Genomic DNA, 116,087 nt, shown 5'->3' with positions numbered 1-116,087 from the left:
GGCTGGGAGAGGGGGCAGAAGCAAAAACAAAGACAGTTTTTAATGTTTGCATTTGAAGCACTAGGTCCAGGGTGAGGAGGAGGCCAGAAGTCCTAAACTATGCAGTCATCATTCTGCCCCTCCACCAAAGATGTGACTGACATCCAGGAGAGAGAAGTGCCACACCATCCTACAGGAGAGATCTTACTCTGGATAACTGCAGCTTCAAAGGAATTTCAGACCTTCAGTCATGCTTTTGTAAAATGACTCAGGCTCCACTGGATGACCCAGGGCCTTGTCCCTACAGGTTCCTATGGGCAGCAGATGCCTAGGCACAAGAATGGCTGGCAGGCAGAACCCTGGTTCTGGCCTCAGCTCCACCCTTAGCTGTCTGTGTGTTCTCTTCTGAACCTCAATCTTCTCATTTTTTGTATGAAGGTGGATATACCTTTGGGGCATAGCCAGGTGTAAAGGGAATTCTCTACAGAAAGCCAGTAGTCACTATACATCGTACCTGAAAAGTGCTCAATGCATGTTTGGTGTCTCCTGATTTTTAGAAATGAGCACACTAAGGACAGTCCCCAGCATATATGTGGGTGCCCAGTCCTGTCAGGAAGTGCCATGTCCAGAGATGGTGGCTCACCTGGCCCAGCAGGTCACTCCTCATCATCACCAGGAAACCTGGAAGGGAGTCACGAAAGACATGCAGGGAAGCAGTCCCGGCGTGCAGCTCGGTCCTGCAGGTGGTGGGCATACACTCCACCCTCGGGTGGTGGGTCTGCTCCTTCAACACCGCCACACAGGCTCCAAGCAAGGAGGAACATGATGACATAAATAAAACCCAACAAACTCTACGCATACTTTTTCTCACCTTTATTTACAAATAAGAATTATAACAAAAGACACACAACACAATATAGTAGACTATGAAGAGAAGCTGCCAAATGCAGACCAAAACAAACAAGCAAACAAACAAACAAAAAACTACATGTAGGTGAACTATTAGCGTCAACATAGTTTATCCAGCACTTCCAAATCTGGCAGTCAGGCAAAACTTGAGCTGTGGGATTTACTAAACAACAGGCTCTCCTCTGCACCTGTACCTTGCTCCCAGTTGGCCCATCCCAGGCCTGGTCGCCCTTGGAGGCCTTGCCCAAAAAACACCCCTCCACCTCCCCTAATCAGATTAAGTCACTTCCTTCCCATTCTAGGCCCTCCATGGTCCCCCTCCAAAGGCAATGCAGAGCGGAAAGTTCACAGGCTTTGGAGCCAAAAAAATGTAGACCCGAATCCCAGCTTCAATATTTGCTGGCTGTGTAGTCATGAGTAAGTTACTGAACTCCTCCAAACCTCGAATATCTCCTCTGTATTGTAGGGACCATAATACCATGGAACAGGTATGCTGGGAAGGCTGAGAGAAGTGGTTGTGTAAAACTCCCACCTGGATGCTCTGAAATGCAGGCAGAGGGTGTGATTGAGTGAGCAATGGCAACACTTCTCAAACAGGAAGAGGAGTCAAGCCCACTTTGACTTGACCTTCTAAGGGACACAAATGTCTTAGTCCTTTTGCGTTGCAATTAAAGAATACCCGAGGCTGGGAAATTTATGAAGAAAAGAGCTTTATTCAGCTCATGATTCTGCAGACCACACAGGAAGCATGGTGCCAATATCTGCTTCTAGCAAGGGCCACAAGCTGCTTCTGCTGAGAAGCTGCCCTGGCCTGTGGGGCCCCTGTGTGTATCTGACACTATGCAGGCACTTGCTCAGTGTCTCCCCCAGTGTGCTAAGCATGCTGCCTCCGACTAACTCAACCGTGCTGACCATCACTGTGGACTCAGGTGAAAGGTCTGGGGCTGCCACAGCTTCACCTCACAGTAGGCACATGTTCAGTGGGTGTTGAGCAGACTGATGGAGGGCATAGAGTAATCAGCCTCCCCTTCTAGACCAAAGGCTCCCAAGGGTAGGGATCCTGTCAATCCCTGTCATGGTCCCACCGGACTTAACAAGCAGTAGCTTGTTCAGTAGCTTGAACAACCTTGGCAGAAGGCCAAGGAGAGGTGATGTGTGCAGAGATCACTGGGCAGGAGGGAAAGCAAGAGAGAGGGGAGGGAAGTGCGAGGCTCTTTTTAACAACAGAGACATACTCTTGTTTCCAGTTCTCACAGGAAGCAGCAGAGTGAGAATTCATTCCTTAGTGCTAGGAGGGCACCAAGCCATTCATGAAGGATCCACCCCTATGGCCCTCAAACCTCCCATTAGGCCACACCACCAACAACGGGGATCACATTTCAACATGTGATTTGCAGGGGTAAACAAACCTAACTACAGCAGCCACTGTCTACAGCTGACTGGTTCAGTCCTGGCTCTTATCTGTTCCAACTGTTTTCAAGCAGACACACCTGCTCAAAAACTTCAGAGGCTCCCCACATCCTAACGGATCAAGTCCAGACTCCATGCTTCTCTGTGGCCCCACCTCCACTCACCTCTGCATCCTCTTTTCCCACATCTCTGCATGTGCATGCCTTGGACTCCCAGCAGAGCACAATAGGGTCTACACCCTTTACCCAAAACCTTAGGGCAAAGTCAGTTTTGAAACTGAAAACTGGTTTAGAGACTAGAAAGCTAGGAATGGGCAATCAGGGGGTCTTCTCAGAGGAGTCCGGGGATGCTCACTGTAATCCATGCAGCATAACATATGAACATCCATAGTCACATGCATGGAATCAACAAAGATCAGATATAACCTCATGGCAGTTCAGGTCAGGTGCAACCATCATGAAAATTGCAAAACCCTCTGGGTTTTCAGAGCATTTTGCATTTCAGAAGATAGATGAGGAATTGCAGACAGGTATTCCTTTCTCTCCACCTCTGGCTTCCCCAGCTCAGTACCTTTGTTCATGCTACCCTCTACTCCTACAGTAAAATTCCTGTGGCACCTTCATTTGCTGAACTCCCACCTATGCTTCAAACACCCATCTAAGATACCTCTACTCAAAGAAAACCTGGCGAATTGGGAGGGTACTCTCTGCAGTGCAATGAGAGTTTTGGGAGCCTATTTCTAATGTCCCAGAGGTGCAACTCCTCTCTCTGGCCCCCAGTTCCTCACAATTAAAATAGAAGGATTAGTTTAAAATCCTTTTCTGCTTGCCAAAAGTAATTTCATTCTAAGTTTGATTCTCACAATATATCCATTAAATTAATGAATAAACGCACTAAGGAGGTTTCTGTTCCAAACTTAAACCAGGGAAGAAGTAGTCCGAAGCCCTTGGTTCAGGTGATGGTGCAGTCTCTGCTTACTCACATCTCCGGATGGCACACATGCTACTTCCAGGACAGTTGTTTCAGGGCAGTGGTGATTCGACATGCCCCGTCTTATCCTGACCACAACCCCACAACATCCCTCTAGAAGGCGAAGGGCTCAGGAAACAAGGAACGGGGGTGCTCTGAGCTGAGTAAGGGCCTGACACCCTGCAGCCCCAGTGCACAGCAGCAGTAGGGCAGGTGGGCAGCTGTGAGCAGCAGGATTCTCCCCTCTGCCCCAGGAGCTGCCATTTGGAGCAAAGAGAGTGCCACCAGCAGGGCACACTGTAGGCGGCGACATAACTCCCTCCTGCCAGTGACCTCTTCCTGGGCTTATATAGTGAGATGACTCAGGTGGTCAACAAAACCCCTTTCCCTTCGTGCCCCCATGCACTGCCATGGAGTCTTCACAACAACATTTCAGGAAGATTCTTCCCTCTGTTTTAAAGCTAAAGAAATGGAGACTTGAGGATAAGTGACTTGCCAGGCACCACACAGCTTAGTGAGGTAAAGCCAGGATTCACCCCAGGTCCCACTCCAAGCCCAGGCAAGGGAAACCTCAGCCAAGCCCTGGGCAGGTTAGAGTTGGAGGAAACCAGTGCCCACCTCCCTATCCCCAACCCCAGGCAGGAACTCCCGCCACCCCAGGGCCAGGAGCTTGTGAGTTACTTAGGAAACCCTAACCAGCACCCTCAGCAGCGCCAAGTGGGTTGTGGAGCCCGGCACAGCTTCTGGGGTTCTCGCTAACAGGCAGGCCATCCTCTGTTCTGGAGCAGCAAGCTCCCCAACCCGATGGAGCCCCGGAGGACACCACTGGGCCTGGAGAATAACTCGGCCCCTTCCCCATTAGTTCATTATTTTCTTCTACTCAGAAAGATGAAGCACTGGAGTGTGAATTCTGTGGTGTGAAGAAATGGCCTCCCGTCCCTGTCCTCTGCATCCCTCCCATCCCACCCGTCTCAGGTGGTGCCATCTCTCCAGGACCCCACCACACACCATCCACTGCCCAGATTTCCCCAACAAGTCATAAGGCACAGTAAGAGCCAACTTCTCTGCCTGGCGCCTGAGTGCGCTCCAGCTACTGATTTTCTCATCCATTGTGCTGAGGTGGCGCCAAGCGTCTGAAATAGGACCGGGCAATACCAGCGCGCTCTGCTCACCCAGCCTGTGCCTCCCAGTCTCCCACCCCCGCTAATCTTCCCACTGCACAGTGCAACCGCAAGCCCCAGGGCGACCCCCAAAGGAAGGTCGTCTCCGTTCTCCCCGAACCGTGGTGCAACGCTGGCAGATGGCGGTAGCCACATGCTAGGCCACATCGGCCTGGCCATCCTCCTTGGAAGTGAAAGAGAGAAACAGCTCCCTGGTGTTGCCGCCCTGGTCCTCCTGCGCGTGGGCCACCCAGGGATGGAGGAGCAGCAGCGCCGGCGTCGGGGCGAGAGGGCAGGTTGCAGTCCTGGCCAGAGACCCAGGGCGGTGCTGTCTGCTGAGTCGGTGCCTTGAGGTGTGGAGGAACCTACGTACACGGAAGATAAGGGCACAAAGCGGGGCCCGGGCTTCCAGCTGGAGGTTGTGCACTGCGGCAGCGTGTCCCTACTTGGCCTGTCTCACTATTTGTTCACTCCTCCAGGCTCAGACCCTGAGCTCAGCGGCGCAGTGTCCATCTGCAGCCCTGCGCACCTGAGCGCTGCGGAGGAAGCCTTCTAGAGGGTGGGCGCTTGATACCTGGGACCCAGAGATTACCCGAGCCGGATCAGACCTTCTCTGATTAAGCATCAAGGGAGCCCTCATTCCGGAGAATCAGGGTTTGGCCTCGCCCTCCGCAAACAGTGTCAGATTATGCTCAGAGGCAGGAAACAAGACTGCAGTCCTAACTGGGCTGGAATGCGGGCCTGGGCTCGAGGCGCTTCCTCCCCTCCTCTCGCCCTGAGCCCAGAGAGTGATGCAAGACCCTGAGTTCTGCAGGGCCCACCTCGTCAATGTTTCCGTGTCTACCCCGCCGCCTGCTAGCCACCTCGTGTGCCTCCCCCTGGAACCGCCTCTTCTGAGCCCTTCTTCTTGCCACCCCTGGTGACCCTGCCTGATCAATGTGACTGCAGACTCCTCCCTGCCCAGAGAATTCTTTCCAGCCCTTAACTTGACATGCTTTCCAATGCAGTCCCAACCCCTCCTGGCCTCTGCGCTTTATGCATCCTGCGAAAGTCTTACCAACTCGCCCATGCTTGAAGCTACTGCTTGCTTTTGATTTGCAGCCTGCATGCATTTGAAGGGATTTACCCTAAAAAGATTCAGGTTTTAGGCCTCGAAAGACGTCATACGGATACATTCAGAATTCCATGGTAGCACAGGCTCAGTATTCCAAACGATTCCATTTGCAAAGATTTCTTTTACACACTGTATTTTACACACTTGTGGTATCAAGGTAACCTAGCCTGTGTGAATTCATGCACTGATCTCCATTTCTTGGAGGAGGTTCAGCACCAGCAGCACATACCACTGTGAGGGCAAGCGAAAAAATATCTCTTTCGGTGTAATCCTCCTGTAAAACTTCATTTGCAAGAAAGCGACTGTCGCCCTCTTCAACCTGTGGACTAGAGATCCTTCTTACATGTCCAAGATCGCCTGTGTTTACCATCATTTTGTTGGATCCCCGGTCATCTTCATCTTCTTCAGAGGCAGCATCTGGGATTGAGACTCCAGATATAAAAACACTACTAGATTTTGTATACCTGGGAACCAAAGACATTGAATGAATGTAGCTCAAGCCCAAGGTGCCTTGCAGAAGAAGACCCTTCAACTTTGCATCTTTAAAGTTAACTCATGATTCTGCAGTTTTCACTTCAGCATCAGCTAAACTCCCAGCATGACAATATTCATCCTGTATAAGCATAGCACCATCTTCTGCCCAGGCAGAGAAATACAGAACTGCGTGAGGAAGCCGTCCAGGTACTGCAGTAGAGCCTGTGCTCCTCTGAGCGCTTTGCGCACTGCAGAGTGGGCCTAAGGCTTTTCTGATCACCTAATGTATCCAACCTGCCTCTTCACACAGTAAACACAGAACCAAAGCCTCCAGAGCAATTTTCTGCAGCTCCTGAAACTGCTGTGCGCCGAAACCTCGCGTTGCTCTCAGTCACTGCAGTACTTTCAGCAGGCCACGTTTCGTCTCCCAGCTCCTGAGCATTGGCTTCCATGTCTTCACCACAAGAATCATCCCCATGTCCCCAACAGAATCCGGAGTGAAAGGATTCGAATTCACTCGGAGTCTGTTGCACACCCAATTCCCCTTTTCCTGGTTTTTCCGTATCACGAAGAAGAACCGTCTCGGAGTTCAACAGAGCTGGGATCAATTCCTCCAGCTCTGGAAAGAAAACCCGGGAGTGCAAGTGGCGGGTGGCAGAGTCGAAGCTTGCAGGAGATCCACTTGGGCGCCTGAGATCCCTCAGCGACCAGCAGGGCCCTCCCCACCCCGGGTCCTGGCAGCTCCGCGACGCCTCCCCGCGGCGCCCCCAGCACTCGCCAGAATCAGTGGCCCAGGAAGCAGGTGCCACTGACCACCAGGAGCCCAAGCACCCTCCCCTCACGGGTCGCACTGGGACCCGCTGCCAGGCCGGTCAGCGCTGGACAGGGTCCCAGCACCTCCTCAGGCTCCAGCTCCTGTGGCTTCTGAGCCTGGCAGGCAAGGTTCCGCTCACCCCTGCCCCGCGAAAAGGCGACGGAGACCCACAGAAATCTCAACCTGTCTGGTGCTGGAGCCTGGGCTGCCGGAATGCGGCTCCGTGTTGCGGCCAGCGGCAGCCTGGCGCGCCCCCTGGTGGCCGCGGGCAGAAGCTGTCACACCCCACAGGCGGGGGCCCTTCAGCCCAGCAACGGGAGGGCTGGGGGTGCCACCCCCATTCATAGACCAGGAATCAAAACCCTCGGGTGGCACTGTCTGGTCAAGATCCTTCCCAACTGAGCGGAGACGGAGCCAAATTCAACCCCAGCCACAGTGTATGCAGTGTAGGCAGTCAGGACTTCAACCATTCCTGAGACCCCCCCCTTACTTACCTCACCGGTACATGCCCGGCCCACATTTCCTTTCCTCTCCAGGACCCACACCCCGCGCCCTGAGTCGCTTATTTCTCTTGAACAAATACGGGTGATAGCGGGTAACACATCAGTAACAAGAAACTAGCAGGTGCTCAGTGAAATGGTCTACCCTGGCCTCTTCCATAGTTAAAGTGACCATTAACAGGAAAATGAGTCCACTACCCAGGAAGTGGACAAACGCCGGCAGCCCCTCAACCTCCCTCTGGCTTTGCCTCCCCCAAGCCAACTGGCGCCCGGAAAGGGTGTGGGCAAAGACCCTGTCACCTCCCAGCAGAGGGCGCACTGCTCGCGGTTTTCGGGATCCTAGGCGTGGAGCCGTCCCCACAGGACCCTCAGAGGTGGGGAGGAGAAACAGCACACCCATTTGACAGGTGCAGAGACTGAGGTCCGTGGGGGCGGGGTGAGTGGCCTAAGGTGGCAGGACCTGTGAATAGCAGAGCTAGGGGTCCAGCAGGTCCCCAGCCAGTCACTGGGTGAGCCCCTGTCATGTGGGGATCACTGAGGTGCAGGCATTCTGATGAACACCGGGTTGAGGAACTCGTGGCACTCCATCCTGACTTCTGGGGCGCCTCCTGGGACACAATAAGGTAAAGGCTGTGCAACATGTATAAGGTCCAGCATGTGCACGAAGCAAAGAGGGATAGATAGGGGTGGGAGTACAGGGACAGAGTCACAGCTGGGACCCTTGAGAAGGCAGTTGGAGTTTTTCTGCCGGGGCAGGAGAAGCCTTCTGGGCCCCAAGGCTGGCATGTGCAAAGGCATAGAGGCAAGCTCCTCCTGACACAGGGCTGGAGGGGAAGCTCTAAGTGTTGCACACAGACTGTTCACATTGCATCCTTCTCCCTGGACTTGCTCTGCCCACAGCACCTCCATCCTTCCAGTTAGCTATCCAAGCTACCACCCTCACCCTCTCACACCCACATCCTGTGGACCCCACATTTAAGAAACAAGAATTCAGCTGCTTCTCACCCCCCATGGCTGCGTATCACCTGATCTGAATCCCCATCCTCTCTCTCCCCCTACCTGGTTCCATCCTTGACTCCTGACGTCTCATTGCAACTCAATACTAGGTCAGATCATGTCACACTTCTGCGCTGGTGCAAAAACTATGCGGTTGCTTCAGTTCAGTGTCCACCAGGATTTGATATTCCCAAGGCATGTCTCTCACTCCTTTGTTCTCATTTTACCTTCACACAGGAAAACACTTTTGCTTCTTGAAGTGTACTCTTATGTAGCTACTATTGGTAATCAAATCTCTGTTATTACTTTTGAAATTATTTGTATTGTATTTACCACCTAAAGATATTTAGCTATATATTCAATGCTAGCTTGAATAATAATTTTTCTAAGCATGCTTTTTGAATTTTTAAAATTTAAGATGACATTGGATGATTTTATTACATATACCATGATGTTTTGAACATTCCACATGTAGATTGTTGAATGGTTAAGCCTAAATCTAGCTAATAACAAACGCATTATCTAACATAGTTATCATTTTTGTTGTGAGAACACTTATCCACTCTCGTTGCAATTTTCTAGAATGCAATGTATCATCAGTACCTATAGCCACCTTGCTAGACAATAGATTTCTTGAAATTTATCTTATCTATCTAATGGTAATTATGTGTCCTCTGACCAACATCTCCACATCCTGTTCCCCTCTCTAACAACACCAACCTCTGGTAACCGCCATTCTGCTCTCTACTTCTATGAGACCAATTTGTTTAGATCCCTCATATGAATAAGATAATGTAGTATTTTTCTTTCTGTGCCTGGCTTATCTCACTTAATATAATACCCTCCAGGATCATCCGTGTTGACAGTAATGACAGTATTTTATTCTGTTGTGTGACTAAATATTATTCCACTGTATGTGTTTATGTATGTATGTATCTACATACATGTATGTATACAAGCATATGTAGACACAACATTCTTCAAATATATTATTTTGCATTGATTTTTATTAAAATTGTATTTCTTCCTTATCTAAATACTGATAAAAATATGTCTTTTCAGTCTTTCCTCTTAATAAAAGCCAAAGTTAAAGGGCAGTTTCCCCATTTTTTAATAAGATTTCTTTTTCTTGCTGATTTTTTTGGGTTCCATGCAGAGTCTGCATATTACTGCTTAATCATAAATATAGTTTGGATTCTTTTCCCCATTCTGTATAATGTCTGTTTCCTTTGTGGTTTATTGTTTTTACTAGGTTTTTCTTCCGGAATTTTACAATTTCAGGTCTTAGATTTAGTCTCTAATCCACTGGGAGTTACTCTTTAGATATGGTGAGAGATACACAGTTTCATTCTTCTACATGTGGCCACCCAATTTTCCCAGCACCATTTGTTATACGTGTGTATGTTTTTGTCTGATTTGTCAAAGGTTGTTATTGTTCGGCTGTATTTCTAGATTCTCTATTCTGTTGGACTATGTGTTTGTTTTTATACCAGCAAAATGCTGTTTTGGTTACTGTATCCTTGCAGTATAAATTGAAGTCAAAGGAAAGATAAAGGAAAATTTTTGTCTTTCCTTTATTTTGAAGGAGAGTTTTAGCAAATATAAGTGTTCTTAAATAGCAGTTTTTCTTTCAATACTTTGAATATATTATCCCACTCTGCCCTGGCCTGAAAGCTTTCTTCTGAGAGTTGCGCTAATAGTTATGTGATGAGTTGATTTGCTGTTGCTGCTTTTAAAATTCACTGTTTTTCTTTGACTTTTGACCATGTTATTAGAATATATCTTGCTGTGAAGTTTTTCACGTTCAACCTACTTAAGGACTCTTGAACTTCATGAAACTGGATGTCCACCTCCCACCTCAAATTCAGCAAGTTCACAATCAGTATTTCTCAGTAGGCATTCTAGTCCAGCCTCTGTTTTATCTCTTGTTTCCACATAATGCATATATTGCTTTATTTGATAATGTTTCATAAGCCTCACAGATTTTTTTTACTCTATCTTTTGCTATTTTTTTTTGTTTTTTGCACCTCTGACTGGATACTTTCAAGATACCTATTTGCAACTTTGCTATTTCCTCTTCATGACTGAATCTGCTGTTAAAACACTCTATTAAATTTTTCAGTTTAGTCATTATATTCTTCAGCATTAACATTTCTGTGTTTATTTTTATGGTTTCTATTTATTTGCATAACTTCTGATTTTGTTTATGTATAGCTTTCCTAATTTTGTTCAGTTGTCTATGTGTGTTCTCATATAGTTCACTGAGCTTATTGTCTAAAATAATTACTTCCAATTTTTAAAGGCACTTTGTCAATTCCTATTTCTTTAGGGTCCATTACTGAAGCTTTATTGGTTTATTTAAATTGGGTCATGTTTTCCTGATTCTTCATGGTTCTTGTATCCTTGGGCTGGTATATATATTTTTGAGAAGGTGGTCACTTTTTCTAGTCTTTACAGTTGGCTTCAGCAGGTAAAGTCCTTCACCATTAAGTGTGGCCTCGTGTTCTTGTTCGGTCAGGTGGTTGAGCCTGTTGATGGATTTGGCCAACTGGCTGTGTTTCATGGTCAGAAATGTCTGCTGGTTTTACTCCCCTTGATTTGGTAGCTTTGCTGGGTGAGGTCACTTGAAGCATTGTGGGGCTCATTGAGATTTGCATGCATCAGTCACTGAGTGTTCCACCCCCTTTCTTTGGTCCCAGTTATCTTCAAGAGCTCTAAGTATTAAAATTCTTCCAATGTTCACTTTGAGGCAAAACAGAAGTGTGCCCATCAGGAAGTACTCCCCAAGTAGATGCTGAGTATCCACTTTGATCTACTTTTCTCCCCGTGGAAAAATAATGGACTGAGGGTATCCTTCTCAGTACAGTATTGTCCTGGATATGGAAATGGTAAAGCAAACAAAGTAAAATCATTCCTCTTATCCTCTTTAACGAGTCTGTGTTTGCTTTTGAGCTCTTTTTGGGTGTTGCAATCTCACACTGGTATTTGGAGTTCTCACAAAAGCATTCTTCCCTGTGGGTAGTTGCCAAATAGATGTTTCTTTGAGGGAATCAGGGCTAGGAACCTACTATTCCACCATCTTACCAGACTCCCTCTACCCCCAACCCCTTCCATCTCTCAATCTCTCAATAATTTGTAAAACAGGAAAATCCAAACATGTCTAGAAATCATTACTAAAACTGAATAGATGAGTTGAGTGAAGCCACAGTATATAATCCAAATGTATGAAAAGTCAATGTGTATTTTTATAGACCGGCAATGAAAATTGAATGTTACCCTGAAAAACCTCAAGGAAGTACTGAGGAAAATTACAGAATACCCAAATATAGAGCCATCATGTTCATATATCAGAGTATTCAATATAATTAATATGTAAATATTCCCCAATATACAGCATCAACACAATTCAGTAAAATTTCAGCAAAGAGCTTTGTAAAACTTGATAAGCCAAATTTTAAAGTACTTCGAAAATATAAAGAATCTAAATTAGTGAAAACAATAATGAAAAACCGTCACATTTACAGACATATTATCTGAAATAAATACTATAAAGCTACAGTATTTACAACAGTGTGTTATTACCTAAGGAAATAATTATAAATAATTGTAATAATATAGAAAGCTCAGGCAAATATATATACACACACACACATATATAAATGCAAAGTTATGTGTGTATGTAGATAAATATATTTACATACGTATATAATTTTTTATCAAGGAATGTATGAAGACAATTCAAAGGAAAGAATGGATACTTACATAAATATTCTTGGAGAAATTGAATACCCATATGTAAATATATGAATACTAATGCATCAAAGTACATCTAAAAAGTTAACTTCAAATGAATTTGAGATCTAAATGGAATAGACACAATTACATATTTTGTATGAAAAAAGCGTAGGAGAAATTTATTGTGATCCTGAGATAGGAAGTAGTTTCTTAGATAGGATACACATGCAGAAAACATAAAATAAAATGTATAAATCTAGTCTTCATAAGACACTGTTAACAAATAAATTGACAGCGATAGCCTGAGAGAAATATTGAAATAGATATATTTGATAAATGTTGGTATTCAGATTTGTATATACATAATTCCTACAACTCAGTTAAAAGAAGACAAATGACCTGACAAACATTAATGTGCAGGGTCTATTAGCTGCTGATGCATAAACACATTGTGGCGTGCCCATACGATGGACTATTTCTCTGCAAATAACAAGTAAGAAATTACTGACATGTACAATTTGGATGATTCCAAAGGAATTATTATGAGTTAGTAGAATAAGACACAAAAGACCACATAAATGTTAACATCACAATTATGTAAAATTTTTCAAAAGGCAAACATAGTAACTGAAATAGAATAATTTTGTCACAGCATCATGTACAAGGAGAGAATTAAATGAAAAGGACCAGACTGAACTTTTCGTGGTAATGGAAATGCTCTACTTCATTTCTGTGGCAGTGATTATACAGTCACATGTAACATATTTTGAAATAATAATGTGTAAAATTTTACAAATTATTCATTTACACTTGATGAATTTTAAATAATGTAAATTGAACCTCAACAAAATTATTTCAAATTATGCTATGGAAGAATGTGTGGGGCAATTGGAGCATGCTCAAAACATAGTGAATGTCTGCATTCATTTAGAAAAAACTGTATTTAAGTATTTATTTAAGCCAAACAGATGCTCTCCCTGTGACTAAGCAATGTTCCTGTAAATATATATACCATATAAGTGTATCCTTATAATTATGGCAACTTTATTTATAATGGCTAAAACAGGGAATGTACCCAAATGTTTGTCAAAAGTAGAATGAATAAATTATAATATAGTTAGGAAGCTTTTTTTGTCTAAATATACATAGCCACACAACTTGCTCCTGTATATCTATTTTTACTGAAATGTTCCCCTCCCAGTGGAGGATCGCCTGTCCACACTATCTACAACCACTCCTGCCTACTGATACACTTTATCCATTACTATTTATAAAAACTGTAAATGTTATACAGTCTTCTTTGTATCTGGACCATATTCACCATGAAAGATGTAGATAGACTCCATGAGTGCAGAAGTGTTTCCATGATACCACAGAATTATTATTCCTGGAGGCTAGAACAATGCCTGAAACATAATACAACCTGAAAAGATCTGTTGAATGGGTGAACCAATGAAAGAAAAGAACCTGACAACCCTGTGTCTCATACATGACTCAGATCACAAGGGCAATGGAATGAACCAAGGGATCTTAGCTAAACAGTCTCTCCAGTTGCAATGAATGGACACAATCAAGGCATAAGCTGGCAACATCAACTAAAACTCTTCATTGTCTGGGAGCCATGTCACCTCTTACCCCAGAAAATGGCTCCCACCAAACAGCAATGCTCAGAAAGCACATGTATGCTATCAAGAACAAAGGGATCATTGAAACAAAGCTGGTGTATGTGTCCTTCAGATTGTCCTTTGATCCACTCCAGAACAGGCGACAAGTTTCCAGGGTGGTGATGTTCTAAAAATGCCGGTGTCAACTGACACCCTGGGTTTTGGGACATTCCCATGAAAACCAGCAGCTTGAAAGTAGAAGACCATGCCACTTTAGAAACATCGAACCATGTGTCCCAAGTAAGGAGAGAAGGAGCAAGAATGTCATAAAATGTGAAGAAGGGAAAAAAGCCCTCTGTGAACTCATATAAGACAACCAAGGATGTCTTGAACAAGAGGGACCATTTAGGCAGGCAGAAATGACGTTTCACCTACACTATCATTTGTGGTTGAGTCTTTTCTTTCTGTTCTTCATCACATGTGGAACACTCTGTACCTCAACCTGAGGTAGACAAAGAAAATGTGGATAACCAGTAGAAAAGTTTTGTACACAACTGTTTCCACTGTGGTATTTCCCAAAAATGAAATTAGAAAAACTTCCCTCTTCCTCACACTCCAAGACAGATCTTTCCCTGTCCTTCTAGGGGGCATAATGACAGTTCAGGAAGGGGATTAATTACATACTTTTCTAATAACCATGTCTGAACCAATGAGTAATCCATTGGCAGTTTCTTCACACACCACACTGGATCACCTAAAGATCATGTAGGTAAAGTCTCTGGTTTCTTAGATTTGGAAATACTCAAATTTTAAAAATCTCATAAAGACACAATGAAAGAATCACTTTTGGTCTAGATCTGGGATGCTGGGAAGTCCCTGATTTTAGCCACCCAATATATGCTCAGTCATACTTCTGTTGGCTTGTTATTGCTGAGAAATATTCCATCCTATGAGCATGCCACGATGTGTTTGTCATCAGCAGCTGAGGGACCTGCCCTTATTGTCAGGTCATTTGTCTTCTTTTAACTGAGAAGTATTCATTTCATAGATTATTATTATAGTAATAATAATAATTACAATAATTATTAATGTAATGATTGTTGAAAACATCAGTTAATCCCATAAGAGTCTACCTGCATATCTTTCTAAGAATGAAATCACATATAGATTCTTCTTTTTTACACTACAAGCTACAGGGTGGATCTATTAAAAACTGTATTATTGATGATATAACATTTAACTCTATTATCAAATTAGTCTTAATATTTACTGACATAAAAATGAGGAAATTGTTGCTTGTACTCTGAAGTAACTTACAGTGCCATTGTCCCTCTCTGTATTAGATATGTGTGGTTTTAAGTGATGGCAAAGGTATAATAAATGAAATACAGAATACTTGAAAAAGGCAAGATGTAGAATAATATGAGAAAACAAATAGTGAGGTTATAACATTTTTTGGCACAAGGTCAGATTTTTATTTATAATTTTAGATTTATTGTAGACAGAACTTGTGCTACATATTGTAGAAGACAGGAGAGTAAATAAAATAAGCACCTGTTTTCACAGAATATTATAATGTATCAAAGGACACATAGAGGGGAATGTCAGAGACTGGGGCCTATCAGGGGGTGGAGGGTGGGAGGAAGGAGAAGATCAGGGAAAATAACTACTGGGTCCGAGGCTTAATTCCTGGGTGACAAAACAATCTGTACCACAAACCACCATGACACAGGTTTACCTATGTAACAAACCTGAACACGTACCCCTGAACTTACAAGTTTAAACAAAACAAAACAAGTGGATTAATGTCCCAAGAAAAGCATGTTAATTTGACCCAGGGGCTCACATGCTGTTCAGTGTGCCTTCAACATGAATGGTTAATTTATAAAGTAAACTTATTTATTTCTCAAAATCAGCCCTTACACTCTCACGTGCCCACTCTTCTGTAATGGTGTCTGGGAACTGAGGAGCTGAAAAGTTTTAATTTCTGGCCCTGTGTCTCACGAATGCACTTTATTTTGGTTGGCATCTTCTACCAGGTCTGAGGTGAGGACTTAACTACTGTCAGTATTTAATATTTAGCAGAACCTTGTGTTATTTTTAGGCCCATGAGTCAAAGCCCTGTAACTTAATGGCACAAGTACTTCGAAAGAACACGCAGAAAATTTCACAGATGTGATAACCTTAATTATTTAAAGAAGTTTTTTTTTTTAATGACGTATGCAGCTTTTCAAAAATCTTTGTAGCTATCTTATTTAAGAATTAAATGGGAGGCAGGTTAGCCTGACACAGTTCCCAGCTTGACTTTTCCCTTGGCTGTGACTTTGGTGTCCCAAGATTTATTTTCCCTTCACAGAATGAAGCACTGACACCCACTTCAATGGGGCTGGACCTTGAAAACATGATGTGGCGAGAGCAAAGCCAGGCCTAAAAAGCCACATAGAGTGTGATTCAATTTATGTCAAATGTCCAGAACAGGCAGATCCACAGAGAGTGTGAAGCCAGGGGCTGAGGGATGGGACACTCAGTGGTGACCAGGGGCAGATGGATGGGAGGGATGCGGGTGATAATGAAAGGATATGGGATTTTATTTTTTGAGATGATGAAAATGTTCTAAAACTGTTTGTGCTTATGGTTGCACATATCTGTGAATTTGCTAAAAAATATATTGAATTTTAACTTTCAAGTGGGTTAGCTGTACTGTATGTGAATCATAGGTCATTAAAGCTGTTTTTAGGCTGAGCTCTGAGGCAAGACCCTGTGGGCAGCCCAGGCCTCCTGGCTGCTGCAGTCCCACAGAGTGAAACCCATCCTCAGCTCCTGCCCATCAGTCTCCTGTGCTGGTTCCCAGGTGCCTTCTTTTATTTTTTTTCCACACACATTGTCTGCTAGGCTTGCCAGATAAAATACAGGATGCCCATTTATTTCTGAATTTCACACACCAACAGTGATTAAATTGTTAGGGTGTATATGTCCTAAATATTGCATGGGGCATACTAAGACCCAAACATTCTTTGTTCATCTGAGTTCAAATTTAACTGGGCACCCTGGACTTTTAGATGCTCATTAGGGCCTCCTTGCCTGGACCCCAGGTGGCACGCTACCAAGGCCCCAGTCTCAGAGATTGCAGGACTCCAGAGGGAGGTGGAGGAAGGAACTGGGCTGGTGGTCATGCCCAAGACAGAGGTGGTGGCTGCAGGGATGGACACACCACCAACAGACTTTGGGTGCTGAAGCTTCCTGGGGCTCAGCTGGGCCCTCAGAGACCTGGGACAGGGCAGAAGGCCAGCACCCCCCAGCTGCAGAGCTGGCTATTCTTCCACATGTTTTTCCAAGGCTCTGCAACTGAGAGCTCCAAATCAGCAAAGATGCAGCGGGGTGGTGTATTAGTCCATTCTCATGCTGCTAATAAAGACACACCTGAGACTGGTTAATTTATAAAGGAAAGAAGTTTAATTGACTCACAGTTCAGCATGGCTGAGGGAGCCTCAGGCAACTTACAATCCTGGCGGATGACACCTCTTTACAAAGTGGCAGGAGAGAGAATGTGTGCCAAGCAAAGGGTTATGCCCTTGATAAAACCATCAGATCTTGTGAGAATTGACTCACTATCTTGAAGACAGCATGGAGGAACCACCCTCCTAATCTAATTACCCCCCACGAGGTCCCTCCCTCGAAACATGGAGATTATGGGGAACTGTAATTCAAGATGAGATGTGGTGGAAACACAGCCAAAACATGTCATTCTGCAACTGGTACCTCCCAAATCTCATATCCTCACATTTCAAAATACAATCATACCTTCCCAACGGGTCCCCCAAAGCCTTAACTCATTCCAGAATTAACTCAAAAGTCCAAGTCCAAAGTCTCATCTGAGACAAGTCAAGTCTCTTCCACCTATGAGCCTGTAAAATCAAAAGCATGTTAGTTACTTCCTAAATACAATGGGGGTGCAGGTATTGGTTAAATACACCCACTTCAAATGGGAAAAATTGGCCCAAACAAGGGAGCCACAGGTCCCACGCAAGTTCAAAACCCAACAGGGCAATCATTAAATCTTAAAGTTCCAATATGATCTCCTTTGACTCCATGTCTCACATCCAGGTTATGCTGATGCAAGAAGTGGGCTCCCATGGCCTTAGGCAGCGCCATCCCTGTGGCGTTGCAGGGTATAGCCCCACTCCTGGCTGTTTTCACAGGCTGGTGTTGAGTGCCTGTGGTTTTTTCAGGTGCATACTGCAAGATGTCATTGAATCGGCCATTCTGGGGTCTGGAGGATGGCAGCCCTCTTCTCACAGCTCCACTAGGCAGTGTCCCAGTGGGGACTCTGTGTGGGGGCTCCAACCCCACATTTCCCTTCCACACTGCCCTAGCAGAGGTTCTCCATGAGGGCTCCACCCCTGCAGCAGACTCCTGCCTGAACATGCAGGCATTTTCATACATCCTCAGAAACCTAGATGGAGTTTCCCAAATCTGAATTGTCGTCTTCTGTGTGCCTGCAACACTAACAGCACGTGGAAGCTGCCAAGGCTTGGGGTTTGCACCCCCTGAAGCAATGGCCTGAGCTGTACCTTGGCCCCTTTTAGCCATGGCTAGAGCAGCTGGAACTCAGGGCACCAAGTCCCAAGGCTGCACACAGCAGGTTGGGCGGCAGCCCTGGACACAGCCCAGGAAACCATTTTTCCTTCGTAGGTCTCTGGGCCTGCAAAGGGAGGGGCTGCTGTGAAGGTCTCTGACATAACCTAGAGATATTTCCCCCAATATCTTGGTGATTGACATTTGGCTTCTGGTTCCTTATGCAAAGTTCTGCAGCAGGCTTCAATTTCTCTCCCAGAAAATGGGTTTTCTTTCTCTGTCAGATTACCAGGCTGCATATTTTCCAACTTTTCTGCTCTGCTTCTTAAATGCTTTGCCACTCAGACATTTCTTTTGCTAAATACCTTAAATCATCTCTCTCAAGTTCAAACTTCCACAGATCTTTAGGGCTGGGGAAAAATCTGCCAGTCTCCTTGGATAGCAAAAATGACCTTTAATCCATTTCCCAACAAGTTCCTCATCTCCATCTGAGACCGCCTCAGCCTGGACTTCATCATCCATATCACTATCAGCACGTTGGCCAAAGGCATTCAACAAGTTTCTAGCATGTTCCAAACTTTCCCACATCTTCCTGTCTTCTGAGCCCTCCAAGTCTCTAGGAAGTTCCAAATTTTCCCACATTTTTCTATCATCTTCTGTGCCCCACAAACTGTTCCGACCTCTTCCTATTACCCAGTTCCATACTTTCGGGTATCTTTATAGCAGCACCCCACTGTCTATGGTACCAATTTATTGTATTAGTCTGTTCTCACACAGCTAATAAAGACAATCCCAAGACTGGGTAACTTATAAAGGAAAGAGGTTTAATTGTCTCACAGTTCAGCATGGCTGTGGAGGCCTCAGGCAACTTATAATCCTGGTAGAAGGCACCTCTTCACAGCGTGGCACAGGAGAGAATGAGTGCCAAGTGAAGGGGGAAGCCCCTTATAAAACCATCCGATTTCATGAGAACTCACTCAGTATCATGAGAACAGCACGGAGCAACTTCCCCCATAATCTTTTTTTTTTTTTTTTTTTTTTTTTTTTTGAGACGGAGTCTCATGCTGTTGCCCAGGCTGGAGTGCAGTGGCGCGATCTCGGCTCACTGCAAGCTCCGCCTCCCGGGTTCCCGCCATTCTCCTGCCTCAGCCTCCTGAGTAGCTGGGACTACAGGCGCCCGCCACCGCGCCCGGCTAATTTTTTGTATTTTTAGTAGAGACGGGGTTTCACTGTGGTCTCGATCTCCTGACCTTGTGATCCGCCCGCCTCGGCCTCCCAAAGTGCTGGGATTACAGGCTTGAGCCACCGCGCCCGGCCCTTCCCCCATAATCTAATCACTTCCCATGAGTTCCCTCCCATGAAACATGGGGATTATGGGCACTACCATTCAAGATGAGATTTGGGTGGGGCCACCCTCAAAGCCCGGGGTATAGGTCTCTCAGCTGTGAAGGTTAAGGGACAAAAGTTGTCCATTAACACCCGGCACCTAGATAACTGTGCTGGTGGTGGGACCTCCACTTTTCATTCTATTCTGTTTCTACTTCTAAGGGATATTTAGTGTTTCACTCCAGGAAAGTTGTGGTGACATCCAGCATGTCTTGTGGGTATCCCCTGCCTCTGGCCATGCCTCTGGGTCTCCCCATCTCTGACCAAGACACAGCACTGGGCCAGCAGCATTTGATGCCAGACTCCACCTGCTCTCCCCTTGAGATCCAGCATGACCACCAACCTCAGTGCTGTGAGGCCCAAGATGAGCCCAGCAGTGGGTTTGCCAGGGTGGGGGCTTCAGTGCTGTCCTCCAGCAGCTCCTCCCCACAAATAAACGTGTGACCTATGTCTACAGCGAGCTTGCTTTGCAGGTGCTGCTTCCGCAAAACCCTGCAGGGAAGGGTCCTGTGGAGAGGGCAAGAACGCAAAGCAGAGAAGGTGAGGGATGATCTTGCAGTCAGGGGTTGGGACCCTCCAGCCGCAAGCCGTGACTAGGAAGAGACAGGAAATTCTGCAACCTTGAGGACAAGAGGATAGTGGAAATGGGGAAGAGTGGCTCAAGGTGGAGGTGGGAACCAGGAGAGGACCTCTCAGGGCTGGTGGGCATGGGGGCCTCCCTTGGGTTAGACAGATTCCCCTGAATCAAACTGAGCAAGATCACAAGAACAAGCAGGTTTTGGGCTATGATGGGTACTCTGGACCTAGACAGTTTCAGTTTCTGGAGCCTGCTAAATAGCCAGATGGAGTTTCCAAAGTCCTGAGCCCTGGGCTGAGAAAACTGGACCCAGACTGGAGGGGGCACTGACAAAGGGTGGGTTCAGTCCTTGAAGTCAGTGCGAGCATCCAACCTTAGGGGTGGTTGAGAGGCCAGCAGAGCCTGAGGAGTGAGAGCTGGGGGCCCAGGAGGTGCCACACCTATGCCGTAACAGAGTTCTCAGGGACCTTAGGTTTCCAGAACAAGAAGGCTCAGTTTCAAATCCCAACTGCCTCACTTCCTGACTATATAACCTTGGGCAAGTTGTTTAACCTTTCTGTGCCTACCTCCACAGTAGGGCTGCCATTTGATGAGGTGACATACGTGGAGTACAGGGAACTTGCCCAGTTCAGAGGCAGGACAATAGTTCAAAGCCATTGTTGTCCCCTCACAGTTCTGCCTTACATGAGGACTTGAGGCTTTGAGGAAGGAGCCTGTGGGTGAATGTGTCCTGGGGGGCTCTGAGCTGTGTGACATGGTCACACCATGATGTGAGGACTTGACTGGGAGTGACTGGGCTGGGGGTGCCAGTGGTTGGGGGCCTGGGTGGCAGCCATGTGCAGAGGCTAGACAGGACACCAAGTATGTGGACTCCAGGTCCTCATCCTCAGACACTCAGCATGGCTCCCCATGAGGTTGGACATGGAGCCGGGAGCACAACCTCCCTGCTGGACACAAACTCTTGGCAGAGCCAAGGCGAGGCAGGCAGGGGTCCTGAGACCCCCAGCAGCTTTCATTGCCCTCATCAGCAGTGAGCAGAGGGGAGAGGGTGCCACCCACCTGGGAAGTCCCCGCTGCAGCTGTTGGGCTATGTCTGACCCTAATGTGGGGTTTGCTGCTGTTTGTTACCCTCGCACTTTTGATATTTGGAGGCCCACTTTTATATTTTAATGTGTATTTTATGGAAACGTTCATGGTGCACATAAAACAACATTGTAGAAGAATTTTGCCCCAATGCTATGAAAATAAATGATGTTAGTGTTATGATTTTACAGAGTTTGCAGTTGTTGGCAAGGTGGTAAATAATTGAACAGTCACTGTATGAAAGCTCCTAGGTGGGTGAGTAACAGGAATCAGTGTTAAGAGCAATCCTACCTTTCCACAATTCTAGGGCAATAAAGCAGAGTAGATTGAACAGGTAAACAGTCGCCAGGTGACCCAGGTAGTAGCAAAGGTTGCCCCAGGCAACAGGCATGACCTGGCCTACCTTAAGGCCAGATGGAAAAAATGGGAGTTAGATTAAGAAATTATTATTGATGACCTAACAGAGTGAGAATTACTATATGTAGAGCCTTTTGTATTCTCTCATTTACTTTTATATTATTGAAAAGATACATAAAGTGGTGTCAAAAGCCCTTTTTAGAGAGATTTAACTGTGGACCATAATTTATTTTTTGCCCTTATTAAGCCTTCCCAAATTGTCATCAGGAATTTATTGCTTATTCGGCTCCTTTGCAATATTCTTTTTAATACCCTCCCAGCAGCCTGCCTTGAATAGAAATAAGCTTTCCTTTCTGTAGGCAGCTTGGTTACAAGAAGGGAAAAGGGTTTAGAGCTAGAGAACATGAATGTTCATGCAACATGATGCTACTTCAATCAGGAAAGGCTTTGCAATCAACTGCACTGATGTCACTCATTCCCCCCTCCTCCTTGACAAATTTCTTCTTTCCTCTGTGCATTCAATATTAACAGACTTCTCTTTGTGTTTAAATCCTGGTGCGGCCATGATTTTTAATTTCCTAAGCCAATTCAAATACACTTGCATGTAGCTAATTTTGAATTGAGAAATATATTTGATTTTCCTGCATATGCCCAGAGGACAGCCTATGTCAATTCCACTCCCAACATTTCTTGGCACATCTCACATGAGGATCAGTATTTATCCTGATAAAATCTACACGCTGTTTTGAAGGTGAGTTTTCTTTTCTACTCTTGTCTGCAAATGCATGTGCTGTTTGCTTACTTTTTATTCATTATCAGCCACAACAGGAGATTGCCACTGGATCTACTTACAGCTAGTGTGCATATTACTTCCTTTTCCAAGTCATTCTTATTAAAAGAAGTAGAACTATCACTTCTTTTAATAAGATTCCAGTGAATATCATACAGTAAGAAGATAATACATTTACAAGGAAAAATAAGCCACATTTTGGTTTTTGCATCTCTAACAGTTTTAGTTACTCCATGTATCTTGATTTGATCAGCATTCTTAGTTTCTCTTCTGTCAGTCAAGCTGACAGTTTCTATGAGGTGATGCTGTTCATTTTCAAGCCAATTTGAATTAAATCTTCAGTAAGATGACTTGAGGCAATGTACTAAAAATTTAGCAATTACTAAATTCATTACATCTATTGCATTTTATTTCTGTAATAACTGAAACTCTTGGCAACAAAATCAGCATTAAAGAAATAATTTCTGCCCTTTTCTCCATATTCTCTTTATCTTTCAGGCATCACAACAGAGTTCCTTCCCTGTGTCTTTCTGATAATCTAAATCTCCATGATTTACATCACAATAATTTTTGTGATTGTATCCCAGAAGTTTCAGATTATTTCTCTATTCCCTTAAGCTCCACAGCTCAAATCAACCTCTGCCCATTGCTGTATTTTGGGCCACAAATTTATACATTACTTTTAAGGCAAAAAACTGACACTGAAAACAATTTTGGTTATCAGAACATGTGTTTCAATTTTTTCATACTCATAAATAATAGCACAAAGCATAGGAATCTGTGTGGACATACTTTGATGCAGAACAAAATATAACATATGTGACATATGATTTTAAATTAGAAACTTTCCTTCCAAATGTCTTCTTTTTGCCTCCTTTCCAAAACTTTAACTCCGAGTCAGCTAGTGACTCTTTCTCTCCGGAGTCCATGTCACCAGCATACAGAGGCGTGTCCCCTTTGTTTGATACAGTTTACAATTTTACACACCTTTAACCATTACTAATCTCCACAAAGCTGAAAAATATAGAAGTGAGATAACATTTATAGAGCCACACAATTCCAATGTAATATTTTCCCATATTTCCTTAAGTTTCTCTCATCTTATCCTGTGTTTCCATACTTCAGCACTGATTGAAATGCGGCATTTTAATTTTTTTTTTTTCGATCTTACATTTTTATTATTTCCTTGAAGCAAGGAAAATGTGAACTTAACTGCTGGGATGACTAATTTGAAGTGACTTCAAGTGGTAGATATTAAGATGCATAAAAAGCCAGAAGCCAGAATAGTTTTAAACAACTTCTTATTTTACAGATTAAGCATCAGTTACACCTGAGAGCCTTCTTCATTGTTTCACAGAGGTTCTGTTTTCCTCCAAATTTTCATTTCTTTATGCTAAGCTTGATTTGTGCATTTAGTATGTCACCAACTTTTCAATTTTTAATTTAAAATAACTTGCATGTATTTGTGTAAGTATGTGTGTGCTATATTCATCCTAGTTTCACAAATAGCTTAATAAGTACGATATCTCCTGAAAGAGTGACTCTACTCGTTTGGGGGAAAAATGGGATTTAGTTTTAGCACGCATTTATGCTTCAATCTTACCTATACTTATAATTTTTATTCTCTAAAAAGCAACCCTGGTAGTAATTATTTACAATGCTTGGGAAAGGAACAAAATCCTGTGCTTAACATTCCATGATTGGCCTCAGTCCAGATGCAGCCCCTCCGTGTCTCTCACTTGGTATTCTAGCATGTGCATCTGGCTGCTGCTTGTCATGTATTAGTTTAATTTGGTATTAGCTCAGGCCATCTTCTTTTTATCTGTGCATATTACATTGCTATTCTTTATCTCAGCATCTGTGCCTTAAGAAGGTAAGAATGTAAGGTATGGTGACAAGATCAGCACCCCAGGCCTTTGTTAATAAAATAGCTTTTTTCCCCCTAAAGATAATGCAATAATTATATCTCAAAAAATCCATGTTTGTAAAAATTTGAAGTTTCTGCCAAATTGCTCTTTATTAACTCAGAAAAGTTCAGTCTCTCTGTCTTTTGTTTGTTCTTAATCCCTCAAAACAACAGTTAAGTAGTTATACATGTTTTCTTGTGAGACTTCTTAAATATGTCTGTTTAGTAAATGTCTATTGTATACAAAGTAGACAGAACAGTATTGTGAGCCTTGTGCACACACTGCTGAGTCAACTCTTGCCAACCCTGCTTCGGCCATGTCTTTAGCCACTTCTCCTCCTCCACTCTTCATCTGCAGCAAGTCTCTGACATTAAACTATTTCACCAATAACTCCTCAGTTTGCATCTCTATGATGAAAGTATTTGCTTTAAAATAATCTAACAAAATAGTATCTTTTTCAAAAAATTAACAAGAATTTAACATCAAATAGCCAATCTGTTCAAATTTTCAATTAACTCACAAATGTCCTTTGTTTAAAAATGTAATATCAGAGGAGGTGGCGCCCAAGATGGCTGAATAGGAACAGCTCCAGCCTCCAGCTCCCAGCATGAGTGAAAAAGACGATGGGTGATTTCTGCATTTTCAACTGAGGCACCAGGTTCATCTCACTGGGGTGTGTCGGACAGTTAATGCTGGTCTGCAGGTGCAGCCCAACAAGCGAGAGCTGAAGCAGGGCGAGGCATCGCTTCACCTGGGAAGCACAAGGGGGAAGGGAATTCCTTTTCCTAGCCAAGGGAAATTGAGAACCTGGAAAATCAGGTAATTCCCACCCTAATACTGCGCTTCACCAAGGGTCTTAGCAAACGGCACACCAGGTGATTATATCCCACACTTGGCCTGGATGGTTCCATGCCCATGGAGCCTCCCTCATTGCTAGCACAGCAGTCGGAGATCTAACTGCAAGGCAGCAGTGAGGCTAGGGGAGCGGCGCCCGCCATTGCTGAAGCTTAAGTATATAAACAAAGCCGCCAGAAAGCTCAAATTGGGTGGAGCCCACCTCAGCTCAAGGAGGCCTGCTTGCCTCTATAGATGCCACCTGTGGGGACAGGGCATAGCTAAAAAAAAAAGCAGCAGAAACCTCTGCAGATGTAAAAGTCCTTGTCTGACAGCTTTGAAGAAAGCAGTGGTTCTCCCAGCACAGAGGTTGAGATCTGAGAACGGACAGACTGCCTTGTCAAGTGGGTCCCTGACCCCTGAGTAGCCTAACTGGGAGACATCCCCCACTAGGTGCAGACCGACACATCACACCTCACATGGCTTGATACACCCTGAGACAAAGCTTCCAGAGCAAGAATCAGACAGTAACACTTGCTGTTCAGCAATATTCTAACTTCTGCAACCTCTGCTGCTGATACCCAGCAAACAGGGTCTGGAGTGGACCTCAAGCAAACTCCAAGAGACCTACAGCTGAGGGTCCTGACTGTCAGAAGGAAAACTAACAAACAGAAAGGACACCCACACCAAAACCCCATCAGTATGTCACCATCATCAAAGACCAAAGGCAGATAAAACCACAAAGATGGGGAAAAAGAAGTGCAGAAAAGCTGGAAATTCAAAAAATCAGAGCGCATCTCCCCCTCCAAAGGAACACAGCTCATTGCCAGTAATGGAACAAAGCCAGCACAAAGAAACTAAAAATCTTGAAAAAAGAATGGATGAATGGATAACTAGAATAATCAATGCAGAGAAGACCTTAAAAGAACTGATAGAGATGAAAACCATGACATGAGAACTATGTGACAAATGCACAAGCTTCAGTAACTGACTCAATCAACTGGAAGAAAGTTATCAGTGATTGAAGATCAAATGAATGAAATGAAGTGAGAAGAGAAATGTAGAGAAAAAAGAGTAAAAAGAAATGAACAAAACTTCCAAGAAATATGGGATTATGTGAAAAGACCAAATGTACATCTGATTGCCGTGCCTGAAAGTGACGGGGAAAATGGAACCAAGTTGGAAAACACTCTGCAGAATATCATCCAGGAGTACTTCCCCAACCTAGTAAGGCAGGCCAACATTCAAATGCAGGAAATACAGAAAACGCCACAAAGATACTCCTCAAGAAGAGCAACTCCAAGACACATAAATTGTCAGATTCACCAAAGTTGAAATGAAGGAAAAAATGTTAAGAGTAGCCACAGAGAAAGGTCGGGTTACCTACAAAGGGAAGCCCATGAGACTAACAGCAGATCTCTCTGCAGAAACTCTCCAAGCCAGAAGAGAGTGGGGGCCAATATTCAATGTTCTTAAAGAAAAGAATTTTAAACCCAGAATTTCATATTCAGCCAAACTAAGTTTCATAAGTAAAGGAGAAATAAAATCCTTTACGGACAAGCAAATGCTTAAAGATTTTGTCACCACCAGGCCTGCCCTACAAGAGATCCTGAAGGAAGCACTAAACATGGAAAGGAACAACCAGTACCAGCCATTGCAAAAACATGCCAAAATGTAAAGTCCACCGATGCTAGGAAGAAACTGCATCAACTAATGAGCAAAATAATCAGCTAATATCATAATGACTGGATCAAGTTTACACATAACAATATTAACCTTAAATGTAAATGGACTAAATGCTCCAATTAAAAGACACAGACTGGCAAACTGGATAAAGAGTCAAGACCCATCAGTTTGCTGTATTCAGGAGACCCATCTCACATGCAGAGACACACATAGGCTCAAAATACAGGGATGGGGGAAGATCTACCAAGCAAATGGAAAACAAAAAAAAAAAAGCAGGGGCGGAGCAAGATGGCCGAATAGGAACAGCTCCAGTCTCCAACTCCCAGCGCGAGTGACACAGAAGACCGGTGATTTCTGCATTTTCAACTGAGGTACTGGGTTCATCTCACTGGGGAGTGCCGGACGATCGGTGCTGGTCAGCTGCTGCAGCCCGACCAGCGAGAGCTGAAGCAGGGCGAGGCATCGCCTCACCTGGGAAGCGCAAGGGGGAAGGGAATCCCTTGTCCTAGCCAGGGGAACTGAGACACACAACACCTGGAAAATCGGGTAACTCCCACCCCAATACTGCGCTTTAAGCAAACAGGCACACCAGGAGATCATATCCCACACCTGGCCGGGAGGGTCCCACGCCCACGGAGCCTCCCTCATTGCTAGCACAGCAGTCTGTGATCTACCGGCAAGGCAGCAGCGAGGCTGGGGGAGGGGCGCCCGCCATTGCTGAGGCTTAAGTAGGTAAACAAAGCTGCTGGGAAGCTCGAACGGGGTGGAGCTCACAGCAGCTCAAGGAAACCTGCCTGTCTCTGTAGACTCCACCTCTGGGGACAGGGCACAGTAAATAATAACAAACACAGCAGAAGCCTCTGCAGACGCAAATGACTCTGTCTGACAGCTTTGAAGAGAGCAGTGGATCTCCCAACACGGAGGTTGAGATCTGAGAAAGGACAGACTCCCTGCTCAAGTGGGTCCCTGACCCCTGAGTAGCCTAACTGGGAGACATCCCCCACTAGGGGCAGTCTGACACCCCACACCTCACAGGGTGGAGTACACCCCTGAGAGGAAGCTTCCAAAGCAAAAATCAGACAGGTACACTCGCTGTTCAGAAATATTCTATCTTCTGCAGCCTCTGCTGCTGATACCCAGGCAAACAGGGTCTGGAGTGGACCTCAAGCAATCTCCAACAGACCTAAAGCTGAGGGTCCTGACTGTTAGAAGGAAAACTATCAAACAGGAAGGACACCTACACCAAAACCCCATCAGTACATCACCATCATCAAAGACCAGAGGCAGATAAAACCACAAAGATGGGGAAAAGGCAGGGCAGAAAAGCTGGAAATTCAAAAAATAAGAGTGCATCTCCCCCGGCAAAGGAGCGCAGCTCATCGCCAGCAACGGATCAAAGCTGGACGGAGAATGACTTTGACGAGATGAGAGAAGAAGTCTTCAGTCCATCACATTTCTCAGAGCTAAAGGAGGAATTACGTACCCAGCGCAAAGAAACTAAAAATCTTGAAAAAAAAGTGGAAGAATTGATGGCTAGAGTAATTAATGCAGAGAAGGTCCTAAATGAAATGAAAGAGATGAAAACCATGACACGAGAAATACGTGACAAATGCACAAGCTTCAGTAACCGACTCGATCAACTGGAAGAAAGAGTATCTGCGATTGAGGATCAAATGAATGAAATGAAGCGAGAAGAGAAACCAAAAGAAAAAAGAAGAAAAAGAAATGAACAAAGCCTGCAAGAAGTATGGGATTATGTAAAAAGACCAAATCTACGTCTGATTGGGGTGCCTGAAAGTGAGGGGGAAAATGGAACCAAGTTGGAAAACACTCTTCAGGATATCATCCAGGAGACCTTCCCCAACCTAGTAGGGCAGGCCAACATTCAAATCCAGGAAATACAGAGAACGCCACAAAGATACTCCTCGAGAACAGCAACTCCAAGACACATAATTGCCAGATTCACCAAAGTTGAAATGAAGGAAAAAATCTTAAGGGCAGCCAGAGAGAAAGGTCGGGTTACCCATAAAGGGAAGCCCATCAGACTAACAGCAGATCTCTCGGCAGAAACTCTCCAAGCCAGAAGAGAGTGGGGGCCAATATTCAACCTTCTTAAAGAAAAGAATTTTAAACCCAGAATTTCATATCCAGCCAAACTAAGTTTCATAAGTGAAGGAGAAATAAAATCCTTTACAGATAAGCAAATGCTTACAGATTTTGTCACCACTAGGCCTGCCTTACAAGAGACCCTGAAGGAAGCACTAAACATAGAAAGGAACAACCGGTACCAGCCATTGCAAAACATGCCAAAATGTAAAGACCATCGAGGCTAGGAAGAAACTGCATCAACTAACGAGCAAAATAACCAGTTAATATCATAATGGCAGGATCAAGTTCACACATAACAATCTTAACCTTAAATGTAAATGGACTAAATGCTCCAATTAAAAGACACAGACTGGCAAACTGGATAAAGAGTCAAGACCCATCAGTCTGCTGTATTCAGGAGACCCATCTCACACGCAGAGACATACATAGGCTCAAAATAAAGGGATGGAGGAAGATTTACCAAGCAAATGGAGAACAAAAAAAAGCGGGGGTTGCAATACTAGTCTCTGATAAAACAGACTTTAAACCATCAAAGATCAAAAGAGACAAAGAAGGCCATTACATAATGGTAAAGGGATCAATTCAACAGGAAGAGCTAACTATCCTAAATATATATGCACCCAATACAGGAGCACCCAGATTCATAAAGCAAGTCCTTAGAGACTTACAAAGAGACTTAGACTCCCATACAATAATAATGGGAGACTTCAACACTCCACTGTCAACATTAGACAAATCAACGAGACAGAAAGTTAACAAGGATATCCAGGAATTGAACACATCTCTGCAGCAAGCAGACCTAATAGACCATCTATAGAACTCTCCACCCCAAATCAACAGAATATACATTCTTCTCAGCACCACATCGTACTTACACCAAAATCGACCACGTAATTGGAAGTAAATCACTCCTCAGCAAATGTACAAGAACAGAAATTATAACAAACTGTCTCTCAGACCACAGTGCAATCAAACTAGAACTCAGGACTAAGAAACTCAATCAAAACCGCTCAACTACATGGAAACTGAACAACCTGATCCTGAATGACTACTGGGTACATAACGAAATGAAGGCAGAAATAAAGATGTTCTTTGAAACCAATGAGAGCAAAGATACAACATACCAGAATCTCTGGGACACATTTAAAGCAGTGTGTAGAGGGAAATTTAGAGCACTAAATGCCCACAAGAGAAAGCAGGAAAGATCTAAAATTGACACTCTAACATCGCAATTAAAAGAACTAGAGAAGCAAGAGCAAACACATTCGAAAGCTAGCAGAAGGCTAGAAATAACTAAGATCAGAGCAGAACTGAAGAAGATAGAGACACAAAAAACCCTCCAAAAAATCAATGAATCCAGGAGTTGGTTTTTTGAAAAGATCAACAAAATTGACAGACCACTAGCAAGACTAATAAAGAAGAAAAGAGAGAAGAATCAAATCGACGCAATTAAAAATGATAAAGGGGATATCACCACCGACCCCACAGAAATACAAACTACCATCAGAGAATACTATAAACACCTCTACGCAAACAAACTGGAAAATCTAGAAGAAATGGATAATTTCCTGGACACTTACACTCTTCCAAGACTAAACCAGGAAGAAGTTGAATCCCTGAATAGACCAATAGCAGGCTCTGAAATTGAGGCAATAATTAACAGCCTACCAACCAAAAAAAGTCCAGGACCAGATGGATTCACAGCTGAATTCTACCAGAGGTACAAGGAGGAGTTGGTACCATTCCTTCTGAAACTATTCCAATCAATAGAAAAAGAGGGAATCCTCCCTAACTCATTTTATGAGGCCAACATCATCCTGATACCAAAGCCTGGCAGAGACACAACAAAAAAAGAGAATTTTAGACCAATATCCCTGATGAACATCGATGCAAAAATCCTCAATAAAATACTGGCAAACCGGATTCAGCAACACATCAAAAAGCTTATCCACCATGATCAAGTGGGCTTCATCCCTGGGATGCAAGGCTGGTTCAACATTCGCAAATCAATAAACATAATCCAGCATATAAACAGAACCAAAGACAAGAACCACATGATTATCTCAATAGATGCAGAAAAGGCTTTTGACAAAATTCAACAGCCCTTCATGCTAAAAACGCTCAATAAATTCGGTATTGATGGAACGTACCTCAAAATAATAAGAGCTATTTATGACAAACCCACAGCCAATATCATACTGAATGGGCAAAAACTGGAAAAATTCCCTTTGAAAACTGGCACAAGACAGGGATGCCCTCTCTCACCACTCCTATTCAACATAGTGTTGGAAGTTCTGGCTAGGGCAATTAGGCAAGAGAAAGAAATCAAGGGTATTCAGTTAGGAAAAGAAGAAGTCAAACTGTCCCTGTTTGCAGATGACATGATTGTATATTTAGAAAACCCCATTGTCTCAGCCTAAAATCTCCTTAAGCTGATAAGCAACTTCAGCAAAGTCTCAGGATACAAAATTAATGTGTAAAAATCACAAGCATTCTTATACACCAGTAACAGACAAACACAGAGCCAAATCCGGAATGAACTTCCATTCACAATTGCTTCAAAGAGAATAAAATACCTAGGAATCCAACTTACAAGGGATGTAAAGGACCTCTTCAAGGAGAACTACAAACCACTGCTCAGGGAAATAAAAGAGGACACAAACAAATGGAAGAACATACCATGCTCATGGATAGGAAGAATCAATATCATGAAAATGTCCATACTGCCCAAGGTAATTTATAGATTCAATGCCATCCCTATCAAGCTACCAATGAGTTTCTTCACAGAATTGGAAAAAACTGCTTTAAAGTTCATATGGAACCACAAAAGACCCCGCATCTCCAAGACAATCCTAAGTCAAAAGAACAAAGCTGGAGGCATCACGCTACCTGACTTCAAACTATACTACAAGGCTACAGTAACCAAAACAGCATGGTACTGGTACCAAAACAGAGATATAGACCAATGGAACAGAACAGAGTCCTCAGAAATAATACCACACATCTACAGCCATCTGATCTTTGACAAACCTGAGAGAAACAAGAAATGGGGAAAGGATTCCCTATTTAATAAATGGTGCTGGGAAAATTGGCTAGCCATAAGTAGAAAGCTGAAACTGGATCCTTTCCTTACTCCTTATACGAAAATTAATTCAAGATGGATTAGAGACTTAAATGTTAGACCTAATACCATAAAAATCCTAGAGGAAAACCTAGGTAGTACAATTCAGGACATAGGCATGGGCAAAGACTTCATGTCTAAAACACCAAAAGCAACGGCAGCAAAAGCCAAAATTGACAAATGGGATCTCATTAAACTAAAGAGCTTCTGCACAGCAAAAGAAACTACCATCAGAGTGAACAGGCAACCTACAGAATGGGAGAAAATTTTTGCAATCTACTCATCTGACAAAGGGCTAATATCCAGAACCTACAAAGAACTCAAACAAATTGACAAGAAAAAAACAAACAACCCCATCAAAAAGTGGGCAAAGGATATGAACAGACATTTCTCAAAAGAAGACATTCATACAGCCAACAGACACATGAAAAAATGCTCATCATCACTGGCCATCAGAGAAATGCAAATCAAAACCACAATGAGATACCATCTCACACCAGTTAGAATGGCGATCATTAAAAAGTCAGGAAACAACAGGTGCTGGAGAGGATGTGGAGAAATAGGAACGCTTTTACACTGTTGGTGGGATTGTAAACTAGTTCAACCATTATGGAAAACAGTATGGCGATTCCTCAAGGATCTAGAACTAGATGTACCATATGACCCAGCCATCCCATTACTGGGTATATACCCAAAGGATTATAAATCATGCTGCTATAAAGACACATGCACACGTATGTTTATTGCGGCACTATTCACAATAGCAAAGACTTGGAATCAACCCAAATGTCCATCAGTGACAGACTGGATTAAGAAAATGTGGCACATATACACCATGGAATACTATGCAGCCATAAAAAAGGATGAGTTTGTGTCCTTTGTAGGGACATGGATGCAGCTGGAAACCATCATTCTTAGCAAACTATCACAAGAACAGAAAACCAAACACCGCATGTTCTCACTCATAGGTGGGAACTGAACAATGAGATCACTTGGACTCGGGAAGGGGAACATCACACACCGGGGCCTATCATGGGGAGGGGGGAGGGGGGAGGGGGGAGGGATAGCATTGGGAGTTATACCTGATGTAAATGACGAGTTGATGGGTGCTGACGAGTTGATGGGTGCAGCACAGCAACATGGCACAAGTATACATATGTAACAAACCTGCACGTTATGCACATGTACCCTAGAACTTAAAGTATAATAATAATTTAAAAAAATAAAAAAATAAAAAAAATTTAAAAAAGAATATTTGCTAATAAATTTTTATAGGCACAGCCCTAACATCAAGCCATTTAAAAGTTTTTGCTATGGTGCAGTATCTTTTATGTTAGTTTATTTCATCCTATGAGTTTTATTTCAAACTTTAAGTTAATAGATTATTAAATCGTACTTTGAAACTCATTTCAAACTCATACCAGTGATAAAAACCCACAGCAGAGCAAATTACTGAAGAATAAACGGCAGCAATGAATTAACAGTTGGGGTGTTAGACTAATCTTTGGATAGCTTTTACTCCATTTTTGTTGATGCTCAGTTTTATGTTGATGCTTTGGGGTGATGAAAGTAATAGTTTGTTAATGGTAAAGTGCTTGTAACAAGCATCTTTTCATTTTCAGATACTATATTGTGTGTACTTTTAATTGTCAAATATGCATTAGCATCAGCATTTTTTTCCAGACCTCCTTTCCTCTTTTGGAAAAGAAACAACAGTAACACAAAAACAGCATAATAATCACTTCCTAATATCCCATTTACTTTTAACGTGTAAAAGAACAATTTCATTTTTAAAGACAGATGGTACATCATTTGTTCTATATTATAAAATTCTTCCTGGACACATATTGTCATGGACTCAAGTATCAAATATTCCAGCCCCCATTTGCTTCCCAAGTATTTCATGCTGATTAATTCTTACACCTTAATGTAAATATAGGACATTAAAATGTAGAAATGGGTTCATTAAAAATGTATTATATGTACATACCTGAAATGTATTATATGTACATAACTGAAAGAGTGTTGCAGAATCAAAACAATACCAGTGTCGAAATTTTCTCAATTGGTATTGAATTGCCTTTAGCGTCTTGGCATATGCTTTTGAATATCCTTAATGATTCTAGCTCTTTGCCCTCTGATGGTAGATTTAATGCTTCCAATTGTCCAAAGAACTATGGGAGCCAAGTTTAGTGCAAAAGGAGCATGAACTGGCTTTAATAGAAATAATGGCACTTATAAAATATTAAGTCCACTCTTTCTTTGTTAGTAAATTCATAGTCATTTACTTTTAAACAACTCAGTGTAGTGCTACTATTTCAAGTTAAAAGAAAACTTTTACAGAGGTATTTGTCAAGTTTGGCATGTAAATGTGACTTGGTGAAAAAGGGTAAATTTAAGATTAGTGGAGTAGATGCTTCTAACATGCTGGATAGCCAGCAGGATTATAATTTTCTGTAAAAATCCTATTCTAGAGCAAATGTTTATAAAAATCCTGAGGAAAAATCAAAATATAATGGGTAAATGGTGATTTACATTGAATCAGAAAGATTATCACTGACATCTCAGCCAAAACTATTTGCTATGTTATAAAATCTCCCTCATTTTAAAAATCATAATTTGATGTCATTTGAAAGAAAGACACATGTCAACCCCGTAGTGAGCTACCAATTTAATGTGTATATATACATATTTGTCTATCATATACATTGTATACATTTATATATTACATTAATATTTGTTAATATACATCTATTTTCAATAATGTATAAATATTGAATATATTATTGAAAATATATGTATATTAACAAATATTAATGTCATATATTGAATACATTACATTAATGTATTATTGAATACATTATTGAAATTACTGAATAAAAATAATATATTATTTTCAATAATAAATTTCAATGCATAATACACTTAACTATTTTAATTAAAATAAATCAGAATTCTACTTGTACTATTTGCGACAATCTATTATAAAGTATTTTTAAATATTAAAACTGAAGTTCGCAAAAATAGTCTTTGGCCTTTCACGTTCTTATTTTGAATAAAATAACTTTTTAGTCTAAATCAATAGATATTATTGTATATACTTTAAGCAATTTTTCTCATTTTTTATTTCTCTTCTGAATCTTTTGCTATGAAGCAGGTTAAGTAGAAATTCACGAATTACATCATTAGAAATTTTGTTAGGAAGCAGATTAAGTACAAATTCATGAATTATGTAATTAGACAATGTGTATTTGTTTTACATTAAGACAATAGTAATAAAAAACACTTATTTAATAAACAGATCTTTTTTCATGCAATTTCTCTAAAATTACTATAGCTATTATCTAACCACTTTAAAAATATGCATAAACCCAAAATTAAAAATTAAAAATTAGAGCTCTGAATGGCTATACAATATCATTGAAATTATATTTGGAGTCTCTGACTCCAATAAAATTGATTTTAGTAGATGTTAGCAGAATGGTACACTAATTTCAGCAGTGGTAGTTGTCACCATACAATTTTCTGTCTCAAGAAATCATGTAAAGACTTGGATAAATTACCTTCAATGTATACCCCAAAATACTCTGATTATCATTCACTCCCCTCCTTGAAAAGGAAAAAAAAGAAAATAAAAGAGAAAACCTCTATAGATTTAAACCTCAGAAAGGGAAACGGCAGAGTGATAAACTGTAATACTTCCTAAATACTGTGGTCTCCCATTTGCTTTCAATATATTTTAATTTCTTTTTAAAAATTGTGATAGAAACATATAAAAGTTTTGATTATATTTCTAAGAAGGAGAAAGGTTTGTATAAATTACAAATGAGCTGAGAAAAGAGAAAGATCAATTTCAAAGCAGCAGATGTGTAAATATTCCTTGCTTAAAACCAAATAAGGAACCACAGTTAATGATCAAAAATTCTTAAACACAAAAGGGTAATGTCAATGCTTTTATCTCCACAGTGAAGATACTGTATGTGTAGAATTAACATGGCAAAACTGAGAAAAAATACTAAGTCAGTTATTAGAGAGACTGCCGGTTGATGAATTTTATAGGAATGGTCCTTAAGGAAAATAAAAGCGAACCTGATTCACTTTTATCATGATGAAAGGAGGAGGTTGAGAAATTCTCACCATAGAAAATGACTACAAAGCTGTACAAAACTGTCAAAAACAGTCACTTAAATGTTTGGGAACTATAAAAGAGGTACATAACAAATCAAGGAGTGTTTATTCACAAAAATGACTAAACTTTGAATAGTAACAGTGAGAGCATGTGGCATTTTTATTGACGATGTTCCTATCCACACCTCATCTTTTTTGGCAAAGGGGTTCAACCAGGAAGAGCAGACCTTGCAAATTAGCAGTCTAATTGCTATTGCTAGTGGGGACTCACTTAAAGCACTGTCAGTCAAAGTGATGATCTCAGTGACACATGAACATGCAGGGCCAGCAGTTGTATTAGCCTGAGATTGAAATCCTGTTTGACGCAAACAGCAAGGTGACAGCCAGGGAATTTCCAGGGAGTTCCAGGATGTAAGCTACTATAGTGGGCTTGATAAACTCTCTACATATCCTAGGTTGTCCCAAGCCTCAGCTGACGCACAACAGAGCCTGAAGGAGGGCCAAGCTCCCCAAGCCAGAAAAGCCTAGAACACGAAGCACTGAGTGGAAGTGTTAAAGCTTCACCTTGTCACGCTGGCCACTGGGAGGCAGGGACCAGTTTCAGTGAAGGCACTCAAACCTACCCTCCAAATCCCAGCTTTTGCTTCTAGCAAAAGGTCCAGCTGGCCAGGAATTGCTGGGCCCCTCTGCACTGCACTCCTTGGGGAGCCCAAGTAGGAGAAACTCAGACGGAGCCAGCCCTCCCCACCCAAGTGCTGGTTCCCATTCCTGACGCCTCCACACACAGTGCCCTTTTTCCCCCCTCTCCCTGTGGTGCCCACTATTCCCTGTGTGCTAGTCCCAGGTGGTCTCTGCAACACAGAACGTGAGTGTCCAGGCCAGGGAACCACAGTGGGTGTGGGGACCCTGCTGAACTCAAGAGTGCTCAAGCGTACTCGAACAGGAGGAGGAGATCACCCTCTAGAGCTTTAAGTCCGGGAAGAGCAGAACGATCCCTTCTTTGGAGTCCACCAGAAAGAAGGAGGCCACCAATGTCACTGCCTCCTCAGCCTGCCAACCCCGCTGGCAGTATAGCCCCCAAGAGCACCCCTACCCTGCCCCCTGCTGCCAGCCCTGTAGCCCCTGGATAGCACACTCAACACACCCTACAGCTGCAGGCCATGTAACCCCCAATACCCTCCCCGCCCCCAGGCCCCGAGCCCGCAGGCAGTGTTAGCACCCGATAGTGCCCACAACCTGACCCACCCACGGGTGTTACTGCACTAGACAGCGCCCCAAACCTGCCCTCCCCCACCCCACCATGAGCAGCACAGCTCCTAATAGTGCACCCCCACTCACGGGCAGTGCAGCACCTGATGATGCCCCTGAACCACCCCTCACTGCCAGCACTGTAGCCCCAGATAGCTCCACCGAACCCGCCCCCTGCCACGAGCAGTGCACCAGAAGATGGTGCCCTTAACCCATCCACTGCCACCGTCAGTACACGTTAGTGTACACGACCTGCCTCCCGTGACCACCCCCACCACCGTAGCCCCCACTCCACCACCAGCAATGTAACCTCAGAGAGTGCCCCCAACCAGACCAATGCCACAGATAGTTAGCCTTGGGCAGTGAGCCCCAATAGGTCACCCAACCTTTGCCCAGGAGGACAGTGCAGCCCTGGATAACTCACCTATCCCGCCACATTTCTACCACTCTGGCCGAGTTGCAGTCTCCGATGTCACCACCCACTGCAGCGAGGCGACCCGCGGTGGCACAGGTTCCAGCCTCCAGCATGCAGTGGTGCTGCTTCTCGTCTTCCAGCTAGGCAAGAGAAACTCCCACTGCTAGCTGCCCTCCTACCGCTCTGTCACCACCACCAACAGCAGCGAAGCAGGGCCTCAGGCTCTGGGCTCCCGGCTCTGGGCTCCAGGCTCCCGCGGGCAGCAAGTGACGGCCCCTTCCAGTTCTCCAGTTCTCTAAGCTGGGACGTAACAACTCAGCACGCTGACAAACAGGAGTCTGAAATGACCTCAGACCACGTCAACATGCTTTATATACTGAGGTCGCGCACATGCGGATGCTGGAATACATGTTCTGATTGGATGAGAGAAAACCTCTACGCTTACTATGATTGGGCTTTATTTTCATGCTGTGATTGGTTGTCTTCAGACTTGCTCTCATCCAATCAGAACACGATAATAAAGTCCAATCCGAGTAAGCCTGGAGGTTTTTTCTCATCCAATCAGAACATGCAGTCAAAGAAGCTCCACCTCTATGACGTCAGTATATAAATGATGCTGAAAGCGCGGCAGGCTTTTTTAGTTTCCGTGTCTTCCTGTGAAGCTGGTCAGTTCCCGACTTAGAAGACGAGGAGAAGGGAGCAGCACGCCGCGTGCTGGAGGCTTGAGTCGCGACCCTACGGGGCTGCTCGCCTCGCTGCGGTTGATGGTGGCGGTGACGGAGAGGCTGGAGCGGTAGGAAGAGGAAAATAGTTTTGGGATAGATACATGGAGTGAGGCAAAGAGGGCGGTTAGTGAGAAAGGGAAAAAGGGATAGTGAGGAGGAGAAGACATTGCAAAAAGAGAGTGGGGAAAAAAGTTTTTGGGTAGATGGAGGCGGAAAAACAGGATGGGGAGCGGGAGGGAGGGAAGGTTTTGCAGAAAGACTGGGTAAAAAGTTTATGGGTAGATGGGAGAGGAAAAAGAGAGATGGTGATGGGTGGAAAACGGGGGCGAGCAGTAGTGAGAGAAGATTCTGAGAAAAGATGGTGGGGAGAAAAGTTTTTGGGTTGATAAAGAAGCAAAAGAAGGTAGCAAATGGGAGAAGGAAAAAGAGGGTAGCCAACTGGAGGAAGAGAAGGTTTAGTGAAGAAACAGTGGCAGAAAAGAAAGATGGTGAAGAAAGAAAAGACAAGACGGTGGGTAAAAAGTGTTCGGGTAGATGGAGGGGGGAAAGAGGGTGACGAGGAGGAGGAGAAAAAAGGGTGGCGAGAAGGAGCGAGAAAGAAGGTTGGGGAAAAGATGGGAAAATTATGGTTGGTAGAGGGCAAAAAGGGTGGCAAGCAGGATAGGGGAGAGAAGAGGACGACTAAGAAGCGGGGAAGACTTCGTGAAAAGACATTGGGGGAAATTTTGGGGGTAGATGGAGGGGGAAAAGAGGGAGGTGAGAAGGAATGGGAAGAAGACTTTCAGAAAAGATTGGGGAAATGTTTTTGGGTGGTTGGAGAAGTGAAAGAGAATAGCAAGGAGGAGCCGAGGGAAGATGGTGAGGAAAAGTTTTTGGGTAGATGAAGGAGGAAAAGAGGGTAGTGAGCAGTAGGAGTGGGGAGAAGTTTTTGGGAAAAGACGGGGAAAAAGTGTTTGCTTAGATGAAGAAGCAAAAGGGGGTGATGAGAGCGGGAGGGGGAAAAAGAGGGTGGCCAGGGAGAAGGGGAAAATACGGTGGGAAAAAACAGTGGTGAAAGTGTTGGGTAGATGGATGGGGAATAGCACGGTGAACAGGAGACTAGAGAAAGCTTTGCGACGGTAGGGAAAAAATGATGGTGAAAAAGTTTGCGGGTGGTTGGGGGAAGAAAAAGGGTGGCGAGAGGGAGGGGGCCAAATGCGGTCGGAAAAGAAGGTGGGGAAATAATGGTGGGGAACGAAAGTTTTGGGTAGATTTATAAAAATAAGATTATTTGTATTTTTGCTTTTGAGTAATTTGAGTTATGTGTTTTGTGTATTAACCCCTTGCCTGAGGAATAGTTTGCAAATACTTCCATTCTCTGGTTCCTTCATTCCACTGATTGCTTCCTCTGCTTTGCAGAAACTTTTAATTTAATGTAATTACATTTCTGCTTTTGTTGCTTGTGCTTTTGATGTTTACTTGAAAATTCGTCGTCCTAACCAATTTCATGAAGCATTTATCCTATGTTTTCTTTTTTGGTAGTTTCATAGTTTCGGGTCCTACATTTAAATCTTCATTTTGAGTAGATTTTTGTATATGGTAAGATAACAGCCTAGATGTATTTCTGTTCATGTGAGTGTTGGGCTTTCCTAGCACAGTTTATTGAAGCCATTATCCTTCCCCAATGTGTGTTCTTGGTGCCTTTGTTAAAAGTGAGTTGACCGTAAATGTGTGAGTTGATTTCCGATTTCTCTATTCCGTTTCACTTGTCTGTATCTGTCATTTGTCTCTTTCTCACCCCAACCCCTTTTATTGATAGTACCATGCTTACTATAGATTTGTAGTATATTTTGAATCAGGTAGTGTGATGCCTCCAGCTTTTCTTTTTATTTCAGATACTTTTGTCTATCTGAGGCATTTTGAATTTCCATGTGAATTTTAAGATTGTTTTTTCCTATTTCAATGAAGAAAGTGTTTTGTAATTGAACACAGATTGCATTGATTCTGTAGATCACATTGGGTGATACAGATATTTTAACATTATTCCAGTGCATGGACATGGATATCTTTCCATTTACTTGTGTTGTCTGCTTTAATCTCTTTCATCTATGTTTTATAGTTTTCATTTTGGGATTTCTTGCCTTTTGGGGTAACTTTATCCCTAGATATCTTTTTTTCTAATAAAATAGCTTTCTTGATTTTTTTCTTAGACATTTCACTACTGGTGCATGGGCGTGCTACTCATTTTTATATATTGATATTGTATCTTGGAACTTGACTAAATTTCTCATTTCTAGTAGGTTTTTTGTGGAATCTTTAGGGTTCTCTCTATATATGTTCATGTCACCTGGAAACAGACACAATTTGACTCCCCTTTTTTCCAATTTGGATGCCTTTTATTGCATTCTCCTAATTGCCCTAGCTAGGACTTCCAGTACTATGATGAATAAAAGTGGTGTAAAAGTAGCCACGCTTGTTCCAGAGCTTAGAGGAAGAGCTTTTAATTTTTCCCTATTGATTATGTTAGTTGTGGGTTTCTCATATATGGCTTATATTGTGCTGAGATATGTTCCTTCTGTTACTCATGTTGTTTTTATCATGAAGGAATGTTGATTTTTATTTTTTTCAGCATCTACTGAAATGATTATATGGTTTTCGTTCTTGATTTACTGAATGTGATGTCGCACATTTATTTGTGTTTAGTGAATCGTCCTCATATTCCTGGGATGAAAGCCACTTGATCATGGCAGGTTATCTGTTTATTGTGTTGTCAAATGCAATTTCCAACTATTTTGTTGAGAATTTCTTGCACCTATGTTTATCAGGGATATTTGCCTGTGGGTTTCTTTTTGTGTTGTGTCCCGGTCTGGTTTTTGTACCAGGGTCACGCTGTCCTCATAGAACAAGTTTCGAAGCCATCCTTCCTCTTTATTTTAGGGGGAATATTTTGAGTCAAATTGGTATTATCTCTTTTTAAAATGTTTGGTAATTTAGCAGAGAAACCATGATTCTAGCGTTTTTCTTTGCCGGGAGGCTTTTTATGACCGCTTTAATTGCATTACTCATTATTGGTCTATTCAGATTTTTTTATTTTTATTTTTTTATCATTGTATCTTGGGAATTCGTTGTGTCTAGAAATTTATTCACTTCTAAATCTCACAGTCCTTCATACTTTTGCGTTATCAATTGCAATGTCTCCTTTTTTATCTACGATTTTGTTTTCTTCTTTATATCTTTAGTCTAGTCAAAGCTTGTCAATTTTGAATTTATTTTTTCTAAAACACTCCAGCTCTTTGTTCCATTGACTTTTTGTATTTTTTGTTTCTATTTTTAAAATTTTTTCTCTAATCTTTATGGTATTTTTTCCACTAATTCTAGCATTTGACTGTTCTTGTTTTTTTCATTACTGGAGGTGTACTGTCAGGATGGCTATTTGTGATCCTTCTATTTTTCTGATGTGGGCATTTATAGCTATGCACTTTTCCTCTTAGAATTGCCTTTGCTGCATCCCACAGGATTTATTGTGTTTCTATTGTTTTGTTTCAATAAATACTTAATATCCTTTTTTTTTATTTATTGGCTCATGAGCATGTATTTCAATTTCCATGTATTTGTACAGTTTTTGAAGTTTCTTCCTGTTACTGATTTCTAATACGATTCCACTCAGGTCAGAAAAGATACTTGATATGAATTCAGTTTTTAAAAATGTGTTGGGACTTGTTTTTTGGCTTGACACATAATCTGTCCTGTGGAATACTCCACGTGCTACTCAGTAGAATGTGCTTTGTGCAGTTGTGGAGTGGAAAACTGTGAAAATGTCTGTTAGGTCCATTCTGTATAGAGTACAGTTTAGCTGATGACGTTTTGTTGTCTGGATGATCTGTCCATTGACGGTAGTGGGGTGCTGATGATAGTGGAGTGTTGAGGTACTCTATTGTATTGCAGTCCATCTGTCCTTTAAGGCCTGTTAATATTTGCATCTGTATTTAGGTGCTTGAGTGTTGGTTGCACATGCACTTATAATTGTTAGGCAGCTGTTTACTTCTTTCTCATTATATAATTTTTATTTTCTATTTTTTGACTTAAAGTTTATTTTATCTAAGTATAGCTACTCCTGCTTTTTTTGTTTCCATTTGTATGGGGTATCTTTTATCATCCCTTCACTTTCAGTCTGTGTATGTCTTTAAAGGTGAACTGTGTTTCTCGTAGGCAGTATAAAACTGGGTCTTTTAATCCATTCAGCCACTGTGTCTTAATTTAATTCATTCATATTCAGGATTATCACAGGTAAAAACGGACTACTGCCATTTTTTACTTGTTTTATGGTGGTTTTGCTACTCTTTTTTCTTTTATTTCTCCCTTCCCTGTTTCCCTTCTTTCTGATCTCTTTTTCTTCCTTTCTTTTCTTTCCTCCTTGCCTTCCTTCCTGTCTTTATTTGTAGTGAAGTAGTATTTTTCTGGTAGTGTGTGTTTTAATTCCTTACTTTTTATGTTTAGGGTGTTTATTGATTTTTGTTTTCTGGTTACCATGAAGCTAAACAACATAAGTATAACAAGTTACTTTAAACCGAGGAAAACTTAATTTTGGTCTCAGCTACTCAGGAGGCTCAGGTGGGAGGATTGTTTGAGCCTGGGAGGCTGAGGTTGCAGTGAGCTGAGAGCGCAGCTGCATTCTCTATCCTGGCTGACAGAGTAAGACAACGTATCCTTAAATAAAGAGATAGATACATAAATAAAAATACAGTAGCTTATAATGAATTCTGATTGTAAATTTTGAGATGATGATATATTAAGGGTGTAAAGAAGAAAGTCAAAATCATTCATAATCTCATTACCCAAATATTTCTAATGTTTTGGTACATATGCTTCCTAATTCGTAACCCCCTCTCTCACACACACAGATGTACACATAAAATCTATACACTTTACACACAGATATAGTTTTATTGTAACATTTTTGGAAACATGGTTTTGTAATTTTTTGTTTAAAAATATTGCAATAACTTGAGATGAATATATAAAATACTAATTTTAAGATTTTGTTTTCTGCCCTTTGGGGTGGCAGGTTCACTTCTTGCTGAATTGAATGGTCTAAGTGTCTTTGATTTTTCTTCTCTCCTCCAAGCTGTTGCTTTTGGAAGGGGCGTCTGGATCTCCCTCCTGTTTACTTGGGGGAAAACACATAGTATTGGGTTATGAAGACACGTTGCCTGCACAAGATAGCAACACTGGCTATAGTTCTGAAAGTAAAGGTAATGTAAGAGTTTTCATCCTGTGATTAATACTAGGATGTAACTGAAGTGGTTTTAGATCATAGTTACAAAAGATTTAGATGTAACTGTGTTTTAGATCATTGTAGCCAATGATTTAGATATAACTCTGGTGTACCTTTCAATTAAGAGCTCAAGATTTCTATGCAGTATGTTGATTGCTTTATCTGTAGATGCATAAAACCTGATACTGGGTAAGGTGAGAAAATAGGTAGGTTTTACTATCACAAAGAAAAGGTATTATCCATACACTCTTGCCAAGGAGGCATGGATTACTTAAATTGGCTTCTGGATATTTGAGTTCGGGTATGAGAGCCTTAAGTTGAATTTTTTGGTTACTGTTGATAATATTTATTTTAGTAATTGATTGTGTTTAGTAACTGATTGTGTTACTGAGCTCTACTGTCCTAAAAGCAAAAATGAAGAGGTTCAAGGGAGCACAAATTGCTTAACATCTCCTTTAAAGAAATAGGCTAGTTTAAAATTTTTTTACAGAGCTTTACAGTATTACAAGTGAGTTTTATTACAGTGTTACATGTCAACAAAAATGGTAGAAGCTCTCTTAACTGACTTGCCAGATGGATTAGATCTCTCCATTCACTCAATAAAATGTCCAGGCCAGTGCCATGGCCCACTGAACCCACGGGGCTGGTCGGCTCTGCTTGATACATCTGTGCACTGCTGCTCTCACCAGGGGAGAGCTGCAGGCTCACCAGGAGTCAGCCTTGCTCCCAAACTGGTTTGTTAATTATAACTGGTACTTACCATTGTGATAATACCATTAAATCTTCCATAACTGATGAAATAGGAATTTAAAAAAAAAACAAGAAATAGTGCCATTAAGAAGTTGAATGTTTTAGAAACAGTCAATGAAGTGAGTGTCTAAGAAACTGGTGTTCATCAGTGTGGGATTGAGAGTCTGCTCCTCCCACCCCTTCCTTTCTCAACTTCAATGGGGGAGCCTTCCTGAGCACTGTACTGCCTCCCATGGGTGACCTTGGGGGTTACATTGTTATGTATGTGTCAGTGCATAGAGCAATTCCTGGCATGGAGTAAATGCCATGTGTGTGTGACCTGTTACAGTTTTTGAGAAACAGCACAGCATAGCTTAATGATTAGGAACACGGACTCTGGAACTGCATTGTCTGAACTCAACCCCCAACACTGTTCCTCCATTGGTAACTTGTGTGGCCTTGGACAAGTTACTTAACATCTCTGTGGTCATCATAAGTGAAGAGAAAAATAGTCTACCTTGCAGGGTTATTGTTTAGATCAAATAAGATAATATTTCTAAAGCACTTAAGGCACTTCCTTTTTTGGAGGGGGGTTTTTATTTTTTAACTTTTGGGTTCAGGGGTACATGTGCAGGTTTGTTAATATAGGTAAACTGCATGTTATGAGGGTTTGGCATACAGACTATTTTGTCACCCAGATAATAAGGATAGTACCCAATTGGTGGTTTTTTAATCATCTCCTTCCTCCCATCCTCCACCCTCAAGTAGGCCCCAGTGTCTGTTGCTGCCTTCTTTGTGACCATGTGTTCTCAGTGTTTAACTCTCACTAATAAGTGAGAATGTACAGTATTTGATTTTCTGTTCCTATGACTGTTCGCTTAGGATAATGGCCTCCAGATTTATCCATGTTGCTGTAAAGGACAGGATCTTGTTCTTTTTTTATGGCTGCATTGGTGTATGTGGACCACTTTTTGTTTATCCAGTCTACTGTCGATGGGCATTTCGGTTGATTCCATGTCTTTGCCAATGTGAATAGTGCTGTGATTAACACACATACATATGTATCTGAATCACGCATTAATCATGTAGAAAGATTTATTTTCCTTTGGGTATACAGCCAAAAATGGGATTTCTGGGTCAAATGGTACTTCTTTTGTAAGGTCTTTGAGAAATTCCTACACTGTTTTCCACACTGACTGAACAAATTCACATCTTTAGCACTGTGTAAGTATTCCATCTTCTCCACGACCTTTCCAGAATCTGTTATTTTTTCTGCTTAATTATAGCCATTCTGATAGGTGTGAGATGGTATCTATTAATAGCTTGTCCATTAATAGCTTTCTGCTCTTTCCCTCTTCATCAGTGGCAGAAGGTGGGAAATTGTGGGCTGAATTACTATTGCTGAAAGTGCTTAACTAGTTTAAGGAGATGTAGTTTAAGAGAATTTGTCAGATAAAGATGACATTAGTTGCTTCTCATGTGGTGGTTGGGCATTGCTTAGGCTGAGTGTTTTTCTTGAACTTTCTGTAGGTTAAAAGGCTTGGAAGAAGTTACTAAGGCTACTATGCTCGGTCACCTTCTTCCAGTTTTGCTGACCTCCGTGACGCATTGAAAGTTGCAGACTCAGATCATGGTCGATACCCTGATGCCTCAGTTAATGCAGCTGGGACTGTATACCAGCCAGGTACAATCCTTGGTGTGCCAAAGTGAACTGCTTTTTTGCAAACCCGCTTCACGGGGCAACTGTTTGCTTTCACTGAAGTAAACTGGATTTGCAGACTAACTGCAGTCGTTTAGCAGGGGTTCATTTTCAATCAGCTGTAAAAATGCTGATTCATAATGCTACTAAAAACCTACCATTTTAGTTTGTCTCCTCAATCCTTGCCAGCTAATAGTAACTAATATAAATGGTGTATTCCATTCCAGCATGAAGTAAAATAATGTTGCGTCTTAAGTAGCATAGCATTTTTTAGTGAAGGAGGGCAGACTAGGATTATAAAAAGATGATTTCAGAGAGAATTTTAAGTTTGGCTCTCATACCATTCAGATAATACCATTCAGATAATTGACAGTACCATTCAATTATCATACCATTCACATAATTGAAGGCATGATGATGGTTTCGTGTTTCAGACAGCTTGTGGCTTGAAATCCAGTGTCCATTTTCTGCTGAGGTGGGCTATTCCCCATGTGGTGCACCAGACCGGAAGTGCAGGCTGTTCCCTGATGAGAGGCAATGGATGCTGCTTCCTTTCAGGAACCCTCTTCTTGTTTTCTTCTGGTGAGAGCCTAGTACTCCTTTTTTTTTTTTTTTTTTTTTTTTTAAATTAAGTTCTAGGGTACGTGTGCACAACATGTAGGTTTGTTACATATGTATACATGAGCCATGTTGGTGTGCTGCACCCATTAACTCATCATTTATGTTGATATATCTCCTAATGCTATCCCTCCCCCTCCCCCATCCCCACTGTAGGACCCGGTGTGTGATGTTCCCCTTCCCAAGTCCAAGTGATCTCATTGTTCAGTTCTCACCTATGAGTGAGAACATGCGGTATTTGGTTTTCTTTCTTGCGACAGTTTGCTGAGAATGATGGTTTCCAGCTGCATCCATGTCCCTACAAAGGACACGAACTCATCCTTTTTTATGGCTGCATAGTATTCCATGGTGTATAGGTGCCACATTTTCTTAATCTAGTCTGTCACTGATGGACGTTCGGGTCGATCCAAGTCTTTGCTGTTGTGAATAGTGCCGCCATAAACATACGTGTGCATGTGTCTTTATAGCAGCATGACTTACAATCCTTTGGGTATATCCCCAGTAATAGGATGGCTGGGTCGAATGGTATTTCTAGTTCTAGATCCTTGAGGAATCGCCACACTGTTTTCCTAGTACTCCTTTTATGACAATGATTTTTGGCGACAATTATGTAACTGTGAAAAGAGAAAGACTTGGGAGTCAAAATTTTAGATAGCTGTAGAATTGCTTTGTAGATTTATAGGAACTGGTTAGAGTAAATTTCCCCATGGGTCAAGAGCTCAGTTCAAAATGGGTCTGAAATTCTCATACGCTGATAGTTGGGATGTGAAATACTATGACATTGGCAGACAGTTTGGTTGTTTTTTAAAAAGTTAAACGTAGACCTACTATATGATCCAGCTATTTCAGTTTTAGGTATTTGCACAAGAGAAAAGAAAGCATAGCTCTTAGAAAGGCTTTTATATTAATGTTCATAACAGTTTGGGTTAGAAGAGCCCCAAACTGGAAACAAACTAAATCTTCATCAATAAGAGAATGGATAAACAAATTGTGATATAGTCAAAGGAAAGACTCTAATCAGCAATGAAAAGGAATGAACTATTGTTACATAGAGCAGCGTGTATATAATCTCAAAATACTTAATGCTGAGTGAAAGAAGCCGCTTCCCCTTAGGTCACGTACTATGTTATTTTGTTTATATAAAACTAATCTCTAGTGGCAGGCAGCAAATAAATGATCACCTGGGGAAGAAACTGAGAGATTACAAAGAAGAAGAAAAAGGAAACTTAATGAGTGTACACAAATGTCCAAATTTATCAAGTTGTATGCTTTAAATATGTGTAATTTATCATATCAATAATGTTGCACTAAAGCTGTCTTTTTAAAAAATCGGTCAAAAAGGGAAGATTTCCTGGGTTTCTCTAGAGCAGTGTGCTGTGGAATTGAACTTTTTGCAGTGAGGAGAAAACTGTGCTGCCTAGTGCCAGAGCCACAGGTTGTTTTTGAGCACCTGCCATGTATATAGCTAATGTGATTGAGAAGGCATTTTAAATTTTACTTCGTTTAAATTCAATCTGATTGAAATGGCCACATGTGACTAGTAGCTACTGTATTGGATAGTGGGGCTGTGAAAGCATAAAAGAATTCCACGGCAGCTAGATTTAAGTCTTAAAAGAGTTTGTGTTCCACAGTCTCAAGCTCCATGAGAGTTCAATTATAGCAGGTTAGAGAACCTTTAAAGGCACCTTTGTTTAGTAAAAATTACAGGAAAAGTAGATATGTCGAATCCTGGAGTTTTCACGTACCTATCAACAAAAGCAAATTTTTACAGGATACTTATCCTGTGGGATTTGGGAAGTGGCCAGTCTTAAAGTCCCTTCATGGTATCTTTTATTTATTTTTTTTTTTTTGAGACAGAGTCTCTCTGTCATGCCCAGGGTGGAGTGCAATGGCATGCTCTCAGCTTGCTGCAACCTCCGCCTCCCGGGTTCAAGTGATTCTCCTGCCTCAGTCTCCGAAGTAGTTGGGGTTACAGGTATGTGCCATCATGCCCAGCTAATTTTTGTGTTTTTAGTAGAGATGAGGTTTCACCATGTTGGCCAGGCTGGTCTCAAACTCCTGACCTTGGGTGATCTGCCTGCCTTGACCTCTCAAAGTGCTGGGATTACAGGCACAAGCCACTGTTTTGCGTAACTTTAAATGAGAATTGGTCAGGTCTTTTCCTGAATATCAGTTGGGCTTCTCCCTTGAAAAAATAGGGAAAAATGAAAATATATCTCTGCTTCATGTCCAAGAAAAAGGCGAAAACGAAACAAAAGCAAATATATCTAACAACAAAGAAGAAAAAACCCTTAAATAGAGGAATTTTTAAATGTTTGTGATCACCACTGATATGAAGCATTTAAAAGCCCCAGTAGTGTTACCATACTGCAAGCAAGCTGTAGAAAATTAAAGGGCCGGCCGGGCGCGGTGGCTCAAGCCTGTAATCCCAGCACTTTGGGAGGCCGAGACGGGCGGATCACGAGGTCAGGAGATTGAGACCATCCTGGCTAACGGTGAAACCCCGTCTCTACTAAAAAATACAAAAAACTAGCCGGGCGCAGTGGCGGGCGCCTGTAGTCCCAGCTACTCGGGAGGCTGGGGCAGGAGAATGGCGTGAACCCGGGAGGCGGAGCTTGCAGTGAGCTGAGATCCGGCCACTGCACTCCAGCCTGGGCGGCAGAGCGAGACTCCGTCTCAAAAAAAAAAAAAAAGAAAGAAAGAAAGAAAATTAAAGGGCCTAGAACTAGAAGTACCATATGACCCAGCCATCCCATTACTGGGGATATACCCAAAGGATTATAAATCATGCTGCTATAAAGACACATGCACACGTATGTTTATTGCGGCACTATTCACAATAGCAAAGACTTAGAATCAACCCAAATGTCCATCAGAGACAGACTGGATTAAGAAAATGTGGCACCTATGCACCATGGAATACTATGCAGCCATAAAAAAGGATGAGTTTGTGTCCTTTGTAGGGACATGGATGCAGCTGGAAACCATTATTCTCAGCAAACTATCGCAAGAACAGAAAACCAAACACTGCATGTTCTCACTCATAGGTGGGAACTGAACAATGAGATCACTTGGACTTGGGAAGGGGAACATCACACACCAGGGCCTATCACGGGGAGGGGGGAGGGGGGAAGGATAGCATTGGGAGTGTTATACCTGATGTAAATGACGAGTTGATGGGTGCTGACGAGTTGATGGGTGCAGCACACCAACATGGCACAAGTATACATATGTAACCTGCACGTTATGCGCATGTACCCTAGAACTTAAAGTATAATTTTAAAAAAAAAGAAAAAAATTAAAGGGCAATTTAATGTATATGTTGTTTTTTCTTTCCTTGGCTGCTAAGCTAAATCGCTTTCTCTTTTTCTCTTTAGAATGTTAGAAGAGGCCAGGTGCAGTGGCTCACGCCTATAATGCCAGCACTTTGGGGAGGCCAAGGTGGCAGGGATTACCTGAAGTCAGGAGTTCGAGGCTAGCCTTCCCATCATGGTAAAATCCTGTCTCCACTAAAAATACAAAGATTAACTGAGCGTGGTGGTGGGTTCCTGTAATCCCAGCTACTTGGGAGGCTAAGGCAGGAGAATCGCTTGAGCCTGAGAGGCAGAGGTTGCAGTGAGCCGAGATTGCACCATTGCAGCCAGATTTGGTGACAAAAAATGAGACTTAGTCTTAAAAAAAAAAAAAAAAAAAAAAAAAAAAAAAAAAAAAAAAAGGAATGTTAGAAGAGGAGGGAAGAGCCAGGCTTTCTCATGGGTTTAAAGATTCCTGCCTCATGGACTGCTGGAAAGTCTGGAAACAGTCCAGCTATGCAGAGACAACTGTAAATTTAAAGAAAATGGTTCATATCCCAGGAGCTCACTGCCTGTATATTAGATTTGATAGCAGATGCTCTTCACAAGTTGCTGGGACTACAGGCATATGCCACTATGAGTGGCTAATTTTTTGTATTTTTTATAAAGATGGAGTTTCAATATATTGCCCAGGTTGGTCCTGCATTCCTGGGCTTAAGCATGAGTCATCACATTCGACCTCATTTAATTTTTAATTTTTTAATATAAATTTTATCAAAATAGTATATGTACACAACTGTAAAGGCAAGAAACTACAGTGGTTCCTACTCTGTCCGTTCTCCCCAGAGGCAGCACCTGCCTTTGCATCTCAGCTTTTTTCCAGCCTATGCCCTGATTCCAGGTAATAGGCACATGCTCTGAGATTCTTTCCAGCGTGTACCTGATTCTAGGTCATAGACATCTTCTCTGAGCCAAGGCGGGTGTATTACTGGAGGTCAGAAGTCCAAGACCAGCCCAGCCAACATGGTGAAACCACGTCTCTACTAAAAATACAAAATTATCTGGGTGTGGTGGTGTCTGCTTTTAATCCCAGCTACTTGGGAGAGGCTGAGGCAGGAGAATCGCTTGAACCCGGGAAGGGGAGGTTGCAGTGAGCAGAGATCATGCCATTGACTCTAGCCTGGGCAAAAAGAGCAAAGCTCCATCTCAAAAAATAATTATTTCTAAGCCTCATTTACTGCCTGCCTTTGTACAGTATTTGATATAATAAAATTTTAGTATTACAAAACAATTTGGTTACTTCCTCGGAATTCGTTTTAGTGGTGTGCTTTCTGTGCATAGTCAGATTCAGGTGTCTAGCAGTAATGACTTCTTTCATTGTGAAATTAGTGCTTTGTTAAGATTTTAGTTATGTCAAAGCTGCTTGATAATGGCATGCCAATTGTAATTTCCTAGATACTTTTCCAAGAACTATAATAATCAGGTATTAGCTTCTCTTTTGGTCGCATCTCCTTGATGTGTAAATCAAGGATGAATAAACTTTGAGTCCTGAGTATGCTACCAGTGAGAATAAGCTATGCAATGCTAGTAAGTATGACTGTTAAGCCTAAGGTACAGGAAGAGGAGAAAAAATACGAGAAAGAACTAAAGTCAGTAATGGTAGTAAGAGAGAAGATCACAGTTTGGAGCGGATTGTTTTATGGTGGTTGACTTAAATGTCTGGTTACTCCTTCCTTGATTTTTGATAGCATCTTCCTATCACTATATCTCATGGTGAAATTATGGTCTGAATATACTTTCTTTCTTCATACTGGTATTTGTTTTCTCAGTTTCTTAGTAGCCACAGAATTGAAAATGGAAAACTTATTTTATTTCAGGAAATGCAGCTTCATCTTCAGGCTTTGTTGTCGCTGTATAGGTTCTTTGCTTCTGCTCTGATTTCTGTATCTTTGCCTGTTAGGAAAAAGGTAAGGGATTAAGGAGAGAGAAATCATATTGAGACTGAAATATGTTATTTTTGTTAAAGTTAACTTCCAGATTTCAACTAAAATGCTTACAGCCTACTGTTTTACTATCTAGTATTGTGGTACTGCTCTGGGGAAGTTTTTTTTAGGGATTGGCACTTCGTGTTGATCCCGTTTGGTGCATTTAATAGATTGCTGATCAGAAAAATAAATGCATTTGTATGTAAAGGAATTCATAATATATATTCAATTAATGAGCAGTTTTAGACTTTACATCACTCCAATTTGTGGGTACCTACTCTCTTGTACTTTATATCCAAATTTATAGATCTATTTCAAGAATTCAGAGAATATGTGGAAGATGGCTCTGCTTGCCATGAAGTGAAGAAACCAGGGACTTTCTCCAGAACCTCGGAAGTTGATGTTAGGTCCAGCTAGTGTTCGTCCTCTAAAAATAGTATCTAAAGCTCAAACAAGTTGCATGGCTTTCTTTTGTTAAATCCAAATAATAACCATTCAGATCTTAGAGGAGATTATAGATATTTAAATACATGTCAGTTACCCAGGATTCTGTGTAAACCATATTCCCATTTAATTGAAACACATTAACAGCTGCTTTTATATTTGTGTTTTGTAGTTTGCTTTGTCCATTGATAGATTGTTTTATTATCTTTCTTTAGAAATTGAATTCTCTCTCAGTTATACCAGTGCTCAATTCCAGTAGCTACACTAAAGAATATGGAAAAAAAGAGGTGAGTCTTTCTGATTGTCTGAATAGAAGTGGATCATTTCCACTAGAACAGCTTCAAAGCTTTCCCCAACTTTTACAGAATATCCATTGCTTAGAGGTGTGTGACTGGACCATGTGCTGCTTCGCATTTTCTGTTTGAACTGTATGGCCTTTGTTTTTGTTTTTTTGAGACGGTCTTACTCTGTCACCCAGGCAGTAACACAGTCATGATTCACTGCTGCCTTGAACTCCTGGGCTTACGTAATCCTTCCACCTCAGCCTTCCAAGTACCTGGGACTATAGATGTGAATCACCATGCCTGGCTAATTTTTCAAAAAAATTACATCAGGCCAGCCTCGGTGGCTTACACTGGTAATCCCTACACTTTGGGAAGCCAAGGCGGGCAGATCACTTGAGGTTTCAGGAGTTCAAGACCACGACCACCAGCCTGGCCAACATGGTGAAATCCTATCTCTACCAAAAAATGCAGAAATTAGCTGAGCATGGTGGTGCACACCTGTACTTCCAGCTACTCAGGAGGCTGAGGCATGAGAATTGCTTGAACCTGGGAGAAGAAGTTGGAGTGAGCCAAGATCCCGCCACTGTTCTCCAGCCTGGTTGACAGAGTGAGATTGTCTCAAAAAAAAAAAAATTAAAAATATGTTGCCCGGGTTGGTCTCAAACTCCTGGGCTCAAGTGATCCTCCTGCTTCAGCATCCCACAGTGTTGCAATTATAGGCATGAGCCACCATGCCTAGCCTATTTTTTGTTACATATTTTCTTTAGTTTCAGAAGTTGATCGGTGGTTCTGTTACTGCAGCTGCGTTCTCAGATGGGCTCAGTGCTAAACAACTCTCTGCTGCTTCAGTATATTGACTGTGTCATAGATGAGTCGGTCTCGCTGAGGTCTTACTACGGGTTGAGTCAACTATTACAAGAAGGTAAGAATTGAGGGAGGATGGGACAAGATAGTTTACAAATGAATTTCTTTTATAAGGGAGTGCCAAATTCAAGATAAGAGGAGCCTTCGTATGCTGTAATTATGTCTGTGGTAATCATATATTTAGAGCATGAATGTTTCTGTTGTAATTTTAAGGTAGTAAGAAGGGAGAGGGATTATGTTAAGGAAACACTACTGGATGGCCACCAAAACTCACTGGGTGGCTCTACGTTGATGACTATCACAATCCAAGGATTTTTCATCTTTATATGTCCAGAAACTTGCTGTTAGGCCCCCAGAGTCATCCCGTTAATGGTAATGAAACTCAGAGGAGATGAATGTATAAGCCAGGATATCAGTTTTAATATAAAATGAATGATTTCTGGTAAGCGTAATGCTCATATCTGCCAACTAGAATATCCCCTCTGTGCTATCTGCATATATGGGAACAAGATTTCTCAGTAGAAGGTTTCTTAATTATAGAATTAGAGGAAATGGCAGTGAGAAGTCTTTCATCCAGGCCATAGTAAAGCCTGGGCATTTCATTCCTCCAGTGGTGGGGGGCAGTGGGAAGATAGCATTTCTTTTGACCAAATTAAGTGTTTCTTTACTGGATAAGCAACTTCCGATTCTTCTGGTGGTTAAAGTTGCTTTTGATTGGTTCCAGGCCAATTCTTCTTCTACTCTGAATCTTTTAAATGGAATATGATACAGTTTATTAGATTTCCACTTACTAAATTTCAATCTTTTTTACGTTATACCCAGCCTACCCTAATTGAAGTCTAGAGTGTTCTAAAACTTTCAATTCAGATGTTTATAACTTGCTTGGATGACTGTGATACAAAGTTTATCTTATTCATTATATGTGAATTCTCTCCACTTGTTTTTTCACTATAAGCTTTTCCCTAGATTACCAAGTTGTTGAGGAACATCTCACTGTCACCTCCATCTGTCTGTTCTCGTCTACATTATGAGTTAGTCAGGATTTATGAGACTAGTGGCTTTTTTACTTTGTCACTTATTTGTAACTTTGGTGACAATTTTGTTTTGTGCACTTTTTTATTGTGGTACAGCTAGATGCTTATATTTAGTGTTCCTGCTCTAGAATGTATTTGGTACAAGGTGAATAATTACAAACATGGAAAAGAATTTACCAACTTCCTGGATACTTTGTGAGGGCAGAGTCCTTCTTACAAGTAAGATTTCACTTGCTTCTTCCACACTCCACCACTCTTTACTAAAATTTATTTAGATATCCATTGACAGTCTTTTTCTTGGCCGAGTGTGGTAGTTCACACCTGTAATCTCCGCAGTTTCAGTTTGGAGGCTGAGGCGGGTTGGGCAACATGGCAAAACCCCATGTCTACAAAGAATACAAAACTTTGCCAGGCATGGTGGCGTGCATCTGTTGTCCCAGCTACTCAGGAGGATGCCGTAGAAGGATCATTTGAGCTCAGGAGGTCGAGGGTGCCGTGACCTGTAGATGTGCCACTGCACTGCAGCCTGGGTGACAAAGTGAGATCCTGTCTCAAAAACAACAACAAAAACGTTTTTTAAGTACCTGACATCATTTGTAAATAATATTTGTTCAATTTGTTCAATTTGAAACTCTTTATAAAGAGAGCTGAGTTGGACTTTTATCTTTACACTGTTGGATTTGAAGAAAGAATATGTTACATTACGCAAATAAAAGGGAAAAACCTGTAGTTTAGGAGGACAAACTGAAGATATAATTAAATGTATTCAGGTAATTGAATTAGTAATGTAAATTTCATAAGGTCACTACTTTTATATTCTTTTAATCAACAAACATTTTTTGAGCATCAAATAAATTCCAGCCAGTGGACACTCTGGTCTGGGTAACCCTGAGTTGTATTTTAAGCTGCAGCTTAGGTATCAGCGCCATCAAGGAGCCTTCAGTTATTGCCCAGTGTGGTTCAGTTCAGGTTATGACAGAATCTAGTGTGTATCTGTGGGACTGGGTAACTAAGGTGGAGTGAAGGTGAAGGTTATTTGATTCAAAGTCAAGAAACTGAAACTGAAATGTTGGGATCATTTGCATGGACACTGGTGTAACTGAGATATTGATGGCAGGACATGATACAGAGTTCTAAGCTCCTCAGTGAATCTGGATGAGCTTCCAAGTGATAGACAGCAGAGATATCAGAAGATAAAAAAAAATAGAGGGTAGGGTAGCTGGACAGTATGTTCATATCCTGTATTTTGGTTATATGCATTAATTTATCTTAACTTTGGAGTTTAAAATGAGAACCCTAAATTTTTGTTATATGTGTGCTTTACCTTCAAAGTAAAAGACTAAATTTCAAGGAACTGCATAGTCAGATTGTTTTGACTCTTTCTACCTAAAGTTTTTTGCCTTCTCTTACACTTTTTTTTTTTTTTTTGGTCTTAAGACTGAGTCTCGCTGTGTTGCCCAGGCTGAAGTGCAGTGGTACAATGTTGGCTCACCGCAGCCTCCACCTCCCAGCTTCAAATGATTCTCCTGCCTCAGCTTCCCAAGTAGCTGGGATTACAGGCATGTGCCACCACACCCAGCTACGTTTTTGTTTTGTTTTGTAGATGGAGCTTTGCCATTTTTGCCAGGCTGGTGTCAACCTCCTGACCTCAGGTGATCTGTTCGCCTTGGCCTCCCAAAGTGCTGGAATTACCAGTGTGAGCCACTGTGCCTGGCTGCTTCTCGTAAATTCTATTATCAGCCACGTAATTTTTTGGCATTTGAAAAACTATATTATAGAAAATTACGAATACAATCAAAAGTAGAGAAAATACTGCAGTATTCCGCGTCTGTGCCCATTACCCATCTTCAACAGTTAGCAACTCTTGGTTAACCTTTTTTCATCTATAATACATTTCACCTTTCCTTTCCATTATTTTAAAGCAAAACTCAGCTCCCGTTTCAACTGTAAAATATGGTACTATTATGACACCTAAAAAATTAGAAGCTTTTTTTTTTTTTTTTTTTTTTTAAAGACAGTCTCACCCTTGCCCAGGCTGGAGTGCAGTGGGTTGATGAAAGTTCACTGCAACTTCCATCTCCTGGATTCACATAATTCTCGTATTTCAGCTTTCGAGTAGCTGGGACTACAGGCATGTGCCACCACACCCAGCTAATTTTTGTGTTTTTAGTAGAGAGAGGGTTTCACAGAGTTGGCCAGGGCTGGTCTTGAACTTGTGACCTCAAATTATGCACCCACCTTGGCCTCCCAAAGTGCTGGGATTACAGGCGTGAGCCACCGTGCCAAGCCAATAGTTCTTAGTATCTTTAAATATCTAACCAATGTTCAAATTCCCCTTAGCTTCAGTTGTAAATAGCTAGTGGTTAGCTTGGTTAACAGATGAGCCCAGACTCATTTTTCTGTATGTTCTTATCCCTATAGTGGTTTCTTACTTTGGTAGAATAGAGAGTAGAAGCTACTTAGGCCTGGAAAATTGTTTTTAATTCTTCATATTCGTTATTAAATTGTTTCCAGATACACCTGATCACTTTTAGAAGGAAATGGAGCATTAGTGGGTAGTAAACATCTTGTAAAGCTATGCTTCTCAAAATACGGTCCTTGGATCATCAGCATAACCTGGAAACTTGTTAGAGATGCAAATCTTAGGTCTTGGCCTAGACCTACTGAATTAAACTCTGGAGTTAGGGCTCTGTAATTAAACACTACTATAATTCTGGTGCATGCTGAAGTTTGAGAACCACTATTTAAAAGAAACTCCACTTAAATGTTTAACCTCTTCTACCTAAATTACATCAAGAACTGTACCTTTGAAATTACCCCTCTCCGCTTTTGTGTGAGACAGGGTCTTTCTCTGTCTCCCAGGAGTGCAGTGACGCAGTCTCAGCTCACTGCAGCCTCAACCACCCAGGCTCAAGCAATCCACCTCAGCCCCCAAGTAGCTGTGACCAAGAGTGTGCACCAATATAACATGCCAGGCTGATTTTTATTGTAGAGACAAGGTCTCACTGTGTTGTCTGGGTTGGTCTTGAACTCCTAGGCTCAAACTATCCTCCTGCATTGGCCTCCCAAAGTATTGGGATCACAGGCATGAGCCACCACATCCAGCCTGAAATTCTTCTCTCTTACTTGTGGTTATCCCTAACCTGCATTCCCCTCTTCGAGCTGCTGTGCCTGGACCCATGTTTATTCATTCTCTATTCCCCAGATGAGCAAAAGATTGAACAAAACAGTATGTTTGCATCTACAATATTTGGCCAAGTTGCAGTGTAAGTCTCCGGTACCCTTGAAATAGTTGCCTTACAGTTTCTGTATTATCTTTCCTTTTATTAGTATCATAAGGGAGACAATTTAAAAAGGAATTCTGCTTTCTAAAATTTAATGGACATGTGGATAATTTTGCTTGTCATAACAATATTTGGCATTATGTAGTATAGCTCAAGTTTTCAATAATTGAGTAAATATAGGTGTAATGCCATATTTCTGTCATGTGACCATATGCCATATCATTGTCAAAAAGGGAGTAAATTGTAGTTATCTATCATAAGAAGAGAAGGGTAGAAAACTACTCAGCAGTGGTTCTTGAAGGGAGGGGGCATTTCTGGTGTCATGGTGACCGGGAAGAGGTTGCGACTGTCATTTAATATGTGGGAGGTGGGGATGCTCAGTGTGCTTCAGGGGCTGCGTGGGTAGTAAGAGCCAGTCCTGAACAGTGAATTGTTTGATCCAAAATGCCAATAGTGTGGTGTGGAAAAACACTTCAAAAGAGACTGTTTGAAGCAATCGTCATTGTTTCAAATTGACACAGTTGCCAAGTGCTACCCAAAATCATAGTTAAGATACGGTTACGCCTGTAATTCCAGCACATTGGGAGACTGAGACCAGCAGATCACTTGAGGGTCTAGAGTTTCATACGAGCCTGGCCAACATGGTGAAACCTTGTCTCTAATAAAAATATAACAATTAGTTGGATGTGGTGGCACACGCCTGTAATCCCAGCTACTCAGGAACCTGAGGCACGAAAACTGGTTGACCCCAGAGAAGGAGGTTGCAGTGATTTGAGATCGCACCTGTGTACTCCAGCCTGGGTGACAGAGCAAGACTCCATCTCGGAAAAAAAAAACAAAAAAACCACAAAAAACTACTTAGTTTTGCAAGTAGCCAACTGGCTATGTGTGGATGCTTGCATATTTGAATGGTCTCCTGATCATTGATTGTCCTGACACTGAACTATCATGGTGGTGGGCAGTAGTAGAGTCGTCATCATCTCTGAAATTCTAAGATTATACATGTTCTTTTCCTTGTGCATAACCATTGTTGACTGCCTAGATAGGAGAGTAAAGCTGTGAATTCATATTTGTAAGTCTTTTCCTAATCTGTTTAACAGTGGCATGATCTTGGCTAACTGCCAACTCCACCTCCTGGGTTCAAGGGATTCTTTTGCCTCAGCCTCCCCAGTAGCTGGGATTACAGGCTTGCACCACCATACCTGGCTAATTTTTTATTTTTAATAGAGGTGGGGTTTCACCATGTTGACCAGGCTGGTCTTAAACTCCCAACCTCAGGTGATCCGCCTGCCTTAGCATCCCAAAGTGCTGGGATTACAGGCATGAGTCACTGTGCCACGCCAAATTCAAGTGAAAATATGTTTAACAGCGTTTTATAAAGCTTAGGAATTCAGGCAAAACAGAGTTTTGATTTGTGTAGGGTAGGTTTCTGTGCATCTGTGTTACAATGTTACTGACAGTATAGGAAACGATTCCTAAAGTCATTTTAATGTTTAGTCCTTTAAACCACATTTGATTTGGTTCGAATAAATTAGTTGTCATTGTTTTCTAGTCTACTGTATCATTTTGTCCATTTTCACATTTCATCCTGATTTTTTTTTTTTTTTGAAACAGGGTCTTGTTATATTGCCCAGGCTGGAGTGCAGTGTCATGATCTTGGCTCACTGCAAACTCCACCTCCTGGGTTCAAGGTATTCTCCTGCCTCAGCCTCCCAAGTAGCTGGGATTACAGGGACCCACCATCACGCCTTGCTAATTTTTTTATTTTTAGTAGAGACGGGGTTTCACCATGTTGGCTACGGTGGTCTCAGACTCGACCTCAAGTGATCTGCCCACCTCAGCCTCCCAGAGTGCTGGGATTACAGGCATAAGCCACTGCACATGGCCTGATTTTTTTTTTTTTTTGAACAGTCTTGCTCTGTCACTTAGGCTAGAGTGCGGTGGTGCATACTCACTCACTGCAACCTTTGCCTCTGGGCATCAAGCAATCCTCCCACCTCGGCCTCTTGAGTAGCTGGAACTAGAAGTGTGTGCTGCCACCCCAGCTAATTTTTGTATTTTTTGTAAAGAGCTTTTGCCACGTTGCCCAGGCTGGTCTCAAATTCCTGGATTCAAGAACTCTGCCTGCCTTGGCCTCCCTAAGTACTGGAATTACAGATGTGAGCCACTGTGCTTGGCCATGAATTTTTCATGTCACTTTTATGTGAACCTTTTTCTCCCCTTAACTGTTAATGAAATACCTATATTTCTAGTGGTTTTTATATCTCTCACTTGAGAATTTTCATAACTGCTTGGAGCTTAATACTGTATTTATCTGTTATTTACTAGTAGAATCTGGTTGTTTAGAATGTTCTATGTGATTTCGTCTTAATGATTCCCTGGAAGGCTGTGTGTAGTTTTATGATTAACCACTGATTTTTTAAAAAGTAAATTATACATTGGCGCACTGATAGTTTTTAAACCTTCACCACCTTTTTCCTTTATATTATTCACCTTTAGCTTGGAAATTGTGAACACTTTTGCTACTCTGTATCTGAATGTTATGGTTTCTTATTGCAGAGAGAGAACTGGGCGGATCCATGAGCTCTGTGTCTAAACTGCTCCACTATGTAGGGTGGCTGTCCACTACTGCAGTGCACGTGGAGAGCAACAGAACTTTCTTGCTGCACTTTATTTTGGATTTCTATGAGAAGGTAAAACATGTTTCAGTTTCCCCATTGGGATTTTTGTGAAGGCTATTCACTTTATTGGCATAGTATTTAAATTTTATGCACAAATATTAAGGTAGGCTGTGATCTCATTAGCATCATTAAAGTAACCTTACATTTTGAAGTTCATGATTATTTTCTCTCCAGAACAATTGACTTTCATAAACCACGTGGAAAAGCAAATGCTTTTTTTTTTTCCCTAAGGTCCAGGCACCACAGCATTACCCTGTGTTAACACTGGTCCTAGACAGAAGTCTGTTGTTAGCATTATTTTTTGTTCCTTCCATTCCTAACTCCTGGTGGAAACCAAAAATTTCTCGTTGTTTCTTCAGATCTCCATGTCTGCTTTTCAACTGCCTTACTTCTCTTGGTACCTAGTACCCTTTTATTGTGTTATAGTATATAACCTGGCAGAACTATAGGGTGATGCAAAAGTAATTGTGGTTTTTGCTATTGTTTTCAATGGCAAAAACTGCAATTACTTTTGCAGCAACTTAATATCCATGAAGTGTCCATGATAGTCTCACTTTTCCCAGCTTCCTCTGCTAATACCTATTTGTCTTGTGTTACGCATTTGCTTAGAAACATGCTCCTTTGTTTTCTAGGTTGACAGCTAACTCATATGATAAATAAGTATTTTGGGACTTAAGGGGAAAGAACTCCTTCCTTCCTTTACCCTGTCCCCCTAACTGTAAGACCTTTCCCTAGAAGAAATGAAAGATTCAAGTAATGGTCTTTTAGAAATTATCCTCTGTAGTATGACTGATATTTGGTGAAGTCTGTGTTAAGCAAGCTTATAGTTATCTGTTTGTTTAGGAGTCAGGCATGTCCAAAGCTAATGTTACATTATTATCTTATACTGATGATTCTTTGGGTGAACTTGGTTGAGAAGTTCTGGGGAATAGTCTATATACTGATGTTATCTTTCCTTCTCAAAGGTGTGTGACACATATGTACATTATAACCTTCCATTAGTGGTGGTGTCTCTTCCTGGGATCTTATATTCTGTACTCTTCAGCCTGGATGCCAACATCCTGAACCAGAGGTGTTTTATTATGAGCAGGTACAAAGCCTTTTTACCATTTTATGAAATGGTATATTATAATTTTCTCTTCATCTTTCAGCTGTAATACAAAAAATATTCCTACTTGTCGTTGGCCAGGGCCTCTGGAAATCGGGCTTGCTATTGGACATGAGATTCCAATATGGGGCCATGACAGCTGTGGTGTTTTTAAATCCTCCACTGGTGTGGCTACAGAAAAAAAAAAATCATAGTTAAGGACCTGTTGTGCAGTGGTACTATTGCACTCAGCGTTGTTCATTCTAATTGCTGTGTCTTCAGGAAAAATTAAGTCATTTGCTGACAATTGCTTTAAGTATTTGTACCTTCTCTGATAAAAATATTTTCTGGGAGATAAGGGGAGCTGTTGCCAATTATGTGGAACTGTAAGTATTATTTCTGGTCTCCTCTAATTCTGTAACTTGTGGACTGAAATTACTTTTCTCAGTCCATAAATGTAAACTTTTTTTTTTTTTTTTTGGAGACAGAGTTTTGCTCTTGTCAACCTGGAGTGCAACAGCACCTTCTCGGCTCACTGCACCTTCTGCCTCCCGGGTTAAAGCGATTCTCCTGCTTCAGTCTCCGGAGTAGCTGGGATTAAAGGTGCCTGCCACCACGCCAGGCTAATTTTTTGTGTTTTTTCATAGAGACGGGGTTTCACCATTTTGGCCAGGCTGGTGTCGTACTCCTGACCTCAGGTGATCCGCCCACCTCGGCCTCCCAAATTGCTGGGATTACAGGCATGAGTCACCATGCCTGGCTAAGTGCAGACCTTGTTGGTGTAACTTGTAGGACTATGTCAAGTTTAAAATGTTTAAAAACTAATTAGTTAATAGTTCTCAGACAAGAAAAACATATTTGTAGGTTTCCCTTTTGTGCTTTCTGCTGCATCATTTTCTTTCCATTAAGAAAGTACGTTTTACATCAGTGACCATTTTTGAGCCTCTATTAATTTTTTTTCATTTTACTTTTAAGTTTTGGGATAAATATGCAGAAGGTGCACGTTTGTTACATGGTTATGCATGTGGCATGGGGTGGTTTGCTGCACCTATCAACCTGTCAACTAGGTTTTAAGCCCCATATGCATTAGGTATTTGTCCTAATGCCCTCCCTCCCCTTTCCCCTCACCCCCGACAGGCCCCAGTGTATGATGTTCTCCTCTCTGTGTCCATGTGTTCTCATCATTCAACCCCTACTTATGAATGAGAACTCTATTAATTTTTATTTTTTTGAGATGCAATCTAGGTCTTGTTGCCCGGGCTAGAGTGCAGTGTTGCGATCTTGGCTCACTGCAACCTCTGCCTCCCAGGTTCAAGCGATTCTCCTTCCTCAGCCTCTCGAGTATCTGGGATTACAGGCACCCACGCCACCACGTCCAGCTAATTTTTGTATTTTTAGTAGAGACGGGATTTCACCATGTTTCTCAGGCTGGTCTCAAACTCCTGACCTGGTGATTCACCCAGCTTGGCCTCCCAAAGTGCTGCAATTACAAGCGTGAGCCACCGCACCCAGCCAGAACTTTATTAATTTTTTAATAGTGAAACATTGAAAGCATTTTTTATTGTTTATTTTTTATTTAGTGAAGTAAGCATCTTAAGTGTACAACTTATTGAGCCTCTATTTATTTTCACTTGAGAATGTACCACAAAAGGATAAAATCCTTAACTAGACAACTGGATATTTGTGTATGTACGTATTTGCATATATTTACATTTATAGTGTATTTTTGTATTTTACTATGTCAAAGGCATTGTATTCAAAGGTATGTTAAATGTTTCATTCTGTTTGTTTTTTTCTGTTAGGTATCGTAAAAATCTGACTGCTGCAAAGAAAAATGTTTGGTACAAAAGGTATGAATGAGAAAGCTCTGTGTTAAATCACTGTTACTCAAAAATTAAGTCTAGATTTACGTGACCTGATGGGAAGGAGGGGAGGAAAGGGAAAATAGGTGATAGTGACAATTTTTTTATTTCTTTCCCATTAGACAAAATCAGGTTTTGATTTCAGCAGCAAGACTTATCAAGAATTTAATCACTATTTAATATCCATGGTTGGTTGCCTGTGGACATCCAAACCCTTTAGGAAAGGAATATGTATTGACCCTAAAATCCTAGAAAAAAACTGGAGTGGCTGAATATAAAAAGTTTAAATGTAGTCATTCATCCTTCCTTCTTGAGTTATGCTGCTTCCGTTTTGCTACAGGTAAGGGTATTTAAAGAATGTTTAGATTTTGTGTAATAATACTGTGATGGCAGAAATAGGAACTGCTGTACATTTAATGTGTCTGAACTGTAAGACGTGTTTAGTAGTTTTTTTTTAAGTAACAACTAAATTTTGGGCATTTTGCTAGGGTCTGGGATTCCAGTTAATTTAAGTTTCTGTCCTCTGAGAGAGCTTGGGCTTGTAGCAGAGACAGACTTGTAAACAAATCACTGTAATACAATGTGGCAAAATGTGAAAAGCTTCAGTTGTGAGAAAGATGGGGGAGTGATCAGTTCAGTGCTGCCTGGGTAGAGGTGGTGCCGTGTAAGGAAAAGCTTCATAGACGTGGAAGCTCTCAGAAAATCCTTCTAGAAAAGACAGAAAATTTAGGCTAGATAATATTACAATTAGAGTTACAACCTTAGTCAAAGACTGCTGATTTAATGGAATGATACCAATATGCAGGCAGGGGGAGGAGGGTGTATGTTTCTGTATATCCTTTCAGGACTTCACTCTCAGCCCTGTCTCTTTCTTTTCTTTTCTTTTCTTTTTTTTAAATTTTTTTTGTATTTATTTATTTTGAGAGGGAGTCTCGCTCTGTCACCCGCGCTGGAGTGCAGTGGTGCAATCTCAGCTCATTGCAACCTCCGCCTCCTGGGTTCAAGCAATTCTCTTGCCTCGGCCTCCTGAGTAGCTGGGATTACAGGCACCTGCCACTACACCCAGCTAATTTTTGTATTTTTAGTAGAGATGAGGCTTAACCATGTTGGCCAGGCTGGTCTCAAACGCCTGACATTAAGTGATCCACCTGCCTCGGCCTCCCATACTGCTGGGATTACAGGCATGAGCCACAGTGCCCAGCCTGGCTTCTTTCACTTAGCATAATGTTTTCAGTGTTCAGCTGTCTTATAGCATGTATCAGTACTTTTACTTGTAAATACTATTCCTTTGTATAGATATAACATTTTATTAATTTATCAGTTGATAGAAATTTTGGTTATTTTCACTTTTTGGTGATTATGAGTAAGTATTCTTGTAAAAGGTTTTGTGTGGACATAGTTTTCATTTCTCTTGGGTGTATGTACTTAAGAGTGGGAATGCTAGATCATATGGTAACTCTGTTTAACCACTGGAAGAACTTCCATACTTTTCCAAAGTAACAGCACCATTTCACATTCCCATCAGCAGTATGTGATGGTTCCATTCTCTCCACCTCTTTCCTAACACTTGCTATCTGATCTGTTTTGTTTTGTTTTGGTTTGGTTTGGTTCTGGCCATCCCGGAGATGTGAAGTGGTATTTCATTGTGGTATTGATTTGCATTTCCATGGTAGCTGTTGATTTTTAGCATCTTTTTTTGTACTTACTGATCATTTATGTATTTTCTTTGGAGAAATGCCTATTCAGATTCTTTGCTCATTCTTAAGATTTTATAAATTTCTTTAGTGTGTATCTAAATACACTATGTATGTATGTCGATATATATATGTCTATATATATATATATATATATTTTTTTTTTTTTTGAGATGGTCGTTCTGTAGCTCAGGCTGGAGGGCAGTAGCACAATCACAGCTTACTGCAGCCACGAACTCCAGAACTCAATTGATTCTCCCACCTAAGCCTCCTGAATAGCTCGGACTAAAAGGACGCGCCACCATTCCTAGCTCATTTTTTTGTAGAAAGGGTTTCACCATGTTGCCCAGGCTGGTCTGGAAATCCTGGGCTCAAACAGTCTTATGTGGGTTGGCCTGCCACAGTGCTGGGATTACAGGTGTAAGCCACCACGCCTGGCCCTTTGCATATTTTTAAATGAGTTTGTGATTTTATTATTCAGTTGTAATAGTTTTTATATTCTAGATACAAATCCTTTATCAAATAAGTAATTTGCAATTTTTGTTTCCAATTTTATGGATTGTCAATTTTTTGTTAGTGTCTTTTGATTTACAAAAGGTTTTAATTTTGATGAAATGAAACTTCACCTTTTTTTTTTTCCTACTGCTTATGCTTTGGTAGAGCTTAAGAAATCACTGCCTAAATCAAGGTTACAAAGATTTATTCCTCTGAGAATTTTACAGTTTTAAATTCTTACATTTGGGTTTTTAAAATCAATTTTATCTCTTGTATATGTTGTGGTTTAAGTATACAACTTCATTTGTGTGTGTGTGAGGACACAAATGCACCCACACCATTTGTTGAAAAGGCTACTCCTTCCCATTAAAATGTTTTGACCCTTGTCTTAGCATCAATGGGCCATAAATGTATGGACTCTGAGTTCTGTTTTACGGATCTATATGTCTATCATCTTGCCAGTAAATGCTGTCTTGATTAGTATAGCTTTGTATTGTAGCGAGCTTTGAAATCAGAAAATGTAAGTTCTCAAACTTGTTCTTCTTCAAGATTGTTTTGTCTATTGTTGGTTCTTTGAATTCCGTATGAATTTTAGAAACAGCTTATCAGTTTCCATAAAGAATCCAGGCTGGGCGCAGTGGCTCATGCCTGTAATCCTATTACTTTGGGAGGCCGAGGCGGGTGAATCAACTGAGGTCACGTGTTCGGGACCAGCCTGGCAAACATGGTGAAACTCCGTCTCTACTAAAAATAAAAAAATTAGCCCGGTGTGGTGGCACATGCCTGTAATCCCAGATTCTCAAGAGGCTGAAGAAGGAGAATCGCTTGAACCCAGGAGGTGGAGGTAGCAGTGAGTCAAGATCGCACCGCTGCACTCCAGCCTGGGCGACAGAGCGAGACTCCATGCACGGCTAATTTTTGTATTTTTAGTAGAGACGGGGTCTTGCCATGTTGCCCAGGCTGGTCTCGAACTCCTGACTTCAAGAGATCCACCTGCCTTGGCCTCCCAGAGGGCTGGGATTATAGGTGTGAGCCACTGCGCCCCACCCATATCTTCAGTATGGGAAAATCTTTCTTTTATGGTGTCTGTTTCTGGTGACATGCTTAGGAAATATTTTTCATCCTGAGACTGTGTAACTCTCCTTCTGTTGTCTTCTGGTCCTCTATGATTTAGGTTTGTGAACACACAGGGTAAAGGGCCCCACTTACAAGCTGTGGACTCCTGTCCCAGGTGGGCAAACAGACTGTCTGCACACACAGGCAGCAATTTACCAGGAGGCTTCTTGGGTGGGGCAAAGTGGAGCTGCCAAAAATTCCTTCTGCCCCGTGAGAGTTCACTTGATCAGTGGGTGTTGTGCCTCTCAAAATTAGAAGAAACCCACAGAAGTTTATTTTGAGCAGAACATAAATCTGTCCCACAAATAGCTGGGAGGTATCATCCTGTCCCCCTGAGGTCAGGAGGGTGAGTCTGTGACCCAGGGAGGAAAGCAGCTCCCCTTCTTTAGGACACCACAGGAGGACGGAGGAGTTGGCTGTCCTGGGAATTCATGCCTTCATTCAGCAAAGGGAAAGCAGTTAGACCAGGGAAGGGGCCTGGCAGTGTGGCGGGGGTACAGTGGTGAAGAGGGTGGGGCCGGGGAGAGGCCTCATTGAGAGGAGAGAGGGTCCTCAGTGGGAACCAGGATGTTTGTGGAAGGCAGAGTCAGGGCATGGAGCAGGAGTGGGAGCGGGGAGGCCAGCTCAGGCCTCCTCCACGTTTGTGTGAACGTCCTTCCTGCGGGCTGTAGAGCTGGCCTCGGTACACTGCAGGGGACTCAGAGCTCCAGTGGAAGGGTGGCTCTGCCTCAGGAAGCTGCTGGTGCTCACCACTCCATCATCTGCTGTGGAGGGGGTGACAGTAACCTCAATGCGTGGCAGAGGTGTTTTGGGATGCTGTCCTACTGCACAGTTCAGCAGGCTGTTACCTGACTTATTTCTTTAATGCATCCCTCGCACTTCCTGTGTGTCCAGTGCCTTATAATATTAAGTGATAATTAACCTCAGAGCCCTGCGTGAGGTCAGCACTGTCCCCACCCTGTGTGCAAAGGGAGGACGGGGAGGCACTGCCAGTTGGGTGAGGGCAGACGGGGCAGCTTGCCTTGGGCCTCGCTGACCTTAGCAGGCTTTGCATTTGATGACCTGTGTTCCTTCCCTAGGGTACGCAGTTTGCCAGGTTTTTGGTTTATCCTAGTCTCATTCAGATTGTAAAGACTGAGAGTGGACTTCTGTTGATAGAGTTTCCCAATTTGGGTACAGGAAGGAGGTGAGGAACCACAAGCCCCTGCTGGACAGTAGCCCTGTAGACCCAGCCAACGCCGGCTCTGTCCTCACTGCCTGGTCCTCTCTGTGAACCTTCATCCCGGCCACAGCCCCTCAGAGTCCTCCTTTATGAAGGGGCCATGCTTTGGGGGAGGGAGTGCCTCTCCCAGGACCCAGAGTTGGTGAGTGGCCACTTTGGAATTTAAGCCCAGGCCCTTCTTCCCTTCTCTGCTTCCTGCCAGGCCCAGCTGCCTGCCCCAGCACACACCTTCCCTGGGCACCCTGGTCTTCACTGCCAGGAGATGCCTGTTTTAGGCCTGGTTTGCTCCTATGGCTGCCATGCTGATTTTTCATTCTGCACATCATGTCTCATCAAAATGCATGGCGGTTCCACTCCTTGTGCTAAAGAGAGCCAGTAGTTTTGTCTGGCAGTGATGCCTGTCTGCTGCCCACAAAGGTGAACAGCCATTGTCTCTACTCACAGGGTGTTCAGAGTATAGTGGGACTGGTACACAAGAACCAGTGATCTCTCCAGGAGGTGCCACAGACATGGGTGAGGTGGCTACAGGGTTTCTATGCAGTCCTGATGGGATGGTCAGGCAGTGTGCGAGGCAGCAGGTCACCATCCCCAGGGTCCTGGGGACAGTGTGCAGGCAGGCATAGGAGCAGCCTTGGTGGGGTCCAGGACAGGCTGCCTGCCCTCCTGGTGAGAGGTGAGGATCAAGGACCTCGAGGCAGGCAGGGATATGGCCCAGTTTGCTTCCCACGCTCACTGGCAGTCCTGTGACTTGGGGTGCTGGGAAGGGTGTGGGGGTAGGAAGGGGAACTGGAGACAGGCCCAGTGGGAGGAATTGCCACAGATTCAGTGGGAGTTGTGGCAGAGATGTGAACTTGGGGAATTGGAGGTGGCAGTTAGAAAGTAAAGGGGGTTTGCAGATTTCTGGCATAGGCACTTGGTGCTGGGCAATGAAAATACAACAGCTTTTCTTAGTGTGTCCCTGCAGGCTGCTCAGAAAGGGTCAGGCAATGCCTTTGAGACATACCATGTTCTGGGGACAGTTCTGGACAGTAAGGTCCCTGGAGAGGCTTCGCTTTAAACCAGGTACGAGTTGAACCCTGATTGGGTGCACAGACATGCCCATGACAGCCAGCTAGATCATGGCCCTAGGCAGAGCACTGGAGCCCAGGTCACAGCAAGTGGTTGTGTGCTCTGAGCAGGTGACAGTCCTTGTGTCCAGAGGTCTGGTTGGTCGCAAGCAGGGAGTGATCCCCCAGCCCCCTTCCTCAGCTAGTGTAAGCACTATCCAGGCATCCTGGGGTTCCTTGGTGGCTGCCTTATAGGCTCCTACTGTTTGCGAGCCTGTTGCTTATGTTGGATGGGACTATGGCAGGACAGCCATTGAGCTTGACACCAGTCTGCTCGCTGCCCGCCCCTGGCTGGGCAGACCCTCGTTTTCCAAGCTTGCTTGGGTGGAGGTAAAGCTCACCATGACAGGTTGGTTCTCTGTTCTTTGTCTGAAGCTATACTCCTTGCTCCGTGTTTGGAGCTGTCTCGTACAATCGTTTTCCTTCGTTTCATGACAGTGAATCGAAGGGAATTTGTCTTCACAAGACCGAGGCTGAGGAGTGGCCAGTCGGGTCTCACTGTTCAGGAAGGCATTCTGGGGTTGGCAGCAGAGCCCAGCTCATTGAGATCAGAAGGGGGCTTTGGGAGCAGTTGGTGCTGTTCTGAAAGTTGGCCCCTGCAGCAGGCATGTTAGGTCTGAGGAAGGAAGGAGGTGGGGGAGTGGATCTCAGCAGGAATGTGAAATGAGTGCCCTGGTGGAGTCAGTGTCCAGGCAAGGGATGCCTCTGGAAAGCGCTGGGCTAGCTGAAGAGGAGAGGGCAGCATCCACGGGGAAGTGTGGGGGTTTCACTGCAGGGTATCTGGGTGCTTTTTTTACACTGTGTCTATTTTGTGGCACACGATCTTCAAAGTAGAAACAAGAGCAAAGACATTTTCAAAAATATTATTCACAGAATTGAAAATGGTGCAGGGTGTCTGTTTACCAGCCACCAAACCTGCAGGGCCTTCTTGGGTGAATGCTGCATAGAGGACATGCGAGTGACATGGCACGGTGCTGCTGTTTAGAGCCGCAGCCTTGCAGGATGATCACCTATTGCTTCTCAGCCCCACTCCAACCCGCTGAAGCTCAGCCAGGACTGGACGTTGACATAAGCTGGGTTTTCCTGGTGTTGGCCTGTCAAGACATGCCTGTTTCCGGCCTCCAGTTTGTTCCATGCTCCTCAGGCTTTCACTTGCTGACAGTAAGTGCCCAGTGTCCACGTCATCTATGACGTTACCCAGGACCGGACAGGGCTCATCCACCAGCACATCCCCTGGTGTCTGATGCCAGCTTGTCTTCAGCTCACCAAACACGGTTTCTTCAACCTGGTCATTCCACCACCCCAAAGCTATTGCACTAAGCCGTGTTTCTGGATCTTGTCTCTGTGACTGTGCCAGGCGTCTCTGCTGCACCAAGATTGGGGACTGCTAGTGTGCGGACACACTCAAAAATAGCCAGTAGCAGCTTGAAAAGACTGCTTTTGTATCAGGCCTGGCTTTGCCTTCCGTGATTGTTGCTGTAGGTCATAGAGCCAATCTGTGTAACTGGATGTCACCCTGAGACTCCTGTGCACCATTCTCCCTCTCTGACTCCTGGCCACATGTGCCCCACGGCCTCCCCACTCCTCACACAGCCAACCTTTATATTGTCCCGCTTTGCTGCTGTTTCTGCTGCTCTCTCCTGAGTCTTGCTATTGGTCCCAGTGATTTGGGAGGCCAAGTTGGGAGGATCACTGAAGGCCAGGAGTTCAAGACCAGGCTGGAAAATAAAACAAGACCCTGTCTTTACCAAAATAATAATAATAAATAATAAAAAGTATAAACCAAAAAACTTAGCCAGGCGTGGTAGTGCATGCCTGTCGTCCCAACTATTTGGGAGGCTGAGGTGGAAGGATACTTGAGCCCAGGAGTTCACAACTGCAGTGAGCTGTTTGTGCCATTGTGCTGTACCTGTGACAGAGTGAGACCTTGTCTCAAAAAACAAAAGAGAAAAGGAAGGTGGGAAGAAAGACAGGTATGCTCTTGAGGTGGGAGGGGCACAGGTGAGGCATCCTTCAGAAAAGAGGCCTGTGCAGCCACTTCTATCAGAAATGCTCAGTGACTCTTGGGGCCTGGCAGCTCCCTTCTCAGCGTCTGGGTTTGGAGAGCCTGCCCCTTGCCAGCCCCAGACCATGTGCACAGGGTCCTCCCCGCCTACCCTGCCTGGCTTCACCAGGACTCTGACCCTGCACTGTGTGTGAGCTGGTTCTCATCCTCCTGAACTAATAACTCTCATCTCTTGTGGCCCTAGTGACCTTTCCCCTTATTTTTCTGTTTCACCCATGGATGCCTGGTGAGCAGGAACCTCTTGCTGCCTTGTCGCCTCAGTTGAGGCTTCAGAAAGCACCCAGGGAGGTGGGAGCTGCAAGCATGCTTTTTGAATTGAGCAGGGGTAGGACAGTGTCGCTTTGTTTTTCTTTTCACATGAAGACAGATGTGTGCGCGTCTCAGCATTGAGTCTCCTTTCTGTGATGTCTTGAGGAATCACAGTTGTGTTGCTGCAGCCCCGTGTGCACAGTCCTTCTGTTTCCTGGGGTTGGTTGATTACTGTTTGGAGTGATCAGAATTATTTCTAGCACCAGCTGGACTGGGCCTATTCAGTTCACTCCGAGACAAGGCCCCCGAGCCCTGGCACACTCGCTTGTTTCTTTATCAGTAAGCCCAGTGTTGCTGACAGTTGGTGCCCACAGTGTGTATGTCATCTGTGATGTTACCCAGGAGAGGACAGCGCTTGTCCACCAGCAAATCCACTGGTGTCTGGTGCCGCCTTGCCTTCAGCTCACCAAGTACATTTCTTCAACCTGGTCATCCCACCACCTCAAAGCTGTTGCACGGAGACCAGGCAGGGAAGAGACCTCTCCTCCTGGGAAGAAGGCAGGCCATGAGCAGACCAGGGCAGCCAGTCCCTGGGAGCCACAGGCCAGGCCTTCCTAACAGATGCACTCCTGTTCCCGTCTTGCCCTGTGAATGTCAGGGGCAATGTGGGCTGCATTCAAGCTGGCTCCAGCTTAACTGACGCACGTGGCTCTTTGTCTCTGCGGAGCAGAAGTGTGATGAAAAACCTTTCATAGGATTCCATCTCTCAGTACAGAATTGTTGGTAAATGTTATTAAAGATAACGTTTCATGTTTCTGTCTTCTTTCTCCTCTTGTTCCCAGCTAGAAGGTGTTGAAGTTGGGGCTTCTCTCTGATCCCACATATAGGACCTGCGTTGTCCCACACAGGGTCAAACCCTTGCTTTGGGAGGGACTGAATGATGACTTCTCGTGGCCCCTTTATTTTACAGAGGAGAAATCTGGGTCCTACCATGCTGGCAGAGTTGGTGGGGATCCAGGCCACTCAAGAGAACAGGAACTAGGAACTAGAGACCAGCTGCCGCCGTAGTCTAATGCATACCTCCTTCATCATGTAGGGACTAGCCCCCCACCCCTTCGTGCCATGGTTCCCTCTTTGCTCCATGGTGACCACTTTTCCAGTCCCTTCTGTTTCATCATCCTGGTCACTCTCCCTGGCTCAGCGGCCTGTCATTGCTCTTTGCTGAGTGCCCCTTTCTTCATGCCTCTTTTGGACCTCAGCCAGACTGGTGTGCTGAGGACAGCACCTTGTTACCAGGAGCAGCTGCTCTGCAGGACCTGTTGGCCAGGGCCCCGCAGCATTGGACTCACTGGTGTAACCAAACCTCTCTTCTCTGTTTGTGTTTCAGCGAGAATGCCATGAGGAAAGCTAGCGTGGTGCACAGTAAATCCAGCAACGATATGGAGAGCCATGTTCCTGAAGGCCAAGCCCCAAGTAAGACCTTAGCGGGTGGAGCCCCTCTGCCAGAGAGGCTTGGAAAGGAGAGTGTCACAGACTCTGGAATCCTTCTCTGGGGGGTCCTAGGGAGTGTGGGTGGGGTGGTTGCTCATTGATTGATCACAGGAAGTCGGGGTGGGGGCGTTGCACATTGGTTGATCACCAGGAGTCGGAGTGGGGTGGTTGCTCATTGATCACAGGCACAGCTGGCTTTGCCTGCAGCACTCTGGGTGCTCCTGTGTGTCCATGGTACAGGGAGGACACTTGGGATGCAGGCCCAGCCTCTGGCCCCAGACCTCACAGCCAGCACCTTCCATCTGTGGTGAGCCCCTGTGAATCCTACAGAGAGCTCACTTAGACCCCCAGTTGCTCCTGTGGAAGGGATCAGTGTCGTGAGCAAGAATCTCGTTTGTTCTCAACCCCTCCGAGGGGTCCTTACCGAAGCCCCACAGTGCCCTGAGGCATGAGCCAGAAGCATCCTTGTCCCTTTTTGCTAAGTTATCTAGAAGAATTCATCCCGGGTGGAGTAGAGGATAAGGGTTTCTACCACATAGGCTCTCTCCCTGGGCCAGCACCACACTGAGGGCCTGATGTGACCACTTCCCTTCATCTGTGTGTGCTCCCTGGAACAGAACCGTTTTACCAGAAATGAATGAAACATACAAGCAGTTGTGTGCCCGTGTGTGTGCAAGATAGAGCTGCAAGAGCACAGGGGCTGAGGTGGGTGGAGTGGGCTCTGTCTATGCATGCATGTGATAAGCTTTTTCTTTAAGAGCATTATGTAATTCACACTTCAAGGTTTACGTGTCTGTGGTCTTTAGGATATTCACAGAGTTCTGCATCTGTCATCAAAATCTAATTTTGGAATATTCATTAATAAATAAATAAATAGAAGTGCAGCTTCACTGTGTTGCCCAGGCTGTTCTAAAACTGCTGGCCTCATGGCAGACCTTTTGCCTAGGCATCCCAAAGTGCTGGGGTCACAGGTGTGAGCCACACAGCCTAAGTTTACAACTTTTTTTTTTTTTTTTTTTTTTGGTGACAGTGTCCCTGTAACCCAGGCTGGAGTGCAGTGGCATGATCCCAGGCCTGGGTCTACCAGCATGTACCCCCACACCGGGCTAATTTTTTTTTTTTTTTGTAGATACAGAGTCCCACTATGTTGCCAGGTTTTATCTATCCTCCTGCCTCCCAAAGTACTGAGATTACAAGTGTGAGCCACCATGACCAGTCAGCATTTTTTTTTTTTTTTTTTTTTTGAGACTAAGTTTTGCTCTATCACCCAGGCTGGAGTGCAGTGGCGCCATCTTGGCTCACTGCAGCCTCTGCCTCCAAAGTTCAAGCATTTCTTCTGCCTCAGCCTCCTGGTTAGCTGAGATTACAGGCACATGCCACCATGCCCGGCTAATTTTTGTATTTTTAGTAGAGATGGGGTTTCACCATGTTGGGCAGACTGGTTTCAAACTCCTGACCTCAGGTGATCTGACTGCCTCGGCCTCCCAAAGTGCTGGGATTACAGATGAGAGAGCCACTGCGTCTGGCCCAGTCTGCATTTTTTAAAGGAACTTTGTAACTGTTAGCAGTCACACACTCCCCTTTCCTTCAACTCTCAGCCACCACTTACACTTTTCACTGGCATGGATTTTCCTATTCTGAATTTTCCATGTAAATACAATTGTACAGTCCATGTTTTTATTTTACAGCTGGCTTATTTCACTTAACATAATATTTTCAAGGTTCAAGGTCCGTGAAGCATGTTTGGTATGTACTTTATTCCTTTTTATTGTCAAAGATTCCATGTATGGATGTGTATATCACATTTATTATAGCCATTCATTAGTTGGTGGATAGATGGATTGTCTCTACTTTTTGCTTATTATGAATAAGCAGAATAACAGTTGATGTGTAAGTGTTTGTGGGGGCTGTGTTTTCACTTCTCTTGGGTATATACCTGGGGTAGTGTTGCCGGGTCATATGGTACCTCTGTGTTTAACCTTTTGAGGAATTGCTACGTGTTTCCCAAAGTAACTGCACTATTCTGAATTCTCACCAGCAGCTTAAATGAGGTTCCAGTTTCCCCTCATCCTCTGCAGTATTTGTTACCATTTATCTGTAGCCATTGAATTGGTGTCTCATTGCTTTGATTTGTATTTGACTAGTGACTAATGATGTTGAGCATCTTTTCATGTGCTTTTTGGTCATTTGTATATTTTCTTGGAAGTGTGTCTATTCAGATCCTTTGTCCATTTTTAAATTGGGTTGTTACTCTTTTCATTGTTGGGTTGTAATAGTTCTTTATGCATTTGGATGTAAGTCTCTTATTAGATATATAATTTGCAATTATTTGAGGGAATTTTTCTTTAAATTTAGGCAGAATTGCTCTGTTTCTCAGGCTGGAGTTTAGTGGTGTGATCTCAGTTTACTGCAACCTCTGTCTCCCAGGTTCAAGCGATTCTCCTGCCTCAGCCTCCCGAATGGGTGGGATTACAGGACTGCAGCACCACACCTGGCTAATTTTTGTATTTTTAGTAGAGATGAGGTTTTTCCATGTTGGCCAGGCTGGTGTTGACCTGGCCTCAAAGAACCCACCCTCTTCAACCTCCCCAAGTGCTGGGATTACAGGTGTGAGCCACTGTGCCTGGCCTATTTTGAGGGATTTTTTAATTTAAAAATTTAACAATTTTTGGCCAGGCGCAGTGGTTGACTCCTGTAATCCCAGAACTTTAGGAGACCAAGACTGGTGGATTGCTTGAGCCTATGAGTTCAAGACCAACCTGGGCAACACAGTGAGACTTTCACTCTTGACTTTTCTTTTTTTGAGACGGAGTCTTGCTCTGTTGCCCAGGCTGGAGGGCAGTGGTGAGAACTCAGCTCACTGCACCCTCCGCCTCCTGGGTTCAAGTGATTGTCCTGCCTCAGCCTCCCAAGTATCTGAGATTACAGGTGCCCGCCACCATGCCAGTCTAATTTTTGTATTTTTAGTAGAGAACTCCTGACCTCAATTGATCCACCTGCCTTGACCTCCCAAAGTGCTGGGATTACAGGCTTGAACCACTATGCCTGGCAAACACTGACTCTGGTCTTTTTGTCTCTGTTTTTTTTAAAAATAACATTTTAAATTGTTTTTGTTAGTTGGTATTTTTTTACAATTAAATGAACTTTTATAAGGACTTATTAAACTATCTCAGATTTTTGAAAGGCACACTTACTCATTGAGCATTGTTACTTACTTCATAACAAACTACCCCACAACTTAGGGGCTTAAAGCAGTGAGTTACTATTTTTCCTGCATCTGTGGGTCAGGAGTTGGGGCAGCTGGGATTACATGGCTGGGCCGTTCCCCCGGTCTCACTTGTGACTTCCCATGTGGCTGTTTTCTCTCCAGCCAGGCGGGAAGGCCATATAGCCTTCACTCAAGTGGCTGCACGTCAACTTTCCTGACACAGCCTCCACGTGGTATCTTTAGCAGCATAGCTGGATTTTCCTACAACATGGCAGCTGGCTTCCAGGAGAAGGAAGAAATGGCAGCTGCCAGTCCTCACAGCTCCTAGAACAACACTTGGAAACAGTAAGTTCAAAGGCCAGTGCAGATTCAGGGGAGGGTAACTCACCTCCACATTTTGATAAGAGCAGCAGCCTATAGGTACAGGCAGACCGTTGATCATCTTGGGAGCATCATGGAGACTAGCTACCACAGAGACCTTCCCACCACCTGAGGATTAAGCTTTCTCTCCCAAAGGAGGCGTCCAGCAGAACTCCTGCCCCTCTCCATGACAGCTTGCTCTGCCTTGGCCCCCAAATTACTGCAGCCCACACACTGTGCCTTAATGATTTTAGTCAATTTTTATCAAGCTGGTTCTAAATTCCTAACTCCAGGAAGAAGCTCTGTCTAATTGGAAGACAAATATTTATAAGAGCTGTGTTGGAAATGTTCTACATCATTTTTGCAGAGGCAGACATCTTACTGGGATATTGTTGTCTGGTGGCCATCTTTATACTTACTGCTCAAGCTCCACGTGGAGGGAATGCCAGCTAGTGCTGTGAGGGTCAGTTCAGCAGGTGGACTGTGGTAGGACACGCTCTGGGTCAGATGCAGCCTGGGAACACTTGTTACGTGCCCCTGCTCCCTGAGACCCTGTTGTAACAACTGTGAATGAATGTAAAACGTGAAACCGTGAGCAGGGAAGAGGATAGGAAGGAGTAATTTCTCTGTGTTTCCAGATCCCAAGAAACTCTGGGAGGTTGTGGGTCATGGAGGAGGAGGATGACCCTCCATTGCAATCCTGGCAGGCTTCCGAGTCCAGAGGTGCCCATCACAAAAGAAACCAGGCCACTAATGGGCACCTCAGGCTGTCTAGTGTATACCCCAAAGCAAGGAAAGCTTTGCGTGTACCTGTCTTAAAGGAATTAACCAAATTGTCTGGAGTGAGTTCATGCCTTCAGTGTGGGTGTTAGCACCCCAAGTTAAAGCCCTCCTTATCCTCTCATTGCCTGGCTCCAGTTCTCACAGCTGGACCCCATTTGTGCACTCTACAGTGATGTCTGCCTGCAAGGCCCTGTTCTGCATGCCTCATGTGTGTGAACTCATTTGATCCCTACTCAGCTGCAATACCATTCATTCCAGTTTACAGGCAAGAAAACTCAGGCATGAAGATACTAATTGTTTTGCTCAGGATGTCACTTTGCTGATGATGTCAGAGCCCACGCTCTTAGTCACATCTCTTACTGACTCCTGAATCTTTGAAAGCAAAAGATACCCAACACTCACCTTAATTTCTAAACACCTTAATTTCTATGGGTGGGACTACTCTCTGTCTAAGGGAGACTCAGGGATACAAAAATAGCTATGCCTGGGGGTGATAGGCGATACTGATAACGGCATCTCCAAACTTTCCAGCCAACTTCCTGAAGGGGAGGTTCAAGAAGATTTGGTACCTATTGAATGACACCTCTGTGTCAGCACCTAGAGGGACAGTGTGGAGATATATTTACTGGAACTGGATGTATTTTTGGACATTTGCTTACTTGGCCATTTAAAATTAAATACCTATCTATTTTGCACTTAACATAGCATTATGGAAAAGTAGTATGTGTTTCTGGTTTCCAGTTTGGAAACTATTTGTACAGAATTGAACCCTGATTAGAGAACAAAGGTGAAACTCAGGGACTAGGGAGGCTGAGGCGGCATCAGAACGGGGCAGCCACTTTGGAATTTATCAGAGAGGAAGGCCTGGGCTGAGCCACCAACCAGCTAGAATCAAGGGACAAAAAGGCCCAACTGTTCCCCAGGAGAGCAAGAGAGGACAGAGATGCTCACATGCCTCTGATGATTGGATATATTTTTCTACCTTCAGCTTTTTATTTATCTATTTATTTTTTTTGTCAGGGTGTTGCTCTGTTGCCCAGGCTGGAGTACAGTGGTGTGATCATAGCTCACTACAGCCTCAAATTACTGGATTCAAGTGATCTTTCCACCCCAGCCTCCTGAGTAGCTGGGACTATAGGTGTGCACCACAATGCCTGGCTAATTATTTTCAACTTTTTTTTCATAAAATTAATTCAAAATGGGTGAAAAATGTAAATTTACAAGCTAAAACTATATGTTAGAGGATAGCAAAGGCATACATCTTCATGACCTTGGATTAGGCAACAGCAGTTTCTTAGATGTGATGCCAAAAAAGCACATGCAACAAAAAACGTAGATAAATTTGACTTCATCAAAGTTAAAATTTTGTACGTCATAAGACATTGTCAAAATAAGGAAAACAAGAATATATTGGCAACTCATATATTAGGTAAGGGTTTAATATCCAGAATACATAAAGAACTTCTCCAACTCAACGCCAAAAAAAAAATGCAGCTGAAAAATGGGCAACATATTTGAATAAGTATCTCCAAAAAGATGAGATTAAAATGGCCAAGAAGTACATGAAAAGACGCTCAGCATCATTAGGGGATTGCAAATAACCACAATGAGATGCCGCTTCGTACCCATTATAATGGCTGTGATTTAAAAAAAGATAGACAATAATAAGTATTGACAAAGATGTAGAGAAATTGGAATTCTCTTTTTTCTCGTGATGGAGCCCCTCTCTGTCACCCAGGCTGGAGTGCAGTGGCATAATCTTGGCTTACTGCAGCTTCCACCTCCCAGCTTCAAGTGAGTCTCCTGCCTCAGCCTCCCGAGTAGCTAGGACTACAGGCACACACCACCTAGCTAATTTTGTATTTTTCCTAGAGACAGGGGGGGGGGGGCCTCTTCGTGTTTGCCAGGCTGATCTCGAACTCTTGACCTCGGGTGATCCACCCATCTCGGCCTCCCAAAGTGTTGGGAGTACAGGTGTGAACCACCACACCTAGCAGAGAAACTGGAGTTCTCATACATTGCTGGAGAGAATGTGAAATGGTACAGCTGCTGTGGAAGACAGTATGACAATTCTTCAAGAAATTAAATGTAGAGTTACCGTATGACCCAGACGTTTTCTACTCTTAGGTATATACTCAAGAGAAAAGAAACCAAGTCCACACAAAAACATAACACAGACTGTTGTAGCATCATAACATCATTCCTAATAGCACAAAGTGGAAACAATCCAAATGTCTACTAGCTGTTGAATGGATGAACAGTGTGTGGAATTTCCACACAATGGAAAATCATATGGCCACACAAAGGAATGTATGACTGATAGATGCTACAACATGGATGAAGCTTTAAAGCATTACGTAAATGAAGCAGTCACAAAAGACCACGTTGCGTTTTTATAAAATTTCCAAAGAGGCCAGGCACAGTGGCTCACACCTGTAATCCCAGCACTTTGGGAGGCCAAGGCAGGCAGATGATGAGGTCAGGAGTTCGAGACCAGACTGGCCAATATGGTAAAACCCCATCTGTACTGAAAATACAAAAATTAGCCGGGCATGGTGGTGCACAGTTGTCATCCCAGCTACTCAGGAGGTTCAGGCAAAAGAACCACTGGAACTCAGAAGGTGGAGATTGCAGTGAGCCAAGATTGCACCACTGTACTCCAGCCTGGGCTTAGAGCAAGACTCCATTAAAAAAAAAAAATGCCAAAGATGGATACTCTCTATAATAGCATGTTTGTTTCCCATGGCTGCCATAACAAGATACCATAAAGTTGGAGGCTTCTATCTCTGGGTCCATGGCTTTGGCCTCTGAGCCCCATGACTGCTCTCATGGTCATCTTTCCTTTTCTTAAAGAGTAGCACGTGTTTGAGACTGAGTAGTTTTATCAGCCTATTTTCTGCCTCTGAATTTTGGGAGTTCTTTGATTTTGTCTAGTCTCTAAACTTTCTATGATTTTGTCTAGTCTCTAAACTTTCTAGTCCAAGATGGCAGTGTTTCTTCTCATAGAACATTCTAAAATCCTTGTGGAATTTCTGCGTATATGATGGAATTCATGGCGTTAGATGAGGTTTCTCCACAGATCTTTCCTAGATAATTTAGTTTCTTTGCCTCACTTCTGTGAGATGATTGAGGGGATTCATGAGTCACATGTTTAATATCTTTGGCACTAGGAAAATTTGCAAGGCATGTCACACCGTTGGCATTCTCTACAGAACACGTTTTCCTAACTGGATCTCCTAGTTTTAGTATTCTGGTTTTTTCCAATGTGAATAGCCTGAGAATTTCCCAAATCATCAAGTCTAGGTTCTTTTTGGCATAACAGTTCTTCCCTCAGTTTATCTATTTTGTTGTACTTTTATTCTTTACAGTACCTCAATTTATCTCTTGCCTCTTACATTTACTATAAGTGGGAAAAAGAAACAAAGCTTGAGTCTTGAGTGCTTTGATTGCAAGTCTGCTCAGCTAAATGTGCAAGCTCATTGCTTGTGATTCTGCCTTCCACACAGCTGTAGGACACAATCCAACTAAATTTTTGCTATTCTATAGCAAAGAACATCTTTGCTCTAGTTTCCTGTAACATGTTCCTTGTTTCCTCTGTGCCCTTAGAATCACCTTTAATGTTCATGTGTTTACCAACATTCTGTTTGTGACAGTATATGTATTCTTGAAAATAACACAGGCTTTCTATTAAGTTCCTCAATTCGTTTAAGGCAGAGTGTGGGTGACAGAGTCTTTAACATCCACGTATCTACCAACAGCCTCTTCAAGGCCACCTAGGCCTTTTCTATCATGGTTTCTCACAATTCTACCATCACCACTTTATTATCCAATTTCAAAGCCACTGCCACATTTTAGGTATCCCACTCCTGGTAGGAAAAAAATGCATATGTTTCCTGTGACTGCTCTAACAAGTTCCTACAAACTTGATGGCTTAAAAGAACAGAAATTTAATCTCTCACAATTCTGAAGACCAGAAGTTCTCAAAGTCAGTACCATGGGCAAAAATCACAGTGGCAGCAGGAAGGCTATAGTAGAGGAACCTGTTTCTCACATCTCAGCTTCTGGTCACTGCTGGTACTCCTTGCCTTGTGGCTGTATCACTCCAGTCTTTCAAGGCCAGCATCACTGAGTAGATTCTTTCTATATTCCATCTTCACATCGTCTTCTCCTGTGTGTGTGTGAATTTCTGCCTCCCTCTTATGTGGCAATTGCACTTAGGGTCCACCTCTATAACACTCTGTCTCAAGATCTTTAACTTCACCACACCTGCAAAGACCCTTTTCCCAAATGAGGTAACATTTACAGGTTTCAAGGAATAGGACCTGATCTCTCTAAGTACCGTTATTTAGCCTACTTCAGGTAGAAAGTTGATGAGTGATTGTCAAGGGCCAGAGATGCTGTGGGGGAAATGGAGTTTTCGTTTGGCGTGATGAAAATATTCTAAAATGGGACTGTACATAGTGGCTCACGTCTGTAATCCTGGCACTTTGGGAGGCCTGGGCGGGTGGATCCCTTGAGGTCAGGAGTTTGAGAGCAGCCTGGCCAATATAGTGAAACCCTGCCTCTACTAAAAATTCAAAAATTAGGAGCTGTGGTGCACATCTGTAGTCCCAGCTACTCAGGAGGCTGAGGTAGGAGAATCGCTTGAACCTGGGAGGTGGAAGTTGCAGTGAGCTGACATCATGCCACTGCACTCCAGCCTGGCTACACAGTGAGACTCCATCTCAAAAAAAAAAAAAAAAGGAAAAAGAAAAAAAAAAGAAAATGTTCTAAAATTGATTTTGATAGTGCTGCACAATTCTGAATGTAATACCAAAAAACCAATGCATGGCATGCATTAAGTTGGTGAATTGTGTATTAGCAGACTTATTAATATATATGTTAATGGAACCAGTAAAGGTGATGGATGACAGGTCTGTCTGCTTGATGACCAGGTCAGGACAGCATGATTTTCTTGGGTAGAGGGCACTGCTGGGGCTGCCCAGTTCCTGCTTAACGAAATCCCACACTTGGACAGAACTGGAACAGAGGCAGTGGAGCAGGCTGTCTGGGAGGCATTGGCCATGTTCTTAGAGAAGGCTCTCCATGTAACTTCCTTCAGGGAGCCAGATCCTTGGGCCACTCGGCCTGTCCACGGTCCAGGTTCATCTCAGCTCTGTGAGGGTGCACTTGTTGGTGTTAGAGCATCTTGTGTGTGGTCAACACACCCCTACTCAAATGTAGGAGAACACAGGGCATAGGAAACCCTTGAAACATGCATGTGATTTTCTCATCACAGTTCTGAGTCCAGGCAGAGCTGCTTTGGGTAAGTGGGGCACCCCCGCCCCAGGAAGCCCAAGTCCATAACACAAAGGCTGCCCCTCAGAGGAAGGGCTGGCTTGTGGGCACTGCTGGCTTCCCACCACCAGCTGGGCCTCAGCCCTCGTGGCATTCCTGTTGAGCACTGCAGGGCACCCAGGGGGCCGTGGCATCAGGGATCCTGCTGCAGGCATACCTGTGCTGCTCACATGGGGCCCATGTCCCCGCTGTGAAGGATGAAGAGCAAGGTCCTCAGGACATGTGTCCTCAAAATACCTTGCACTGCACCACCCATCAAGAGTGGGCCTGGTGGCTGGCAGGGCCAGGCAGTGAGTGCCTCCCTGTGCTGCCCGCCACTCTGGGCATGGGAGGTACTTGAGGTACTGCAGCCTTCTGGTGATAAGAGGTCCCCCCTTTCTGTGCACTACCCCATCATCTGTGATTATTATAATTGTTTCTGTCGGTAGTTGTCACTGTGTATACTTCTCCATGAACCTGGGCCTGCTGTCGTCTGAATGCTGTCAGCCTTGGAGCTGGCACTGTCCAGTCTGGCCCTGGTCAGCCCAGACCTCAGTTATCCTTGTCTCACATACTGTCCTGGTTCATCCTTCAGCTTCCTGGCAAAGTTCCTGCTCCCTGAAGCAGGAAGAGGCTGAGATTAATGCCAAGGAAGTGGGGCCACGGGCCTGGGAGGACTGTGCTGTCGGGTGAGGGTAGCACTGACCTGGCTACTCCGAGACACAGCTGTGTTGTGGTGGGAGGGTTGGTGTGGGTGTGGCCACGGCACTCTAAAGATTGCTCTCTGAGGAGAAAGGTGAGCCTGGCCGGACCCCTGTCAAGGCTGCTATGTCAGGGCAAGAGGACAGTGTCTTGCCCCCAGGAGCATGCAGTCTGGGCAGGAGACCCAGAGTGATCTTGTGTTTCGAAGGCAACTCCAGCCCAGCCAGGGGACCAGGAGGCTCTCCCGCCGCCAGGGAGGTGTGTGCGGCTCTGCCAATGCCTCTCTTTCAGGGCAGTTGCCAGGTCCCAGGATGAGCAAGAGTCCTTGGCTGCCCAGGAAGGTCCCTGAAGCAGCAGGGGCTGGGCTAGGGGCCAGGGACTGGGAAGAAATGCCTGATAGCCGGTGAGGAACAAGGTGCACACATGTGACTTGGAAAGAAACAAGCTTTATTTTCAGTTTTCAACAGGTAGAGTGATACTTCATCATATGCTTTTGTGTGAATAGCAAATAGCAAAATATTAGAATGTAAACAGTTTTGTCAGTTTAGAGATCAAGTCCTTTTTTCTTCTTGAGTGTTACCTGTCTTGGAATTTAGCTGGGTTTAAAAGTAGTGGAATTATCAGGAAATTCTAGAGAGAGCCAGTCTCCAGTTGCAGGTAGGTGTGCCTGGCACTCACCAGCTGCGGGCACAGATGCAGGCGTCTCAAAGCACCAAGCGTTACAAATGCCAGTTCTGCAGAACCTGCAGCCTCTTCTGCCACTTGGCAAAGTTGTTCTTCAGGGTCTGCTTCAGCGTGGGCAGAATGGCACATGCTGCCACAGGCTTGGGGCTCAGAAGCAGGCTAGGGGTGGATAGAGAGACTGTCACCTTCAGTGTCCCCAGGAGTGGAGCGTGCTGGGAGTAGGGTCTGTATGGCCCTCACTGGGACCCAGTGAGGCCACGGCCGCCTCTGCTTCTGCGCTGCCACCCCTCCACCACTCCCTGTCTGTGGCCCAGGTGGCAGGGTTGCCCCGCTGTTCCCACATCCATGGGACTTACCGTTTCTTGGAGAGGCTCTTGGTGGAGACCTTGGGGAACTGAATGGCTTTTTGGTCCCTGGATGAAGGAAGAGTCAGCAATGAGCCCCAAACAGGCCCCAGGGATGAGGCACGGGTGACTGGACACTCACCTGGAAGAACTAGATCCAGCCTCCTTTGGGGCCGCCTGGGGTCTCTGGCTCTTTTCCCTTGGGCTGCAGCTTTGGGTCCCCTGGTACTAATATTACTCGGACTTGAGGTACTGCAGCTGAAAGATGGGGACATCAGCACAGCCACCCCCACCACCCAGGGCCTCACCTCTTGGGCCTGCTGGATGTTGACATTCCACAGCTGGCAGATGAGAACTTCACACTGCTGAAGTGTGGTGGGCTTTCATAGGTGCGGCTGCAGTGTCACTGGAGGGTGTGCTCCCATCACCTCCCAAGCCCAAGGGTTGTGTGGCAAGTACCCCCAGCCTGCTCTGAACACAGCAGCCAGTACCATCAGGACTGCTGCAGCTTCCCCATTCAGTCAGCAGCCTCATGGCTGAGGCATAAAGGACATAGCCCAGGGCAAGGAGCAGTGCCAGGGAGGGCCGAACTCAGAACAGGGAGGCCTCAAAGGCCGCCAGCAGCAGCCAGAGCATCATCTGGTAGCTACCCAGGAGGTGCAGGCTGAACCTGGGGTCATGGGAGTGGCTGGTGGCCAGTCTCTACCCATGGGGCTTACCAGGTGCCTGCTGGCCAGCGCAAGCTCGTGAGATGGTAGAGAGAGAAACTGCTGAGGAAGTCGTCCCAGGAATGCAGAGTCACCCACCATCTGGCCTGCAAACTGATGCATCAAGGCAGGGAGGCCTGGGATGGTGGCATCACAGGACAACAGTGCCCCACCCCCACAGGCCACCCTGGGACTGCACCCTGGACAGGAGCATCCAGAATCCTCTGAAGAAGCCAGGTTCGTTCTGCCCAGTCATTGCAGTCGATGGCAGATGACCACCAGAAGAGTGCACAGACCAAGCTGGCAATCTCGTAGTCTAAGATGGACTGCAGCTCTGGGTTCCCCTGGTACTAAAATTTCAAACCTTGACAGCACGTTGATGATTTAGAAACCCAGGCTGCAGGGACAAGTCAGAAAACACAGCTCTCACACAACTCAGAGGAGCGGAGCTGCCTCTGCTCACAGGGGAGGAGGGAGCTGGGGACAGGTCAGGGCCCAACCCATGCACCTCTGGGACAGGGACCTCTAAGCTGGTACTGACCCAGGTCTGGGAGAATGAGTTCATCCTCACCCGTGATGCCCTCGAGGAGCTGCTTATTTTCATTCTCATTCTGGGTGGTGCCCCAGGCGAGCGTGAAGTGTGTGGGCTGAACTTACTGAGTTGCCAGAGAGAAGCGCCTCTGCCCTCAGCATCAAGGTGAAGGGAGGGGAGCGGTCTTCACCCCACAGGCCTCTAACAGTGCCAACAAGGCGATGGGGGTGTGGCCCTGCCTCCCACAATACTGGCTCCATCTGAGTGGGGCCTGGGTCTGGCACTTGGCTGATCACAGGCTGAGGGGGAACGAATCCTTTGAGGAAGGGGACCCTGATGGCTGTTTGTACCGGAAAACAGCCATAGTTTGTACCTGAAATATCTGGCGCAGGTACTCCAGGGCCACTTCCAGGTGGTACTCTGTTTGCTGGACACCATCCTGCCCCATATTGTCCAGGTCATTGGCTGGGTAAGAGCCGTTGGGGTTCATGGGGCCAAAGCCCAGTCAGGACAGGAAGGAGCAGCTGTAGGGCGCTCTCCACACTGGTCCAAGATGGACTTGACCGTGTGCTTGGTCTGCATAATGAGCTGAGCAAGGCGCAGGGCCTATGTGGGAGGTGCAGGCAGGTCACTGACAGACTGGCCTGTGCTGCCACCCAGGTAGGCCGGCCGGGGGCCGCAAGACCAATCCGCAGCCAGACCGCTGAGTGCCAGGAGGAGCAGGTTCTGCCAGGGAACTTTTAAAGACTAAAGGATGATCTTCTAAATGTTAAATATTCCGAACAACACTGCCTTTGTTATCAGGAAAAACCAGACTTTACTGAAAAGGGGGAAGGAGATACAGCCTTAACCCTAAGCCCAGCCTTGACCCTTCCCACCAGAACACAGCACTCTGTGGGGACTGTTAAGTCCCATGGCTCCAGGGTCCCTGAGGATGGGCACTGGTGATCACTCACCAGGATGTGGGCCTCTGGCACAAATATCAGAGTGTACTGACAGTCCTGGACCTCCAGGCTGTAAACGTGGCTCTTCACCTCGAAGGACGCATCAGTGATTGCTGGCAGCCACAGTGACAGGGCTGTGAAAAGTCAGTGCTGGTAGTGGAGGGATGACAAGCTCTGGCTCCAGGAACAGCTGCTCACCTGGAAGGCAGGAGACGAACCTGGTGCCCACCCAGGGGCACCAAGTACCCAGCTGCTGCCTGCAAAACTTTGGGTGGTCCCTGAGGTGTCTGGGGAGCCATGACTCAGGGGTGTCATCCTGAGGCCCTGGGTTGTAGCGTCTCCCATGCAGTAGGTGGCTGACATAGGGAGGGCGGGTGGGGTAGCTGGTGGCTCACCAAGCCCCCAGCAGTGTTTACAGGTGGCAAACACCAGGAGGAGTGACAGAAGCCAATGCCCAACCCAGTCAGGATGAACACACAGCAGAGACCTGGCTCACCACCTGAGGCAGCTGCCACAAGTCACCAGCAAGAAAGTGGGGCCACAGCTTGGACTGTGCAGCTCCCCACTATGGGCACACCTGCAGTCCCTCGCTCAGTGCCTGGTGGTTGCAGGGCAGGCAGGGGTGCAGCCAGTCTCACACTTCAGGGTGCAGATGTGTCCCAGGAGTCTCCACAGCACCCTTTGCTGGGGCCCACTCTGAGCACGTGGTTCCCTTCTGCAGACCTGCCACCCACCAGCTAAGGTCCTGGCCTGGTCTGGCTGGGTCAGGGCCTGCCAGACGGGTCCAGACTGAGGACTTACCTGGATTATCTCGGTCACTGTTGGGCTGGGCAAAGACTTTGACCACTGGGAACATCATGAGTGCATGTTTGGGGCTGACCAAGTCTGTGCAGAGCTCGCGGTTCAGGAAGACCACGAACGGCTTTGTGTACATCAGCAGATTCTCCTGGACAGAGAGTGCCCTGGGGACTGAGGTGGCAATTTGGGATCAGCCCTCTTGATGGGGGCAGGGGCTGCACCACTCCGTGCCCATAAGACCGCTGCTCGTCCCTGGACTTCCAGACTCTCTGGCCAAGGTGATAAGATGTCATAGATGGTAGCTTAGAGGGCTGTGGGTGGGCACAGAGAGCAGGCCAGATCTGGGCAGGTGACACCCAGGCCCTCTGAGGACACTGTATTTTTGGCAAGGCTGAGGCCCGTTTCCAAGAGGAATGAGGCCACCATGGCAGAGGCTGGCTCAGCCTGTGGGGGCCAATGGACGATCCCCCAGAGGATCCAAAGGGGAAGGGCTTGGGCAAGAAGAGAAGAGGTTAGTGGGCACCCCAGGTGCCACGTTAGCCTGGAGGTCTGCCATGAGGATCAAGCAGGGGATGAGGGCAAGACGGCCACTGCTGTACTCTCCTCTCTGCGGGTGAGGGTCAAGGGATAGTTTGGGTGTTGCTGAATGTTTATCTGGACCAGAAGTGGGAGGGGACAGGGCAGGATGGGTCACTGGTGCACTGCTTCCATGAGAAAGCAGTTTCAGGACCCAGCAAAGTTGAGTCTAGGAAGGGCTGGTCTGTGCTTCACTAGGGAAGGCCTGGGAGAAGACCACAGGAGACCACTGGGGTCAGGGCCAGGCTGACCCCAAGATAGGCAGCTGGCTTGGTTTACTGGCCCACAGGAGCAACATCCATCCCCAGGAGCCAGTGGCATAACTGTGAGGAGAGAGGCTGAGGCTTATTTTTCCAACGCACCGGGAGTCAATGGAACTGTCACTGCCGGGAGCCTGCTTGTTGGAGTATGCTGCCATGGCTGCAGGTAGGTCAGCCACATCTCCAGGACCTGTGGGAGGGGGCGTGAGCTGAGGGCCCAGTGGCTGGGGGCCAAATCCTCTGGTGGCTTAGAGTCCCTGTCCCAGCTAGCAGCTGGATGGGGCTGGCTCTTCCTCCATCCCCCAGAGGGTGCAGGAGAGATGTGCACAGCCCTGTGATGTTTGGCTCTGTTGGTGGCCGTTTAGAAGCCAGGGCCATGGGTGGGCTTTTCCTAGCCCAAGGGGCTCAGTGCTCCCTGGACAGGTAAGGGTAGGAACCTGCCTGGCACCAGAAAGCTGGGACAGGGCAGGGCTTTCCGGTACCTGAGGGTTTGCTTTGGAAACTAAAAGAACCATGTGGCCCTCCAACAGTCCCCTCTTCTCCTCCACCTCTATACTTGTTCTCATTTGCCACACAGGACCACTCTCATTAGGATACATAGAGAACACAGACATGTATGTAACACGGCAATACTCAAAAGTTTTGAACGATGTGTCCAGAGGCCAGTAGCCAAAGCAATGCTGCATGAAAAGGTCAAGTTTTTGCTGGACAAACGTTGGGACGGGGCCTTGCAGGAAATAGGGTCACCTGCTGCTTGCCCGGTAAGGAGGCCCTGCTCACAGATGATCCCAGGGCTCCCATCAAGGAGGGTCAGCTCTGCCAGGGGAGAGCACTGGGGATCTCCAGGAGGTCAGAGTTGGCTTCAGCCCCCGTTTCTCAGAGGAAGAAATCAAAGTTCAGAGAGGCCAGTGAACATCCCAAGGAGACACAGCACATAGGCGCCTGAGCCAGCGCAGCTCCGACATGCTCCTCATCTCAGTCCTACACAGACAGCCCACTTTGGTGGGCCTGGAGTCAGGGCCACACCAGCTCTTCTGATAGGAGTAGGGAGGAGCTAGAGATGGCAGCATGATGAGGCCTCTGGCCAGTCTGGCCAGAGAGAGGCTCTGGGAGCCCACTGGTCGGGGTGATGAGGCACATGCCTAGCCCTCCAGAGGCCTCAAGTGCTCTGTGAGCAGGAGAGGACTTACCCTGTTCGCTATGCCCTGGGGTGAGATCCTTGTGGGCAATAGCTGAGGAGGGGAAGGCAGGGGAGACAAAAGTGGCGGGAAGCCACAAGGGTCACCCACCCTTTGAACTCCTCCAGGGACCTGGTGGCATGGAAGTGGGTGAGGTGTGCTCTGGCTTCAGGCTGTTTCTGAAAGCACGCAGGTGCTTCAGCAGCAGGCACACCAGCAGTGCTCCTCAGTGGGCCTGAACCACTGCTAGGTGGAGGAGGAAGGGTCAGGGTTGGGAAGGGCTGCTGACCCACAGCATTCAGCCTCCAGGTCTGACCACATCCCGCCCCGGGCTGGTGGCTTTGCCTCCCCACGGGAGGCACGAGCCAGGCCAATAGTGGGAGCACCCTCTGGGGTACCACTGTGCCTGGCACTCAGTGGACGTGCCTTGCACTGCTTGGTCTGAACTATGACCAGCTTGTGATACGGAAGTACTTGGCCCAACACCCACAGAGCCCACCCTGCAGGGGGCTCACTAAGACACACATCTGCAGGGGATCTCCTAGCCCTGCTTCTACACCGCTGTGCACCCGCAGTGGGTGACACAGGCCACAACTCTCCAGGCTGTGCTCTTGGGCACTGCTTGATCCCCAGGGTAGGAGAAGGCCAGCATCATCCTCAATCTCTGGATCCAGGGTCTCCCACCGGCTTCCTGAATGTGTACAGAAAGCACAAGGAACCCAGGCACGGTGCCTCAGACGTGTAATTCCAGCACTTTGGGAGGCAAAGGCAGGAAGATCACCAAGGCCCGCAGTTTGAAATTAGCCTGGGTAATACAGGGATACCTTGTCTCTACAACAAATTGTTAAAAGTGAGCTGGGTGTGGTGGTGCACACCTGTAGTCCTAGTGACTCAGGAGGCTAGGGTGAGAGGATCACTTGAACCCAGGAGTTCACAACTGCAGTGAGCCAGGATCGTGCCACTGCACTCCAGCCTGGGCGACATAGGAAGACCTTGTTCAAAAATAACCCAGTGGCTTCGCTTATCTCCCAAATTCTTTCCACCTCCTACTCTTCCTGGACACAGCCAGACAAAGGCTCAGTCCAGCCCTGGGCATCACTCCGTTGCCGATGGATTTGTGGTCAGGAAAACCCTCAGAGGAGCACAGTCAAGCATGTAGGCCAAACTTTTGATTTGCAACCTATAAGCAGGGTCCTGGAGAGCGAGGCTGAGAGGAAAGCCTTTTTGCTGGCCATGGACTTCTGGTTGCTCAGTATTGTAAGGGCAGGTGGGAGCATCCAGTGGATGAGAGCAGGGGAATGGGGTACTAAGGGCAGGATTGTGAGTCTGAGTGGACATGCTCACCTCTCCACGTTTGTCCCCCAGCCCTTTGGGCCTCAACACATCTGTGCTGCTGAGGCTGGTGCAGGGAGCGGCTTCTGGGTGTATCCTGGGATGATGCAGACCCCGCAAGGGACACTGCCCACATCACCATCCACTCAAGTCTCCCTGTCAGGAAAACGTCCCCACGGGTCCAGGTGGCGCCCCACAGATCAGTGGCTGAGTCTGAGGATGGAGCTATGGGGTGGGAGGCATTTTCCTTTTTGAGACAAGGTCTGTCACCCAGGCTGGAGGGCAGTGGTGTGATCTTGGCTCATCATAGCCTCTGCCTCCTGGTCTCAAGGGATCCTTGCACTTCAGCCTCTGGAGTAGCTGGGAACACAGGCACACACCACCACACCCGGATAATTTTTGTATTTTTTTTTTTGTAGAGACAGGTCTTGCCGTTGTTGCCCAGACTGGCCTCAAACTCCTGAGCTCAAGCAATCTGCCTGCGTCAGCCTCCCAAAGCACTGGAATTACAGGCATGAGCCACGTGCCAGACTGTTTACTTCTAGTTATCTGTATCTTCAAGTCTTTGGGCAACAAATTTACGTTGTTTTGGAAGGAAGAGCTGGGCACGGTGGTTCACGCCGGTAACCCCCAGCACTTTGGGAGGCTGAGGCAGGCAGATCACTTGAGGTCAGGAGTTTGAGACCAGCCTGGCCAAAAAAGGTTGAAAACCTGTCTCTACTAAAAATACAAAAATTAGCCTGGTGTGGTGGCATGCGCATGTACTCTCAGATACTCAAGAGGTTGAAGTGGGAGAACTGCTTGAACCCAGGAGGTGGAGGTTGCAATAAGCCAAGATGTGTCACTGCACTCTAGCCTGGGCGACAGAGGGAGACCCCTCTAAAAGGAAAAAGAATAATAAAAAGGAGAAAAACATGGAATATAATAGCTGTACCTATACCGCCCGACTACAAGGGCACCAGCTGGGTAGGAAGTTAGACCGGGGTCCTTCTCCAGTTTCAGCCCTGGCCCTCCCTCTGATCCTGGACTGGGATCCTGAATCTCGACATTGTCCCTGCAGCTCAGGGGAGGGGACAGCCTCCACGTGGGAACTAGAAACTTGCCTTACCTTGCTGGCGCACTTGCCTTACCTCACCTGGTCCTTCCAAAGGGTCTGGCGGGCTCACTGTCTGCCCCTGAGCCTGCCTCTGCCCCTGGCAATCAGGTGGAACTCTCTCAGGCTATTTTCTTACAGGTTTGCAGAGCTAAACTCCCTCAGCTCTGCATCTGTCCTGGGCCATGTTCCCCATGGAGTCCCTGGCCACAGTCACACTTGGTTGGTTCTTAAGGATGTGTCCCCAAAGCCCCACCATTTCCCACTGGGCTGAGCCTCACAGCACCTCAGCAAACCTGCCTGGGCCTTGCTGGTCACCCTTCCCGCCATGGGGTTTGCCACCAGCTTCCTAGACACTCCTCTCTCTCCCTGGCCCAAACCCTCAGGTCCTTCCCTTTGCAGTGGTTCCTGCATAATGGGGGTGTCCCTGTGTGCTGTGGCCACCATCCCAGCCCGCCGGCACTTGGGGGCCAACACGTTTTCTCATCTTGTGCTCAAATTCTCATTCACTGGTGTGCTCCTTCCCAGGTGAACGGGATAGACGCGGGGCTGCGAGCACAGCTTATCTCCAGCTCTCACAGACTGGTTAATTCTGCCATCCCTGAAGTCCCCTACAGGTCTGAACTCCGCTTCACTGACCTCAGATCCATCAATGCACTTGTCATTTCTGCCTATGCAGTCCCAGTTCTGTGAGGTTACCACGTACTCTCATTTGCCCCTGGAGGTGTGTATGAATGGCCAGGGCTCCCCAGGTGAAGGCTGGCGTGCCCCAGCTGGGCTAAGTACTGACAGCCTCTGTGGGCTATAGGGTCAAGCCCCAGGTTCTTCCCACCCCACTGCCTCACATGCAGGCTGTGGGTCACAGCACCTCCAGGCTGGGTGACAGATACTTCTGAAAAAGGCAGAAACCACACCACCCAGAGGTCCCAGGCCTCTGTATCTTCCGAAGTGCCAAAGCCTGCGGAGCGGGGGTGAACGTGACCACTGCAGAGGTCTGATGACTCTAGCTCTTCAAACCAAGGCCAAGCACAGGGCCTCCAACGCCAGAGAGCTTGTGACACCTGCAGTGGCCAGCCAGGGCCCCGCACCGCCTTCTGCCTCACAGCCACATCCCCACCCAAACCAGGCTAGTCTGCAGAATCTACATTGAATGGATGGTGTCCCTGGCTGCCCATGTCTTTCTGATTATGGACTTTCACTTTTCATTTGCCACATGAAAGACCACTGAGATAGGCTACATCTCATTTTTCTCTTGAGGATCTCTCTTACTGAGAAATTTTTGTATTCTGGGCTATGCTGGGTTCACAATCTGACTATATCATGTGTGTATTTGTTCCTTTCCTAAAATGCTCAGCTGCAGTTCTAGAGGTAAATACTACTAGGCTTCCATTGTAGAGAGTTGAAGATCCGAGGTCTGGAGAGGTTAGTGTGTAGAAAGCTATGTTTAATAAGTGGTAAGACCATGTGGCCAGGTCAGATAAGCTGCCTTCAGATTTGACTCTTGAACTTTTACTGGATAATATCTTCTCATTATAGAAAATAAAAGAGTGAACTTAGATTTTTTTTTTTCAAAATCATTGACTGTAGGAGTTCTTTCAAGATATGATGAAAAGCAGTAATTGTCTCATTTTACATTACCTCTAATTATTGCTCACTAGAAATTGATTATCTATGTGGCAACCTTTTGCATTCATCTCTGCTTTATTATGCATGAGTAGGCTTCCCTGTGAATAAGATGTGCAAGATTCAGAAATATCTTTAACTTGGTAATGCTTGTTCACAGGTATCCATCAGAAAAATATTTTGCTCATTAGCCATATGGACTCATAAGGTAAACTACAGGCAGAGACACAAAACGTGGAAAGAAGAAAGGGCTATCAGAAGTCCTGTGTCTCCTTACATTTTGCATTTCTATTCATTTGCATCTAGAATCATGAGGAATTTGAGCAAATGGGAAATGCAAAGTCCTCATCAAAGCATACCCACATTTCAGTTATCTGCATTATTGCACATTTAAATTTGTAATGCTTACATAGGTTATACAATTCAATAGGTATAAAAATGGTAAGTAACCTTTTCTCTCTCACGCCCCATTCAGTAGCTCACTTTAAATGTTGTGCCTACTTTCATAAATTATTTTCTTTATCTTTTTTTTTTTTTTGGAGATGGAGTCTCAGCCTGTTGCCCAGGCTGGAGTGCAATGGCGAGATCTCAGCTCACTGCCACGTCCACCTCCTGGCCTTTTCTTTTTTTATGGAGATAGTGTCTCACTATGTCACTCAGACTGTAGGCTGTCCTTGGACTCCTGGGCTCAAGCAATCCTCCTGCCTCCGCCTTCCAAAGTGCTGGAAGTAGAGGTGTGAGCCCCCACTCCTGGCCAAAGTGTTTTCTTTTCTTTTTGTTTTTAGACTTGGGGTTTCACCGTGCTAGCCAGGCTGAATTTGAACTCCTGACCTCATGATCCTCCCATCTTGGCCTCCCGAAGTGCTGAAATTACAGGCCTGACCCACCACTTCCAGCGGTGGATATCTGCCATCTTCTCCTTGCTTCTCTTTGTAATTTTATTATGTATTTTCTTTCTTTTCTTTTCTCTCGCTCTCTCTCTCTTTTTTTTTTTTTTTTTTTGAGATGGAGCCTCGCTGTTTCACCCAGGCTGGAGTGCAATGATGTGATCTTGGCTCACTGCAGCCTCAGTCTCCTGTGTAGCTGGGATTACAGGCACGGGCTACCTGCCACCACTCCTGGATAATTGTTGTATTTTTAGTAGAGACGGGGTTTTGCATGTTGGCCAGGCTGGTGTTGAACTCCTGACCTCAGTGTCCTTATTACATATTTTTAATATGCCTAAAGTCTGATTTTGCCTGGTGGTTCTTTTACATAATTGGAGTAATAGTCTGTATCCTGCTGCAGCTGCCTTCTTTTACTCAATATTAAGTTTTTAAGATTCACACTTAGCATTGTGTCTGCATTCTATTAGAACAGTATACCACCAGCCAGGCACGGTGGCTGACACCTATAATCCCAGCACTTTGGGAGGCCGAGGCAAGCAGATCACTTGATATCAGGACTTCCAGGCCACCCTAGCCAACATGGAGAAACCCCACCTCTACTAAAAATACAAAAATTAGCCAGGCGTGGCAGCATGCACCTGTAGTCCCAGCTACTCAGGAGGCTGAGGCAGGAGAATCCCTTGAACCTGGAGGTGGAGGTTGCAATGAGCTGAGATTAGGCCACTGCACTCCAACATGGGTGACAAAGCAAGACTCTGTCTTAAAAAAAAAAAAAAAATTAGGTGTGGTGATGTGTACCTGTAATCCCAGGTACTTGGGAGACTGAGGCAGGATTATCACTTGAACCTGGGAGGTGAAAGTTGTAGTGAACCCAGATTGTGCCCTCTACTCCAGCCTGGGCAACAGAGTGAGACTCAGTCTCAAAAAAAAAAAAAAAAAGCTAGGCGAAGTGGCTCACACCTGTAATCCCAGTACTTTGGGAGGCCAAGGCAGGTGGATCACCTGAGGTCAGGAGTTTCAGACCAGCCTCACCAACATGGTGAAACCACGTCTCCACTAAAAATACAAAACTTTGCCAGAAGTGGCAGCGTGCACCTGTAATCCCAGCTACTCAGGAGGCTAAGATAGGAGAAATACTTGAACTCGGGAGGCAGAGATTGCAGTCAGCTGAGATCACGCCACTGCACTCCAACCTGGGAGACTAAGCGAGACTCTGTCTCAAAAAATATATATTAAAAAATACAGTACACTAGTGTGTATCCCTTCATTGTTGATGGACATGTGGGTCGTATTCATTTTTGTCAGTTACAAGTGATGCTGTTGCGAACACTTTTGTATTTCTATTTGGCTACCATTAGTGTGTATTTATGTACACTATAAAGCAATAGATGAAACCATAGGTCACAGGATAAACATACCTTCAGTTTTACTTGGTATTATTGGTTTTATCCCAGTGTTAACACACCAAGCGACAGTCTTCCAAGGTCTGATAATTCCCAAATCTTCGCATTCTTGTTGACACTTAATTTTGTCAAAATTTTAATTTGAGTCTTTTGGTGGGTATGTGCCAATGATTGTGATATTAATTTACTGGGCATTTTCTTCTCTGTAACAGGCAAGATATATGTGTGGTGTGGCAGGGGTAGGAGCCCCTAGAGGTTGCATGGGCTCTGGAATCCTTCGTCATCCTATGTAAAAGGTTTGTGGGGCAGTAACTTTTTTTTTTTTTTTTTTTTTTTAGACAGAGTTTTGCTCTTGTTGCCCGGGCTGAAGTACAACGGCATGACCTCATCTCACTGCAACATTTGCCTCATGGGTTCAAGTGATTCTCCTGCCGCAGCCTTACAAGTAGCTGGGATTGCAGGCATGCACCACCACACCTGGCTAATTTTTTGTATTTAGTAGAGATGGGGTTTCACCATGTTCATCAGACTGGTCTTGAACTCCTGACCTGGTGATCCACCCGCCTCAGCCTCCCGAAGTGCTGGGATTACAGGCATGCACCACTGCACCCTGATATTTCCTGTGTACAGTGGTGTAGCCAGGGTGCAAAGCCATTTCTTAATGATTCTGTCATCTAAATATTATGTTTTCTTGCTTCCCTTTGAGATATGCTCATTCTTCCATATAATTAAACAATCTCAATTACTCTTGAGGGAGCATAAAATCCTCACTGTCTAATCATGGGTCCTTTCAAATTATTTGTTGACTTGTGTTTAAAATATGAAAAAAAGAATGCAGATTTTGTTTTCTTCTTACTGTTTAACCTGAACAAAATGTCATAGATACCTCCTGGCCTGTTGCTAAACCAAGAAGAGTCACTTGGATAATGATCAAGACAGGAGGGAAACCACATTGATAATTTATCATTAAACTATCATTACACAGATGGAACTCATCAATGATGCTTACCAAAAATTGGGTCATTTGTGCAAAAGTGTAAAGAGAATATAGGAGATGTTTCAACTGAAGAGAAAATGCTACAGAAAATAATTACAAAAAATTAAGATGTGAACACAAATTCAGAGATTCAGGAGCACAAAGGGCTAAGTTAAGGGAAAAAGAGTTATCAATATTTTCTTATTCATTATGGAGAGCAGGATGAATTCTTAAAAGGTCAAGTAATTGTGAGTCTGATAAACTGATGATGATTTGTATTTCTAATGTAAATGGTTTTGAATTTATAGTCATTTCTATTTCCTTTAGACTAATGACCATGAGTTTGATTGACAAACTATGTGTGTTCATCATACTATGTGTTAAAATAAGTCAAACAATTTTTATCTTGTATTTGTTTTCATTTCATTTTAGTTTAGTTTCTTTGGGCCAGGGTCTCACTCTGTCATCTAGGCTGGAAGTGCAGTGGCATGATCACATGTCACTGCAGCCTCGACATCTCCAGGCTCAGGTGATCCTCCTGCCTCAGCCTCCCAAGTAGCGGGGACTACAGGTTAGAGCCACCATGCCTGGCTAATTTTTGTATTTTTTTTTTAGAGATGGGGTTTTGATGTGTTGTTCAGGCTGGTCTCAAACTCCTGGACTCAAGCGATCTGCCCATCTTGGTCTCACAAAGTGCTGAAATGACAGGCATGCACTACTGCCCCTGTCCTGTTTCCATTTTTTTATTTGGCTGATTCATTGAGACACATAATTATCAAGTCAAATCTCACTATTTCCTTAGCATTTCTCTTCAGTTTAGCTTAGAAAAATCTATTCCTAAGTTAATATTTTAAAATATATACCATTAGTCAGGTGTGGTGGCATGCACCTGTAATCCCAGCTACTTGGGAGGTTGAGGCAGGAGAGTCATTTGAACCCGGGAGACAGAGGTTGCAGTGAGTCGAGACCGTGCCACTGCACTCAAGCCTGGGCAACGAGTGAGATGCCATCTCAATAAACAAAAGCAAAAACCAAAACAAAAACCAAGGTTTTCTCCAGATCATTTTTAGATTTAATTATTCAGTCTGTTTTGACTATATGTCAAAACAGAATTCAGTAAATATAACTTCACTCCTACACACTATTAGTCAATGTACCTTACACAATTTATTGAATAAATCAGTTAATTCCCAACAGCATCAAAAGTAACATTTCCTATTGTAAATTAATGTAGGCATTATGGAAAATAATATGGAGATTCATCAGAGAAACAGAATAGAACTACTGTATGTTCCAGCAATCCTACCTGTGGGTATATAGCTAAAGGAATTGAAATCAGCATACAGAAGAGATAACTGCACTACCATATTCACTGCAGCATTCTTCATAATAGCTAAGGTATGGAAGCAACCTAGGAGGCCAGCATTGGGTGAATGGATAAAGAAAATGTGATACACACACACACACACACACACACACACACACGAGAATACTATTCACTCTTTTATTTTTATTTTTATTTTTATTTTGATACATAGTTTCGCTCTTGTTTCCCAGGCTGGAGTGCAAAGGCACAATCTCAGCTCACCACAACCTCCATCTCCCTGGTTTGAGATTCTCCTACCTCAGTCTCCTGAGTAGCTGGAATTACAGACATGCATCACCACACCCAGCTAATTTTGTATTTTTAGTAGAGATGGGGTTTCTCCATGTTGGTCAGGCTGGTCTCCACCTCCCGACCTCAGGTGATCCTCTCACCTCAGCCTCCCTAAGTGCTAGGATTACAGGCATGAGCCACTGTGCCTGATCTTACGATTTACTTTTTTTTCTTTTTTTTTTTTTCCTTTGAGATAGAATTTCCCTCTTGTTGCCCAGGCTGCAATGGTGTTATCTCCATCACTGCAACCTCTGCCTCCTAGGTTCAAACGATTCTCCTGCCTCAGCCTCCCAAGTAGCTGGGATTACAGGTGCCCGCCACCACGCCCAGCTAATTTTTGTATTTTTAGTAGAGAGAGGCCTTCGCAATATTGCCCGTACTGGTCTCGAACTCCTCCTGAGCTTGAGTGATCCACTTGTCTCAGCCTCTGAAAGTGCTGGGATTACAGGCGTGAGCCACAGCATCCAGCCAAAAACACAGAGAGGTGTATTAATAGTCTGAAGCATTGCAAAATACTGCTGAGAATACAGTTCACTAATATCATCATCATAGAGTACAAAATACATTCTGGTATTATTAAAAATATCATAGCTCTAACACATACACAGAACACTCATTCTATTAGAAATTAAATTATAGCAATATTATTGACAACCACTTTTATAGCTGTCATTGTAAACTCAAAGACAAGAAATAAATTCATCATCAGAAAACATAAAACAAGTACTTAGCCTTATTGTTGAGAAGCCTATAGTTGTCTTTTACTGAATGACACCTCAGTTCTTGGGATAAGGTTTGAAACAGCAACTGGAAGGACAGCTTTAACTTGAAAATGGTTTTATTTTTAGAGTTGTCGTGTTATAAAAGCTATTCTCACATAGCCAAGCTGTTGGACAGAGACCAGGTTTCATGAAAGATTTTCATCAAGTGTTTCACATTTTCCTCACTGCAACCCCAAACAATGGCAAATGCTTCATAAGCCCCTGTAAATGCTGATTCAGCTGATAAATTAATAAAATTCTCTTTCTTTAGGCCGGGTGTGGTGGCTCACACCTGTAATCCCAGCACTTTGGGAGGCCGAGGCAAGCGGATCATGAGGTCAGGAGGTCGAGACCATCCTGGCTAACACGGTGAAATCCCGTCTCTACTAAAAAAGCAAAAAATTAGCCAGGCGTGGTGGCACGCACCTGTAATCCCAGATACTTTGGAGGCTGAGACAGGAGAATTGCTTGAACCAGGGAGGAGGAGGTTGCAGTGAGCCAAGATTGCACAACTGCACTGCAGCCTGGGTGACAGAGCAAGACTCCATCTCAAATAAATAAATAAAATAAAAATAAAAAATTAAATAAAATTCTCCTTTTTTAAAGTCCTAAGCCAGAAAATATTTAAAATTGTTAATAGGAACGAATGGACATGGCTGGACCACCCAAAGATTCTCCTATTCCAGGGTCACCTTCAAAGAGAAAATATCAATTTCACTGGGTTTCTTGCTTACCCAGGTCAAGAGTTACCAATACCAAGACAGCCAACTGCACCGAGATTGGACCTAGAGCAGCAGGAGGTGGTATATAAGTCACAGATACTAGAGAAAATTGAGAGAGGGAGCAGAAAAGTGATTCATCTGTATCAGGTGTGGTCTGCAAGTTGTAAGATGTAGAATGTAGCTGGTGGATAGAGTAACAGAATTAGAAAAATTTAATGTTCATTCAAGTTTATTTTATGAACTAACCAAACAGTCACACATGGATATTGACAGTAGGTGGAAAGATCAGAGCAGAAATAGCACCTTTGGCACATAGTTATTGGGATTGAGGGAGAATTCATTTTAGCTTTAATTTTAAAATAGATTTAATTACGTTTATTTTAATTAATTATTGTAAAGCTTTTAATTTTAAAAAAGGTTTTAATTTTTATTGTGGCAAAATATACGTAACATAAAATTTGCCATTTTAACCATTTTTAAGTGCATAGTTCAATGTCACTAAATACAGTCACCTGATTGTACAATCATCACCACCATCCATCATCTCTAGAGCTTTTTCCTTTTTAATTTCTGAAACTGAAACTCTGTACCCATTAAACAATATCCCATCATTACTCTCTCCTCCAAGTACCTGGTAACCATCATTCTACTTTTGGTTTCTATGAATATGACACTCTAGATACCTCATATAAGTGGAGTCATGCAGTATTAGTTTTTTGTATCCAGTTTCTTTCACTTAGCATTATGTCAAGGTTCATCCATGTTGTAGCATGTGTCAGAATGTCCCTTTTTAAGGCTAAGTAATATCCCACTGTATGTCTGTACCACATTTTGTTCATCTATTTCCCTGTCAATGACTGCTTCCACCTTTTGGCTATCATGAATAATGTTGTTATGCACATAACTTTGCAAATATCTGTTGAAGTCCCTGCTTTCAAGTTTTGTGGGTTTAAACCCAGAAGTTGACTTGCTGACTCATACGGTAATTCTAGGTTCCATTTTTAATTTATTTTTGAGATGGAATCTCTCTGTTGCCCAGGCTAGAGTGAAGTGGCATGATCTCAGCTCACTGAGACCTGCGCCTCCCAGGTTCAAGTGATTCTGCTACCTCAGCCTCCTGAGTAGCTAGGATTACAGGCACACACCTCAACGCGTGGCTAATTTTTATATTTTGAGTAAAGACGGGATTTCACTTTGTTGGTAAGGCTGGTCTCGAACTCCTGACCTTGTGATCTCCCCACGTCAGCCTCCCAAAGTGCTGGGATTACAGGCATGAGCCACCGCACCCAGCCTAGGTTCCTTATTTTTAAAAAAAAATTTAGGAACCACTGTACTCTTTTCCATTATGACTATAGCAATGTAGAGTCCACTAGCAATGCACAAGAGTTCTGATTGGCTACATCCTCACCAACACTTACTATTTCCTGGATTTTTGATGATTGCCATCTGAATGAGTATGAAGTGGTATCTTATTGTGGTGTTGATTTGCATTTCCTTAATCAGTGATGTTGAGCATCTTTCATGTGTTTCATGGCCATTTGTGTATCTTCTTTGGGAAAATGTCTATGTAAGTCCTTTGCCTATTTTTTAGTTGGGTTGTTTATTTATTGCTGAGCTGTAGGAATGTTTTATATATTCTGGATATTGATGCCTTATCAAAGATATCATTTGAAATTTTTTTTCCATTCTGCAAGTTGCCTTTGATTACACAAGTTTTAAATTTTGATGAAATCCAATTTACTTTCAAGTAAATTGTTGTTTGTTTGCTTTTTGTTGTAACCATACAGCCAACCTTCATGCTCTTCTCCCTTCCCATGCTTTATTATTGCCGTCTCCAGAGGGCTTGACTCTGAGTAAAGAAAAACAGACACCAGTTGAATTTTTATGGAATAGAGGAACTGTGGGAAAGAAACAGGTGGAAGAGTCATGGGGTTAAAACCAGGGTCAGGAGAAGACAGGTCAGAGGATGGGCTTTACTTTCAAGCCTCCTGAGTAGCTGGGACTGCACATATGTGCCTCCACACCAGCTTACATTTATCTTTAAACAAGGGTTTGACCCCTTTTTGAAATTTATTTGTGTTAAGGCATGTACTCTAAGTGATATGGCAGGCTCATTTTAGACCGTCGGACAATTTGATCTCTGGACCACCATTTGCCATTTTGTGATCTGCTCTCCTACGAAATTCAAGTGTTGCCCATGCTTTTGGTGTCAGAAAACTTTTAGTTTATAATTTTAAGTATATCATGTCTCCTGCCTCATATGTACCACTGGACAATGTCCCTTTTATGTGCTCAACTTCTGTCAGAGGTAAATGTATTTTGAAGCGGAGAACAAAGATAATTGCAAAATTGGCCTGGAGAACTAAGATAATTATGAAAGTTCCAGGTACAAAGAGAGAGGGTTCAATATGTCAGCAGTTCTTTACCAATCCATCCTAGAAGTCTTGTTTTAGGATTGCCTAAATAATGCAGGGAATGCGTGCAAGACACACAAGTGTTCCAGAAACATGTAAACAAGGTACAGAGAAGAGGATAAGATAAAATAATATGAATTAAGATTATTAGGAAAACCTTGTTCAGAAGATTGCCTACAGAGGCAAAAGGGACAGTTTCACTTTGCTGAGGGAAATAGGGTGGTAAGAACCCTCGTGGGGAAGACCCCCACTTACACTGACACAGAGAGAAGGTGTAAAATAACTTCATGGGAGAGCATTAGGCTGAGATAGCTCCCACGGCCTGGGTTCCTACATAGACAAAATGAACCAAGCTTCACCCGTCACAAGTGGCCAGCTGAGTATTAGCTTTGTGATGAGAGACCTTCCACCGGGATAGTTCAAATAATGCAATTGCACAAATTTTTGCCGATCAAATAATTTCTCTAGTTTGCTTCTACATTCACCCTATAAAACGTTCCCTACAAACACCTTTAGTATATCCTCCAATCACTTCCAGTTTGGAGCTGCCTGATCCAGGAAACTCTGTTTGTTCAAATGCCCTCTTTAAAATTTTAATATGCTTAAGTTTATCTATTTTTTTCTTTTTAAAAATTGAGATAGGATCTTCCTATGTTGCGCAGGCTGGTCTTGAACTCCTGAGCTCAAGGGATCCTGCCACTTCAGCCTCCTGAGTAACTGGGACTATAGACATGTGCCTCCACACCAAGCTGACATTTATCTTTAAACAAGGGTTTGACCCTTTTTGAAACTTGTGTTAAGGCATGTACCCTAAGTAATATGGCAGGCTCATTTTAGACCGTCGGATACTCCAGTCTCTGGACCACCATTTGCCATTTGTGACCTGCTCTCCTAAGAAATTCAAGTGTAATTCAAGTTAGTTCACCCTCTGCTGATCAGGGGAGGTTGCTGTGGGTGCAAGTTCAAGACAGGGATTCACACTTTCCTACCAACTCCTCTGGAGACTCAACAGGACAAATCTGGCCCTCTGGGGACCTAGGACAGAGAAAGGCATCCACCTGGGGCTGAATCACTGAATTTCTTCCCAGGCCTATGCCCTCCGTATATGAAGACACTGATGCTGGGTAGACATTCATCCAAGACATGTGTCCCCTACCATCTGGTCCCTTCACTGCATATCTCCTGGTCATTTCTGCTGACCCTGTGCTGACCTTGGAGAAGCGAAGCCTGCTCCCAAGGCGCCTAGACTTTGTGCTGTTTCACAATCACACAGTTTCATCTGGGATAGGAGATGGGAGGAAAATCAGCAGTGATTACTGTTCCACTCTGAGGGTCTCTAGATAATTTGATCATTGCCTCCCAGGGCTTTATTACCTGGTCAGTCTCCTGGAGAGATGAGAAATATTTCCACTGAGGATAGGATGCACTGCCTGACATGAACTTATTGCAAGATAAATCTCCCACCTGGTGGAGAAGGGCCATCTGCCTTCTGCTCAGACCTGCTGCTTATGGCTTGAGTGCTCATGACAGGTACACAAGTCTTCCACTCCAAAGCCCAGGCCAGGGAAGAGGTGGCTTTACCAGTGGAGGGCGCCAGACTCTATGATGGGCCAGGAAGTGGAATGCAGCCTCCTGAGCAGATGTGGTAGTGACAGGGATACTGAGTGGCAGGGAGAGTGAGATTATTGTTATATAAAGCATTCATCATGGTATTTAAGTGATGACACCTTGAAGCCATGAAATTCACTAAAATCAATCTGTTGTAGATCATCTGTGATTTGTAATTTTGTAATTTGCTTTTTGCTTTTTCTTTCTAGCAAAAATTCCTTGTAGCCAGCATGATGGGAACTGAGAGAGATGGTGCCAGCCTAGTAAATGATACAAGTTTCTAGTTGAGTGTTTCCATAAATTTCCATAAATTAGCCACACAAGCCTTTATAAAGGGTCAAAATCCCATCCTCTGACCTGTCTTCTCCTGACCCTCATTTTAACCCCATGACTCTTCCACCCATTTCTTTCCCACAGCTCCTCTATTCCATAAAAATTCAACAGGTGTCTGTTTTTCTTAAATCAGAGTCAAGCCTTGTGGAGAGGGCAATAATAAAGCATAAGAAGGGAGAAGAGCATGAAGGTTGGCTGTATGGTTACAACAAAAAGCAAACAAAACACAAAAACTAATCACATTGCATGCAAGTGAGTCTACCAGGAATTTTTGTTGAATTTATAATATTTTTAGGAAGAAAACAAGTAACTATGATTTTTATTTTACAGATAGAAAACCTAAGATGTATAAATTTTTTCCCAAAGTCACACTGTTAGAAACAAATTGAGCAGCATAATATTAGATATCTTTGGAAAGAATGGGGAGAATAAACAAACTGTTCATGGAACTTGAGTCTTCTGACTTCCAGATCAGATTCCCTTAAAAATGCTATTCCTTTTATAAAGTCCTCAGTCTTTATGTCAAAATGGAAATGCACCAGTCTGGGCAACTTAAGACTCCATCTCTACAAATATATATTTTTTTAATTAGCCAGGCCTGTTGGTGGCCAGGCTGGTCTTAAACTCCTGAGCTCAAGGGATCCTCCTGCCTCAGCCTCCTGAGTGGCTGGGACTACGGACATGTGCCTCCACACCCAGCTTACATTTATCTTTAAGGTTTGACCCCTTTCTGAAATTTCCTTGAATTAAGACATGAGCCGTAAGTGATATTGCAGCCTCATTTTAGGCCGTCAGACATTTTGGTCTCTGGACCTGTAGTCCCAGCTACTTAGGAGGCTGAGGCCAGACGATCACTAGAGCCTGGGAGGTTGAGGTTTTGTGAGCCATGATCATGCCACTGCACTCCTGCCTGGGCAACAGAGTGAGACCCTGTCTCAGAAGTAGATGCAGCTGGAGTCTGAATACACTAATTGCTAATCTGTGCTATAGGCACGTTAATGATTCATTGATCTTTGAAAATGTCATCTACTTCTTTAAGTCAGTTGGTGTCCCTGACACATGATACTGGTTGCCTAATACCTACAGTTGCCATTCAATATCCTTCTTTCTTTTTTTTTTTCCAAAGAAATAGCAGAGGCCGGGCGCGGTGGCTTAAGCCTGTAATCCCAGCACTTTGGAAGGCTGAGACAGGCGGATCACGAGGTCAGGAGATCGAGACCATCCTGGCTAACACGGTGAAACCCCGTCTCTACTAAAAAATACAAAAAACTAGCCGGGCGAGGTGGCGGGCGCCTGTAGTCCCAGGTACTCGGGAGGCTGAGGCAGGATAATGGCATAAACCCGGGAGGCGGAGCTTGCAGTGAGCCAAGATCGCGCCACTGCACTCCAGCCCGGGCGACAGAGCGAGACTCTGTCTCAAAAAAAAAAAAAAAAAAAAAAAGAAATAGCAGAGATAATGACCTTATCATTTTAGTGAGGGTTTTATTTGCCATCTGTAAACATTTATATAATACATCATTTGATCTAAAAAAGGTTTGCTAAATGAAAAAGCATGCCACGCTCATGGAATGGAAGGATCGATATCGTTAAAATGGCCATACTGCCCAAAGCAATCTATGATTCAATGCTATTCCTATCAAATTACTACCATCATTTTTCACAGCAGAAACTATTCTAAAATTTGCATGGAATCAAAAAAGAGCCCAAATAGCCAAAGCAATCCTAAGCAAAAAGAACCAAGCTGGAAGCATTACATTACTTGACTTCAAACTATACTATAAGCCTACAGTACCCAAAACAGCATGACACTGATATTAGCAGAGACCAATGGAACAGAATAAAGAGCTCAGAAATAAATCCACACACCTACAGCCATCTGATCTTTGACAAAGTCAACAAAAATAAGCATTGAAGAAAGGACTCCCTAATCAGTAAATGGTGCTGGGAAAACTGGCCAGCCATAGGTGGAATGAAACAGGAACCTTTCCTTTCACTATATTAGAAAATTAAAACGGATTAAAGATTTAAATGTCAACCTCAAACTATAAGAATTCAAGAAAGTCTGGGAAATACCATTCTGGACATCCACCTTGTGAAAGAATTTATGACTAAGTCCTCAAAAGCAATTGCAACAAAAACAAAAATTGATAATGGGGACCTAACTAAAACTTTCCGTGGCAGGGTAGTGTGCCATGCTGTCTCCCAGGCTGAAGTGCAGTGGCACAATCTCGGCTCACTGCAACCTCCTCCTTCTGGGCTCAAGTGATTCACCCCCCAGAGGTGCACACCACCATGCCTGGCTTATTATTTTTCCTTTTTTTTTTTTTTGTTTGTTTTTTAGAGATGAGTTTTCACCATGTTGCCTAGGCTGGTCTCAGACTCCTGGGACCAAGCGATCATCTTACCTCTGTCTTCCAAAATGCTGGGATTAGAGGCATGAGCCACCATGCCAGGCCAGGACCTAACTAAAGAGCTTCTGCACAGCAAGATAAACTATCAACAGAGTAAACAGACAACCTACAGAATGGGAGAAAATATTCACAAACTATGCATCTGATGAAAGTCTACTATCCAAATCTATAAGGAAATAAATTCAGCAAGCATAAAACAACCACATTAAAAAGTAGGTAAAAGACATGTAGAGACACTTCTCAAAAGAAGACATAGAAGAAGGCAACAAGGCCAGGCGCAGTGGCTCATGCCTGTAATCCCAGAACTTTGGGAGGCCGAGGCAGGCAGATCACAAGGTTAGGAGTTAGAGACCAGCCTGGCCAACATGGTGAAACACCGCCTCTACTAAAAATACAAAAATTAGCCAGGCATGGTGGTGGGTGCCTGTAATCCCAGTTACTCAAGTGACTGAGGCAGGAGAATCATTTGAACCAGGCAGACGGAGGTTGTGGTGAGCTGAGATCATGCCATTGCACTCCAGCCTGGGCAACAGAGTGAGACTTCAGCTCAAAAAAAAGAAGCCAATGAACATAACTATCAGTAGCCATCAGAGATATGCAAATCACAGCTACAATGAGATACCATCTCACAATAGTCACAGTGGCTACTATTAAAAAGTCAAAAAATAACAGAGGCTGGTGAGGCTGAGGAGAAAGGGGAATGTTTATACACTGTTGGTGGGAATGGGAAATTAGTTTAGCCACTGTGGAAAGCTTTTTTCAGACTTCACAAAGAACTCAAAACTGAACTCCCATTTGACTCAGCAATCCCATTACTGCACATATATCCAAAGGAAACTAAACTATTCTACCAAAAAGACACATGCGCTGGTATGTTCATTGAAGCACTATTCACAATAGCAAAGACATGAAATCAACCTAAGTGCCCATCAACAATGGACTAGGAAAAGAAAATATGGTACACATACAGCATGGAATGCTATGCAGCTGTAAAAAGAACAGAATCATGTGCTTTGTAGCAACATGGGTGCAGCTAGAGGACACCATAAGCAAACTTACACAGGAACAGAAAACCAAATACTGCATGCTCTCAGTCATGAGGGGGTACACATGGACATACAATTAGCAATAATAGACACCAGGGACTACTAGAGGGGGGAGGGAGGGTAAGAGGGCCAGGCCTTAACTAGCTATTGGGTGCTCTGCTCACCACCTGGGCAATGGGATCATTCATACCCCAAATCTCAGCATCACACAATACACCCATGTAATAAACCTGCACAGGTATCCTCCTGAATCAAAACTAAAAGTTGAAATTAATTAAAATGTTAATTTCATTTTGTTACAAAACAAAGGTAAATTTATTTCTTTCCAATTTTGATATACATGATACTAACATACATACTGTATTATATGGTCAATTACATTGATTGAATTTCACATTTTAAACTAACACTGAGTTACTGTGAAAAACTCTATTGGATCATATGTATTATGTGTTTAATATATTTTAATACAATTTGCAAAAATTCTGTTTTAAATTTGCATCTATGTTTCATAAATAAATATGTAAAAAATTAAAAATGTTGGTATTATTCAAGTAAAGATTTTAGCGATCTTTAAAAATACCTACTTAATATCAACTAGCTTTAAATTCAGAAGTAGCAGCTCCATAGAAATTCAACTTATTTCTACTTTATTAATGATAGTGGTCGCCTTGAAGAAGCTTCATTGCTATCATTTAGTTTAGACTGGGATGTCACAAATCTCTAGACTGAGTAGTATAATATTCACTGTTCAAATAAAATCAAACTATTGTAATGTTTTGACACCTCCAAATACAAAGAGCAAGCCCATGGATGTTAGGTTAAGGTATAGAGACAAGTATTCCTACTTACTATCTTTTAGGGCAGACATATCCCAGCCAAGATGATTGAAAAATGAAATGGAAACCATATGGTAGAAGGGGACTTGGGACTCATAAAGCCTGGATTTTCATTCCAAGTCTTACACACACAAGCTGCATGTCTCTGGGTAGACTGTATATTCTCTTAGAGTTTCAGTTTCCTCATTTCTACAATGGAGGTTAACGCCTACGTGTTATGGCTGATGTGGGGACAAAAGAGAACCAACATGGATGAATGGGCAGGGCCTGATTCATAGAGAAGCTGGCATCAACAAATGCAAGCCCCTTTCCCATCTTGTCTTTGCTTGCACTACAAAATTGGGAATATGTGGGTATAAAAAGTACTGTTTTGTTTGTTCATTTGTTTGAGATGGAGTCTCGCTCTCTTGCCCAGTCTCGCTCTCTTGTTTGAGATGGAGTCTCGATCTCTTGGAGTGCAGTGGCGCGATCTTGGCTCACTGCAAACTCCTCCTCCCAGGTTCATGCCATTCTTCTGCCTCAGGCTCCATTTTTTATTAGAGACAGGGTTTCACTGTGTTAGCCAGGATGGTCTTGATCTTCTGACCTCATGATCCGCCCACCTTGGCCTCCCAAAGTGCTGGGATTACAGGCATGAGCCACCGTGCCTGGCCTAAAAAGTACTCTTACAAGAGACAGAATTGGAAACTTTTTCCAAAAGAGGTTGGAAAAGTGTCACATCTTGTGGCATGAGGAATTGTGGGCATATATTTGAACTTTGTGCTGTGAGATATCCATAGACCTTCAATAGCTTTAAGAGAACAGTTTAGATGCCATCTTATTCATCTACCGTAAAACTTCCTCTTCTTTTCTGAGATTTCCGAATTGTACCTTTTACAGCTCTAATAATGCAGTTCTATCCCTATTGTTTGGACTATTCTAATAGATGCAAAGCAGTATTTCACCAGCAGATGCTACTGCAGTTTACATGATTTCAAACTGAGAATCTCTTTAAGGTTATGCAATAGGTTTTTATGGAAATAGGATGGAAAGTACTTTAAGTTTAAAATCCTATAAAATAGGTTTTCTGTAAATAATTACTTGTTGCAATGTCTATCATACTAGCTTATATTCACATATGTATTGGTTTCCTAATACATGAGAGTGAAAGTTACTTGAGAGGAGAGACTGTGCCATATGTTCCCTGCATTGCTGGTGCCTATCTCAGCACCTGATATACAGTAGATGATCAATAAATACTTTAACTTAAAATACTTTAACTTAAAATCGCTAAGAATAAATCTTAGTAGACATCAAAATATATATGAGTACAATCTACGGACATGGTCAGGAGCTCAGAATTCAGTTTTCAATGTTTATTTATTTATTTATTTATTTATTTTATTTAGAGACAAAGTCTTGCTCTGTCACGCAGGCTGAAGTGCAGTGGCACGATCTCGGCTCATTTCAACCTCCCTCTCCCAGGTTCAAGCAATTCTCCTGCCTCAGCCTCTAGAGTAGCTGGGACTACAGGTGCATGCCACTATGCCCAGTTAATCTTTTGTATTTTTAGTAGAGACAGGGTTTCGCCATGTTGGCCAGGCTGGTCTCAAACAGTCCCCTGTCCTCCTGCTCCTTGCTCCCTGAGAAAGATCCACCTATGACCCCTAGTCCTCAGACCAACCAGCCCAAGGAACATCTCACCAATTTTAAATCGGGTAAGCGGCCTCTTTTTGCTCTCTTCTGCAACCTCTCTCACTATCCCTCAACCTCTTTCTCCTTTCAATCTTGGCACCACCCTTCAATCTCTCCCTTCTCTTAATTTCAATTCCTTTCATTTTCTGGTAGAGACAAAGGAGACACGTTTTATCCGTGGAACCCAAAAAGCCTGCGCTGGTCACGGACTGGGGAAGGCAGCCTTCCCTTGGTGTTTAATCATTGCAAGGACGCCTCTCTGATTACTCACCCACGTTTCAGGTGTGTCTGACCATGCTGTGGAGACGCCTGCCTTGATCCTTCACCCTAAGCGGCAAGTCCCGCTTTTCTGGGGGAGGGGCAAGAACCCAAACCCCTACCCTCCCTGTCTCTACCCCTTCTCTGCTTTTCTGGGGGAGGGGCAAACACCCCGATCCCTTCTCTGTCTCTACCCCTTCTCTGCTTTTCTGGGGGAGGGGCAAGAACCCCGACCTCTTATTTTTGTGCCCACTCTTATTTTTGCGCTCCGATCTCTTATTTTTGCACCTAATACTTTATTTCTGCTCCCCAACCCCTTTCCCGCTTTTCTGGAGGACAAGAACCCCCAAACTCCTTCTTTCCGTATCTCTACTCTCTCTTTTCTCTGGGCTTGCCTCCTTCACTATGGGCAATCTTCCACCCTCCTCCATTCCTCCTTCTTCTCCCTTAGCCTGTGTTCTCAAGAACTTAAAACCTCTTTAACTCACACCTGACCTAAAACCGAAACGTCTTATCTTCTTCTGCAACACCGCTTGGCCCCAATACAAACTTGACAATAGCTCCAAATAGCCAGAAAATGGCACTTTAGATTTTTCCATCCTACAAGATCTAAATAATTTGCGTCATAAAATGGGCAAATAGTCTGAGGTGCCTGACATCCAGGCATTCTTTTACACATCCAGTCCCTCCCTAGTCTCTGTTCCCAATGCAACTCCTCCCAAATCTTCCTTCTTTCCCTCCCACATGTCCCCTCAGTCCCAACCCCAAGCGTTGCTGAGTCTTTCTAATCTTCCTTTTCTACAGACCGATCTGACCTCTTCCCTCCTCGCCAGGCCAAGTTACCTTCGCTCCACTACCCTGTAATCCTTTTATCACCTCCCCTCCTCACACCTGGTCTGGCTTACAGTTTCCTTCGGAGACTAGCCTTCTCCCACCTGCCCAGAAATTTTCTCTTAAAAAAGTGGCTAGAGGCCGGGCGCGGTGGCTCAAGCCTGTAATCCCAGCACTTTGGGAGGCCGAGACGGGCGGATCATGAGGTCAGGAGTTCGAGACCATCCTGGCTAACACGGTGAAACCCCGTCTCTACTAAAAAATACAAAAAACTAGCCAGGCGAGGTGGCGGGCACCTGTAGTCCCGGCTACTCGGGAGGCTGAGGCAGGAGAATGGCGTAAAAACCCGGGAGGCAGAGCTTGCAGTGAGCTGAGATCCGGCCACTGCACTCCAGCCTGGGCGACACAGGGAGACTCCGTCTCAAAAAAAAAAAAAAGTGGCTAGAGCTAAAGGCATAGTCAAGGTTAATGTTCCTTTTTCTTTATCTGACCTCTTGCAAATCAGTTAGCATTTAGGCTCTTTTTCATCAAATATGAAAAAGCCAGCCCAATTCATGGCCCATTTAGCAGCAACCCTGAGACACTTTTCAGCCCTAGACCCTGAAAAGTCAGAAGGCCGTCTTATTCTCAATATGCATTTCATTTTATTACCCAATCTGCTCCTGATGTTAAATAAAACCCCAAAAATTAAATTCCGGCCATTGAACCCCACAACAGGACTTAATGAACCTCACCTTCAAAGTGTACAATAATAGAGTAGAGGCAACCAAGTAACAACTTATTTCTGAGTTGCAATTCTTTGCCTCTACTGTGAGACAAACCCCAGCCACGTCTCCAGCACACAAGTCCAAATGCCTGAACCACAGCTGCCAGGGGTTCCTCCAGAACCTCCTCCCCAAGGAGCTTGCTACAAGTGCCAGAAATCTGGCCATTGGGCCAAGGAATGCCCACAGCCTGGGATTCCTCCTAAGCCGTGTCCCATCTGTATGGGACCCCACTGGAAATTGGACTGTCCTACTCACCCAGCAGCCACTCCCAGAGCCCCTGGAGCTCTGGCCCAGGGCTCTCTGACTCCTTCCCAGATATTCTCGGCTTAGCGGCTGAATATCGACACTGCTCCATCACCTCAGAAGCCTCCTGGACCATCACAGATGCTTTGGGTAACTCTTACAGTGGAGGGTTAAGTCCGTCCCCTTCTTTTTTTTTTTTTTTTTTTTTTTTTTTTTTTTTGAGACGGAGTCTCGCTCTGTCGCCCGGGCTGGAGTGCAGTGGCCGGATCTCAGCTCACTGCAAGCTCCGCCTCCCGGGTTCCCGCCATTCTCCTGCCTCAGCCTCCCGAGTAGCTGGGACTACAGGCGCCCGCCACCTCGCCCGGCTAGTTTTTTGTAGTTTTTAGTAGAGACGGGGTTTCACTGTGTTAGCCAGGATGATCTCGATCTCCTGACCTCGTCATCCGCCCGTCTCGGCCTCCCAAAGTGCTGGGATTACAGGCTTGAGCCACCGCGCCAGGCCGTCCGTCCCCTTCTTAATCAATACGGAGACTACGCACTCCACATTACCTTCTTTTCAAGGGCCTGTTTCCCTTGCCTCCATAAATGTTGTGGGTATTCACGGCCAGGCTTCTAAACCTCTTAAAACTCCCCAACTCCAGTGCCAACTTGGACAACATTCTTTTATGCACTCCTTTTTAGTTATCCCCACCTGCCCAGTTCCCTATTAGGCTGAGACATTTTAACTAAATTATCTGCTTCCTTGACTATTCCTAGGCTACAGCCACACCTCATTGCTGCCTTTTCCCCCAGTTCAAAGCCTCCTTCACATCCTCCCCTCGTATCCCCCACCTTAACCCACAAGTATAAGATACCTCTACTCCCTCCTTGGCAACTGATCATACACCCCTTACCATCTCATTAAAACCTAATCACCCTTACCCCACTCAACGCCAATATCCCATACCACGGCACACTTTAAAAGGATTAAAACCTGTTATCACTCGCCTGCTACAGCATGGGCTTTTAAAACGTATAAACTCTCCTTACAGTTTCCCCATTTTACCTGTCCAAAAACCAGACAAGTCTTACAGATTAGTTCAAGATCTGTGCCTTATCAACCAAATTGTCTTGCTTATCCACCCCGTGGTGCCAAACCCATATACTCTTCTATCCTCAATACCTCCCTCCACAACCCATTATTCTGTTCTGGATCTCAAACATACTTTCTTTACTATTCCTTTACACCCTTCATCCCAGCCTTTCTTCGCTTTCACTTGGGCTGACCCTGACACCCATCAGGCTCAGCAAATTACCTAGTCTGTACTGCTGCAAGGCCTCATGGACAGCCCCCATTACTTCAGTCAAGCCCAAATTTCTTCCTCATCTGTTATCTATCTCGACATAATTATCATAAATACACTTACTCTCCCTGCTGATCCTGTCTGGCTAATCTCCCAAACCCCCCTTCTACAAAATAACAACTCCTTTCCTTCCTAGGCGTGGTTAGTGCAGACAGAATTCTTACCCAAGAGCCGGGACCGCATCCTGTAGCCTTTCTGTCCAAACGACCTTACTGTTTTAGCCTAGCCTTCATGTCTGCATGCAGCGGCTGCCACCGCTTTAATACTGTTAGAGGCCCCAAAAATCACAAACTATGTTCAACTCTCTACAGTTCCCATAACTTCCAAAATCTATTTTCTTCCCCCAACCTTTGCTCAAGACAATGCTTATGCTGATAAGGTAGCTAAAAAAGCAGCCATCAAAAAGCATCAGATCCCATCGCTCAGGACAATGCTTATGCTGATAAGTTAGATTAAAAAGGAGCTAGCTTCCAACTTCTATCCCTCAGGGCAGTTTTCCTCCTTCACATCGGCCACTCCCACCTACTCCCCCTCTGAAACTTCCACCTATCAATCTCTTCACACACAAGGCAAATGGTTCTTAGACCAAGGAAAATTATCTCCTTCCAGCCTCACAGGCCCATTCTATTCTGTCATCATTTCATAACCTCTTCCATGTAGGTTACAAGGCGCTAGCCTGTCTCTTAGAACCTCTCATTTCCTTTCCATCATGGAAATCTATCCTCAAGGAGATCACTTCTCAGTGTTCCATCTGCTACTCTACTACCCCTCAGGGATTGTTCAGGCCCCCTCCCTTTCCTACACATCAAGCTCGGGGATTTGCCCCTGGCCAGGACTGGCAAATTAACTTTACTCACATGTCAGAAAACTAAAATATCTCTTAGTCTGGGTAGACACTTTCACTGGCTGGGTAGAGGCCTTTCCCACAGGGTCTGAGAAGGCCACCACAGTCATTTCCTCCCTTCTATCAGACATAATTCCTTGGTTTGGCCTTTCTATATCTCTACAGTCTGATAACGGACCAGCTTTTAATAGTCAAATCACCCAAGCAGTTTCTCAGGCTCCTGGTATTCAGTGAAACCTTTATATCCTTTACCGTCCTCAATCTTCAGAAAAGGTAGAACAGACTAATAGTCTTTTAAAAACACACCTCACCAAGCTCAGTCACCAACTTAAAAAGGACTAGACAATACTTTTACCACTTTTCCTTTCTCAGAATTCAGGCCTGTCCTCGGAATGCTACAGGTTACAGCCCATTTGAGCTCCTGTGTGGACACTCCTTTTTATTAGGTCCCAGTCTCATTCCAGACACCAGACCAACTTGGACTGCACCCCAAAAATCTTTCATCCCTTCTGTCTTCTGTCTAGGCATACTCCTATTCACCATTCTCAACTACTCATAAATGCCCTGCTTGTGTTTACACTGCCAGTTTACACCCTTTCTCCAAGCCATCACAGCTGATATCTCCTAGTGCTGTCCCAAACCACCACTCTAAACTCCCTCTTAAAGTAAATAAATAGTCTTTGCTGGCAAGGCTATGCTGAGCCGCCTTAAGCACTCTCTAATTAGATGTTCTAGGTCCTCCCAATTCTTAGTCCTTCAGTACCTGTTTTTTCTCCTTCTCTTACCTTGTGTCTTCAGTTTAGTTTTTAATTCATGCAAAACCGCATCCAGGCCATCACCAATCATTCAATACGACCAAAGTTTCTTCTAACGACCCCACAATATCACCCCTTACCACAAAATCTTCCTTCAGCTTAATCTCTCCCACTCTAGCTTCCCACGCGGCCCCTAATCCCGCTTGAAGCAGCCCTGAGAAACATCGCCCATTCTCTCTCCATACCACCCCCCAAAAATTTTCGCCGCCCCAACACTTCACACTATTTTATTTTATTTTTCTTATTAATATAAGAAGGCAGGAATGTCAGGCCTCTGAGCCCAAGCCAAGCCATCGCATCCACTGTGACTTGCAGGTATATGCCCAGATGGCCTGAAGTAACTGAAGAATCACAAAAGAAGTGCAAATGTCCTGCCTCACCTTAACCGATGACATTCCACCACAAAGGAAGTGAAAATGGCTGGTCGTTGCCTTAAGCGATGATATTATCTTGTGAAATTCCTTTTCCTGGCTCATACTGGCTCAAAAAGCTCCCCCACTGAGCACCTTGTAACCCCCACTCCTGCCCGCCAGAGAACAACCCCCCCTTTGACTGTAATTTTCCTTTATCTACCCAAATCCTATAAAACAGCCCCACCCTTATGTCCCTACCCTAACTCTCTTTTCGGACTCAGCCCGCCTGCACCCAGGTGAA

The 116,087-nt window shown here is 44.0% G+C and overlaps 1 protein-coding gene, 1 long non-coding RNA gene and 1 pseudogene across 6 annotated transcripts; 2 read left to right on the top strand and 1 right to left on the bottom strand.

The window, feature by feature from the left end:
* Window positions 1–5,677: 5,677 nt before the first annotated feature.
* On the bottom strand, window positions 5,678–17,816 carry LOC139361553 (wee1-like protein kinase pseudogene; annotated as a pseudogene).
* A 20,696-nt stretch (window positions 17,817–38,512) lies between these two features.
* On the top strand, window positions 38,513–53,820 carry LOC139361551 (uncharacterized). 3 transcript variants are annotated; one of them, XR_011619112.1, is made up of 7 exons: window positions 38,513–38,673; window positions 43,710–43,836; window positions 46,119–46,272; window positions 46,722–46,869; window positions 50,283–50,397; window positions 52,843–52,914; window positions 53,713–53,820. It is a non-coding gene; the product is annotated as an uncharacterized lncRNA (long non-coding RNA). The 3 variants fall into 3 exon arrangements; XR_011619110.1 differs by having other exon boundaries at window positions 53,679–53,805; XR_011619111.1 differs by lacking the exon at window positions 43,710–43,836 and having other exon boundaries at window positions 53,679–53,805.
* Window positions 53,821–54,837: 1,017 nt separating this feature from the next.
* LOC139361550 (centromere protein I-like) lies at window positions 54,838–96,877 on the top strand. 3 transcript variants are annotated; one of them, XR_011619109.1, is made up of 7 exons: window positions 54,838–55,028; window positions 60,653–60,786; window positions 61,740–61,864; window positions 63,664–63,711; window positions 73,058–73,143; window positions 88,405–88,541; window positions 96,230–96,877. XR_011619109.1 is itself a non-coding variant. In XM_071090140.1 (6 exons), exons 1-6 carry the CDS (start codon window positions 54,971–54,973, stop codon window positions 88,455–88,457), a joined length of 504 nt encoding a protein of 167 aa, XP_070946241.1. In that variant the 5' UTR covers window positions 54,838–54,970; the 3' UTR covers window positions 88,458–88,623. The 3 variants fall into 3 exon arrangements, 2 of the variants coding, with proteins under 2 accessions (XP_070946241.1, XP_070946240.1); XM_071090140.1 differs by lacking the exon at window positions 96,230–96,877 and having other exon boundaries at window positions 88,405–88,623; XM_071090139.1 differs by lacking the exons at window positions 88,405–88,541; window positions 96,230–96,877 and having other exon boundaries at window positions 73,058–73,576.
* Window positions 96,878–116,087: the final 19,210 nt, after the last annotated feature.

This window comes from Macaca nemestrina, unplaced genomic scaffold (genome assembly GCF_043159975.1).
Source record: "Macaca nemestrina isolate mMacNem1 unplaced genomic scaffold, mMacNem.hap1 Scaffold_60, whole genome shotgun sequence".
Taxonomy (NCBI): Eukaryota; Metazoa; Chordata; class Mammalia; order Primates; family Cercopithecidae; genus Macaca; species Macaca nemestrina.
The sequence above is the reverse complement of the archived record's forward strand: the minus strand, read 5'-3'. Positions and strand labels throughout refer to the sequence as shown.

Coding starts and splice junctions, on each gene's coding strand:
- LOC139361550 (XM_071090139.1), top strand. CDS start 54,971: ATGGAAAAGAATTTACCAACTTCCTGGATACTTTGTGAGGGCAGAGTC. Junction 55,029..60,652: donor GGGCAGAGTCCTTCTTACAA/GTAAGATTTCAC, acceptor TTCTTATTGCAG/AGAGAGAACTGGGCGGATCC. Junction 63,712..73,057: donor AAAAATGTTTGGTACAAAAG/GTATGAATGAGA, acceptor TTTGTGTTTCAG/CGAGAATGCCATGAGGAAAG.